This window comes from Adiantum capillus-veneris, chromosome 5 (genome assembly GCF_014529385.1).
Source record: "Adiantum capillus-veneris isolate H3 chromosome 5, ASM1452938v2, whole genome shotgun sequence".
Taxonomy (NCBI): Eukaryota; Viridiplantae; Streptophyta; class Polypodiopsida; order Polypodiales; family Pteridaceae; genus Adiantum; species Adiantum capillus-veneris.
The window spans coordinates 126,176,318-126,280,870 of NC_140935.1; the positions used below are offsets into that span (position 1 = coordinate 126,176,318).

At 41.5% G+C, this 104,553-nt stretch overlaps 3 pseudogenes; 1 reads left to right on the forward strand and 2 right to left on the reverse strand.

The window, feature by feature from the left end:
- The first annotated feature begins 46,943 nt into the window (after positions 1–46,943).
- Positions 46,944–47,442, forward strand: LOC147458072 (profilin pseudogene; annotated as a pseudogene).
- Positions 47,443–61,209: 13,767 nt separating this feature from the next.
- On the reverse strand, positions 61,210–90,902 carry LOC147458073 (uncharacterized; annotated as a pseudogene).
- Positions 90,903–90,986: 84 nt separating this feature from the next.
- LOC147458074 (uncharacterized) lies at positions 90,987–91,623 on the reverse strand (annotated as a pseudogene).
- Positions 91,624–104,553: the final 12,930 nt, after the last annotated feature.

Consider the following 104,553-nt stretch of genomic DNA (forward strand, 5'->3'; position numbering starts at 1 on the left):
AAAATTACTAGCAATTTCTACAGGTGAAGAGAAGTCCATAGGCACTTTATATGCTCAAACTAGAACAACAAGGAGTTTCCACACTCAGATTTATAGATTTAAGAGTCCAATAGACATGAATATTGCAAAACTAGTCAAAACTTGTGCAAAAGCCTTGAATTTTTGGACCATAAATTCCACCTAGCCATAAGGAACGAATTACCATAGGGAATAGAGAAAAAGCTTGGTCAGAGTTCAACTTATCATAGAATGTGCATTTTCAGTGCATTTTTCAAAAAAGGCAAAATGGATAGCCCATAGGACAAAGTTTACAACATAACCCTCCAAGAGATCATTAGTGATTAGAGGAAGCTACAGGGAAGGTTTGAACCCAGTTGCAAAATCATAATTAGGTCTTACTTAACAAATAGGACCTGCGATAAGAGGAAAAAATCAGTGGTGACCAAACCAATGATCCAAATTGACCATGCAAAATGGCTGTAGACTCTACACATCAAGGGGGATCAGATGGTACCTTTCTTGCCAAGAATGGATCGAATTGACTTATAACGCTGTTGTTGCCACTTGACCTAAAAATGGATTTTGAGCCAGGAAAAATGACAACTATAGCATGTTGCCATTCCAGAGAGCCCACTTGAAGAGTAGAACACAAAAATGGAGTCAAAAGACAGGACAAAAGTCAAAATTCCAACTTGGCTCCAGAATGACCAAGTCAAAAAGTATTTAGATACTTTTTGGGCCTAATTTAAGGATTTAGGTGTCCAAATTGATCATACATAGCATGAATGGGATCAGGAAGGGATGAATATACAAGATATGTGAAAAATTCTCAGATTTGGCACTGTGGACATCAACCGCGGTTGCCGCCATCTATCAGATTTTAGAGACTGTAGTAGACCATGATGAAGTCCATCTCAATGGATCCCAATGACACCTCATATGCCAACAGTGGACACCTTTAGCTCAAGATATTGACCAAACCTACTTTGAGGGAACTAATTGCACAAATTTCTAACATTTTTAGGTAATGACTATCCATCTAAAAATAGGATTTTTGTCATTTTATTGCCAGAAGGTCAGACACTCCAAGAAAAATGAGACAAGGGAGTATTTACAAGCTAGAAGAGAAGGAGAGTTTTCAAGTTGACATGGACAACATTACAGGTTCAAGAGCATGTTTTGTTGATGAGGCCATCCAAGTGCAACACAGTCTCACAGTCTTCAATTGTGTGTGGAAGGACGATCAAGATAAAAGATGGGAGGCACCGTAGATGCCAAAAGATTTCAACACCATTGTTTATACAGTGCAAAATGCCGACAGAGCCATCTCAAGATTAGGAGTCAAGGACTTCCTTTCAAAGTCCTTAGTTTGAGCCTATTACATACGTGTCATGAGATGATCACAACTCTCCAAAAGATAGACAAAGAAAAGATGACATCAACACTCACAAAAGCAGACGGGGAGAAGGTAACAATGGAAATCACTCCCAACACAATGGAGAAAATCATCAAGCTACCAAGAGGAGAGCCTGTAAATGGCCACCTAAAGCCCCTCAAGATTGGGATGGGTTCTCACCTCAAGTACAACCCTAGCATCTCAAGCATGACAAGCACCTCAAGAATCTCAATCATCAGGCATGTCAAGCACCTTAAGCTTGGATCGGGTTCCCACCTCAAGCACAACCCTAGCTTACCTAAGGTCATAGGACTTTTAACACTAACTATTGGAGGTCTTCAATGAATATAACCCTAAGGTATTTATGCTCCATTGGTTAGCCTTGCTCTTTGATAGACCATCTCTCATTTGGGCCCCATTACCATTGGCCATATGTTGAGATAATTCTATATGCACATGTCTATATCCTAACCCTTGTTCCTGTTTATTCTCCCACATTAAATGATCAGTTTAATATGAGAAATTCAATTGGGTTGGTTAGATATTAGATTTATGACATTACCTCTCTCTTGAAATCATAGTCATCCTCGACTATGAGGTAGAAGAGATAAAGACTTAGTCATTTGTCAATCTTACTTAGCGGGTAGATGATCCTTTTTTACCCTACGACATCTTTCCAAGATGGACGACCAATCCATTTGGTGCTTGGGAGACATAGCTGCTGCAAGCATGTCTGCTCTTTAGTTCATTTCATTCTCCCAAATAGAGTGACAAATTCTACTTGATGTTTGAGAGACGTCGTCATCACAAACATGATTCTAAGAATGCATACTGATTAAATTTGTGCAAAATTAAAAAGAGAACTAGTCTTATAAGACAAAAAAAATGGGTCATTAAAAGAAATTTGTACATTTGCTTACTCTAATGTAGCATTGTAAGCATTGACAAGGTTCATACTATCTTTAAGCTGTATTCCTTGAATCCATCTAGCATCTTCAAAAGGATAATTTTTGAACTTAATAAGATACCGTTGGATAATCTTACCATTCATAGTACTTGCCTTCATGCGGAAGAGTAGATTTGGGTTGTAGCACCTCTTCTTGGTTTTCAACTTTGAGAGGGTCTTCAATAATTGGTTCACTTGGTGCCTCTCCCTTATAGGGCTTGAGTAGGCTCACATGAAAAGCACTGTGTATGAACCAATGGTTGGGCAACTTGAGTTGGTAAGGCATCTCATTAATAGGTTTCAAGATTTGGAAAGGACCATAGTATCTTTTTGCTAGCTTAGCATAATACTTTTGATGGCGTGTAGGATTTTTGCATGTTGTTTGCCTCAATCAAGCCTTAGGAAAGCCTCCTTAATCTTTTGAAAAGATTCTTGTAGGTCACAGATATACTCATCGGTAGCGAAGATCTTCCCATGTACTTAGAGTAGCAAGGGACTTTTAGCTCTTCCCTCAATGATCTCGAAAGGTGTGTTTCATGTAGAAGTATGTACAGTATTATTGTAGGCATACTCTATAAGAGGTAAGTACTTTTTCAATTGTGAGCATTGATCTACTATTGTAACATAAGTCTTTAGTAGATCTAGTATCGTAAGATTGGCTATCTCACTTTGGACATCCATTTGTGGGTGATAGGCCGAAGACAAATTCAATCTCGTTCCTAGATTTTCAAAGAGACCTTTCCAAAAGTTACTGGTCATTCTAGGATCTCTATCTGACACGATAGATGTTGGCTAATCCATGGTGTTTGAAAATCTGAGATATGAAGAGAGTTTCCATTTGTTGTACCTTAATAGTGTTTTTGACAGGAATAAAGTGTGCTTGCTTGCTAAACCTGTCGACTATTGTCCATATTCCCGTATTCCCATGGATAGACTTGGGTAATCCAAAGATGAAATCCATGGATGCGCTTATCAAAAACATTTTTCTCCTTAGCAATCACCTCACCATCCCTTTGTCTACCAATTCCTGTACTTGCCTCATGATCTCCTCTTGTTGAGCTTGTGACACTCGATAAGGAGGCTTGTTAGGCAGTGAGCTTCCTGGAAGGAGCTCAATGCAATGGTCATCATCCTCTTGTTTTGGAGATAAGTCCATAGGGATATCATCGATGAGCACATTTTGGAATCCTTTTAGAAAATATAGACAAGTCTAACTCTTTTTTATTCCTACCATTTACATTTGATGAAACATTAAGATCTTTTAGAGACTCTTTCACAAAATCATGTACACAAAAACTGAGGTCTTCATTAATTTATCAAAATCAGGAGGATTTACAAGTGGAATAGTGCAACCACGCTCACTAGCATCTATATACATGTTCTTTCCCCTGTAGGTGAAGTAGATTCTCCTTTCAGGGAACTTCTTATTAGCAGCCATGCGATCAAACCATGGCACTCCTAGGATAACATCTTCATGTTGGAGAGGAGAGATGAAAAAGTCTTCTTTGTTGACATAGCTTTGGAAATGAAGCCTCGACTTCCCAACCAAGGGAGTAATGGAGGCTTGCTGTCCCTTGAAAGTTGTGTCAGCCGTTACAATATATCCCATCTCAAAAGCTTGAATGACCAACTCCATTGATATGAAGTTGTGAGTAGAGCCAGGGTCAAACAAGATGAAGGAATCATGCTCTCTTACCTTTCCCCAAGCATAGGAAAGTGATGATCCTTTGCAATGATCATCCTATTTTGGAGCTTCGATGGTGGAAGCCCTAGGAGTCTCATTGTGAGCATTCTTCTTGAGGCAAGAACGATAGCAATGTCCTGGCTCCCCACACTTGAAACACTTATGGTCCTTGCCAAAAGCTTCAAGCTCTTTAGGAGAGAGTTTGTTTTTGTCTTTGTAAACTCCCTTCTCCTTGGACCAATTGTTGTTGTTGGAAGTGCCTTGGGAAGAATTTTAAGCATTTCTTTTCCCCTTTGCATCATTTTTATCTTTGTTTTCCATGGGCTTGACATTCTGTCTAGCCCTTGTTGGAAATTGATACGTGAAGCAACCATGGTGTGATGGATTACTTTGGTGATAGAACCAGGCCGTTGAGAGTTGACATATTCGGCCATCTCTGCACGTAATCCCGCACAAAATTGTTGCTTTTTCTCGGCAAAGTCTATCTTTAGAAAGACAATAGCCTTGAGATGTAAATCCCAAAACTTGCCTACATACTTGTAGATAGACTCATGAGAGAGAAGCTTCAAGTTGCGCCATTCAGTAAGCACTTTGTCCTTTGCATTGCTTGCAACGAATTGCTTCATGATGGAAACTCGTAGAGTTTTCCATGTCTTTGGGACTTTGTCGTTTCCACAAAGGCTAGCCCACAATTGACAAGCTAATTTTTGGAAGTGCATAGCTACATGGTGTAGCTTGGAGGACTCCATGAAGCCCTCATCTCCAAAGGCCGCATCAAATTTGTGGATGAAGGCCAACACTTTGTCGGTAGCACCAAAGGTGCCATCATAGGTGAGAAAAGAGATACTCTTTTCTCCCTCTTTAAACTTCTTTAGCTTTTGTGACCTTCGCCATGCATGGTATGATTTGCAATGTCCTCCCCTCCTGTATTCTCTAGGAGAATAGCCATAGCTTTCATTGGAAGAGGAGGAAGGTGAAGAAGAAGGAGTAGAGGGTGACCACTTTCTTGCCCTTTTCTTCCTTTGTTTCCTCTCTTCCCTTTTGGAACAACGAGGAGAAGGACTGTGTGTTGATTTTTTCCTCTTAGGAGGAGTTGGTGATCGTCTAGACCGCCATTTTCGTGGAGCCACATCTTTATAGGAACTTAAAGTTTCATTGCTTTCTTGCTCTTTGGATTCATCCTCTTGTATGGGAGAGAGTCTTCTTTTGGGGGTCTCTTCAAGAGGCCTCCTAAGCTCTCTCTCCTCTTGGAGAGGAAGTGAAATTCCATAAGCATGAAGTTGTAGACTAACTTTGGCTTGCAAAGCAGGGTTGCCCATAGCTTGCTGCAACCTAGTAACGAGATAATTAACAAACATGGGGGCATCATCATTAGAACCTTCATGTGCAAAATCAAATTTATCAATGTTCATTCTACTCTCTTGGTTATTGTCAACCATGCTAACAAAATTTGTGTACGTACTTAGTGTATGCTTTGGCAATTCAAAACCTTAGTTGCCACTCCTCTTAGCCTTTGAAAATTGGCTCTTAAGTATCTACACCCACAGCTCAAAGTGGTTAATTATAGAGAGTAGTGGAATAGGTCTACAATAGCAGAGTTGTCGAGGGCTAGCTCCTTTCGTACTTCTTATGGCTCAATAATGGTAAAGCCGTAGGCAAGTCTAAAAAGATTACATTATTAAGTACAAAGATCCCAAGGTGTGCACCATATCCCACATAGTGGGGTCAACAAAACCGATAATAGATCCTAGTCCCACTTACCCTAATATAATTAACAAAATCCACCATTTATAGGCTACTTAAGGACCTCTCTTCTTAAGCAAGAAAATAGAAACCAAATGCTCTGATACCAATGTAATGGAATTGGCCTATTATTTTGAGAGTAGCAAAAATTCAAGAGAGTACTTTTGTGAAATTACTTTGTAAGCATAGCGGGTGAACATAATTGATGGAAGCAACATAAACATAGCATTTAGTTAACTTCGCATGAACAATACTTTTGCAAGAGAGATAATTTAGAGAACATGACAAAAGTTGAGGACCGGATTTATGTGGAGCCGGCCCCCCCTCCAATAGGCATTTGTATTATGATTTCTCCCATCGGGAGAGACTTGTTACAATACAATCTTTGTGTTCCTTGTGACCTAGATGATGCAATGAAGATGGAAAGCTTCATGCATCACAAGCATAACATAAACTTTGTGGAAAGCTTTAACTATCCCAAGACCTCAAACACCTTCGAAGGTGGAGAGAGCTAGCAGGGAATGAGGGTAGGGAAGAGGAAGAAGGGAATGAGGGTAGGGAAGAGGAAGAAGAAACATTTCATAGGAGAAAGAACTAGTTCCTCACTTATCATCACTCTTCTTGCTAGCATACATAATAGCATACTAATGAAGATTGAGAAGATGGCAAGCTTAAGCATTGAATCATGGCTCTTGGTTGGATTTGCATTCCATAGCCAAGAGTGTTGGTGTTGGCTCTCAACCTCTCTACTTGCTTGGAGAAGGAGAGGGAGTCCTTGCACTTTGCACTTCACACAATGATAAAGTGTGTGAGTGTGTTTGGGAGCGTATACCCCTAAGGAGTCCCCCTACTTGCTTGTGTCAAACCCCCCTTGTAGCTCATGCTTGAAGCTCATTGGACCCCTCCACGCCTAGCCAATCACAAGCAAGATTCATACCAAGCAACAAGGGTAGCCTTGGGACAAGTGTCCCCCTTTCCCCTTTGAGAGAGAGGGCTTGATAAATTCTAGAAAAACTAATCAAATCCACTAAATTATCATTGGACCCCTTGGAAGGCCAACCAATAGGCTTTAGGCACATCATGAGGGTAACCTAGCTAGGGGCTTGACATGTGTCCTACTTGCCCTTGGGCAAGGGGTTCCCTTTGGGAGAGAGAGAGTGGTCAAGCAACCACCCCCCCACCCCCACCCCCCCTTCTTGCATGTCTCTCTCCCTCCTTGTAGGGATTCATTTTTTACTTTTGTGCCACCTTAAGCCCCTCAACCTTGGGCCTAGTTCTCACCACAAGCTTGGCCCTTAAGCCCCTCAAGCTTGGGTTGGGTTCTCACCTCAAGTACAGCCCTAGCATCTCAAGCATGACAAGCACCTCAAGCATCTCAATCATCAAAACCTCAAGCATCTAAGTCATCATGCATGTCAAGCACCTTAAGCTTGGGCCGCGTTCCCACCTCAAGCACAGCCCTAGCTTACGTAAGGTCAGAGGACTTTTAACACTAACTATTGGAGGTCTTCAATGAATCTAACCCTAAGGTATTTATGATCCATTGGTTAGCCTTGCTCTTTGATATACCATCTCTCATTTGGGCCCCATTACCATTGGCCATGTGTTGAGATAGATCTATAATCATATGTCTATATCCTAACCCTTGTTCCCATTTATTCTCCCACATTAAATGATCAGTTTAATATGAGAAAATAATTTGGGTTGGTTAGATATGACATTAATCAAAGATTAGATGGGCCAAACGTCAAAGACACCAAAAAAACAAGGAGTAGAAGAGGAGTAGCCTAAACGGATGAGGGCTCAGGATTAGCCTGAAGAAAGTTCCTCCACCAGAGAATTAAGAACATGAAGAATATTGGATTGCCAAAAACCCACTACAACCACTACGGAAGAAGAAGACTTTGATAAAACACAAGAAGAAAATGTTATCAAAATGGTGGACCATATCTTTCAGCAAGAGGAGCAGGCAAGGCAAGGACAGCAATAAGAAACTCAACAACAAGAAGAACCCAAGATACCAAGCCATGTATGTGACTATCAATCTGATCCACATGGAGCCCCTCCCCATTGATATAATCCTTCATTCAAAGCAATCCACCCAAGTCCATACAAAAAATAGAAAGATAGAGGTCCCATACGGACCACTCACAGCTAAGGAGCAAGCAAAAAAGACACTCCAAGATTTGTTGGATGTAGGCTATAGTCTAAAAGAGGCCCAAGTTGTGGCAAACCTATCCATGTATTTCATAAAAGATCACAGCCCAGAGTCGAGGACACCTAAACAGGAAAAAGGAGAAGATGATCAATCAAAGAGCTTGCAAAAACCGCAATAAAAACCCATGATGACTAATCAAGAACAGGAAATAAAAAATGAACAATTACAAGAAGGAGTAAATCGGCACGGAGGCTTGTTAAAAATACAAGAAAACCTCGGGATGACTAGTTTACCTATTTTATTATAAGTTCAACATCACCAAATCATCCATGTAGTCATGAATATGCAGGACATGTGGAGAAAGCACCAGAGGGGAGGGCTGAAATCCTCGCCTAGACACTCTCTAACAGAAGCTCCACATGGACATACAATGGAGCACAGGATAGAGAGAACCACTCCACTAAAAATCACACTTATTAAGAAAGATGAGAGCAAGGAGTCCATCCCTAAGACCACCACAAAAACAACACAAACTGTTGCCCAAGGATCGATCATTCACAAACCAATGTCCACTATAGCCAAGTCAGCATTAATATCCAAGCTAGTTGAGGATTTAAACAAGGAAATCATGCAGATAACTCTCAAAGTATGAGAGAGAAGAAGAGAAAATTGCCGACCTCAACCTAGCAATGGTCATCATTCAGCAAGAGATGGAAAAAACAAGGAATAAAAACAAAGAGTTGGTCGAGGCCAACACACTTTTAGTAGAAGATCTTCAAAGAAGAGATGCACAATTACACTGTGTCAGTGGAGAGCTGGCAAAGTACAAAGAGCTGTATGAGAAGGAGATGATGGCTAGGCAAATACAGGAAGGTATAGCTCAGATCAATAAACTTTCCTTAAACCAGAAGGAAAAACAATACCAACAAGCCCATCAAAGTGCCAAAGAGTCAGCAACACTAGCTCAAAAGCAAAGGATATCAATAAATGTGCTTAAAGACCGGATAGTTGATCAAAACAGACAGCTAGAGGCATTTACAGAATATCCTTTGCTCCTCTCGACAGGTAGCTCTGAGCAGACTGACATCCATAAGAAGAAAATCACAGAATTGCAACAGGCACTAGAAATTTCTCAGACAACAAGAATTACATTGGAAGAAGCTCTACATAATAAGGGAAAGGCCATGACAGAAGAGGGAAAATCAAAAGATGAAAGCATTGAGATGCTCATAAAAGAAGTGGAGGATTTAGAAAAGCAACTATCAACGATAGAGTAGTTCTAGAACCTCCCTCCCAGAGAGAAAGGACCCTTGGAAATAGGGCCAGACTTTGAGAACATCAAGGAAGAGACAGAGCAAGAGGACAAGCAGTTTGAAGTCTTGGTAGATGTGGGTACTTCAACTGAACTCCACAATTTACCTCAAGAGTACTGACATCTATAGGAGGAACACTGGGATGTAACTAGGGAAGTTGTGGCCAAGAACCTCCACTACGAGCATCATTTATTGAAATTGGATTTAGTAGGATACATCACTCTAGAGCAGTTACAAGAGGAGGTTCTTGAGCCAAAAACTCCCTTTTACTACTCAAATGGCTGACAATTGAAAAAAAGAAAGAGTTGTTATTAGCACTTCTATCAATGGTAAGGGAAGTTACAAAGAGGCCAATCTTTCAGAATGGACCACGGAATAGATTAAGGAAGCCATACCGGAATGGAAAGTTAAATTCATGGGGGAGAACAAGCAGGAAATCATGGTAAACTCTTTTCCTCCAACCAACCTTCAAATTGACCCAACATCATGAGGAAGGTCATCAAGCAGATCATCAACCTATTTCAAGGAAAGCGAGACATAGCATGCAAGATGATGTTGAAGATTTGTTACATGCTCTCCACATGTATCAACACTTCCCAACATACAAAGGTCACTAAAGTAAAGTGGACTTCATTCTTGGAGGGCTACAAAGGACTTATCTTCAATTTGAATGATACCCCCAAGGTGAAGGTAATTTATGGCCTATTCTCTAGGATTATGTTCTTGCCTAGCCAATACATGCAGACCTTTGAGGAGGCCTTCTATACGGGCTACTTTGAGATGGATTCCACAATGTTCATGCCAATTTTCAAGTCCAAAAATGAGAAAACCCCTTAACAAGAATCTACAAGCAACTATAAGAAGATCAAGTACAGGAAATGATGCTGACATTCCAGCAATATGTTGACAACCAAAAGCAAAGAAAGCCCTTGCTCAAGGAATGATTTTTTGTCAGGGATGACGAGAATCCGGGAGTGTTGAAGCAAGGAACCGAATTACGCCAATTTGTACATGCTTGCAAAACCTTTTCCCCATAGTTATTTATTTTCCACCGAAGCCGACAATGTAAATCCTGAACCCAAAAGAGTCTCATTATTTTCAAACAATTGTGTACTTAATGAAGAGGCTAGATGACGTAGTCCATCCCATTTTTGAAGTAATTATCTCTTTCTAGCCAAATACCCAATTTTCTACCCTGTGTATATAAGCCAAAATTTGTAATTATTGAAGGATCTGTTTTAATTATCTCTTTCTAGCCAAATACCCAATTTTCTACCCTGTGTATATAAGCCAAAATTTGTAATTATTGAAGGATCTGTTTTTACTTTGGAGCTCACGTATTGAAGAGTATGCCTACACTTGCACGCTCACTACTCTTTGTACGGGTAAGAATTGCGACACAATGAGCAGTTTTAGTTCTAGGTCACCTAGTGTGTTTAATTGCTTGTTTTGAGTTTGTAATGGTGTTTTAAGTGAAAATAAGCATGAATAGAGAACGCCTTAGGAGGAGCCAAACGACCCGTCATTCATCATTTCTGGTGAAGGTGAGAGGTGGCAACACTTGCGGTTGCTCACCTACCCGTCGTCTATGACTTTTGTAGATTTTGATGTTGGGAACCTATTGCCTATAGCCTAGAGAACCCCAACCTCAATTTTCATGTCACTTGGAGTTCATTTGACGCCTCTACAACCATTTGAGTGTTAGTTAGATCGTATGGGAGACTTACGCATTTTCCACTTAGTTGCTTCCTTGCTTGAGAGTGACACCTCTCTCCTCAGTGCATTGTTGTTGGGGCATTGCATTTGACATTTGCATGCACTAGTCGGGCCGTTTACGTCCTCGAATTGACATATTTATGTTGATTTGAGTTCTCGCTAGGCTACATTATCCAATTGCGGTGATCCACCAACGATCTTCGGCACGATTCTACCCAAGTGTCAGAAATGGCTCTGAGTACATGAGGTTCGTGAGGATACTTTTCACATTCTCGATGGCAGGGTTGCATCTGATTTGCATCTCATTTGAATTACTCTAAAAAACACCAAAAAATTATCAAATCTATCTTTAGTACTCCTAAGTTAAAAAGGGACTTTTTTGGGTTGAACTTGGGAAATCAAACTTGCAAGGAATTAGACCAACTTTTTTTTTACCTTCCCTATTAATTTGGTGCATTTTGAACCATCGAAAAACTTAGTTGGGGTCAAACTTGGTAAAAACTACCATTTGTGAGAAATTGGGGAAAGTAAAGTCACTTTTTGGTCAAATAATGAAACCAGAGCGTAGGTAAGCTTTAAGCATTGGGGAAAATCAAACTATGAAATAAAATTTACAAAAACTTCAAATTTTGGAGAATTTTATATTTGGCGCTCCAAAGATAGATTTTCTACCAGAGAAGTGATTTTGGCAAAAAAAAATCATTGACATATTCTCATTTGAACATATAGAGCTCCTGAGCAAGTGTGAACAACTTTGAAGCTGTGCAAAGGCTAGAAACATCAAAACAGTTGGAAACCTTTAGAACTGGACAAGAAGGGGTGATAAAACACTTGCATACAGTCTAAACTTTGTGAAACTCGGTCGAGAGACGTGAAATTATATGTGCAAATCCAAGAAAAGTATATTGGAAAAAGTCTCTTAAAATAGTGGAGTTTTATCTTCTATTAGAAGCAAGCTAACCCATGTAACATGTTTTGGGAGCTTCATTGTAAAAACACTTTTTGATAAATTGGAAATATTATAACTCCTATTTGACGAGTGGATATTGTAATCTATGAGTCGAAGCTGTAAGCTTTCAAATTGTATCAGTTAATCCTTGGTTAGAGCTCCCAAATGATTAGTTTTTTACCTAAGAAACCTTGGCTAAGGTATAAAAGCCAACATTGTAAGGTTATTATTAAGTTTTTGGATAAGAAATACACAACGTGAGCTTACAACGCTCTCCTCTCTCCTTCTCCTGCTTCTATGTCCCTTGTTGGTTGTCACATTGCAGTGTCGTCTATTGCATTGCAACCACATGTAAGAACTCTACGCATTGACATAAGCATATCATGATAAATCATAGCTTTTGACGTCGCCGATCTGCAACCTAATCTCATCATAAGTACGAATTTAAGTTAAGAAATCACAAAGTAGGTATAGGCGGGGTATTGGAACATCATTGCTAAGCATTTAGATGCATTCGGGGTCAGAAATGACTAGGTCAAAATCTCATGTTGTTAATGATCGCATTTTTTGCCACTCATTGTAAGTGAGATTTGAGACCATAAGCATGTGTTCTTAGGTCTTATATACTTGTCCTAGAAGTTTTATAGCATTTGGATGTCGATTGATGTTGTAGCGATCATGGTTTACTTGCCGATTAGCGACTAGCTATTGATGCCTTACGTCATTTGAGTGTAGCTTGACTTAGATGTGAGTTGTCTATTGTTTTCTAAGGTATTAACACCCTCTTGTAGCCTCCATGCACTAGTTGAGTCAGCTTCCTCCCATGGATTGACAATTATGTTCGTGGTTCTCATTATGTCTGCAATAAGATAAGATTGAGGTTAGGAAGCCCACCCAGATTTGGCATCTTTACCGGGGAACGAATAGACCTAAACTAGGAAAAACAAGAGCGTTTAGTGTAGTGTTCTTTAACTTCCTCTAGGATCACCTAGAGTTAAACTTTCTCTTTAAATCGGCATAGCTTAAGAGTGTCGTCTTTTGCTGTGTAGAGGTATCTTGGGAGTAAATTGTACTTGCTAAGTAGCTTGTAGGATTGTAGGATTAGGTTGGGATTTTGAGAATGATTGATGGACAAGACAAGACTTAAGATCAATGCTCAGGAAACCATAAAAACAAAAAAACAAGTGTTTGTGGACACCTTCCACAACCCAACTGCATCAGAAAAGTAGAATCCAAGGTGGGATCTCAAATCATTGCTCACTCCAAAAGAATCATTTGTGAGTTGTTTATGTGAAGCTACAAAATTTCAGGCCTACGACTCGAAACAACATCAAAAGACTGTTCACCACTGAAACCGGCTGGAGATTATGCTCATAAAAGTTGTATGAACCAGTGGGTAAGCATAAGAATGCATTTGAGGTAAGTTTTCAAGAGTTGAAGACAACTCAAATTATTTATATTTTCTTTAGAATTAAGGCCAAATTAAGTTTTTACTTGACTAAGAGTCTTAAAACATGTCACAAAAAGACCGAGTATTGAAAAAATTACAAAAATTGTTCATTTTAGGCCAAAAGTAAATAATCGTGATTATTTACATTAGGCTCAAATTGATCAAGATTGATACCAAAGACTCTATGCATGATTACAAACATCTTTTGTGAAGGCTCACAGAGTTTGGATCACAAAACATACCAAAAACTTGGAAAAAAATGAAGTTTGTATTGTTTGTCGAGAAATTGTGTCTGACTTGGATAATTTGCTTCAATTTGTGTGAAACTTGACTCGGAGGCTTAGCTTAAAGTGTTTAACATGTGTGTATACTCAAATGATCAAAAGATGCTAAAATTTGACAATAGTAAATAATCGTGATTATTTACTTTTGTCCAATTTTCAACTATTTCTGGACAACCAAGCATACCACAGGTTTTATCATGTGGTATAGAACGCTCACATCAAATTTGGATCTTTAAAGTGAAAATTGTGACCATTTTTGTAAAGATAGTTTGCATACACAAATTTGTTGATAAATTGATAAATTGAGCAGAGTTGATCCAAACTTTGTGAAACTTTGCTAGTGAGCTTAAGTTGAGTTTCTTTACATGTTTGTATCATCATCTTGGCAAAAAAATGTTTAAAAGTCCTAGAAGTAATAAGTGTGATTATTAACATCTATCCCAGAATTGAGATTTTTTGCACAATTGAGTATACCACAGGGTTAAGCACATTAACCAGGACAATCATATCAAGTTTGGTGAAATTTGGATCACAAAGGTGAGACCTAAGTTAGATTCTTGAAAACTAAGTTTGTGAACACTAAACAATTGGTAACTTGGACAGATCTTGTTTAAACTCAATGAAACTTGTCTAGAGACTACAACAAAGGTGTCTATATGGCAAAACAAGTCTAAAAAGTCATTGGTCATGGTTTGGGTTCCATCTGATCAAAATTAATACATGATAGCTCAGTTTCCAAGTTGTAGATTAGTCCTTTAGCTCTTTGCAAGGGTAGAATTTAAAAATCTCATTTGTTGACTCACTTAGCTCAAATTGAAGTGATATACATAGACCAATCACAATAGTTAGAAAATTTCTTAAGAGAAAACAGCTAAGTTGAATTGGGACCAAGTTGAATTCAAGTCAAGTGGAAAAATGGATAATATTCCAATCCGTAGGTAAGTACTCTATCCAGGGCTTAACAAGTCTATATGAACCTTAGATCTAGTCGTACACTAGCAAATCATGGCATACTTGGAGAGACCGCTAGTAGGGTATCCACCGAAGAGAGTGTGAATCAAGGTGATCAATTGGGCATTATCTTTAAAGAAGTCCGAGACACTTATTTTGACTCAACACCTGTAATGTGTTCCTATTTGACTTAGTCAGGAATCGGAACAATAGTGCGATATAAGCACATACTCACCTTTTATAAGACTAACATCCATGGAGCTCACATTTACCTAGATGCAAATGAAGAGTATGTCATTCACGTTGATGACCATGACATAGAGTTTGAAGAGGAAATAAGGACAAACAAACAAGAAAAAATTATATATGGATAAAAATGGGACTCAATATGTAAAAGTTGAAAATCTTGATGTGATAGACAAATGGGGGTTGGAAGTGAATACAATAATTCCGGATATGGCAACAAAAGAAGGTCCACCAACTTTAGAATTTGAGGGATATGATCAAGTTGATCTGAAACCTTTGAAACGGCTTAGCACTGATAATCCTAGGATTGGAGTCTATTGTTGGGAGGATAGGAACTTCAGGGATCTTTTATGGACCTCTCATGCCAAGTCAGGGAAATTAACACCAATGAACATGACCTATATCTTCAAGGTCAAGGACAAGGATCCATCAGATCTATCATCTTACCTATTTAGGGATTGTTATAACAATAACTTTGTTATGATGAGTCTTGACGAGGCAGAACAGACTAGATACCAAGGATACTCTATAAGAGATTGGATATTGAAACAAGGACCTGATCCTACTCCAAGACAGGAACACCACGAGAAATCTTTTGGGAGCAATGTTAAAAAACCCGAACCTACCTCATCTCACGAAAAACCCGAGTGACATTAGAGCCAGTGCAGGGCTACATGAGTCAATATTTCCAACTGATTTGAAGGACTTGAGATAGGACCAACTACCAGAAGAGTTGAAGCTGAGCCAAATAGACGTGTCAAACCAGTTGATTTTCAAAAATGGGTCAAAAAATACAGGGGATCTAAGGATCCATATGACCACTTAGCTAGCTAAGAGAAAAACGCATATTTGATTTGCACACTCAATTTGAGGGGTTTGGAATGACTTTAGAAGAAAAAGATTTTCCACCAAGGGAAATCCTGGATTTAAATACATTAGCTCAGGGATTTGTAGCTGCATATTTTAAAACTGGGATCAAACATAACACGATGGCTCAAATCTATAGCTTCAAACAGAAATAAGGTGAGTCTGTTAGGGATTGTGCAACTAGGATGAAGCAATACATTACAAGATGCCCAGAATTGAAATACCATCAAAGGAAAGATTAGTGTCATTGTTTCTAAAAGGATTGCTCAATAAAGAACTTCATGCTATACTGTATAGCAAGAAGCATACAACCCTAGAAGAGTGTGTATCAGATGCTATTGACTTGGGAGACAATTGTAATATTTTCAATGAAGGAGATGTCCCTAAGGATACTCAAAGTGAGAGAAAATCATCCACAAAACCAACAAAAGTGGGAATAGTTGCTGCAGCACCACTTACAGCCATAGAAGACATGCTCAAAAGGATAATGAAATGATGAATAATATGCAAAAATCTCCTATGAGAGGACCTGGGCAAGGGATACCTCAACAGGGACAACCAATTAGGCCACAGAAATGGTGTGCTATTAAGGGTAAATGGACAAACCATGAGATCAATAAGTACTATTATCGACCAAAGTATGATGGAAATGTTCAATATGTGCCTATGAGACCACAAAGACAACCCATGTACAAATATCAACTTAATATGCATTAGGAGATTTCGGAGGTCTTTTGGAGGGCCTTTTAGAAAAGAGAGGAAAAAGCACTCCTCCAATGAAAGAAGAGCCTACGTTATGTAGAAAAATAGACTCATATTACGAAAAATATACAAAAGATGTCAGTGGTCTTTGGAAACAACCGGTCGCCTTTAATTCAATGCGAATGTCTTTTTCATGAGGTAGGCGACGCTCATTTAATATGGCTTTTGTCATCATTGAAATTTAAAAAAATCACAAAACTGTCAATTGGTGTTGGGATTTGAAGCTTTTGACACTGCCAATGCGTTCGAAATGTCTAAAAATCTAAAAAACGCCTATCTACTTGTCTCAATCTGACACACGAAGAGGGAGAAATTGCAAAAAACCCCCTAAAAAGGGGATTTTGGATCATGGCGCACGAGAGACCATTTGGAGATTCTAAATGACCCTCTGCCCGTCGTGATCCAACTTTTGTATTTTTTGCCTCACAACGCACAGAGGGCCATTTGGAATTTTCCAAATGCCACCCCGCACGCCGTGAGGTAAACTCTCCTTTTTAGGGGTATTTTGACAATTTCTCCCTCTCTGGATGTCAGATTGAGACAAGTAGATAGACGTTTTTTAAGTTTTTGTTTATTTTGGACGCATTGGTGGTGTCAAAAACTTTAAATTATAACACGAACTGATAATTTTGTGATTTTTTAAATTTCAATAATGACGAAAGCTATATTGAATGAGCGTCGTGTACTTCATGAAAAGGACACACCATTGAATGAAAAAGTGACCGTTTTCAAGGATTTTTGAAAAGCTAGGTTCACTTTTGAGAGTGTCTAGTTGTCCTTTTGGATGTACGCAACAAGTGCAAGTATATTTTAAGAACATTTTCTAGAGAGAGAGATAGAATTTCTTAGAAGGCCCTCCAAATGACTCCAAGTGAATCAAAAAAAGAATCTTTTAAAATATAAGGAATCTCATGGCGTGCTATATATCAGTAGATAGAGCTTGAAGAGGAAATTCTAACTGTCAAACCTCCGCCATGCACCCGTTTTGGTAGAGAGAGATAAAGTGAAACTACTTAAAGGGCCCCTGTGTGAATCCAAATTTCACTTGTTGATCCAAGATCTGAGCAAAACCATCTACTTTAATTGTGGACAACAGTTCATAAGCTCTTTGGAAATCTACCCCACATGACTCTTGGTTATAGAATTCCCAAAGTCCTAGTCTTCTGTTAGCTTCTTTAGTATCTGGCCTTGTAGCTACATCATAAGCCTCCTTGGGTAGCACTTGTAACTCCACCTAGTGTCCATCTTCACTCTTAAATCTTCCGGTGAAGATCGTAGTGTTGTTTTCTTCAAGCTGCTCTTTGGACAAGTAGGTTGCCTTTGCCGTCTTCACATAGTTGGGATCCAACTGGTATGGTGGCAATTCTTGCAGCTTATCTTTCTGAGACATCCTCTTCTTTGCCTTCTCAATCGCTTGCACTGCACTTATTAGAAGAATATAGTGTCAGAAAAATTCACGGATGTCACTCTCAGATGAGTGTGGATTGCTTGGCAAATGATGTCCATTTTGCTTCAAATCAATTTTGGAGCATGCACAGATGCATAAAAACATGTAGAGATCAAAATCATGCAATCCAGAAAAAATTTACAACAAAAGTAAATAATCGCAATTATTTACAATTGGAAAATTTTTCTAGCTTTTTGTAATTTTGACATCAAAGGCTTGCGACGTGTAGTATTTAGATACTTTGAGTGAAGTGTGCGCTCGTTTGAGTGCACTAGATGAAAATGGTGCCATATTTAGGCTTCAGACTCTGAAACAATAGATGTAAAGGGGATTTTGAGTTTTTGAGATTCAAATTTGATTAAACTTGATTAATGGGCTTGGAACATCATGTACGTTGGTCCCATAGGGTTAAAGTTGAAATTTGAACCCATTCTGGTAAAAAAGTAAATAATCGCGATAATTAACTTTTTCATCAACTTGTACATTTTTTGTTGCAAGTTGGTTCTAGACATGATATAGAGCCTCTGTGTGAGATATGGGGTGATTTGGATCAAAAAATGTGACAGTTAACTCAAAAATTGGATTCAAGATTCTTTAGTGCGTTTCTTAAATCAAAAATTTTCTTGATCTTTTTGGCTCATACTTGACATGAGGGATGGTAACGCCTAGTTCCTCTCCCTCATGTCAAGGTAGAGAGAGAGAGAGAGAGAGAGAGAGAGAGAGAGAGAGTAGTGAAGGATGAAATAGACAACAAAGAGTCTTTAAATGCCCCATCTAAATGAAACAAGCAACCATATATTAATGCAATGACAAAATCTGGGTATATCGTAACATCAAAACAAGTTTATGACAAAATAACTAGCAGAGCACCGGACCCTATGTAGGGATCGACGGGTCCACACATTCACTTCCGCTCTACTATGGACAGAGAGAATTTCACTTCATCGGGAGATAGCCAAAACACCTTCAACCTATCTGAGCCAGACATAGGCTGAGGCCGCTTTGCCTCCCTCCATGAACCCGAGATTTGAAAGGATCCCAAGTACCAGTAGGTTGTAGGGTATCAACACCAACCATACCAGTTTAGGCACCACCCCTCTTCGATGCCCAGCACCGGGCGTTTAGGCAAAGCCAAGACAAAATCCCCGACGCGTTAGCCGTGTAATTCATTCAACCCCCGATGCACTTGTAAAGTGTGAGCTTTGTCCTAAAGTGTGAGTCAAGGAGAGAAGAATGGAATTATCCCTCATGCTGTGGAGCAAGGTTGTAGAGCTACTTAAAACTCATTTCATGAATGAATAAACATAACTCTGTTTTGCACTACATGCTTGTATATGGTAAGCTTGTGCTAAGCTAAGTCAGTACTCAAGATTGTATTTATGAGTCTAAGCTAATTCTATCTTGGAACCTAATTCACTTGAGTGACAATTTTGCATACACACACACTCACACATTGACACTATGTTTCTCTTTCATCCACCCTACCTAGCACGATCCCATTCCTAACATTTGGTATCAGAGCCATGGTAGAACTCCCTCATTCTCTCCACAAGGGATCTCATACTGTTGCTTGCTGCATTTGCAATTTGTTTTTCTTCTATTTTGTTTTGAATATGGTGTGATGTACCCAACATTTTTTTTCAATAAAAGTATTTCATTTACTTTGTAAATATTAAAGGTTCATATTTTGTTAATTCTTGAAGCTTTCAAACGGAACGATCGGATCAAAAATCGGACTCTGGAACTATTACTTATGGTCTTTATTCACTTGAAGACTATAGATTGATGGGAAACTTAAGCCTCAAGATTGTATCTAAAAATAAGAGTGACTCTTTTGGAAAGAGAGAGTAATTTTAGGAAAGGGAGAGAAATTTTAGAAAAGCAGGAGTGATTTTAGAGGAGAAGGAGTAGGAGGAGTACTTTTAAGAAAGAAAGAGAGGAGAAGCTTAGTTTAGAGCTCTTGTCTTGGAAGCCAAGTTTCATCTAAGAGGCGTTCGAAATCGCGCATCAAAATCCGTGTCTGCCACAAAAATTAAAAAAATTAATAGCCGTGAATGTGTGCGAACTTATCTCTCCTTCCTCTCTCTATTCTTAGTTGGCCTTGAGAGCCTATATAAAGACCCCTCTCCCTTCACTTTGGGACACACACTCTCAGAAGCGGAAGCTCTCTTGCCTTTACGTCGAAGTTACCTTCTCTCGCTCAACCTCTCTCTCTCTCTCTCAAGGTCTTACCCTCAAGCCATCTCCATCTCCAACTTCTTTCTCTACCATCATCGTGTTGTCTCTCAAATTCTTGAGTTCTCTTTCTCACTTTCTCCTTTCTCTTTTGCGATACAATGGCCCCAAAGCGAGTGACTCAAAGCGAGAAGGACACTCATGTTGCTCCAACTCCAAGGAAGGTGCAGAGGAAGGCATCAACTACTCCAAATGTTGATCAAGCGAAGGTATTGGTTGCGGAAGAAGTTGAAGTCATCCAACCTCAAATACGGGAGGTAATCGAACATGTCGCTAATCCGGTAAGACAAATTTATAATTCTACATTGCTATTCATGTTGACTTGGGAAGCTAAGCATAGGGCTTCCCTTAAAGCGTCCAAGAAACGTGATTTATCACAAGAAACAAGCATATGTTTTCATAGATTAGTGAAAGAACTATTTGATAAATTGTCACTGTTTGTTGAATTGTTCTTGCTTAATAAATTATAATTGTTTGATAAGTTGATACTGGTTGATATAAAGAGTTGGTTGATCATGTTTGAAGATTCATTTAAAGAGAAGAATTGTTGAAAGAATATATTTTGTTATCGCGGTTAGCGAGATGATTCCACGGTTAGCAGAGATTAAGTTGAGGTTATCGGCTATCTTTTGTGCCTCGCGGTTGGCGGGATGCCTCACGGGTAGCGGGATGCCTGGCGGTTAGCCAGATGCCTCACGATTAGCGGGATACCTCGCGGTTAGCGAGATGGGAAGTTTGCGCAATTCGCGGTTAGCGAACAAATCCTTTGCAAAGGCTCTGTTGGTTAGATGGAGGAAGTCCACGGGTAGCGACAAACTCATGAGCAATTGGAAAAGTTGTTTTTGTTGAAATATAGGGTTGTCTTCATTAGAGCTTGTTTGAGTTGTTTTGGTTTTGAAGGGCTGTATAAAAGAACCTGTGTTTGAAAATAATTAAGGAACACTGTTTGTATATGTAAAATAGTGTGGTAGTAATTAGAAAACAAGCTAAAAAGTGTGAGTGCGGGGTGGAAAGTGGGGGCTGGCTCACGTTTTCAGTCAAGGATGGGTGGTCTCAATTAGTCAAGAAACTCTCCACTCCCTCTTATTAAGAGAAGTGAAATTAGAGACTCGTCGTGCCAAGAGTTGAGATATTTCAAATCTATGTGCCCACAAGATTATTAGTTAGTTTAGACTAAGTCTCATATCATATTTATGGTTTATGGATGGCGGATGTGCCTCTTAAACGTGGGGAAAAGATGTTGTTTATGGATTGTAAATATGTCAATGGGATTTCATCTTTATGTTAGGAAACAGCTTTCATTCAAATCTTAGATTTATCGACCTGACTTGTGGCATATGACCCTTATAGCCACGTAAATGATGGATAGAGGACTTCCTCTCTTCTGTTGCTCGTATCTCTACTTTGTGGAAATGGAGTAGGGTGTTGTCAACGGAAAAGGAGAATAAAAGAAGGCCATCTATCAAGTTGCCCCAATCTTCTCGGGGTTGGGGACCTCACAATATGGTGTGCGTTTAGAGAGAGGTGAGTAGAGAGTAGAGAGTGTGTTGTTTTGTGCGTGCTACTGTGATTTTTTGTAGTGTAAGAGAGAGAAAGAGAGAGAGAGAGAGGAGCAATGGCTATCGGCCAATCTTTCATCCACTAACTCTGCCCAAACCCACCTTGAACAGCGGCCTATAATGCAACGACCTTCAATCGGATCTACTTGCTTATGTGCCTGCCATTTGTCTTTAAGGTCCATCTACAAAAGAGCTTACCCAATCTCTAAAGGTAACCGCATCATCAAAGCGAACTAGAATTCAGTAAATTGGCCACCTAAGTGTCAATTTGCTTGCTCCACAACCAGGCAACCTGCAGATTCCTCTAATCATTTGCCTCTGTAAACTATGGGTGCCCAACAATAATTAGCCTACTGCTTTGCCATCATAGTCCCCAACTCCTTTGAGCACCCACCATAGCTTGCAACATTAACTTGTTGGCTGCACGTCCTTGCCATCAAACAGCGCTACCAACGTTATGCTTACTCAACGATGGTTGGAGCAATGAAGGTGTGGTAGCGTCTTTGTGATGTAGCCGAGAGGTGCAAGGGGAATGCTACAAGTTGTTGGCCGAGGTTCAAAGGTTCTGCTTTAACGTCTTACTCCTCACTATCTCAGACGATAACCCTTAGCCATAGCCTTTGAATATGCTAGTGGCCATTCACACTCTTGTTGGACGGACACTTCCCTGTCAGTCGTATGCACAAATTTATTTATTTTTTGTTTTGACAAGGTTGTATGTACATAAAATTTTTGTGGTGTTGACGGGGTCTAGACACTATCCAGAAAAGTTCTCTGTGATAAGACCGCCCATCACTATGAGCACACATACAGGAAAACAAAATGTAATATATGCATGATCTACCCCATTAGCTAAGAAGAAAGTAGCCTTGAAATTTTGAACCAATGAAGATAATAGAAAAGGAGATGACAACGATACAAAAAATGAAGATGATGATGTGGGGAATGTTTCCTCATCAAAGAAAAGATTTGTGAAGAATGACTTCATTTTAAAAATGAAGAGGTGCTTTGCAAATCAAGTGGCAAAGAAAGTCATAGCAAAGGACTATTTTTCATCAAAACCTTGCAACAAATGCGGTAGGAAGGGAAACCCTCCTTCTTGATGCTACTCAAATGGAGGCAGTAGTAGTGGAGAAAGCAGCAACAGTAATAACAGCACCAGAAGCCACGAAGGGAAGAGACCTAACAAAGGATCAGTTCACATGGAAAAACAAAGAAGATGAAGGCAAGAACAAGCTAGTCTTTTATGAAGACCCATTTTGAAGATGCAGCCTCTCTACTTGTAGGGGAGGGCTTTTTCTTGTGTGGATTCTATTAGCGTGTGTGGATATTACCATCCTATGTGGATACTAACTTATCATCTTGTGTGGATATTGCATCTTCAATACTTTGTCATAGTCCAAACCTCAAGGGGAGGATTGTAAAGTGTGAGCTTTGTCCTAAAGTGTGAGTCAAGGAGAGGAGAGTGGAGTTACCCCACATGCTATGGAGCAGGGCTGTAGAGCTACTTAAAACTCATTTCATGAATGAATAAACATAATTCTATTTTGCACTACATGCTTGTATATGGTGAGCTTGTGCAAAGCTAAGTCAGTACTCAAGATTGTGTTTATGAGTCCAAGCTAATTCTATCTTGGAACCTAATTCACTTGAGTGACAATCTTGCTTACACACACACACACATTGACACTATGTTTCTCTTTCATCCACCCTAGCGAGCACGATCCCAATCCTAACAACACTAACCGTATAGATGAGCTTAACAAAAAGAAGAAGACCTAGGAAACACCTTCAATCTAAACAAGCCCCAGGTAAATGACCCTTTTGTCTAAGGCTAAGCGATGTAGGTGATCCTAGTCTTGTAGTAGCGATGCTACCATGAGAAACACGACACATGAGTTCAATCACAATAGCACCTTACTTATGCACAAACAATCTTTTCCAAGCAGCTGGACTGTACAAGGTCTCTACCCATACACGTCTACCATACACTATCCAAACCACTTTATGATCTAATTCCAAAACCATAAACCATAATCCAATAACTTCACACGGGTGAGCACTCCACCCAACTCAGGTGAGGCCCAACCAATCCTGCATAACCACTTTAGAACATAACATGGCTGCAAAAATTTCGGCAACATAACCATATCCAAAAAAACCAGGAGCCACACCAGCTTCGACCACAAAACCACAACCATAATCCATGAGGGAATCTTAGGCCTTAACCACCAATTATATTTATATTGAATCAACTCCTACACTTGGAGTTTGACATGACCACTTTAGTCAATCAAAAGTCCACACACATAGCTCTTGAGACATGAACTTTTCATGCATAAAATATGTCCAACCAACCACTAAATATGATATAAAAATCCAATTTCGACAACATCCAACCATGCAAAGTCAATGCATCATATTTGCACTTCACTCCTCTAGCACATAGAGCTAGTTTTGACCCAGAAAAGTGGAAAGCACTCATAACCATGCACATGAGGCATCCACATCAAATCATAAGGTTCCATACATCATATGATAACATTCAATCACCATAAACATGATGCAAAACAACTCCAACCTTTAGATCAAACATAAACCATAACTTCACACATATGCAAAAAAACAACTTTTTGGCATTTTTGGGAGCATGCATAACATGCAAATGAAAGTATTTGACCTAAACCAATGCATCAAGCTCAGCTTCATAATATAGACTAGCACTCTATCACATCACTTTACCCATAAGAAAGCTACTTTAGTCATATTTGCATATGTGGTTCGGATTGACTAACCATATACCCTCACATAAGTTTATGGGCATCTAATGACTGAAATCAACTCACCAAAACAAACCACAAATCATACATAAGCGGCTCGCTTAAATCACGATGTCATATGGTACTCCCCCTTGCTAGGACCCCTACACGCGTGGGTAAAACTGGTTATGGAATGATCAATAACTCCAATCCCCAAGGTGATAACAGTGAGCTAAATACATTTATCATCAAGATTTTCAATTGATTAAGTGGGTTTTCCCATCCGGTGAATCTATATAGTGGTTTTTTCAGAGATACCCCCGGGGGGTCTATGCACCAGATATACAATTTACACCTTTGTACAATTTTCAATATACATCAGAGTTGCTGAAGCATTTGCATAGGGGAGGATCTCTCAGCACCCGGCCAAGCATGGAGTTTAGGCCATGATCCGGATTGCATCCAAAGGTACCTAGCGACTAGTGCTATCCCTAAATGGGTGTTATGAATGAGAGCGTACTCAAGAAAAATATAACATTGTGGAGGGTGAATATATGTGAACACCGCATTCGAGAAGAGAGAGAGAGAGAGAGAGAGAGAGAGAGAGAGAGAGAGAGTATAGTGGAGGATGAAATAGAGTGCACAAAGACGTGAGAGAATGACAATAGAAAATCTTTAAATGCCCTATCTAAATAAAACAAGCAACCATGTATTAATGCAATGACAAAAATCTGGGTATACCATAACATCGAAACAAGTTTATGACAAAATAACTAGCAGAGCATCAGACCCTGTGTAGGGATCGACCGGTCCACCCATCCACATCCGCTCTACTACGGTCATAGATAATTTCACTTGGTCGGGAACAAGTTAGAACACCTCCACCCTACATGAGCCAGACATAAGCTGAGGCCCCTTCGCCTCCCTCCATGAAGCCGAGCTTTGAAAGGATCCCAAGTACCAGTAGGTGGTAGGGTATCAACACCAACCATACTAGTTTAGGCGTCACACGTCTTTGATGCCTAGCACCGAGTGTTTAGGCAAAGCCAAGGTAAAATCCCCAATGCGTTAGCCATGTAGGTCATTCAACCCCCAACGCACTAACCGTGGTAGATGAGCCTAACATAAAGAAGAAGACTTAGGCAACACTCCCAATCCAGCAAAGCCCCAGTTCAATGAGCCTTTTTCCTAAGAAGTGTAAGTGATGTAGGTGATCCTAGTCTTGTAGCGACGCTGCCATGAGCAACATAATACATGATTCCAATCACAATAGCACTTTCCATATGCACAAACAATCTTTCCCAAGCAGTTAGACTATACAAAGTCTCTATCCTTACACGTCTACCATAAACCATCCAAACCACTTTATGATCTAATCCCAACACCATAAACCATAATCCGATCACTTCACATGGGTGGGCACTCCACCCAACTCGGGTGAGGTACAACCAATCCTTCATAACCACTTTAGAACATAACATGGCTACAAAAATTTTGGCAACATTTCGGCACCATAACCATATCCACACAAAAAAAAAAACCAAAAGCCACACCGGCTTCCACCATAAAATCACAACCATAATCCATGAGGGAATCTTAGCCCTTAGCCACAAATCATATTCACAATGAACCAACTCCCACACTTGGAGTTTGACATATCCCCTGTAGTCAATCGGAGTCCACACACATATGACTCTTAAGACATGAATTTTTCTTGCTAAAAATAAGTCCGACCAGCAACTAAACATGATATAAAAATCCAATTTTGACAACATCTAACCATGAAAAGTTTATGCATCATATATGCACTTCACCTCTCTAGCACACATGGCTAGTTTTGACCTAGAAAGGTGGAAAGCAATCATACTCATGCACATGAGGCATACACATCAACCCATGAGGATCCATATATCATATGATAATATTCCATCACCATAAAAATGATGCAAAACAGCTCCGACCTTTAGGTCAACCATAAACCATAACTTCACACCTATGCAAAAAACAACTTTTTGACATTTTCGAGAGCATGCATAACATGAAAATGAAAGTATTTGACCTCAAACTGATACATCAAGCTCATATCAATAATATAGACTAGTACTCTATCACATCACTTTCTCCTTATGATACTCACACAACCAACGGTAACCCAAAAAGAAAGCCACTTTAATCATATATATCTATGCAGTTTCGGTTGACTAACCATATACCCTCACATAAGTTTATGGGCATCTAATAGTTGAAATGAATTCACCAAAACAAACCATGAATCATACATAAGCGGCTCGGTTAACTCACGACGTCATATGATACTCCCCCTTGGTAGCACCCCTACACGCGTAGGTAAAACTGGTTATGGAATGATTAATAACTCGCATACCCCAGGTGATAAAAGAAACCTTAATACATTTATCATCAAGTTTCATAAAGATTTTCAATTGTTTGAGTGGGTTTGCCCATTCGGTGAATCTATATAGTTGTTCTCCAAGGAGCCTGGAGTCAAAAAAATTGGAAGTGCATTGGGCAACAAGCTGTTTTTTGACCATATCTCTTAGCTCCTGCGTGATTTTCACATGACACCAAAGAGAGAAAATGTTATAAATAATGTGTTCCATCTCTCGTATAAAGGGTTCAGGCTGATTTATAACGGTTTGTGGGTTATGAACAAAACATTGTTCCTACCTCTTTTATGACGTGAAACGAAAAGCGCTTTTTATGCATGCATGTGATCATAAACACCTCGTGTGCATAAATCAGCATGTTAAACATGATGAAATAATCATGGGGCAACTTCATACGTACTCGGTAAATCCATACATGCACTCATATACGAAAAAACAATCACCGAGAGGGTGACTATTTAGGAAAACAACATAGAGAGAGCTTCCGGAGAGCGCGTACACTGTGAAACGAGAGAGGATATTAAGCAAGTACAGAGAGAATATCCTTCTTCTTCCCGTATACGGCAGAGAAGAGCTTATGGAGATGGTGATGAAGAGCTTGCACCACTCCGTATAATAGATACGTATAGCCTTGTGGTAGTAGACACAACAGACGGCACTAAAAATTGAGCACTAGTTGTCAAGCACTGCAACAAGCCAAAGTGATGCCCAAGCCAGAAAACTAGTGCTAGATTTTGGGCTAGGAATAGCTGCAGCTTTTTGTGAACTTTGCTAAAAACATACCTTCACTTTTGGTGGTCAACTCTCCCACTTACCATCCAATTTTTATAGTAAAAATTGACCGATTGAACAGTATCCGGCCAACTAATGCAACCTTAGCTAGACTATGCCGCATTGTGATGTCCCGACATAATTATGACTTTCCTGTACAGCATCGGTGTATTTACGATACCGCTTTTTATAAAACTAATTCTCGTAAAAATCACGTTTGGTCACGTTTTTGCCCGGGGTGATCATTTTTTAATCCGACGGAGACTAAAATTAATATTTTGATGTTTAGGCCATCCTAAAAAACATATTACTTGTCAAAAATGTCGAAAAGCACGAAAAGCTAAAAATAGTGTTAAAAACAAAAAAAACAAAATTTTCTAAATTTGAACCACGGGTTCCCTTTGTCTACTGGACTAAGAAAGCGGATTCGCTTTTCACTAAAAAACACTAAATATCATGAAAAGCTAAAAATAGCGTAAAAAGCACTCGAAAAGCAGATTTTTACAAAATTGAACCATAGCTTTCCCGAAACACATAGATTAAGGATCCGACCTTGCTTTTTGCAAAAAAGCATCTAAAAGCATGAAAAATCTAAAAATAACGGATTTTTCCAAAACTGAACCAACGTCTGTCTAACCTACTTCAACATGGAAACAACCTTGTTTGTTACTTTAGAACCTTACAATACTATCAATCATGTACCTTAAATTAAAATTTGACAAAATATATATTAAAAGCTAATATTCTTATTATTAAAAGAGACCCAAAAATTGGGGATCTTACATTCTCCAAGAAGCTTGGGGTCCAAAATTTTGACGAAGTGCATGGCACCAAAGAGAGAAAATGTTCTAAATGATGTGTTTCATCTCCGATTTAAAGGGTTCGGGCTAATTCATAATAGTTTGTGATTTATGACCAAAACAGTGTTCCTATCGCTTCTATGACGTGAAACAGAAAGCGCTTTTTATGCACTCACGTAATCATAAACACATTGTGTGCATAAATCAATGTGTTAAAAATGATGAAATAATCATGGGGCAACTTCATACGTACTCGGTAAATCCATACATGCACTCGTATGTAAAAAACAATCACCGAGAGGGTGACTACTGATAAAAACGACATAGCGAGAGACATGATGATGGCTATGGAGTTTAGAGCTTCTCACCATGCTTTAGAATCGATTGGGGGCTTTCAAAAGGCTTCTTGCTTTGCCACAAGAGAGCGGTGATGAGAGCTACATAGAGGTTTACACCATGAGAACTTCCGGAGAGCGCGTACGCCGTGAAACGAGAGAGGAGATAGTAAGCAAGTAGAGAGAGAGTCTCCTTCTACTTCTTCTTTCCGTAAGCAAGAGAGGAGCTTATGGAGATGGAGATGAAGAGCTTGCACTACTCCGTATAATAGGTAAGTATTGCCTTGCGGTATTTTATAGGCACTATACAAGATCGGAGTGAGCCCCAAGGCAAAATCTAGCGCTAGTTTTTGGCCCAAGAATAGTTACACAGCTTTTGGAACTTTGCTAAAAACATGCCTTTGCTTTTGGTGGTCAACTCTCCCACTTACCATCCAATTTTTACAGTAAAATTGACCAATTGAACAGTACCCGGCCAACTAATGGAACCTTGGCTAGACTATGCCGCCCCATGATGTCCCGACATAATTATGACTTTTTTGTACTCCCCCAACGTATTTGCGGTACTTCTTTTATAAAAATAATTCCCGTAAAAATATCATTTGGTCTCGTTTTTGCTCCGGGTGGTCATTTTTAAATCAACGGAGACTAAAATTAATATTTTTATGTTTACATCCTAAAAAGCGCATTGCTTTTCAAAAACGCTGAAAAGCACGAAAAGCTAAAAATAGCGTAAAAAGCAAAAAACAAAAAATGAACCACGGGTTCACCTTATCCACTGGAATAAGAAAGCGGACTCGCTTTTCACTAAAAAAACATTAAAAATCATGAAAAGCTAAAAAGAGTGTGAAAAGCACTCGAAAAGCAGAATTTTACAATATTGAACCATAGCTTCTCTGGAATACGTAGATTAAGGATCTGATCCTGTTTTTTGCAAAAAAACACCTAAAAGTATAAAAACATAAAAAAAGCTAAAAATAGCAAATTTTTCCAAAATTGAATCAAACGTCAACGTGACCTACTGGAACATGGAAACGGTCTTGCTTTTTACTTTAGAACCTTACGATAGTGTCATTCAAGCATCTTAAATCCAAAATTTGACGAAATAGATATTGAAATCTATTTTCTTATTTTTAAAAGAGACCCAAAAATTGGGGATCTTACAAATTCCATCATTCCCTGTGTGTACCTTAGATTTTTGACAGATCTTTCATTTTTTCGTTTGGACTTTGTACGACCTAGATACGACAGGTTTATCTTCCGGGCCACTGTCGTATTTAGGCCAAAATTTGATGTCATCTGTTTGCTTTCAAACTTTTTCTATGAGTTCCTTCTATTATGGCATTTTGTCATTTGTCTTCAGATTCTCCATTTCTTTGTTAGATTTTTTATAAGATTTTAAGGAAGAAAATCTTGAAGATACTAAAAAACGAGAAAAATTCTCAAAATTGAGCTAAATTAAGCCAAAATCAATCCAAAAATTTACCCAAAATTAGGTAAATTATTCTTGGCTTAGAAAAATAAGAATTTTTCTATGTACAAAGTATTTTAAGCCATCTTGGTCTATTTTTGTGTTTTTTCTCAATTTTTTGACCAAGAGTGACCGCATTATTAGCTACAAGGCATGAAAAACTTTTTTTATGGAGTATATAAAGAGTATGGGGTTATTTTGGCCTTTTTCATGTTCCCCTTTACTTACTTTTAAGGCATTACTTAGCATTTTTCAAAAAAATCCAGCCGCAATAAAGCAAATAAGGTTTAAGCAGATTCTAAAACAATGCCTAATAATCTATATAAACTTTTTTGCCTAAGTTTTTTCATGTCTTTTGACATGTCTCCCCCCTCTTTTGTCTGAGTCCTCCTAGACGAGTTGAAAATCATGGGTTCTCTCCTTAGTGCATTGGTGTCGGGGCATTGCATTCAACCTTTCCACGCACTAGTCGGGTAGGCTACATCCTCAAATTGACACATTTATGTTAGTTTTAATTCTCGCTAGGATACATCATCTGATCGCGGCGATCCGCCAATGTTGGTGTCGTTGCCCAAGACGTAGGACTTACATTAGCAGAGGAAGTGGTGGTGGTGTTCTTCTTTACCCAGTGCCCAAGTGTTACAATTCATTACATTTATTTTTAGGTAGAAGATTAAGTGAGGCTTGCTGATTTCTCAAGTAGATGGAAAAGTCGTGTGTTCTCTTTTGATTGCATTATAGGGTAGGACAACCTTCATTGTTGGTTTTAGTGCATTGTGCATTGAGTCCACCGTTTGAATCTTATTGTAAATTGTGTTTGGTAGGCGCTTGTGATAAGTAGGGACCATATTCAAAAATTCCGCTATCATCTACCTCACTATCACTTCTTTTTACTTCATTCAATTTTATATTTTGTTATTTTTTATTTAGATTAGATGTAGGAGAAGTAGTTAGGGTAACATTACATTTTGGTGTTTCTTGGCCTAGCCAAAGTTGTTTTTGGATCCTATATTGTGGCTTTTGATGGTAAAGTGACTGGACTACTAGGCGGAAACTCCCTTCACGGCACTGGTGGCGACTCCCAGCCACTACTGCACACCTTATCAACCAAGCACTCCATGTACCTCCTCCGGGAAATCATAATTTGCTTCTCAAAACCAAAGCTATTGATAATGACAAAGCCTTCGTCAAGCAGCAAGGCCATAAATTCACTTATAAGGAATTGGTATATTTAGAGACAAAGTTGCCACTTTAGTTGATGTCTCAGTTTATCAAGGTGCAGAAGCCGCCAAGGTACACATAGCAAAATTTGCACATTGTGGTAGTCATGGCCATGGGGATTTCTGAGCAAAGGGTAGTGCGCTGCAACTTAGAAAATTACATCCTTGAAAATCTGGTCAAGGCCAACCTCAAGAGCAGCGAGAGGAACAAAACATGCATGAATGCATGGCCAATGCTTATCAAGATAGCATACGAACCCCTAGGAATGATCGATGAACTGTCATAGGTCGACTCACAAATTGACCTTTTGCACAAATCAAAGCATGCGGTCCAGATGGTAGAAACTCCTTCATTCGAACCTAGCACAAAGAAGACACGAGGAGAAAGATCTAGAAAGCAGGCATCAGACACTAAAAAGACAAAGATGGACATCAAGCTCAGTGGCGAAATGAAACCCAAGAACAGAGACACCCCGTCAAAATTCCAAACCACGGTGGCTGAAGAAGATGAGGATGAAGGGGATGATTTTACCATACCACTAATGCAGATCAAGCATAGATCAACTGAGGTGAAAGACCAAATTCTAATCTCCCAGACTCAAAGATCTATGGAACAAGCATAGAAAATGAGAGGAGAACAAAAGCAAAACTTGGCCGAAGAAAAGAGAAAGGTAGAGGCATCAAGTGAGGATGCGAATGACGAAATGAGGAAGATCATGACAAAACTCTAGAGAAAAGGAAATCTAAAAGACTAGAAAATATTAAGCAATACAAAATCAAGACAGATGCAGATAAGGTGGAACTTGCCAGCACCATGCAGCAACATATCCACAAGGTCCTAAAGTGCAAAGCGAAGTAAAGAGCTCAAGAGAAATTTAAAAAGAAAAAGACCGACGACCTCGAATCCTTGGATGACTCCTCAAGCAACAAGGACAAAGATGATGAAGAACTGCCAGGGGAGGAGATGGGTGTGGACCCTCTCAAAATCCACACAGAGATTGGGCCATTCCTCTCTCCCAAGGCCACCATCCCTCCTCTTGCTCAAGAGTCAACGGATGAAGCTGAAAAGAAAGACACAACTCAAGAGCAACAATCTCTAGAGTAGCAGGGTCTTGAAGAAAAAGAGAAGGAAAATTCTCAAGAAAAGAAAGACACTCAGCAACAGCAGATCCCTCCAAAACAACAAGAGTCTGAGCATCAACAGGAAGACCATAAAGACAAAGAGCTTGAAAGCACAGAGCAGTTTCCACCCAAGGAGCCAGAGCAAGAGAAGTGAGAGTAAGCATCCAAGGAGAAAGAGCGGGAGGTTGGCACCTCTCAGCAACGAAATACATCAAAAAGAGGGCTAGTATCTCCACGCTCAAGGGCTATCATTGAAGATGGAACTAGGCTTTTTCAGGATTTTGAGCACTTAGAGCACATCAAGCTATAGTTCAAGTGCCAAAGAGCTATCACAAGCATAAGGGAGCTAGATCTGAAGGATGCCAAAGCAGAATCACTAACATTGAAAGAAGAAATCTAAGGCTCCTGCAATAAGTGGAAGAGCTTGAAGACAGACAAATACAGCTTAAGGAAGAGCTGACAAAAGAAAAGCAAGACATCGCTTACTATTACAAAAAAGTTCAAGATTATACTGCAATGAACAGCTAGATGTAAGAAAAACAGTGGCGACTGGAAGAGAAGCTAGAAAAGGAGTAGTAGAAGAATGTGAAGCTCGGGGAATCTTATGGTGTAGTCAAAAATAAACTGACATAGCTCTTAGCAATGCAAGACACACCTACGCCATCTTCAACATCATCAGCTCCAATGGAAATTTTAGAAGAGTTGAAGGCTGCCAAAGAAGAACTCGCACAAGAGAAATACGACAGACAGATCCTAATTGCAAGACATAGGTCTATCCAGGTCCAAAAAGATGAATACATTACACATCTAAAGGAGCAATTGGCAAGGGCATAGGCCAAGTTAGCAGATTAAAAGGCTGAATATGCATTCCATCAAAGCCAAAGCAATTGTGACGGATCAACTACTACCAACAATTGAGATAGAGTTTACACGGGCAAACCTACCCCCAGTAGAGATGTCAAGCACATCTACTAAGGGAGGTTTCCAATACTTTGAAGCCGCTGAAGAAACACAAGATGCCAATGATGACATCAAAAGATGGATTTTAAAGGTGCAAGATCCCTCTCATCAAGAATTCATGCAATATGAACTCAAGGTACTAGAATCAACCACCCCTTAATGATCAAGCCAGATGAAGTGGTAAAGTATTTTGGCCATGACATGATTCCACTACCACTCATGAAGCAAGAGTCCATGATGTGGAAGAAGACGCTACTTTCCACTCTTGAGCCATACCAAAAGGGAGATTACAAAGACGTTCCGATGACATTAGATTAGGCACTTGCAATTCTAGAGAATCAACCCCTATGGCAAAAGAGATGGCTCAATAAGCGACCACAGGATGAGATCATATATAGGAATGCACTGCAACATCTCAGGATTGACCCAGTGTTGTGTCCTATCAATAGAAGGCGATCTTGGGACAACTACTATGCCTCGCAAAGAAAAAGGCCGTTGGTACTAAATTGCCCAGTCATATCAAAGTTGACCGAAAACTTTCCACCTTCAAAACACTATATGGTTCATACACTATGAGGGGTAATAACACAGATGCACAATGTCCCAGATATCACTCGTCAGATGTTGGTAAAAAATGCCAAAATGCTTATTACTTGCATCAATGCATTTAAGGACATCAAGGAAGCAGAACACCCATGGCAGGTGTTCTTGGAGGGCACAAGAGGTTTATGTTGGAATACGAAGACAGAAATTCTCAGCCGCAATGTGATCATGGGGGTGTATGCTCATGTCATGTTCCTGCCCTCACAGTACCTACATTCAAAGAGGCATTCATGACAGGGTTCTTTGAGATGGATCCTACCATCTTCAACCACGTGACAAAGGATCTTCTTGCCCATCACATCGCCTATCAAAGCGCCATAATGAACAACCCTTTCAAGGAGTTGGCAACCCAAATGAAGATAACGGCGCAAGCAGACAAATTCAATCTTCTCACAAAGATGCTGAAAAGAAGGACATTTGACTACTAAAGACTCCAGCAAATCAAAGTGAAGACCAATTTCTCAGAGCCAAAGACAAAGACCAAGACCAAGTTTGCACGAGGGCGTGCAAAGACTAGGAAGGAGGGAATGTTGACAGTTGGACCAGACGGGTGCCCTCCTAGTTGACCCCTTCTTCATGAGCCCTAAATTTTGATGTCCCATCAATATTTTTTCGAGAAATCTTTGTCATTAATTGAGAGTCTCTGATTGTAGTTAGACAATCTTTGAGTCAGTTTATGCCGAATCTAAGTTTCAAAGTATGTAAATGAGTCTAAGCCTTGTAAAGTCGGCCACTGGCCAAGAAAGCTTAGGTATAAAGCTCATTTTTTGTAAGTGGAAAAGGACACTTATTATTATCATAAGCTTTATGAGTTTTGGAGTGTACGACTGAGAATGGCTACTCTCACGTGCTTTGTAATTAATCTATCTTGAGCTCTGGTAATCTAATTTGGATTCCAAAACTTGCATTGTGTTCCTTGTCTACTGCTCTTTCATCTAAGTGTAATCATTGTCAATTCTAATGTGGTTAACGTTTGTGTGTTAGTTAGCAAGATAAATCGACTGTTTTGAGTGCATTAATGGTTATTTTTTTATGTTTCAAACGTAGGAGAGTGTTCCTAGACCAGAGGGCGATCTTCCTTGTATGTTCTGTTTCAATTTTCAGGACCTTGATCATGATGGATCGTGATTTTGGTACCTCATCGGATTGTGACCAAACTTGGTAGGATAGTGCCCCTAGGTTTCTTAGCCTCCTCATAAAGTTTCATAGCATTTGGACTTTGTTTGAGTGCTAAAGTGGTGTGATAATTGAGTGCAGTGACATAAGACATATACAATTTTTTAGGTTTAAGAGTGATAGATTTATTAGTGCGAGAGATGGCTTTGTTTTGTAGGTTCACTTCTTGAGGTTGACACGCTCAAGAGTCTCCGTGCCCCATCCGAGTTGCTTCCCTGAGTATTGACATTATGTAAGTGCCAGATAGCTATGCTAAAGACGCCATTATGACGATCCGCTAACACCCATTGATGGATCATAATCTATTTTTGAGCATCCCTCAATGTTCTAAGGAAGTTATAGCAAAATCTTGAGGCTTAAGACATGATTTTCTCTCTAAATGCTAAAGATAGAAAATACTTTCTTATGCCTAAAGTGGAGTTGCAAAGATAATGGGAATGGTCATGCCAGCTAGATAAGCAATATGTTTTTATGAAAGCCACTAAGGATGGATCTATGTGATTAAATTTTGTTTTAAATATGATTGAATTTAGGGTAGGGGACTTAGAAATGTTCACGAGAGATTTAGATACTTGAAGGAGATCAAAGGTCCTTTGCATAGTCAATAACAAATAAGATTTCAAGGGATAGGTAATGGCATCAATCATGCTTTTACAATTTTTCAATGCTTTTTGTGAGAATTGTGATTGGCATGTATTTTTCAACTCATATTCTTTGAGAAAATAGAAGTGCTTTCCAAAAAGCGGATTTTTTTTTCAAAAAATTACGTATGCTTTTTGATGTTTTCTTGAAGTGGACAATTCATAATCAAGAATCTATCCTCAAATGTGTAATTCGAATATATTAAATGCTTGTTTTTCAATGTCAACTAGTTTGCAAGCTAAGTATAGCATGCAACCTAAGTTTAGGATAAGAAGGTGAGAGGAGGCTATTGAAAGAAGCCAAAAAGCTCAAAAAAAACAAGAGAAAGGAGGGGTATTTTGCATGCAAGTTATTCCATGAAGTATGCAATCACACCTACAACAATACCACTTCACAAAAATATCCATAACCCACACAATGGTTGTTAGAATCTTGCAAACCGAGAATCAAATGAAAGCTCTCTTTGAGATCAATGTGATTACGCTATTATTTTAATTTTTGATAAGATCTTTTATTTTTATTAACAACATCTTTGTGCAAAAAATATTATCACAAGTCTTGGAGAAGATGATCAAGTTTACATGCAGGCCATGCATGAAAGGTTTGTAAGTATAGCTCTTGCCATAGAAAAAAGCAATAGTTTTCTATGTTTTTATGATGCTTCTATAGGGTGAAGAAGAGATTGTAAGGAAGAAAGAAAATGACACTTTTTTAATGTGATAACTCTTTGTGAGTCTACAATTTTGATCAAACAAGGCCAAACTATTGGCTTAATGAGAGAAAGCCAACTTGTTGGCACAATGACGTATGATAATCATGTCTAGATTTGCTGTAATCTTGAAGTAATACAAAACCCCTATGGAGGATAAAAGGCCAGGGTCCCTGGCCACGAGCTCTACCTCTAAGAGGGATAGAGAATGCACATCTATTGCTCCACCAAAACCACCCTTATAGAGCCAACCCTCACTACTACTATACATAGGAACCCTTTTGTTGTACTTCTAGTGTAATGGAAATGGCCTATGAACATTGAGAATAGCAGAATTAAGAGACTATAGTGAGCATTTTTAAAAAACTACTTTGAGAACATAGAGGGTGAACTTAGTTAGCTGTAGCAGCATAACCATTACACTTAATTAACTTGGCATGAACAATACCTTTGTAAGAGAGAATTAGAGAACCTGACAATACTTGAGGACCGGATTTATGTGGAGCCGGTCCCCCCTCCAAAAGGCTTTTGTATTATAGTTTCTCCCATAATGAGAGACTTGATACAATACAAGCTTTGTGTTCCTTAAAACCTTGATGGTGCAATGAAGATAGAGAGCTTCATGCACCACAATTATGCCTATAATTTAGCTAAATGAAAGCATTAACTTATCCCCAAACTCAGTCCCAAGACCCAAACACCTTCGAAGGTGGAGAGAGATAGCAGGGAATGAGGGTATGGAAGAGGAAGAAGAAACGTTCATATGAGAAAGAAATGGTTCCTCACTTATCATCACTCTTCTTGCTTAGCATAGCATAATAGCATAGTAATGAAGATGGAGAAGATGGCAAGATTAAGCATTGAAGCATGGCTCCTGGTTGGATTTGCATTCCATAGCCAAGAGTGTTGGTGTAGGCTCCCAACTTCTCAACAAGCTTGGAGAAGGAGATGGACTTCTTTCACTTTCACCAAGTGAGAATGAGCTTGTGAGTGTGTGTAAGAGAGAGTATACCCCCCAAGCACACCCCAAGCACACCCCAAGCTTGCTTTGGTTGACCCCTCCTTGTATTGTAGCTCATGCTTGCATTTGATTGGACCCCTACAAGCCTAGCCAATCACATGCATAGTGCATATCAAGCAGCCATGCTAGCATTAGGACAAGTGTCCTCCTTTCCCCTTTGAGAGAGATAACTTGATGTTACCATATACAAGTGTCCTCCTTTACCCTTTGAGAGAGATAACTTGATGTTACCATATACATGTGGTAGTAATGTGTGTGAACACACTAGGACCGCCGGGGCACTTTTTCCCTCTTTAGGAGGTATTTTCCCCCGTGCATTGTATATACGCCCATCACTAGGGCTATCTATCTTTCCATTGCACACTAAGAAACACACTCTCTATTGTGTGCCTTGAGCTTCCTTCGTCTTCTCCAAGCTGTCTGCGTTTCTTTGCAACCCTAATTCCAACAATTGGTATCAGAGCAGGTTGCATCCTCCCGGGCTTAGTCGCCACCTGCTCCAATACACACCTCCTCACTTTCTCCGATTTCAGTGAGCTTTGTTTGGTGAGCGTTTGCAGGCAGTACTGCACATGCTATTTCGTCATTTTGTGCAAAATTTCTGTCAGTGTCATTTTCTGCATAACAGGTGCCTTATAGTCTTCTACGGTTTGTGCTATATAGCACGTGTTGTTCCCGCTCCGTTTCTCCTATTTTCGGGCAGTTTTCACATCAGGTGCAGCATTTACCATGGCTACCAACAACAACACAGATGTGTTCAAAATGTTTGCTGCAGCTGAGGACGGGTTGGATGGGGACAATTACCCTATGTGGGCTTATATGATGCAACACGTTCTTGTGTCAAAGGGTGTCTGGAACATTGTGCAGGGCATTGATGTACGTCCTGGTTCTGAGGATGTAGGCAATGTTGAGGATGTTGCAGGTCTTGCTACAAGGATTGCTGTTGTTAGAGTTGTTTTGCCTACGACATAACAAGCTCATTGGGATGTTAAGGATGCGCAGGCTCATGCATTGATTGCGTTGTCTGTGAAGCGCACCATTGTTCCTCACATCCATTCAACAAAATTTGCAAAACAGGCTTGGGATATTTTGGTTGGTCTTTATGCAAGTCGCAATGAGGCTAAAATTGCTTTGCTGCGTAAAGAGCTGGAGTCGAAGATTGTGCATGAGGAAGATGATATGGACACTTTCCTTGCTAGTGTCAAGGATATCAATGAGCAACTCATTTCTGTAGGTGAAGTCATTTCAGACAGTTCCCTAGTGCAGACTGTTCTTGATGCCTTACCAAATTCTTACCAGACTTTTGCTAGTACTTGGAGACTTATGACCCAAGGAAATCCTGAAGTTGTCAAGTTTGATGCATTATGCACATTGCTGTTGCAAGAGTCACTTTCTAGAAAAAACAGGACTAGGCAGCGTGCAGTTGAACAGGCTTTTATTGCTTCTCAAAGAAAGGGTGGTAACAGCAATGCAGCCACTTCTTATGGTTCTGCTATGAGTGGCAAAAATTCTGTTCCTAATGCTTCTGCTGGCATCAATTCGTCTGGAAATTCTATTGATAAGGGCAAAAAGAAGATGCGTTGCCATTATTGTAAAGCTAATGATCACTTGATAAAGTCGTGTCCTAAGTTGAAGGCCAAAGAGGCTAAGAAGAAAGAGGGTGGTTCCACTGCAAATGCTGGTTCCACTACAAATGCAGCCATTGTTGAGTCTTCTGTGAAAGGAGATTGTAATGCTCATGTTGATGCAGAATGGGCTTTTAGCGCAGAGTGCACTTACAATCTTGTTGTCCATGATGCATGCTTGTCAGTTGTTGCTGCAGATTCACATGTGTGGTATTTCGACAGTGGTGCTACAAAGCACATTACCTCACATCGTGAATTGTTTACCTCTCTTGAGTATGTCCCTCATGGAAATTCAGTCACTTGTGCCAATAATGACTCTTATCCAGTTCAGGGAATTGGAAAGATTGTGCTTACTACTGCTAATGGCAATTCCTTCACACTTGTTGATGCACTTTATGTACCTGGGATCAAGAAGAATCTCTTGTCTGTATCCGCACTTGCTAGACTTGGACTTGTAGTCAAATTTGTGGATGACAGATGTACAGTTCATGATCTCAGTTTTGGTGATGAAATTGTTGCATCTGGCCTCTTGTGATGTGGGCTGTATAAGCTCACTTTGTATGACAAGTGCGGACAAAATTTTGTAAATGCTGCTACAGATTCAAAGGCTATTTTAGATGCAAAACTTTGGCATGCACGTTTTGGTCATCTGAATTTTGCCAGTTTGCTGCGTTTGCAGAAATCTGATATGGTTGCTTCTTTGCCGCCTTTTGAACAACCTGTCAAACATGTTTGTGAAGGTTGTATTTTGGGTAAGATGCAGCGTTCTAAGTTTCCAAAGGATGGTTCAGCTCGGGCCACATGCAGGTTGCAGCTTGTGCATAGTGATGTTTGTGGGCCCATGCCAACTCCGTCCTTGGGAAATTACCTGTACTTCATGAATTTCATTGATGATTACTCCAGGCATGCATGGGTATTTTTGCTTAAAGCGAAGTCCAAAGTTTTTATGTGCTTCAAACAGTTTCTGGCTATGTCTCAAAATGTACTATGGACACCCTCCATTCCGATCGAGGGGGGGAGTATATGTCTCATGAATTCAATGCATTTCTGGCTAGTCGTGGGATGAAACACCAATGTACAGTGCCTTATACACCTCAGCAAAATGGTGTTGCTGAGAGGAAAAACAGGTCACTAACGAAAATGGCACGATGTATGGTCAAAAGTCAAGCTTTGCCACATTATTTTTCGCTTGAGGCCATCATGTGTGCCACTTATGTACTTAACAGGTGTCCTATGAATGCTTTGCAGTCTATTACTCCATATGAATCATGGCATGATAGAAAGCCTTCTATTGAGCACATCTGTGTTTTTGGTTGTTTGGCATATGCTTTGGTGCCACAAGTGCAGCGCAGAAAATTGCATGATAAGGCTGTCAAATGTATTTTTGTTGGTTATAATGCTGAAAGCAAAGGTTACAGGTTGTATCATCCGCAAACAAAACGTATTCTGGTTTCTTGGGATGTAGTGTTTGTGGAAGAGTCTGTTCAACCCTTGTTGTCATGTACTAAAGACAGTAATGTAAGCTCAAAGGACATTCATGACACTTTCTTGCCTCTTTTCAGTGATGGAAATACGAATGTAATTTCCAATGAGGCAAATGTACAGCCTATGGGGGTTTCTGAAAATGTTACAGATCAGCCTATTACTCATGCAGATGTACATGATGTACTTGATGAGGAAAGGGCTGAAAATGAGCAGGCTAGAGGTATGCCAAAATGGCTGGTGCACACTTTGTGTGACAGTAAATTAGATGCACCTTTGTCTAGTCGTACTCGTTCAGGCTCTCGCCATGCATCTTATGCATCAGATTGTTATGCTTTGGCTGTGTCTAGCTTACATGATGTTGAAGAGCCTCTGTCTTTTGATGAAGTACAGAATTCAAAAAATTGGATGGCTGCCATGCAATCAGAATATGATGCACTTATAGAAAATGACACATGGACTTTATGTGATTTGCCTCCTGGTAAAAAGGCCATTGGTACGAAGTGGGTTTACAAGTTAAAATGCAAGCCGGATGGTGAGATCGATCGCTATCAGGCTCGACTTGCTGCAAAGGGTTATGCACAGCAAAAAGGCATTGATTATGAAGAGACTTTTGCTCCCACTTGTCGTATGACTATCGTGCGTTTTCTATGTTCATTGGCATCTCATTTTGGTTGGGATGTACATCAATCAGACATTGTTACTGCTTTCTTGAAAGGTGAAATATTTGAGGAAGTTTACGTAACGTAGCCTCGCGGTTTTGTCATAAAAGGACAAGAGGACAAAGTGTGCAGATATAAGAAGGCTTTGTATGGGTTGAAGCAATCTCCTCGTACTTGGTATGAGAAAGCTGACACTCATTTGGTCAAACTAGGTTTTTGTAACAGTCCAACAGAAAGCACATTGTATGTAAAGCGTGAGGGTGCTGTACTTCTCATTGTGGTTCTTTATGTTGATGATTTGCTGATCATTGGACCAAATGAGAGACATATTGCTGAATTTAAGGCTGATTTGAATGCTACTTTCAAAATGAAAGATTTGGGGTTGTTGCATCATTACTTGGGTATACAGTTTAAGCAGTGTGATGGTGGTATTGCCTTGTGTCAGAAAAGTTACATAGAGACATTGCTATGTAAGTTTGGACTTGAGGATTGCAAACCTATTGCCACTCCCATGGAAACAGGTTTGAATTTGAGTCTACATGATGCTGGCGATCCTGCTGATGTCACTCTTTATCAAAATGTTGTTGGCTGCCTCATTTATGTATGCAACACGAGGCCGGATATTCAGTTTGCAGTCTCACAGGTAAGCAAATTTATGCATAGCCCAGGGTCTAAGCATTGGCAGGCTGTCAAGAGGATTTTCCGCTACCTTAGTGGCACTTTACATCTTGGCTTGTTTTATCCCAAGAGGGGATCATTCCTACCAGACTTACATGCTTTTTCGAACTCAGATTGGGCTGGTTGTTTTGACACGCGAGTGTCCACAAGTGGTTTTTGTTTCATGCTTGGCAGTTCATGTATATCATGGTTGAGCAAGAAGCAACCTACTGTATCCGCACTTGCTAGACTTGGACTTGTAGTCAAATTTTTGATGATAGATGTACGATTCATGATCTCAGTTTTGGTGATGAAATTGTTGCATCTGACCTTTTGTGTTGTGGGCTGTATAGGCTCACTTTGTATGACAAGTGTGCACAAAATTTTGTGAATGCAGTTGCAGATTCAAGGGCTATTTCAGATGCAAAACTTTGGCATGCCTGTTTTGGTCATCAGTCTGCTGCGTTTGCAAAAATCTGATATGGTTGCTTCTTTGTTGCCTCTTGAAGCACCTGTCATGTTTATGAAGGCTGTATTTTGGGTAAAATGCAGCGTTCTAAGTTTCCAAAGGATGGTTCAGTTAGGGCCACATGTAGGTTGCAGCTTGTACATAGTAATGTTTGTGTGCCCATGCAAACTCTGTCATTGGGCAATTACCTGTACTTCATGACTTTCATTGATGATAACTCCAGGCATGCATGGATATTTCCGCTTAAAGCGAAGTCCAAAGTTTTTATGTGCTTCAAAAAATTTCTGGCTATGGCTGAAAATGTATCAAAATGTACTATGGGCACCCTCTGTTCCTATCGGGGGGGGAGTATATGTCTCATGAATTTAATGCATTTCTGGCCAGTCATGGGATAAAACACCAATGTACAGTGCCTTATACACCTCAGCAAAATGGTGTTGTTGAGAGGAAAAACAGGTCACTGACGGAAATGCCACGATGTATGGTCAAAAGTCAAGCTTTGCCACATTATTTTTCGCTTGAGGCCATCATGTGTGCCACTTATGTACTTAACAGGTGTCCTATGAATGCTTTGCAGTCTATTACTCCATATGAATCATGGCATGATAGAAAGCCTTCTATTGAGCACATCTGTGTTTTTGGTTGTTTGGCATATGCTTTGGTGCCACAAGTGCAGCGCAGAAAATTGCATGATAAGGCTGTCAAATGTATTTTTGTTGGTTATAATGCTGAAAGCAAAGGTTACAGGTTGTATCATCCGCAAACAAAACGTATTCTGGTTTCTTGGGATGTAGTGTTTGTGGAAGAGTCTGTTCAACCCTTGTTGTCATGTACTAAAGACAGTAATGTAAGCTCAAAGGACATTCATGACACTTTCTTGCCTCTTTTCAGTGATGGAAATACGAATGTAATTTCCAATGAGGCAAATGTACAGCCTATGGGGGTTTCTGAAAATGTTACAGATCAGCCTATTACTCATGCAGATGTACATGATGTACTTGATGAGGAAAGGGCTGAAAATGAGCAGGCTAGAGGTATGCCAAAATGGCTGGTGCACACTTTGTGTGTCAGTAAATTGGATGCACCTTTGTCTAGTCGTACTCATTCAGGCTCTCGCCATGCATCTTATGCATTAGATTGTTATGCTTTGGCTATGTCTAGCTTACATGATGTTGAGGAACCTCTCTCTTTTGATGAAGCACAAAATTTTAAAAATTGGATGGCTTCCATGCAATCAAAATATGATGCACTCATAGAAAATGACACATGGACTTTATGTCATTTTCCTCCTGGCAAAAAGACCATTGGTACAAAGTGGGTTTACAAGTTGAAATGCAAGCCGGATGGTGAGATCGATCACCATAAGGCTCGACTTGTTGCAAAGGGTTATGCACAGTCAAAAGGCATAGATTATGAAGAGACTTTTGCTCCCACTTGTCGTATGACTACTGTGCGTTTTCTGTGTGCATTGGTAGCTCATTTTGATTGGGATGTACATCAATCAAACATTGTTACTGCTTTCTTGAATGGTGACATATTTGAGGAAGTTTATGTAACGCAGCCTCGCGGTTTTTTTAAGAAAGGACAAGAGGATAAGGTGTGCAAATGTAACAAAGCTTTGAATGGGTTGAAGCAATCTCCTCGTGCTTGGTATGAGAAGGCTGACACTCATTTGGTCAAATGAGGCTTTTGTAACAGTCCAACAGAAATCACATTCTATGTAAAGCGTGAGGGTGATGTACTTCTCATTGTGGTTCTTTATGTAGATGGCTTGTTGATCACTAGACCAAATGAGAGACATGTTGCTGAATTTAAGGCTGATTTGAATGCTACTTTCAAGATGAAATATTTGTGGTTGTTGCATCATTACTTGGGTATACAGTTTAAGCAGTGTGATGGTGGTATTGCCTTGTGTTAGAAAAGTTACGTAGAGACATTGCTATGTAAGTTTGGACTTGAGGATTGCAAACCTATTGCCACTCCCATGGAAACATGTTTGAAATTGAGTCTACATGATGCTAGTGATTTTGTTGATTTCGCTCTTTACCAAACTGTTGTCGGTTGCCCCATTTATGTATGCAACACGAGGCCAGATATTCAATTTGCAGTCTCATAGGTCAGCAGATTTATGCATAGCCCAGGGTCTAAGCATTGGTAGGCTGTCAAGAGGATTTTCGGCTATCTTAGTGGCACTTTACATCTTGGCTTGTTTTATCCCAAGGGGGGATCATTGCCGCCAAACTTACATGCTTTTTCAGACTCAAATTGGGCTGGTTGTTTTGACACGCGAGTGTCCACAAGTGGTTTTTGTTTCATGCTTGGCAGTTCATGTATATCATGGTTGAGCAAGAAGCAACCTACTGTGGCCACTTCAAGTTTTCAGGTTGAGTACAAGGCAGTCTTCACAGCTATGGTTGAGTGTGTATGGCTCAGACGCCTTATGGATGATTTGGGTGTTGGACAGGACACTGCCAACACTATCTACATTGAAAATCAGAGCGCATTGGGAATTGCAAAGAACCCAGTTTTTCATGCTCGCACAAAGCACATTGAGGTGCATTACCACTATGTCGGGGAGAGGCTCTCAGCAGCAAGAGAGATCAGCTTGGCTTATGTGCCAACATAGGACAACCCTGCAGAACTTTTCATAAAGGCATTGTCTCATGAGAAGCTTGAAGCTTTTTGCAAAGCTTTGGGCTTACTCCCCTTTGTGGACTGATCATGTCCTTAGGGCATGGCACTTCCCTTTACTCATGTGCCAGCTCTCGTTCACCACATCACTCCAGGGGGGATTTGTTACCATATACATGTGGTAGTGATGTGTGTGAACACACTAGGACCACTGGGGCATTTTTTCCCTCTTTAGGAGGTTTTTTCCCTCGTGCATTGTATATACACCCATCACTCTAGGGCTCTCTATCTTTCCATTGCACACTAAGTAACACACTCGCAGTTGTGTGCCTTGAGCTTCCTTCGTCTTCTCCAAGCTGTGTGTGTTTCTCTGCAACCCTAATTCCAACAAGCTCTAGGAGTTTCATTGCAGGCATTTCTTTTGGGGCAAGAACGATAGCCATGTCCTTGCTCCCCACACTTAAAGCATTTGTGGTCCTTACAAAAATCTTCTAGCTCTTCAATAGAGATTTTATTTTTATCTTTTAAACTCCCTTCTCCTTGGACCGATTGTTGTTTTTGTTGTTGTGGGAATTGCCTTGGGAAGAGTTTTGGGCATTGTTCTTCCCCTTTGATTCATTTCAATCTTTGTTTTCCATGGGCTTGGCATTCCTTATAGCCCCTTGTAGGAAATTGATGTGCAAACCAACCATAGTGTGGTAGATTTCTTCGGTGATTGAACCAGACCGTTGGGAGTTGACATACTCGGCCGTTTCTTCAGGTAATCCAGCACAAAATTGTTGCTTTTTCTTGGTGAAGTCTATCTTTTGAAAGACATCTGCCTTCATATGTAAATCCCAAAACTTGTCCAAATATTTGTGAATAGACTCATTGCAGAGCAGCTTCAAACTCTGCCATTCGGTAAGTACTTTGTCCTTTGCATCGCTTGCAAGGAATTGCTTCATGATGAGGACTCGTACAATTTTCCATGTCTTTGGGGTTTCGCCATTGCCACGAAGGCTAGCCCACCATTGAGGAGTAGATTTCTAGAAGTGCATAGCTACATGACATAGCTTGAAGGACTTTGTGAATCCCTTGTCTCCAAAGGCCGTGTTGAATTGTTGGATGAAGGCCAATACTTTGTCAGTAGCACCAAAGGTGCCATCATAGGTGAGAAAAGAGATACTCTTTCCTCCCTCTTTGAACTTCTTAAGCTTTTGGGATGTTCTCCAAGCAGGGTAGGATTTGCGATGTCCTCTCCTCTTGTATTCTCTAGGAGAATAGTTGTTGCTTTCATTGGAAGAGGAGGAAGGTGAAGAAGAAGGAGAAGAGGGTGACCTCTTTCTTGCCTTTTTCTTCTTTTGTTTCCTCTCTTCTGTTTTGGAGTGACGATATCGTGCAGCTATGTTTCCATGAAAGGAAAGTGAGTAGAAGGAGGCGAAATAAGCTTCTTTGAAAGCTATGTATTTAGTGATCAGTTGTCAAGGCTTGATAATAAGCCAACTTTAAGCTAAAAGAATGCTAAATGCAAATAAAAAGGGCCAAAAGCTATCTTGTTAATGCTAAAAGAGAGTATTCTTGAAATGGTCATAGCTGGGATTTTATTCATTAGAATTGGAGTACTTGAAGTGCTCTACAGGCTTGATCTCCACTCAGCTTTGGGGAGGAGATTGATCTTCTGCGTTTCTTCTCAGGCTCATCTCTTCTTTGGGTTCTTTAACTTCGCCAGTCAGCAGCTATGTCTTGGGATGCTTATGTCGACGACCATCTCATGTGCGCCTTTCCCATGGGCAATACCATCACTTCTGCGGCTATCATCGGCTAGATGGCTCTGTATGGATGGCTCTGTATGGGCTGCCAGCAACAATTTTCATGAGATCAAGACTGACGAAGTGAATGCTATAGTGAATGCTTTCAATAGTGACGGGGGTGAACTTGCTCAGTGAGGTTTATTCATTGGTGGCGCAAAGTATCTTGTTGTTCAGGGTGACCAGGGCATGGTGATCCGTGGAAAGAAGGGTGTTGGCAGAGTGACTATAAAGAAGACAAATTTGTGCATGGTGTTTGGCATCTATGATGAGCCTGTGATGACAGGGGGTGACTGCAACATTGTTGTGGAGAATCTTGGAGACTATCTTGTTGATCAAGGTTATTAGAACTTTGTATTGTGCAGCATGAGAACATTTTTTGGTGTGGGCAAATAATATAGGATTGGAGAGGTGAGCTTCTGAAAGTTTTTGCTGCTCTTTCCCTCCCCCCAAAAGTGGCATTATGACACGCGGGGGAGATTTAGCGAAAGAAAGAATTATATCGGCATGCCATTGAGCACACCTTGCATACCCATGGGGCACCCATTAGGTGCTCTCCTCTTATTTGAGTGCTTGGCGGGAAATTGACGCCTTTTGATGGGGCTCTAGCAGCACATCAGTCAGTTGGTGGTCAGTGTTTGTAAGGTCTCTGACCCCGACCAAAAAGACCATTGTGTACCATGTAATGATCATAATAGAAAAAGTTACTATTTTTAGCAGTTTTTTGAATTCTGTCAGTGCCATGATGTTTAGAATGTTTTAAAGCTCCCAAATGTGAATTAAAATAAATTTTTCAAATAAATTCCAAAAACAGTAAGTTTTTGGTCACCCGACCCGTCTAGTTTTGATCGTCTCGAAAAACTGCACCCGTACCCCGAATTTGAAAAAATTGCATTTTCGGATCCCGGGGGCTGCTAAATATGGCAGGTACTCGGGCCAGTACATCTTAGTTAGAGCACCGTATAGCAATTTACGGCATCAAAATCCGACTCGTATGACCCATTTTAGCCTAAAATCAATTTTTCCAAAAATTGAGCGGGGAGGTACCGGAGCTCGGGACTGTGTGGGAATAGGTCCCAGGCCACTCTAGATCAGCTTTAGCAGCTAGGGGGTGCCTTCTCTCTTTGTGGGAGTCCTGGGAGATTTTCCAAGCCAGTAACTAAGTGTCAGAGCCAGTTAACCAAGCCAACTCACTTGGTGGGTAGGGGAACTGGACTTGCCAATGCAGAGACTCAATGCTCCCCCAGATGCAAATAGCAAGGCTGGTCGATTTTCAGCCTGTAGGAGCCTATTTAAAGGCCAGTGCACACACACACACACACACACACACACACACACACACACACACACAAGCTCACACACACACACACACCTACACACACCTTGGGGAAGTGTTGTCGGTACACACATCCTTTGAAGGAGAAGCAACGAAGGAGGTGCTGTCGAATTCTCGCCTCAAGAAGCTCGATTAAATCAGAGAATTGAGAGGATTATCAGCCCTTAATCACGGTAACCACGGTTTAATTAATGCTTTCTGCAAATCCTTTTCATTACCATCTAAATTCCTCGTCTATTATGCTTATTCCTAGTCGTAATTCTCTATAATTACTCTCTAATTTCTCTTTAACCATATTCTATTATATAATCATCATCCCATAGCTGAATTATCAGCCCTTCATCACTCTTAATTAATGATTAATGCATGATTAATAGAATTTTCTCTCTCTAGGTAGCATAGTAATTAATCGGTAAGCCGGTAATTGTGTACATTGATGAGAATCACTCTTTCTATCACTCATTAATATTGTAGCTAAATTAAATTTATTTCTCTTATGCATTAAGATGTAATTAAGGAAAAATTAATCCGTCCTTAAGTCTCTAAGAGTTTATTTTTCTCACACCTATGCATAAGGTGAATCTGCACCATCTAATTGCTAGGAAAGAGATTAATCATGATCTCTCTGGTAATTCCATTAGTGAAATCCTATTATTCTTAATCATCTAAGCCGAGTAATTATCTTTAGAGCCGGTTCCCATAGGATTATGTGTCATCCATAATGATTGCTATATGGAAAAATCTAGACCTCTCATATAGGAGGGATTATTTAATGTTGCTAATCTATCAATTGGTTTGTTATGACGCTTGCGGACTTAGCTCTTTTCTCCAAGCTAATTATTTAAAGTAGTGAGTAAAATGGCCCCGGTTAAGAGAACTCGCTTCGGTGGTGCCCACGACCGCGAGGCGGGAACAAGCAATGTCAATGGAAAGGGAAAAGCTCCCATGGACGAACAAATACCGGCCATCTCACGGGCCATTGACGAAGAAATAGAAGAGGTAGGTCATAATTTTATTCAAGTCGTTTGAATTAACATTGCACACGTTTAGTTAGGAATGAACATATCCCCAAAACATGTTGGAGAAATCCGACGGAAACCTCGGCACTGAACTCATTTGTACATTAAATTCTAAAGTAGGAAAGAAATGATTGATGGGTATGTTGTTTGCAATAGGAAAGACTGTCTGCTAGGGAAAATTTAGCTCTGACATGTTCATTTTATTTCCAATGTTGAATCAGTCTTGACCCCCCTACTGATCACAAGGGACAGAGTTCCTCATTAAAGGGCTCTTGAATCCACGACTTGCTTTCTATGCGGTGGATACCCACGACTTGCTTTCTATGCGGTGGGAACCCACGTCTTCCTTACTATGCGGTGGGAGTGTCCATGTCGTGCTTTTTATGCGGTGGACAAACCTAGTTGTATGGGCAGCTAGGCGACAATGGGAGGAGTAAACTCTCGCTGGAGGAGGGATGTTGTACCTCCAGCACATTGGAATTTTCATGAATAAGTTGGAGTAGAATTTTTACTAGAATATTGTCTTGGTGTTGTTTTCAAATACTGGTTGAAGGGCTGTCTTAACGAACATTGTGATTTGGAATCTAATCAAGGAATGTTTATGTTGAACAATCATTGTGGTAGTAATTAGGACACACAAGGAAGTGTGAGTGTGGGGGTGGAAAGTAGGGGCTTGGCTCACATTGCCAAGGCCTATGAGATGGGTGGTCCCGATTGGTCGGGAAATCTCTGTCCCCATAGTGCTTACTTTGATATTACTAATACTCATTGCCCCTAGAGTGGTGAAATCTCGAGAGTACGTGCCTCTGAAACATGGAAAAAAAGGCACTCGGGGTTTCTCTCCTCTTGGAAGGTGGGTCTTAGGATCGCTAGATGGTTTAAGTACGCTTCCCCTGCGAGGTGGAGCTAGATCTCATTGCTAGTAGGCTCGAGCTCGACTTACTTTGTGATGAGAGATCATCCGCTAGCTGAACCCTAAACCACTTTGTTTGATTCCGCTATAGATCTAGTGGCCACTAGGTTCACCATCAGATCCGTTGTTTGATATGGCGGGGTGGGGACCTCACACCTGGTATCAGAGCTAGGCCTAGGTTAGGCTGGGAAATAAAGTCGTACTGTTTGAATATTTAAAAAGGAATTGAAAGTATATAGGTAGCTGATCCGAATTCCTTGCATTGGTGTTGCAGGTAGACCCCGTGCTAGAATATCGAAAGATCCACGTGTTTGAGCTTATTTATGAGCAAGCTCGAAGATCCCCAGTTTACCAGTTCAGGCGAGATGTCATGGAGATACTGATGAAGGCTCATACGCCACACTCCACTTGCATTGATAGAGGATGGAAACTTGATTGGACATTTCCAAGAGAGGTTTACTACATCAACGCTCGGAAGCTAGGATGCCTGGCTACCGATTTGAAGAAGATACGTTGGGGAGAAGAGTTGAGGGTAGTGGAGTTATTCTACTTCCTGCCTACCCGATTAGACCTGACTGTTTCTGGCGACTCTAATCAAACCATCAACAAGTGGCTCTTGGAAAAGGTCACTGAGGTGATCCCAACAAACAGAGTCAAAACTTTTGGATTACCAAAAGAGGAATTCCGGCTTGATATCTTAGTTTATTATCCACTCAAGGATGAGTACAGGAAATATTTCACGAACGAAGTAGTGCATCATGTGAACACCATCTCCTAGGTGTATCTTATACGCAATCCAAAAAGCCATGTAATAAGTTGATCATCAATTATCCTAAACCTTAAGGGTTTTCAATTGTAATAAATTTTCATCAATAAAGTGCTTTTTGTCTCTGAATCTCTGTCTCTTGATAAAGTGGTATCTTGAATTTTATTTAAAGTCTCGTGTCTATTTTGAAATCCAAGTAATGGTATCAAGAATCTCATATAACCCATGTAGGCACCGCCTGTTGCTCTATACTCGGCAGCGCAAGAGAAGAAGCTCCTCCTTAAGGAAGCCCAACCTCCGATCTTTAAGGGCGAGGGGGCAAATGTGGAGAGAGATGCGGAAGTGTGGATGGAAGCCATGGACGATTACTTTGAAGTTGCGGGAACCCAACCCGTAAACCAGACCATGCTTGCGATGTTCCGCTTGACTGGCGATGGTAAGATATGGTGGAAGCAACATTGCAGGGACCTGGATATTAAGGGATCTTCCCAATCCTGGGAAGACATCAAGGCTGCAATAATGGAACATTATTTACCACCTGCCTACAAAACCCTGAAGATGAATGAGTTCTTTTCACTTTGGCAACTGACTTCATCTGTCGAAGAATATTATGCAAATTTTGTCACTCTTCGTAGATATGCTCCTAAGATGACCTTGGAACAATAGGTAGCGAGGTTTTGCCAAGGGCTAATCGACCCTTTGAATTCTCGGTTGGAAGCTCTCAGGCCAACGACATTACAGGATGCCTTGTTGAGGGCCAAACCTCTAGCTCTTGAAGTACAAAAGGTTAATCAGAACAAGAGGAATCATTGAGCAAAGAGGGCAAGGACAACTGCTTGGAATAACCGACCAGCAAACCAAGCATATGACCAGCGCCCTATTGTGGCTACCACCACAACCATGGAGTTTCCAGATGTTCGATGCTATGGTTGCGGCGAGTATGGACATTACAGATCCAAGTGCCCCAAGAACATTCAGGCAACCAACGCCAATGCCATACCCTTGAATACCCATGGGCGTGGCCAAGCTAACGGAAGAGGAGGACGAGGAAGGATGAACAGAGGGCGAGGGCGTGGAGCTACCGCCAGAGTGAATGCCGCAGTGGTACAACCAACTGTGGGTGACGAAGCAGTGGAGAGAGCAACCCTGCATGCTGCAATTGACAACCCCAATGGTTGCGAGCAATACGCAGTCATTCATACGTCAAGATCTCTCATAGGTGAACAAGTTAACTTCCTTATAGATTGTGGTAGTACTCTTTCATTTCTTTCACCCAGATGCATGAGGAAGTTAAGGCTAGATAAGTATCCAACAAGCAAGCTAGTTGTAGAGTTAGCAAATGGCAAGGAAGTAGTATCTCAACATTCTGCAGGAAAAATTGACTTTGATTTAGGGGGACACCCAACTTCTGCCCAATTTTGAACCCTACCCTTAGGATTCTTTGATGGGATACTAGGGATGGACTGGCTAAAGCAAAATAGGGCCCACATACATTGCGCACAAGGAAAATTTACCTTTACAGATAACTTGGGTAATGAAGCCTTAATCCAGGGGGGAAATGGGAGACCTAGGGCTACTCTAGTTAAGGCCAACAGACTTTTGAAGGGATTAAGAAAGGGACAGCAAATTTATGCGGTAAAGCTCAACAAAGTAGACCAAGTAGATACCTCACTTCGACCAAACTGGTTGAGAGAGTATGATGATGTATTCCCAGAAGACCTTACGAATCTTCCGCCACACAGAGAGGTAGATCATGAGATTGAAACTATCCCTGGATGTGAACCTATCTCAAAAAGACCTTATAAAATGTCACTTCCAGATTCCAAGGATTGACGAACTCTTAGACAGGCTCCACGATGCCAAAATGTTTACAAAGATTGATCTAAGGTCAGGATATTACCAAATCAGGATCAAGGAATCAGATATTCCAAAGACAGCTTTCAATACTAGGTATGGACACTACGAATTCATAGTAATGTCTTTTGGTCTAACAAATGCTCCTGCAAGCTTCAATCAACTTATGGATGATTTTCAGACCTTATCTGGATGATTTTGTCTTGGTTTTCTTTGATGATATTCTGATCTATTCTAAGAACAAGGCAGACCACGAAGAACATGTTCGCAAAGTACTTGATCTTCTTCGGGAACACCAACTTTACGCTAAAGAAAGCAAGTGCACCTTTTGCTCACCAAAGGTCAATTATCTTGGATTTGTCATATCGGCTGAAGGGATTTCAGTAGACCCAGACAAAGCCAAGGATATTGTTGATTGGCCTCAACCATCCACCGTCAGCAAAGTAAGAGGATTTCTTGGAATAACGGGTTGGTACAGGATTTTTGTCAAGGACTATGCACGTATTGCTGCACCTTTGACGGAACTCCTGAAGAAAGGAATGAGGATCGAATGGAAGACCGAGCACGAGTCTAGCTTTGCTAAGCTAAAAGAATTCCTGGTCTCAGCTCTTATTCTAAAGCTTCCAGACTTCAGTAAGGAATTTGAAGTAGCGACCAATGCTAGCAAATTTTCTCTAGGCGGAGTTCTTACTCAAGAGGGAAGACCAGTGGCGTATACTTCGCGAAAGCTGAGAGATCACGAGAAGAATTATCCTACTCATGATTTGGAACTTTTAGCGGTTATACATGCACTGAAGTTATGGAGACATTATCTTCTTAGGCGTAAGTTTCAGCTGGTTACAGACCACAAGAGCTTAAAATGAATTTTTACTCAACCAATTCTCAATATGCGACAACAGCGATGGATAGAGCTATTACAGGAATATGACCTTGACATAAAGTATAGACCAGGGAAGGAAAATGCAGTTGCAGATGGTCTTAGCCGAAAATCCTTTCTCGGAGCTATCTCTATTCCAAATAACCCTATCTGGGATAGAATCAAAGAAGCATCTTTGGTAGATCCAGAATACCAACGTATAGTAGCATCAGTCCAGCAAAATAAGATGCCTGAAGCTAAAGATTACTCTCTTATGGGAGGATGTCTTTACTACAGACATAGACTATGTGTACCCAGAGATCCAGCTTTAAAGAAGGCTATTATGTATGAAGCACACGATAGCCCTACATCCAGACATCCAAGCTATGCTAAAACTCTTCATGCTGTCAGGAGGAGTTATTTTTGGTCTGGAATGAAAGGAGACATACTTCGCTATGTGAGGCAATGTCTTTCTTGTCAGAGGATAAAGGCCGAAAGAATCAAGTTATCAGGGCAACTTCAACCTCTTGACATACCCCAGATGAAATGGGAATGCATCAGTATGGATTTTGTTACAGGATTACCTTCTACAGGAGGTTATGATTCTGTTTTCGTGGTTGTTGATATGCTCACAAAAGTGGCTCATCTAATACCCGTAAAGATAACCTTTACTGCTTCAGATATTAGCTGGGTATTCATCAAGGAGATTTTTAGGCTACATGGTCTACCCACGCGTATCGTCAGTGATAGAGATGCCAAGTTTACATCAAAATTTTGGACTTCTCTTTTCCAATCTATTGGGTCACAATTAGCTTTCAGTATAGCGTATCATCCACAGACAGATGGGCAAACTGAAAGAGTTAATCAAGTCATCGAGGACATTCTCAGAGCCTATTGTTCCCAAGAACCAAAGAAGTGGTTACAATATCTACCTTTGGTGAAGTATGCTTACAACTCTTCCGAACACAGAAGCATTGGAATGTCACCTTTCAAAGCTCTTTATGGACAGGACTGTTTAGCACCATTGAACTTCTCAGATCCAACCATCAGGGTAGAAGCATCTAGGAAGATGTTAGAAGATATGGAAGCTTAGACTAGAGCTATTCGCCAAGACATTCATGCCGCTCAGGATAGGCAAAAGCACTATGCATATAAGAACCGTTTAGAGAGAACTTTCAAAGAAGGGGATAAGGTTTTTCTGCGAGTCCGACCAAAGAAAAGCAACTTATCTCTAGGCAGATATAAGAAGCTAAGCCCAAGGTATTGTGGACCATTCGAGATCATTAAGGTTGTGAGTGACCAAGCCTACAAGCTAAAGTTACTTGCAAACTTGAAGGTTCATGATGTGTTCCACGTCAGCTTACTCAAACCCTATATTCCTAACCCTGATCAATTATTGGACTCAGATCAGATAGTCATGCCAGCACACGGAGTTCTCGAGCTCCAACCTGACTATGTACTTGAAACAAGGGAAAGGAAGTTACGCAACAGAACTATCACGGAGCATCTAGTAAAGTGGAAGGATTACCCTGAAGAAGATGCGACTTGGGAGGACGAACCAACGCTCTTAAAAGATTACCCAAACAAATTCTTGAGATGAGGACATCTCAAATTTTTCACATTGGGGAGGTTGTAAGGTCTCTGACCCCGACTAAAAAGAGCACCGTGTACCATGTAATGATCATAATAGAAAAAGTTACTATTTTTAGCAATTTTCTGAATTCTGTTAGTGCCATGATGTTTAGAATGTTTTAAAGCTCCCAAATGTGAATTAAAATAATTTTTGCAAACAAATTCCAAAAATAGTAAGTTTTTGGTCACCCGACCCGTTTAGTTTTGATCGTCTCGAAAAACTGCACCCGTACTCCGAGTTTGAAAAAATTGCATTTTCGGACCCCGACGGCTGCTAAATATGGCAGGTACTCGGGCCACTACGTCTTAGTTAGAGCACCGTATAGCAATTTACGGCATCAAAATCCGACTCGTATGACCCGTTTTAGCCTAAAATCAATTTTTCCAAAAATTGAGCGGGGAGGCACCGGAGCCCGGGACTCTGTGGGAACAGGTCTCAGGCCACTCTAGATCAGCTTTAGCAGCTAGGGGGCGCCTTCTCTCTTTGTGGGAGTCCTGGGAGAGTTTCCAAGCCAGTAACTAAGTGTCAGAGCCAGTTAACCAAGCCAACTGGACAATTAGTGGGTATGGGAACTGGACTTGCCAATGCAGAGACTCAGTGCTCCCCCAGATGCAAATAGCAAGGCTGGTCGATTTTCAGTCTGTAGGAGCCTATTTAAAGGCCACTGCACACACACACACACACACACACACACACACACACACACACACACACACACACACACACAGGCTCACACACACACCCAGTGCACACACACATACACACACACCTACACACACCTTGGGGAAGTGCTATCGGTACACACATCCTTTGAAGAAGAAGCAAGGAGGGAGGTGCTGTCGAATTCTCGCCTCAAGAAGCTCGATTAAATCAGAGAATCAAGAGGATTATCAGCCCTTAATCACGGTAACCACGGTTTAATTAATGCTTTCTGCAAATCAATTTCATTACCATCTAAATTCCTCGTCTATTATGCTTATTCCTAGTCGTAATTCTCTATAATTACTCTCTAATTTCTCTTTAACCATATTCTATTATATTCATCATTATCCCATAGCTGAATTATCAGCCCTTCATCACTCTTAATTAATGATTAATGCATGATTAATAGAATTTTCTCTCTCTAGGTAGCATAGTAATTAATCGGTAAGCCGGTAATTGTGTACATTGATGAGAATCACTCTTTCTATCACTCATTAATATTGTAGCTAAATTAAATTTATTTCTCTTATGCATTAAGATGTAATTAAGGAAAAATTAATCCGTCGTTAAGTCTCTAAGAGTTTATTTTTCTCACACCTATGCATAAGGTGAATCTGCACCATCTAATTGCTAGGAAAGAGATTAATCATGATCTCTCTGGTAATTCCATTAGTGAAATCCTATTATTCTTAATCATCTAAGCCGAGTAATTATCTTTAGAGCCGGTTCCCATAGGATTATGTGTCATCCATAATGATTGCTATATGGAAAAATCTAGACCTCTCATATAGGAGGGATTATTTAATGTTGCTAATCTATCAATTGGTTTGTTATGACGCTTGCGGACTTAGCTCTTTTCTCCAAGCTAATTATTTAAAGTAGTGAGTAAAATGGCCCCGGTTAAGAGAACTCGCTTCGGTGGTGCCCACGACCGCGAGGCGGGAACAAGCAATGTCAATGGAAAGGGAAAAGCTCCCATGGACGAACAAATACCGGCCATCTCACGGGCCATTGACGAAGAAATAGAAGAGGTAGGTCATAATTTTATTCAAGTCGTTTGAATTAACATTGCACACGTTTAGTTAGGAATGAACATATCCCCAAAACATGTTGGAGAAATCCGACGGAAACCTCGGCACTGAACTCATTTGTACATTAAATTCTAAAGTAGGAAAGAAATGATTGATGGGTATGCTGTTTGCAATAGGAAAGAATGTCTGCTAGGGAAAATTTAGCTCTGACATGTTCTGATCACAGGGGGCAGAGTTCCTCGTTAAAAGGCTCTTGAATCCAAGACTTGCTTTCTATGCGGTGGATACGCACGAATTTCTTTCTATGCGGTGGGAACCCACGTCTTCCTTACTATGCGGTGGGAGTGTCCATGTCGTGCTTTTTATGCGGTGGACAAACCTAGTTGTATGGGCAGCTAGGCGACAACGGGAGGACTAAACTCTCGCTGGAGGAGGGATGTTGTACCTCCAGAACATTGGAATTTTAATGAATAAGTTGGAGTATAATTTTTACTAGAATACTGTCTTGGTGTTGTTTTCAAATACTGGTTGAAGGGCTGTCTTAACGAACATTGTGATTTGGAATCTAATCAAGGAATGTTTATGTTAAACAATCATTGTGGTAGTAATTAGGACACACAAGGAAGTGTGAGTGTGGGGGTGGAAAGTGGGGGCTTGGCTCACGTTGCCAAGGCCTATGAGATGGGTGGTCCTGATTGGTTGGGAACTCTCTGTCCCCATAGTGCTTACTTCGATATTACTAATACTCATTGCCCCTAGAGCGGTGAAATCTCGAGAGTACGTGCCTCTGAAACATGGGGAAAAAGACACTCGGGGTTTCTCTCCTCTTGGAAGGTGGGTCTTAGGATCGCTAGATGGTTTAAGTACGCTTCCCCTGCGAGGTGGAGCTAGATCTCATTGCTAGTAGGCTCGAGCTCGACTTACTTGTGATGAGAGAGCGTCCGCTAGCTGAACCCTAAACCACTTTGTTTGATTCCGCTATAGATCTAGTGGCCACCAGGTTCACCATCAGATCCGCTGTTTGATATGGTGGGGTGGGGACATCACAGTGTTGCCTCGTGGGCGACGGGGCATAGCCGCTGATGATGTGATAGTCTAAGGAGATTCGGTCTCGCGTCCTAAGGTCCCAAATGTTGTTTGAAGGGAAGGGGGAGCCCCACTAGTGATATCGCTAGTGCAAGGGGCCCTCCCCACTGTGTATAAAGCACACAGACACAGACATACACACACACACACACACACACACAGGTCACCCCCCCTAAGGGGCACATGCAATGCAAGGACAAGTGTCCGAAGCTCTACAAAAGGAGTAGTTCAACATGCAATAAGGGTACTTACCAAAAAACAAACAAAGGAGAATATAACCAGAAAAAAAAAGGCATTTTGGTTGTTGTTGAGAGATTATTGAGGGGAGAGAGCACGATTAGGGAGAGAGCTTACACTTCCTCTACGTATCTCCCTTGGCTAATTTCTCTATTTACCTGTAATCAGCCAGGTTAACCCGTTGTAAGTGAGTTTAAACTCCATATTCTACAGCTTATTTACATTATGGTGCTGATAACGGTGCCGCTTGGTCATTGTGCGTCTTTTCTTGTTCATGTTAGCATATCCTTCTGTTTTCATAAATAATCTTATTTCAAGGGAACTATTGGTCTACTGTAGAGTGTGGTGCTTGTTCCTCTCCTCATGTTTCTCACAGTTAGCAGCCCGATGCTGTCGTGGATCATCTTTAAACCCTTAAACCGCCGACATCTTTGGTGAACCCGATGTGAAACGAACCGGGGTGGGGGTGAAGATAGAGATGCTAGAACAATTGATGCACTTTATTGAGGATTTCAAATGAATTTGATGGGAATCGAGCAGTTTGAGATGTGCCCAAAATGTTGCAATTGGTTCAAGGATGTTTGCAAGAAGTGAAAGCCATGAAGATAAAAAGCAGATTGATGATGTAGTGGAGATGGCACTTGATGTCGTACATGACCAGTGTGGTATTTTTCTCAAGGACATGATCCAGATGGACTCCTTGCATGCTATAAAGCGGAGATGAAGAGCCGAGGAATTCTAGAAGATCGGATGATTTTGACTTTTGAAGAAGTTGTAACCTACGAATTTAAAGATAAGGTTTGAGAACTAGCAGAAACATATCCCACACAATGGGATTATTTTGCAGATGGGTTGTTCTCCTTGTAGGGATTTGGTTTGACTTTTATGACACCTCAAGCCCCTCAACCTTGGGCCAAGTTCTCACCACAAGCTTAACCATTAAGCCCATCAACCTTGGGCTGGGTTCCCACCTCAAGTATAGCCCTAGCATCTCAAGCATGACAAGCACCTCAAGCATCTCAATCATCAAGCACTTCAAGCATCTCAAGCATCTCAGCCATCGGGCATGACAGGCACCTCAAGCACATCCCTAGCTTACCTATGAAAGCTCAAGGATTATTGAATTGGCAATGAAGGAGATTACCGAACGAAGCCAGATTGTTTTATGTAAAGGAGAAGGGGATCAGATGTAGTTCCTTAACTATGATGAATTTTGGGAACATATTTCTACAAGGAGTAAAGCCAAGGCAAGTACGGCTTTGAAAGTAGCAGATTCAGTTTCAGAGGACCATATTTTGAGTAAACAATGAATTTAATGTTGAAACAAAAATATATGAATTTTTTTCAAAGATTGCTAACATGGAAGTTACCTCCGATAATGGTTCTAGTGAAGAGCTAGATTGCACAACAAATGTTTTTCAAGCTATTGAACTTGGCATGGGATGTTCTCAAAAATCCTATCAAGAAGATGAGCCACTACAGGCTACCAATGGATCTATCAGCACTATAGCTGAGCAGAACGGCAGGTTTACTGTTGCAGATGATTGCATCAATAAAAATATTATATATACAATACCTACAAAAGTACAAGAGGTTGATGAGCCGACATAGGATATGTCTGAGGGTATCCCTTCAGAAGCGGTGCCAAATGAACCTTTGCAGCGTTATGATGGGTTGTTAAGTAGCATGGATGCATATGAGGAAGCAGAGGACGGCATTGATGAGTTTGAAGATTGTCTAGATCATATTGTTTGTGAGCGGGTTATCCATGGAGATTCTACTTATATGCTTATATAGGGGCTGCAAGAGGAGGCTAAAGCTATTTTACATGATCAAGCTCAAAACCCAAGTAAAGATACCTCTGATGATACAGGTTTAGATTGTTTCAAGGTTCTTCATGATGGCAATGAAGCTAGAGGGGGTGATGATACTAAATCACCATGGGTATTGAAAAAGGTGTACAGGTTTCTTCATTTTCTTGGATATTATGCCAATTATGGTAGGATTTGGATGTTATTTTTCCTAATGATGTTTATGACAGTGATGGTTTGGCTGCTTGTAAAAGAGAATCAATGCTCTTTAGGGCTTGCTGGTAACGAGCTTAAGTTGCCAACAGTTTATGGGATGTGGGTGCTACATCGTACTTCAGGCGATGCTCTAGTATATTGTGGAGCCCATCAATGCTATGTGATCTTGAGGGTATTTGATCCAAGAAACTCTAAGGATCTTCAAAAGCAAGTTCAATATGGATGGTTACTTTTGGGTACGCATTGTGATTGCTTTCTGATGGATCCAGGAATAGCATGTTTGTAACAAAAATGCTTGAAGTTGAATGATACAAGAAGTGTATGCTCGTGTGGATATTATGATGCTCCACTATTGGGGCAATTTCTTATTATCCCATTTGATCCTGGGGGCTATTGACGTGCAACTTGAAAATTCAAGGATATCATTTATTTTCTTGTAGCAGGTTATTTGGCACTAGGTTTTGTTTTTGGATTTATGTTATAAAGGAGTAAATTTGGGTATTGTGGTTAGTTAGCTTACATGGCTAGCTTTCAATTGACTTCTTTGGACAATTGATGAAGTATCTTTACATCTTTTGAGTTGGTTCTATTGCCAGAACTTGAGAAGAAGTACTTGATGCCATTCCATGTGCAGACAGACTAAGGCATACTTGAGCTTGACAGAGTTCCCTGAATTGAGCTTGACGGTCAAGCTGTGTGCATAATTAACTGGAGCACTTGAGTCTAGCGAGGTTGACTAAACAGGCTTTTCATAATTGAGTGCTTTGGAGATATGATAAATACGGTTCAAAGATTTGCAAGGGACAGCTACCTAATGATTAAGCCAGACCATTGGTGATAGGGATTAAGCCTTATTTTGTTTTACATGTACTTACCAGCTATCTGAGCTGGATGGCAAGCAGTTTGAGTGCTTATAGCAGATGCAAGATTGAAGACCTGCTGGCACAGACCAGAGGCTGTGCAGGTTCAGAGGGGGTGGATGTCGTGCAGCTCCGTTTTCATGAAGGGAAAGTGAGTAGAAGGAGGCAAAATAAGCTTCTTTGAAATCTATGTATGTAGTGTCAGTGGCCAGGGCTTGATAACAAGCCAACTTTAAGCTAAAAAAATGTTAAATGCGACTAAAAAGGGTCAAAAATATACCTTGTTAATGCTAAAAGAGAGTATTCTTGAAATGGTCATAGCTGGGATTTTGTTGATTAGAATTGCAGTACTTGAAGTGATCTACAGGCTTGATCCCCACTCGGGTTTGGGGAGGAGATCGATCTTTTGCATTTCTTCTCAGGCTCCTCTCTTCTTTGGGTTCTCTACCTTCGCAGTCAGCAGCTTTGTCTTGGGATGCTTATGTCGACGACCATCTCATGTGCGCCTTTCCCACAGGCAATACCCTCGCTTCTGTAGCTATCATCGGCCTAGATGGCTCTGTATGGGCTGCCATCAGCAAGTTCCCTGAGATCAAGACTGTGGCGAAGTGAATGCTTTCAATAGTGACGGGGGTGAACTTGCTCAGTGAGGTTTATTCATTGGTGGCGCAAAGTATCTTGTTGTTCAGGGTGAGCAGGGCATGGTGATTCGTGGAAAGAAGGGTGTTGGCAGCGTGACTATAAAGAAGACAAAATTTGTGCATGGTGTTTGAAGTGGCATTACGACACGCAGGGACGATTTAGTGAAAGAAAGAATTATACCCGCGCGCCATTGAGCACACCCTACATACCCATTAGGTGCTCTCCTCTTATTTGAGTGCTTGGTGGGAAATTAACGCCTTTTGGTGGGGCTCTTGCACGGTGCGGCAGTCAACTGGTGGCGCCTGGTGGGTAGTGGGGCGTAGTCGCTGATGACATGGCAGTCTAAGGAGATTCGGTCCCGCGCCCTAAGGGCCCAAACATTTTTTGAAGGAAAGGGGGAGCCCCACAAGCGATATCGCTAGTGCAAGGGGCCCTCCCCGTTGTGTATAAAGTGCACGCGCACACACACACACACACACACACACACACACACAGGTCACCCCCCCTAAGGGGAAGTTCCACATGCAATGCAAGGACAAGTGTCCGGAGCTCTACAAAAGGAGCAGTTCAACACGCAATAAGGATACTTACCAAAAAACAAGCAGAGGGGAATATAGCCAAAAAAAAAATTAGCCATTTTGGTTGTTGTTGAGAGATATTGATGAGCGGAGAGAGCAAGATCAAGGAGAAAGCTTACACTTCCTCTACGTATCTCCCTTGGCTAATTTCTCTATTTATCTATAATCATCTGGGTTAACCCGTTGTAAGGGAGTTTAAACTTCATATTCTACAACTTAATTACATTGTGGTGCCGATAACGGTGCCGCTTGGTCATTGTGTATCTTTTCTTGTTCATGTTAGCATATCCTTATGTTTTCATAAATAATATTATTTCAAGGCAACTAATGGTCTATTGTACGGTATGGTGCTTCTTCCTCTCCTCACTTTTCTCACAGCTAGGAGCCCGCTGTCTCAGCTCATCTTTGAACACTTAAACCCCCGACAACGAGGATAAGGACTATGGCTTGACTGTTTCCTCTTGGGAGGAGTTGGTGATTGTCTAGACCACCGTCTTTGTGGAGCCACGTCTTTAGAGGAACTTAGTGATTCACTTTTTTCTCGTTCTTTGGATTCCTCCTCTCGTATGGGAGAGAGTCTTCTTCTAGGAGTCTCATCAAGAGGCCTCCTCAGCTCTCTCTTCTCTTGGAGAGGAAGGAAAATCCCATAAGCACAAAGTTATTGAGTAACTTCAGCTTGCAAAGGAGGGTTTCCCATAGCTTGTTACAACCTAGTAACACGTTAATTAACAAACATGGGGGAATCATCATTAGCACCTTCATGTGCAAAATCAAAGTTGTCAATATTCATTCTACTCTCTTGGTTATTGTTAGCCATGCTAATTAAACTTATGTATAAATTACTTTGTGCTTTGGTACCCTCAAAAACCTTAGTCTCTATTCTTCTTTACCTTTGAAAATTAGTTCTCAAGCAACCACACCCGTGGTTTAGAGACTGTTGATTGCAAAGACTAGTGGAGAGGGTCTAACATTGCTCGGTTGATTGTGATTTTTATTGAGCTTGCTAGTAGCTCAATAATGGTTAAGCCAAAGGCAAGCACCGAGAGACTCCATATTAAGATTATAGTTCCCGACGGTGTACCTCGAACTAAGTCCTTTTCAACCAAGATAATAGATCCCTATCCCACTTACCCTATTGCAATGAACAGGTCCAACCTTTCATGGACAACTTAAGGACCTCTCTTCTTAAGCAAGAAAAGAGAAACCAATAGCTCTCATACCAATGTAATGGAAATGGCCTATGAACATTGAGAATAGTGGAATTAAGAGACTATAGTTAGCATTTTTAAGAGACTAATTTGAGAACATAGATGGTGAACTTAGTTAGATGTAGCAACATAACCATTATACTTAATTAACTTGGCATGAACAATACTTTTGCAAGAGAGAGAATTAGAGAACTTGACAATAGTTGAGGACCGGATTTATGTGGAGCCAGTCCCAAAAGGCTTTTGTATTATAATTTCTCCCATAATGAGAGACTTGATACAATACAAGCTTTGTGTTCCTTAAGACCTTGATGGTGCAATGAAGATAGAGAGCTTCATGCACCACAATTATGCCTGTAACTTAGCTAAATGAAAGCATTAACTTATCCCCGACTTCAGTCCCAAGACCTCAAACACCTTAAAAGGTGGAGAGAGCTAGTAGGGAATGAGGGTAGGGAAGAGGAAGAAGAAACGTTCATATGAGAAAGAAATAGTTCCTCACTTACCATCACTCTTCTTGCTTAGCATAGCATAATAACATAGTAATGAAGATGGAGAAGATGGCAAGATTAAGCATTGAAGCATGGCTCTTGGTTGGATTTGCATTCCATAGCCAAGAGTGTTGGTGTAGGCTCTTAACTTCTCAACAAGCTTGGAGTTCTCGCACTTTCACCAAGTGAGAATGAGCTTGAGTGTGTGTGTGAGAGAGTATACCCCCCAAGCACACCCCCATCTTGCTTTGGTCGACCCCTCCTTGTAGCTCATGCTTGCATTTGATTGTCCCCTACAAGCCTAACCAATCACATGCATAGTGCATATCAAGCAACCATGCTAGCATAAAGACAAGTATCCTCCTTCCCCCTTTGAGAGAAATAACTTGATAAATGCATAAATAATTAATTTAATTGGCTAAAACCTTATTGTACCCCTTTAAGGGTCAACCAATAGGCTTTAGGCACACCATGAGGGCAACCTAGCTGGGGGCTTGACATGTGTCCCTTTTGCCTCTTTGATCAAGGGGTGCCCTTTGGATGAGGGAGTGGACACTCAAGCCCATCCCCTACTCTCATGGCTTGCCCCCTCCTTTGTAGGCCTTGCTTTGACTTTTTAGAACACCTTAATCCCCTCTAGCACCTTAGTCATGAAGCTCCTTAGTCATTAAGCACCTCAAGCACCTTAGTCAGCAAGCACGACAAGCACTTCAAGCTTGGGCCGGGTTCCCACCTCAAGCACAACCCTAGCTTGCCTAAGGTCCTAGGTCTAAGTACTTTTAACACTAACCTTTGGAGGTCTTTAATAAAGCTAACCATAAGGTCTTTCAAGCTCTATTAGCTAGGATTACTTTTGACATACCATCTCTCATTTGGACCCATTGACTTTGGCCCCGTGTTGAGATAGGTCCATAGGCACATGTCTATATTCTAACTCTAGGTCTTTCAAGCTCTATTAGCTAGCATTACTCTTTGACACACCATCTCTCATTTGGACCCATTGACTTTGGCCCCGTGTCGAGATAGGAACATAAGCACATGTCTATATTCTAGCTCTTGTTCCCGTTTATTCTTCCACATTAAATGATAAGTTTAATATGAGAAAATCATTTGGGTTAGTTAGATATTAGATTTTATGACACCTAGAATAGAAACCCCCATAGGTATTATTCACATAGGCTCTTAGCACATAGCCAACCACCCTTATATAGACAACCCTCACTGTTATACGTATGAACCCTTTATTGCACTCCTAGAATAGAAACCCCCATAGGTCCTATTCACATAGGATATTAGCACATGAGGATTTTTTTTTTTGTTATGGTTAAATGTGATGAAGGTCTCTGGTTTTTTTTTTTTTTTTGGTTACGCAAGTCACGCTATAGTGTGTGTGTGTGTGTGTGTGCGCGCGTGCACGCCAAGGTGGTGAGAGGGGAAAAATAACGCAGATGCCACGCTGCAGGGTGTGTGTGTGTGTGTGTGTGTGTGTGCACGCCAAGGTGGCGAGAGGGCAAAAATGGCGCAGGTGCCGCGCTGCAAGGTGTCTATGTGTGTGTGTTTGTGTGTGTGTGTGGGGGGGGGGGGGGGGGAGGGGGGTTTCAAGGTGGCAAGAGTGGGGTGCTATGGTAGGCAAGGACAGGAAGGAACCACCTGTAAAGAGGGAGAGAGACTCAACGTGCATGGCAGCAGAAGAGAGAGAGAGAGAGAGAGAGAGAGAGAGAGAGAGAGAGAGAGAGAGAGTCTGAGTGTAGTGGTAGTTGTTGGTGGCTTGAGGCGGCTAGACAGAGAAGTACCGCAGTGTGTTGTAGTGAAGGAGAGGTGCATGAGAAAGTGAAGGGCAAAAGTGGTTGAGAAAAGGAGGACGGGAGTGCTTCAAGTAGCACATGCAACAAACGAAAGGTGGGAAATGATAGGGTGGCGATTAACTGAAAGAAGAGAGGGAGAGGGAATGCCAAAAAGAGAGACAAGGACTCATGTACTGGGTGCTGCCATGCAAAAGGGAGTTAGAGAGAGTGGGAGGAGCAGTGAATGGCTCTCATTTAGAGAGAGTAGTCTAGAGAAGAGTGGGGGACGTAGCATGACGGGGGTGAGAGCAAACAGGGTTGGTGCTGCGACGAGACGCGTGCTTGCTGGGAGTCTGAGTAGTGCACAATGAAATTGTGCGTGACAAAGGTGGGAGAGAGAGACCCCTCTCGCTTCTTGAAATGGGACTCTGAACATGAAGCAGCTGGCTCTATGGTACACACCAATGGCACATGGATCCCTCTAGCGCCATTGCTGATTTCTCGAGTTTAAACTATCCGTGGGTCTTGCCGTCTCTATGGGCTTCAAGCTCAATTTATACATATTGAAATAAATAAGATTTGGGTGCAATGTATGTATTGAAATAGATAAACTTGGATTACAAGGGTCGTTTAAAGGACCCTATTCCATAACATCTCATCGAGGTTAACAAATCCCATAAACTTGCTATGTAATTAAACTTCAAAGCTTTACTTAGCTTCACATGTGTAATATCTTGTCTACTCGTCATGTCGCATGTCTCCTTGTTGCCATGCCCAATAAGGCTTCTCGTCTTCATGCTAGTCACGAGATTCATGATTACCGTTGTCATAATCATAATTGAGAGTCTTTTAAAATAATCTCTTGCAAATTAATCACAATCAGTCAAGCTAATTGTAAATGATAATGATGCATATAATACACTTATCTTTGCATATGTAGACCTCTCTGTGTGAGGTTGATCAAAGCGTAGCTAGGGCTTTGATACCACTTTTGTGTGCGGGACCATCATAATGACAACAACACACCTATTACCTATGTACACGCTCCTCTAGACCGAGGATATCATGACAGAGAGAGAGAGAGATATATATATATATATATATATATATATATATATATATATATATATATATATATAGAGAGAGAGAGAGAGAGAGAGAGAGAGAGCATTGGGTACAATCATCCCCCCCATAGAGTGAGCTGGCTTCCTCTAGGCATGTATTTATATTAATTCCAAAAAGTGACAACTCATAAATGAGGCTATTTACATTCCACTTTGGGGATAAAGACTTTATTGACATAACTAAAAACCCTAATTCTTATTGGCTTATTCCATGTCCTGCTATCTGCTTTCAGCCACCTGCCCATGACTCAGCTACCTTGACCTGCTACATCACGCACACATGACCATAAGTGTTAGTGTCCAACTTCTCAGAATCCATTCCATAACAGTTTAAACTTTGGTATGAGCATAAGATTTGGATTTAGCCTCATGGAAAAATAGACCCAATACAGGTTTATGTTTAGACAACATTGGTGTTCTTAGGAAGGGATTTTTTCATTGATGTTTTTTTGGGACAAAAACTATTTTCTAAGGGGGGAGTAATGCCAGGACAAAGGTTGGTCTAGGGGACTATGACTAAGAGCATGGGTCCCTCAAGATAGAGGGCAGGGATAAGGCCATGGATCCCTAGCTACAACCTGCCTTTGAGAAGTAAATTGAGAACGCACATTTTGGTCTTTTCACAGTGAATCAATTTTGATGTGTCTGCTTATTTTGTATGCCGTGGGTTTTTTGCTTTTCAAGGAAAAGCGCCCACAGTGGGAACCTCTAGGGCTCTAGTACCATAGGCAATACATGTGAGTGAAGTACCAAATCAAGCTGAGATTTCTCTTCCAGCTTAAGATTTTACATTGTGGCACTTTGATTTTTTGTTTGTTCATTTTCAGCATTTTAATTTTGTAACTTTGGGGGGTCATATAACACTGATACACCTCCCCAGGCTCATCACACTAGTAAACTCCCTTTATAATACTTACGCTAAAGGTCAATAGGGTCAAGCCCACTAGAAAGCCCTAGTACATTTCGCACAATGCTTCCTAAATCGGATTAAGAACCTAAGTAACCATTGATTATTAGGAAAGCATTCCCCATGGTATTAAGAGAAGATCTCTAACACCTAACTTGGTCAAACTAGCTTAGTCAGACTGCTTGATTTTTAAACCTAGACAAGTGATTATGACAAAAAATTACATTGAATTAAATGTTTGATACTAAGCAAATGCGGTGAATATTAGGCTACCAATCACAATTAAAGCAGACAATCATAGAGGCAAAAAAGATAAGGGGCAATGCTAATGGACAAGAAACACCTGTTTGTGTCGATGGTCGCGCTTGAGTTGAAGAGTGAGTTGAGATAAAGATTCCATGAAGGTCCAAATCCTATCAATAGCAACACGCTCCTGTACACACTAGGAAACAAAAGGAATACCTCCAGGAGGCACATTAGTGGGAAAAGGTACCAACACTTATTGAACACAACAAAAAACATAAGGAACACTAACCTAATTATTTGCACTCCCCTTAGAGAGTCAAGGGAATAGGATATTGTAGAGGTTGGGGGGAAACCCTAAGGCTAAACCCCTATCCTCATCGTCGAGATAAACAAAGTCATCATCCATGAGACCATATGTGCCATACGTGTAGTCCTGTAAATTTTCTTCTTCATCATAGGTGCCCATGTTTACTAAGAAGGTCACTAAACACCTATAGTCATCTTGGTCAAAAGGGTAGGCTTGTGCAATGGGAGAAACGCTCTCTACTAAATATGGATCAGACGTGGTCAAGATACGTATCAGCCATTCTAACTCCTCAAAATTCCTCTCACATGCTAGCGTACCTATCAAATCCCATTCACATGCAAGCACTGGAAAGACCATGTGAAATATTTGTGAAAAGTAACGAGGGTACCTCTCACCCAAGGCAGGAGTGGATGACTCTAGAGTACTAGCCATATCTATACACGCAAATAGATGATGGTTAGAGTGCAAATATTACAAGGGTCGTGTTCTTGTGCATAATTTGTTTTTATGATTTTGTGTTATGGCTCTTGCTCTTTTACTTTTTTATCTTGTTTTTGTGAGTATAAGGCTTTATGTATACATTCCCTAAGATTGGAGATTAAGAGGTCAGGGAGAAAGGTTGAGAGGGAAGCAAGTGAATAATGGATGTCCACAAACACTCCCCCCTTCCTTGGATAGATCATACCGTTTGAAATGATGTCGTCACCCTTTGAAACCGGTTGTTCCAAGTTGTTATAGGTGAAGATTTTTGCCAGTAGTATTCTATTACCTTAGGTGCCTTGTCGAGTTGCAAGGGTGGTAAGGTACTCTCCCAGGATCGAACTTGAAGTGGTTCATCAGGTGATTCTTGAACATTGGAAGGTGTGGATTCCTTTGTAGCTTCATGGAGGTCCACTATTGTAGGTGGAGGTTGTGTAGAAGCTTTTACCTCTATGGATGTATTACATGAGGAGCTAGAAGCTTCATGGAACTCCCCCCTTCTTGAGCTAGGTGGAATAAATTGGTTTTGCCTTGGAGCCCAAACTAGCTATGGACTAGGTGTGTAGCATTCTGTGATCTTTCCCTTCCCACGGTCTGCCATTGGCTTTAGCGTTACACAGTTTGACTCATATGGGTTTGTTGTCGATAGGGAAGGACACATTTTACGTTTAGGTACCCAAATTTGCTCATTTCTATCATAGTAGCCTTGGGCTTCTAATAGTCGTTTTGGAATCCATCGTGATTTGGTCTTGACTCTCCTAGAGCGCGCTCTTCGTTTTCCAGGGAAATTTTTTCTTGAAATGGATGGGAGGGTTGAGGTAGTTGGAAGTAAGGTCTTGGGGACCCATTGATATGCACTCTTAGGTCGTGCAGGTTGAGTACTTGCAATATTATTGCTTGCTGCAACTACAAGTGTTGAAGTGCTAGGTTCATGGGTAGCCGGCAAAGACGAGTTAACCACCTTGGCTTGTGAATGTTGGCTATCCTTCAACTTTGCTAGAGTTTGCAGCGTAGGTGACTTCGCTTGAATGATAGGGGTAAGAGTCGGTGGTCGCGTCGTGACACTACCATTATCCCAATCAATAGTGCATTTGGTTGCCATCCATGTGCGTCCCAGGTTTACGTTGCCTTCCATAGGTCCCGCGGGCATGACTAGAAACCTCTGTACTATGCTTCCATTGTCATAGACAACAGGGGTCTGAAGGACTCGAAGAATAGCAGTTTTCTTTTTATTAATGCCCTTGACTTGCATCGTACTCGGGGATAGGGTCGGTTTCCCTAATTGACACCAAACTTCATAGGATAACAAATTGTGTTTAGCTCCTGTATCTAATAAGGCATTGTATAGTACTTTCCCATAGGGGCTATTTAGCTCAATTGGGTATCGTAGGGGTGGCTCAAATTCTAATGAGTCGTCATCTGTGTCCTCAAAAAATGCTTGCGTGATTCCCAGATTAGCCTCCCGTTGGCGTCTAAGACGTTGTTGTCGTTCTCGAGCCTCAACTCTTGCTTGGATTTTTCTAAGCTCTGCTTGTTCCTTGGCAGCCTTCTTTTGATGGATGGCTTGCAACTCTTCCTGGCTTAGAGGATCATAATATCTTTTGAATTTACTCCCATTAAGGAATCCAATGGTTTCAACTCCATCTAGAGTCTCCACACGAATGGTACCTTGCGGGGTAATTTCACACAGTCGATATGGTCCCTTACCAGCGTATTTCAATTTCTTCTTTTCATTACGTACCCCGTACATAAGAACTTTATCACCAACCTTGATGTCTTTATCCTTTAAATGGCTATCAAACCACTTCTTTCTCCTATCCTTCTCCACTAGAGCATTTCGCACAGCTAATTGCCTCTCTTCATCTAGCCTTTCCAGGATATATAATCGCTCCACTAAGGGGTTACCATCCCAACCTTCTTGCTTCTTGAGAAGCTACTCGAAGACTAGGAATGACAAAATCCCATGGCATTACTGCTTCTTGGCCATACACCATCTTAAACGGTGTGCAATCAATAGCAACTTTATACGCAGTACGATAAGCCCATAAAGCTTATGTAAGCTTTAGGTCCTAATCAGTGCGATGAGCCTCAACTGTCTTTGTCAAAATGGAGATGAGAGTTTTGTTGGTACTCTCAGCTTGTACTCTCAGCTTGACCATTTGCTTGGGGATAATCGGGTGTCGACTTGTGGTGAGATATCATGAAGTTTGATGTGAGTTCTTTTATTACTTCATTTATAAAATGAGTTCCATTGTCACTCACAAGTTCAAAGGCGCATCCAAAACGTGTGATAATGTTCTCAAAGAGGAACTTAGCTGTTGTTTTTGCATCCGCCTTTCGTGTTGCTTTTGCTTCAGCCCATTTGGTTACATAATCGGTAGCCACAATGATATATCGTGATTGCGTGTTACGTGCAGCCGGACTAATCGGTCCTACAAAGTCTAAGCCCCACTTTTCAAATGGTTGGGTTACCTTGATGGGATGTAGAGGCATCCTATCCCTTCTTTGTGGCTTCTTGAAGCGTTGGCATTCATCACATCCCTTTGCAAAAAGTGATGCATCCTTAAACAGAGTGGGCCACCAATTGCCTGACTGTAAGATCTTTCGGGCAGTCAACTTTCCTGAAAAGTGACCACCAGCTACGCCCATGTGTGCCTCTTGTAGAATATATAAATACTCATCCTCGCGGGCACAGCGTCTAAGAACATCATCTTTTCCTAGTTCCAGCCAGTAAGCAATAGGGTTCGCATTCCTTGATTAATTTTCGAGCTATATCTTTTCGCAGCTCTTTGGGTGGAAAACCATTAACTAAGAAGTTAACAATCTTTTCACTCCATTCAGGCATTGTCTCAACAATGAACAAAGGAGTATCAGGCAATTCATCATCAACCCCCGTAGGAGCTTCGCCATTAGGGATACGAGATAAATGATCCGCCATGACATGTTTCCTCCCAGGCCTCACAACAACGGTGAAGTCAAACTCAAGAAGAATTAACAACCATCGTGTAATTCGACCTGTGGAACACGGCTTGTTTACCAAATATAGCAATGCTTGATGATCAACATAAAACACAAACTTGGTAGCAAGAAGGTAATAGCGAAATTTCTTTACTGCGTAAATCATAGCTAGACCTTCGCGCTCTGTAGTAGTGTAGTTCATCTCGGCATCATTTAATTGGCGACTTGCAAAGCTAATAGGGTAGTCCAATTTATGTTCTCCTGGTTGAGTTAGAACACACCCAATAGCAAAGTTTGATGCATCAATATGCACATGAAAAGGTACATTCCAATCAAGTGTTCGCAGGATTGGAGCACTTGTTAGGGCCTTCTTTAATAACTCATAAGATTGATGACATTCTTCCGTCCAGTGAAACTCGATAAGAAGCTTGTACAATGGACGCGCTATCTCGGAAAAGTTTAAAATAAACCTTCGATAATAACCAACATGGCCCATAAATCTTTGAACTCCTTTATAGTTCGTAGGTGGTGGCAAATCGGCAATGGCTTTAATCTTACTCTCATCTGTGGATATCCCGTTCTTGGACACTATATGCCCTAGAATGGCTCCATGCTTAACCCAAAATTGGCATTTGAAAGGGTTCAATGAGATGCGATAAAATCTGCACCTTTCAAATATTTTTCGTAGATATAACAAATGCTTCTCCCAAGAAGAATAAACACAAAGGTCGTCTAGGAAAGCTTCACAAAACTCCCTTAGAAATTCTTTAAACGCAGTGTTTATTAATCGTTGGAATGTAGCACGGGCATTTGTTAAGCCAAAAGCCATAACATGAAATGCAAACACTCCAAACTCTGTGATAAAATCAGTTTTAGCTTGGTCCTCTAATGCAATTGTGATTTGATTGTAACCAGAGTACCCATCTAAAAAGCTATAAGCTTCCTTGCCCGCAACTCTTTCAAGCACATGTTCTGAATATGGCAAGGGATAATGATCTCTCCTAGTGGCTGCATTAACTTTCTTGAGATCCACGCACACTCTTAGTTTCCCATTCTTTTTTGGCACAATGACTATTGGAGAAACCCATTCTGAGTGCTCAATAGGGTATATGAATCCACATTGGATAAGTTTTTCAATCTCCTCTTGTACAATTTTGGCATACTTAGGATTCATTGGATAGGGTCATTGCTGGACGGGTTTAGCAATGTTGATCATGGGAATTGTATGTTGCACCACAGAAGGTGGAACGCCCTTCATGTCATGATATGTCCAAGCAAAGATATCCTTGTATTCCTTGAGGAGCTCCTTAAGTACAGCCTCTTCAGTTTCGGTAAGGTCTTGAGCAATAAAGACTGGTTTAGACTCCTCACCTGGTTCTGCTAATTCTATCTCTTTAACTACCGTTGGACCATCATAGACTCCACTGCTTCCATTGGTAGATATTCGTTGGGCTTTGGCATACACAACCTTTCGCTCCCCCGTGGTATAAGATTTAAAATGTTCAGGAGTCGTATGTAAGTCAGCAGGCTCTTGTCCTGACAGAGACCTTTCTTTTAGTTCTGCTTCCTTTTTTTGTTGTGCTAACTCTCGGTTTTGACGTCTTCCTATAGTTCGACTCAATTTCGGCTCTGTAACCTCCAATTGAGCGAGGTCAATGGGTCGCGGGCTGCACCACATGACACCATGGAGATGTTCACCCCAATTGTCTACTAGCTTTCGATGAGCATCACATGCCCCTAGATAGCTAAGCCATTCTGCAATAGATCTTTCCTTGTTTATCCTAGCTCTCACATTTGCTCGATATCGTCGTCTCTTATATGACCTTTGTTTCTTGTTAAGGTTTTGATTTTGGTAAATGTTTGAACTCGACTCGCCTGATAGATCTTCGCTTGTATCTTCTTCACTCTCATATAAATTACCATAGACGGTCGTACTAGGCCTTGAGTGTTTAGTTTCTATACTTGGTTCACTCGATGTTTCCTCAGGTTCTGAATCCATTTCCCCCTGAGATTCCGTTTCTGATGTGTATTGGCCTGAAGCCTTTGAGGAATCATCAGTTTCACTCTCAGGTAGGTGTGCCTCTTTCTTATCATCGGATGTTACATGCGCTACACCTAACATGTTTACTGGTGCAATGTGTGGTATCTCTTCCCCATCTGGTGTTACCCAGGTTGTTCCTCTAGCTCCCCATGTATCTATAGTTGCCGCTAGGTGTACCCAATCGACATTGTCTGACTCAGCCATTCCGGGTAGGATATCCATATAAGGAGAGTTCTCCCCAATATCCGTGTCTTCGTTACACGTGTAACAATATTGTAATGGAGCTGAGTGAATTGTTGTGTCTGATCGATTATCAATGATGAATTTATTTCCTAGAGGATGCGTTCGACCACTTAAAAGATCAACTCGAATGACAGAGTCTTGGAACTGTAAGTAGACGTGGTTTTTGGACCAGCCATGCACCATTTTTGCTTCCCTCATGAATGGACGCCCTAAGATCATCTCAAATGACATAGGATGCTTGGAAAAATCCATAACAATGAAAGTCTGCCTTACCTTATGTCCCAAGACCTTGATCCTGAGATCCTTTAGCATTCCAATAGGCGTAACAATAGATCCATTAGCCATTTTTACCACTACGCTTGTGGCTTCAAGGTGAAGTCTCCCCATAGACTCCCAACAACTCTTTGTCACCATGCTGACTCCCGCACCACCGTCAAGGACCCCCTTTACAGTTAATCCTTTAGTAGTGATTGGTAGAGTAGCATTAGATTCATCACCTTCAAAGTATTGCCCCAACTTGTTAACGGGTATTTCAATTACAGATTCATGTCCCGCTAAGTCAGATGGTGGTGCTAAATGTTCCTCATCATTCATTACCAAGTCAGGTTTGTTCATATGTGCAAACTGTGGTAATCCGGCCTGTAATTCTCCATTGAGAAGCGCTCGCAGTGCTAGGAATAATTCTGGATCTCCGTATAACTTAGATATGATAGTCGTACGTGTTTCTGAGGACATGAAATCCATCATCTTGGCAACATTTAATGGCATCTTGTGGGACGTAGGACCATGACAAGAGAATGGTGAAGATGGAATCTCCACTTCCTCAAGGGGGTTGGGCATTCCCTCACCAAACATTCTCTCTAGTAGGAAAGGTGTGTGTCCACTTTCAGATGTCCTACCCTCACTCTCTTCCCGAATGATACTGGGTATAGCTAACGGCCTATAGTTCTTGTGAGGTTGAACTTGTGTGGGAAACACTGTGTCCGACATCTGGATATGTTTGGGTTTAGGTTCTAATTTTCGTTGAGTTTCTTCCACCAAACCCCTCAGTTGTTGGACTCGTTCAATTTCCACTGTTGGGTTTGGATAGGTTCCAATCTTTCTCTTGCAATCCTCATTTTTTGTCTCTCGTGGCTTATCTTGGGGGTTCGCAACTGGGTGGTTTAACTTTGAATACTCTTTTGGTGTTCGTCGTAATTCCCTCTCATGATCCTCCTCACTGGCTTTTTCCTTTGTAGTAACTGTTTTGGTCTCCGTGGTCTCTATCGAATCTGAGTCATCCTCAGGGTCATTTATATACACGGGATCCTCTCATGTCCCTATGTTAGTCTTTGAACTAGGTTTTGAGCTAGAAGCATTAAGGGATTTCTTTCTTCGTGTTTTCTTCTTTCTCGCTCGGCCAATGGATGCAGCATCTCTCTCTTCGAGGATGTAATTTTGCTTTTGGAGCATCGACCGTGTGAGTGCATTCACTGGTACTATGTTTATAGTTGGTGGTGTCCCATCAACAATCTCTATTAAGTTCAATGGTGTGATTTTCGGTGCGTTTGGATTGTTAGGACACTGTGCGATCAAATGATCTATGCCACAACGATTACAAGTGAGTATTGGCATTGCCAATGCACTCCCTTGACTTGTTTGCATTAGTGCAGCATTCTTTTGCACTCTAATGGGGCACTCAGCTACTCGATGTGGTCCACCACATTCGTAGCACTGAAGAGGTGGTCTCCTGGCAAAACTATTAATGTTTTGGCCTCTTGCTGCTAGCGCAGTAGCTTGATATACCGGTTTGATTTGTCCCCAATGGTCTTCCATATAGTACATGGGACACTCCTCAAGCATGTCGACTCCATAGGTGATACTAGAGTCTATGTCCTCTTCGCAATCTACATAAGTACTAGATGACTCGCAACCTATTTGGTTCATAGGTGTAACTCTTGGATGAGGGGGTTGCGGTCCTAGCACTGGAGGTGGCAACGGTGTGGTTTGGACCACATTTTGGGTTCTAGGGACCATGTGTTGTAATGGCAACTGTTGCTCCATGGGTGGGGTAGGCATCAATGTAGGAACTCGAGGTGAGTCTGCCCAAGCTATAGGCGGTCTATTTTCCATGATGCGTTTAAGCATTAGGCAATCTTTCGCTTGATGGCCATACCTACCACACGCGTTACAAGTCCCGTTAAAATTTACTCTGAAAGTAGGGCATTCACTCGTAGTATGTGATCCCAAGCAAATTGAGCACCATTGTTGCTCCCTTCTTGGACACATATGAGTGTTTTGTGGAGCACGATTACCCCTAAGGCTTTCTTGGATGGCCTTGGTGAGATCTGCCAAAGTCATCTCAGATATCGTTTGCTCTTTCACGATTGGCTTTATCTTCATTGGCTCATGCCCTGACGCTTGCGAGCTACTAGACTTCGGCTCGGCAGACACTCTTTCTCCTGCAATCATTAAATTATCCTCCAATTGGATTGCATTCATGGTGACTGCTTCCCAAGTAGTGATACCTCTAATGACTAGGCCATTATAGATACTTTCATGTCGTAGTCCCCTAATGAATCTATCGAGAAATTGGTTGTTGATGAATCGCTCGTTGGGATTGCATCGAGAACTCAAATTCTTTAGGCGACTAATGAAGTCTCTCACGGATTCACCGTCTTCTCATTGGGCTTTCTAGAGCTGAGAGGCTACACCCCAAAGTACTCCCTCTCGTATGTGCTCTTTCAAGAACAATCTCATAAGAGTAGAGTAGATCGTTTTCTCTTCTACTCTTAAGGTTCTATACCAATCTCCAGCCTTTCCACTTAGGGTCAAACTCAAAGCCTTACACTTATGTAGCTCATTGTGCTCTTCCAAGGAATTGCACACATGTTCAAAGACTTCCATATTCTTTCTAGCATCTCCGTCTCCACTGAATTTCTATGTGAGCTTAGCTACTTGAACTGCCTTACTCCTAGGCTCTCTATTAGGTGCACTGCGCATGTTTTCCGCAATAGAGCGACCAATAGTTTGAGCAAATGCTGCCAAATCTCCTATTTGAGCAGGTATAATGGGTGTTTGTGCTCTTGGAACCACATGTGATATGGGAGTTGGCCTTGGCCTTGGCATACGTGTGGCTCTTGGGTCCCATATTTCGTATGGTGGTGTACCAGACGGTGGTCCAAAGTTTACAGGCATGGCCCTAGGCATAGGGGGTGCCTGATATGGCATGTTATTATTAAATGGCATGAATCCACTTGTATAAGAGATTGGATAATGCCATTGTGGATTGTAAGCTCTTGGAATAATCGGAGGTGTAGGAGCTACATGAGGCTGAGGTACGACAGGTGCACATGATTGATACATACATGTAGGTATAGTTGGGGGCACTGTGCTACTAGGCATCGGTGCAGTATTAACAAATGAACTCCATGGTGTACTTCTTGTCATGCTCACCACTGGGATATGCATGGTAGCCGTAGTGTCATTAAGAGAAAGATGAGCTAGATCTGGGAAGGTAAAGCTGCCACTTGTGGGCTCAGATTGTACTGAGGCTCCTGGCGAAACAACATATGGAGGATCAATGGGGCTCACTGAGGGAGTCTCCATTTGTGATAGGGTTGGTTGGTTGGCCTTTCCTGTATCCAAGAATCTCATTAGGCCTGTTGAAGGCATGTTGATCCCTGTGTTCTGTCTTTCTAACTCGACAATCCTATGGAGGACATCACAGACTTTCTGTTGTTGCTCATCTATGCTAGTAGCACCCGATGTGGATTGTAGAACATCTAACCAACCCACATGATAGGTGTGTCCTGTGTACTGATCAGTTAAAGCTTCTGCTTGTAGGTCATACTCCCAATTTTTGTTTAGGAATATCCCATCTAGGCCTGGCGTGCTGGAGGTTTCCCTCGAAGTGGGAGCATTATTGCTCCTCATCGCTTGCCCCTCCGTGACTGCTACCTTGGGAGCACTCGGTTGCTCGGCTTGCATGATTGTTGTCATAGGAGCCTTTGCTTTCAGGGCTCGACTTTGTTCTAGCCTTCGTAGGTTCTCAATTTCCCTCTCCCTTGTTGCTTGCATATAGCGTTCGATCTCTTGTACTTCGGCAAGACTCCTACCATCGGGTAGTAGAACCTCAGAGGGAGATAGTCCTAAAGGATAAGGAGGTGCAGTGGATGGAACATTCACATGCACACTCTCAAGAAGCATAGGGTCTATTTTAGGCATGAATGACGAATTTACTTCCCCACTCCCTTCATTTATTTCATTAACCGCATGTTCGGAGCGAGTAGCTCTACTAAGGGTCTCTTTTAAGCGACTAAACACGCTCGACCCGGGCCGTGGGCCCATGGCATGCATGTTTTGACTTGAACTATCAGGGTTTGGTGTAGGATACCCCTCCATGACTTCGTAGTCAGAGGAAGAATCACTAAACGCAATATGAGGATCTTGGGTCGCGCTACCTTGAGTCCCGGCCGAAGGTCCAGAACCTAGGGTGGAGGAATAATGGGTGCCCTCGTAAATGGAGGCACTACCAATATGCTCGTGCTCTAACACTCGTCCAGAGCGTAGGTTCATATGACTTGGATCCCCTAGAAGTGTCAGTGAGTGCCCGTGAAGGCTGCTCACCTAGTATTTTTGGGTGTTTTGCAACCCAAGTCTTTTCTTATTTATTTTTTTTTAAATTTTTTGGTCCTTTTTTTCTGACCCAGCTATAGAATAGAACGTATGATAGCTCAAAACGAGCGTCTCGATCAGAGGGACGTGCCGTGCTATACAGCCCTCCGTTTGGTCACTTTATGCCCTCGGAATCCCTAAAACCGTCAATTTCTAGTAGGGAACTAGGCCCAAATTAGAAAGTCTAAGGGTGCAAGTGGGAAGAGAAGGGAGGAGAGTGGAGGACTTGCCCCACATGCTCTCATTCCCTCTTGAGGGGGTAGGGTATATATATAAGAGTGAGTCTAGTATATATCAGAAGACTGAGGACTAAGGCCTTGGCTTGGGCTTGGGCTTCCCGATCTCGATCAAAATTTTAGTGTAGCCCCCCAGTCACTCACGCTTAAATAACGATTATTTTAATTATTTTAATTTATTATTTTTTAATTTTTTTTGGTGACGTCCGCGCGCGGTTTAGGTGCCCCTTTCTTGGCCACACACACTGTCAACACCTACCTAACCTCTCTGTCCACAGCTCACAGCTCACTACCTTATCTACTTACTAACAGTGCTGCTAACCACTAACTAATCTACTAACTAATCTGTTAACCACTCTGCTAACTGCTTACTGACAGTGAGCTAACTGTCCACCTACTTCCTCTCTCACTCACTACCTTACTGTGCAAAGACTCTGTGCAGGCAAACCTTGACAGAAAACTATGTACAGACTGTGTGCAAACAGAAATTGCTAATTGTCTACCTACTTATTCATTCACTGCGAACAAGTTAACGACTACTAATTGTGCAAAGACTGTGTGCAAACAAAAAACACAACATTATGCAGAAATCACAGAACTTGCAGACAATACAGAAATTAACAATTTGCAGAAAAATAACTCATTCCTCTTCCTCTTCCTCTTCCTCTTCTTTCCTACTACAAACAACTCATAGGAGAAGCACAAAGTGCCTCTTGGGCTTAGTGCAGGGCTATTCCCCGGCAGCGGCGCCAAAAATGTGCGCTCCTTGCCGCACTGTCGAAGCAAGGGAATTGCCTAACACTGTGTGAGAGCCACAGACGGCTCCAAGCACACAACTAGCTTAACTAGTAAGCTCAAAAGAGGGCAATGGTGTGTCACTCACCGCTCTATGCTCCTGCCGTGGAGGATTCCTCACCGCGAAGAAGAAGGAGACGCCGCTATGCCATGCTCAACCGCCTCACCGCCGCCGTGCCGCCGCAATGCTCTCTCTCTCTCTCTCTCTCTCTCTCTCTCTCTCTCTCTCTCTCTCTCTCTCACACACACACACACACACACACACACACACACACATACACACACACACACACAAGGAGGTGAAGAAGAAGAAGATGGAGATGGAGATGGAGCAAGAGCACTCTTCTATTGCACAAATAAGAGAATGAGTGAATTTTAGGTTTAGTTGACTTTTATATGAGCTCACCCCATTCACACTTGGGCGCCCATGCTTAGCCAACTAATCCCTTGAATGTTCCAGTTAGAGTGCGCCTCTCATCGGCGATCACTCTTACCCTTTTCCTATTGGACCGACAAGCCCGGTACCTGACTCTACAAGTAAATAATACAACGTACGCCGTAGGTTACAACGTCCGTCGTAGGTGATAGGGTGTCCGTGAGCCACGAGGGTTAACACAAGACCTCACACACCTTCGAAGATGGTGAGAGCTAGCGGGGTATGAGAGTAGATTGAGATGAAGAACGAGTAGTCTTACAAGAAAGATGTACGTCTCCTCACATAATCACTCATATTAGCATAGCTTGGCTTAGTAATTAGCATGATAGAGGAGATGAGCATGCATTGAAGCTTGGCTCTTGGTTGGATTTGCATCGCAAAGCCAAGAGTTGTTGGTGTAGGTCTCACTTCTCACAAGCTTGGAGTAGGTGATAAGCTTTCCATTAAAGCTTGAAAAGAGAGAGAGAGAGAGAGAGAGTCTTCTTACTCTACACATGAGCTCCCTCTCTCTCTTGGTCCAATGAGGTGCTAGTAAGAGCAATTAGCAAGAGGGGTCGACCAAGAGAGAGAGGGGTCGACCAAGAGAGAGAGGGGGTCGACCACTCTCTCTTGGTCGACCCCTCTTGCTAATTGCTCTTACTAGCACCTCATTGGACCTCCCCAGGCTTAGCCAATAGGATTTCAGGAGCATAAGTGATAGCCTACTGACATGTGTCCCCCTTTCCCCTTTTGTGAGAGCTTTAGATAATTAATAAATGCAATTAAGATCTCATTGGACCCCTTTGCCTCCTGGCCAATGGGAATCAGGCAAGCCATTGTGCTGTTGAATGCTCATTGGACCCCTTGGGAGACTCTCCAATAGTCTTCTAGAGAGCTTAATTCCTATTGGTTCTTTTATTAAGTGTTTTTAATTTAATTAAACTAGATTTACTCTAGCCTAATTCTCATTGGTCCACCTCCAAGGCCATCCAATAGGATTTGAGTACATCTTGTGGGCATGTGGCCTAGGGAGCTGACATGTGTCCCTCTTTCCCCTTGTGTACAAAGGAAGCTTGTGAGAGTGTGTGTTTCTCTCTCATCCCCTACTTCATGGTCTTGCCCCCTCCTATGTAGGAGTTTGTGAAGACTATTTGGGACACACACAAAGCATCCAATTTCCTAAGCCTTTGACTATTGGACACAACCTTTGAATTTTGGAACCTTAGCATTTTGGAAGTCTTAATGGGCTGAACTCTAAGGTCTTTGGAGCCCATTGTTGCACATAGCTCTTTCGCAGATGCCCCCCCCTTTGGATCACTATTTTCCCTCCTTTGGATCCCTAGTGTGGCCGGTCTGCCAGCTTAACCAATATTCTAGCTTTTTCTCCCCTGGCACTTCCCCATATTAAATGATCAGTTTAACATGAGAAAATCATTTAAGAGAATTAGATAGTTATTATGACATTACCTCTCTCTTGAAATCATAGTCGTCCTCGACTATTGGGTAGAGAAGATAAAGCATATTCATTAGTCCTTTTTCTAGCGGGTAGAGGATCCCTATGTTACCCTACGACATTGTTCCAGAATGGATGACTAGCCCATTTGGCGCTTGAGAGCCTAAGCTGCCGCCGCAAGCATGTCTGCACATTAGTCGTATCAATCTTCCATAGTAAAGTGACAAGCTCTACTTGGTGTTTGGGAGACGTCATCTCCGCAAACTTGATCTAAGCATTCATACTACTTCACATTTGTGCACAATAAAGAAAAAGAGAGTCTTATAAGACAAAAACTTTGTTCATTTTTAACATTTGTACATTTGCTTATTCTTGGGAATCATTGTTAGCATTGACAAGGTTTAGGTTATCCTTTCATTGTATGCCTTGCATCCATCTAGCATCTTCAAAAGGATAATTCTTAAACTTAATAAGGTATCATCGAATAGTCTTATCGTCTCTTAGGACCTTGTCTTCATGCCGAAGGATGGACTCGGGCTGCATCACCTCTTCTTGGTCCTTGATCTTCGGTAGGTCTTCAATAGCAGGTTCTTGAGGTGGCTCTCCTTTGTAAGGCTTTAATAGGCTCACATGACAAGCATTGTGTATGAGCCAATGGCTGGGCAACTTGAGTTGATAGGCCATCTCATTGATTGGCCTAAGAATCTGGAAGGGACCATCGTACCTTTTTGCTAACTTAGCATAGTACTTTTGGTGTGCCGTAGGATTCTTGCCTGTCGTGTGCCTTAATCGAGGCTTGGAAAATTTGAGTAAGACCCAATCATTTTCTTTAAAGGCTTGGTCTCTTATGTGCTTGTCAGCAGCCTTTTGCCTTTGCTGAGATAGAGATAGCATCCTTAATCTTTTGGAAAGATTCTTGTAGGTCTCGGCTATACTCATCTGCAGCGAAGATCTTCCCATGTACCTCAAGTAGCAGGGGACTTTTTTATCTTCCCTCGATTACCTCAAAAGGCGCTTTTCCCGTGGAAGTATGTACAGTGTTATTGTAGGCTTACTCCACTAAGGGTAAGTACTTCTCCCATTGGGATCTTTGATCTACTTCCATTACATAGGCTTTTAGTAGATCGAGAATTGCTAGGTTAGCTATTTCACTTTGGCCATCCGTTTGCGGGTGATAGGCCGAAGAGAAATTTAGCCTTGTTCCTAAATTCTCAAAGAGACCCTTCCAGAAATTACTGGTCATTCTAGGATCTCTATTCGACACTATAGACATTGGCAACCATGGTACTTGAAGATTTGTGAAATGAAGAGGGTTGCCATTTGTTGGGCTTTGATAGTCTTTTTGACAGGTATAAAATGAGCTTGTTTACTAAACGTGTCCACTATCGTCCATATTCCCGTATTCCCATGGATAGACTTAGGCAATCCAAAGATGAAATCCATGGATATGCTCTCCCATGGTGAATTAGGGATTGGCAAAGGTTGAAGCAATCCCGGTTGCTTCCCTCTATCAAACTTGGTCTTTTGGCATACCACACATTTAGAAACATACTCTTGTATGTTTGCTTTCATGGTAGGTCAATAAAAATATGTTTCAATCCCTTTTAGGGTAGACTGAATCCCTCTATGCCCTGCATAAGGAAGAGCATGAGATTCATACATTACTTTCTCACGTAGTGAGCTAGTAATGCATAGTCTATTGCCATAGAGAAGATAACCATCTTGTAAAGTAAATGGTTCCTCTTTCTTCCCTAGTGCAAGGGCTAAAATCACATCTCTAAAATCGGGATCAATAGCATACTCATTTATCATAGAAGATAGATCATTGTGAGTTGCTATGGAAACCGCATTCACTCTCTACAGTCTTGAGAGTGCATCGGCTAGTTGATTATGTTTGCCAGTAACGTGAGCAATATGAAAATGAAATTGCAAAAGAAAGTTTGCCCACCTCATTTGTTTGTCGGAGAGCTTAGTCTATGTCATGAAGTACTTAAGACTTTGGTGATCCGTTCACAGAATGAAAGGAGTCCCCAATAAATAGTGCTTCCATGAGTCTAAGACATGTAGAACTGTGAGGGATTCCTTTTTATATATGCCTAGAGCTTGCTCCACAGGGTTGAGCCTTCGACTTTCATAGCCTATGGCATGCCCTTCTTGGACCAAAACAGCTCCAAGGCAATCACCACAAGCATCACATTGGACCTCAAATGGCTTTGAGAGATCCGGTGGTGTAAGCACAGGTTGAGAGATAAGCTTTTCGAAAGCATTGTCCTCCTTGGAAGACCATGTGTACCTAACGTTTTTTTTTGTTAGGTCATGTAATGGTCGTGCTATTAGTGAGAACTTTTCTATGAAGTGTCTATAGTATGCACACATACCTATAAAGCTTCTTAGTTCATGAAGATTCCTTGGTTTAGGCCATCCTTTTATTACCTCTAACTTTGATGGATCCATTTGGATGCCATCTTGAGAGATAATGTGACCTAAATACTGAATCTCTTGTAAGAAAGATTCACTTTTCTTTTGATTAACATAAAGTTTATTCTCTCTTAAAACTTGAAATATTACCTGGAGGTGTTGCTTGTGTTCGTCTAATGAATTAGAGTAGATGATAATATCATCAAAGAACACTCCAGTAAAGGTTCGTTGAGGCCTGAATAGCTTCTCCATCAAGCGGTTGAATGTGGTTGGTGCATTGGTCAAGCCAAAAGGCATGACAATGTATTCGTAAAGACCAAACGTAGTGCGAAATGTGGTTTTTACAATGTCTTGATCAACTATCTTTATTTGATGATAGCCACTTTTTAGGTCAATCCTACTGAAGTAGGTGGACCCTTGTAGCTTATCAAATAGGTCTTCTACCCGTGGAACGAGAAACCTATTCTTGATAGTGATCCTATTTAGTTCTCTATAGTTGACACACATACGATATGTGCCGTCTTTCTTTTGCACTAGTAGCACAAGAGAACAAAATGGAGATGAGCTAGGCCTAACCATGCCCTCTCGACTAACTCATGCACTTGCCGCATAATCTTCTCTTATTGAGCTTGAGAAACTCTATACAGAGGTTTGTTAGGCGGTGAACTTCCTGGAAGAAGTCCAATTGCATGGTCATCATTGCCTCGTTTAGGAGGTAGCTCACAAGGACGTCGTCAAAAAAGACATCTTGAAACCCCTTGAGAAAATTGGATAACTCTAATTCCTTTTGATTGTGTATATTTTCTTTTGCTAAAACATTAGGTTCATTTTGAGAGTCTTTAACAAAAATCATGTACACGGAAATAGAGCTCTTTATTGACTTATTGAAAGCTTGCATATGTAAAATGGGTATGGTGTTACCCATTTCCTTAGCATCTATGTACATATCTTTTTCCCTGAACCTAAAGGAGATTCTCCTTTCAGGGAATTTAACATTGGCAGACATGCGATCAAACCATGGTGCCCCTAGGATTACATCCTCATGCTTGAGAGGAGAGATAAAGAAGTCCTCTTTGTCCACATAGCTTTGGACATGGAGCCTCAATTTCTCGATTAAGGGAGTGACTAAAGCTTCTTGCCCCTTGAAAGCACCATCTGCGGGTAGGACATCTCCCATCTCGTAACCTTGTATGCCTAGCTTGGTGGCCAACTATGTGGATATGAAATTGTGAGTAGAACCAGGGTCAAAGAGAATAAAAGCATCATGTTCTCTTACCTTTCCCCAAGCATGGCATAGAGGAGATCCTTTGTGGTGAGTTTCCTCCTCTTGGATTTCAACCAAGGTAGCTCTAGGAGGCTCATGGCGGGTGTTCTTTTGGGGACAAGCGTGGTACGCATGCCCTTGCTCGCCGCACTTGAAACAGCGGTTATCCTTACGAGGATAACACTCAAGCTCTTCAGAAGAGAGTTTGTTTTTACCTTTGTAAACTCCCTTCTCCTTAGCTTTGTTGGAGTTGCCCTTAGGAGACTTTTGGACATTGTCCTTCCCCTTGGGCTCATTGGAACCCTTGTTTTCTGTGGGCTTAAAATTTCTTTTAGCCCCCGTTTGGAAATTGATTCGAGAAGCCACCATAGTATGGTGTATAACCGTCGATATGGTGTGTGGCCTTTGGGAGTTGACATACTCCGCCATTTCTTCAGTTAAGCCCGCACAAAATTGTTGCTTTTGCTCTCCAGAATCCAACTTCTTGAAGACAGTGGCTTTGAGTTGTAAGTCCCAAAACTTGTCTACATATTTGTGAATGGATTCGTAGGGAGAGAGCTTCAAGCTTCGCCATTCGGTCAGTACTTTGTCTTTGGCATCGGTGGCCAAAAACTGCTTCATAATGGAAGCTCTTAAAGTTTTCCATGTTCGTGGAGCTTCATGGTTGGCCCGTAGGCTAGACCACCATTGTCTGACGGACTTTTGAAAGTGCATAGCTACATGGCATAGCTTAGAGGACTCCGTGAAGCCCTCATCTCCAAACGCCGCATCGAACTGTTGGATAAAGGCCAAGACTTTGTTCGTAGCACCAAAGGTGACATCATAGGTAAGGAAAGAGATGCTCTTCCCTCCCTCTTTGAACTTCTTGAGCTTGGACGACCTCTTCCATGCGGCATAGGATTTCCTATGGCCTCTTCTTTTTGATGGTTCAAAGGTTGCACCATCACTTTCTTCAGAAGGTGAAGAATTTGAGAAAGATGGAGAAGAGGGTGACCTCTTTCTCGCCTTTTTCTTGCCTTGATCTTCTTTGTCTTCACCATCACTTTCATAAGAGGAAGCAGATGAAGAAGATGGAGAAGAGGGTGTCCTCTTTCTCGCCTTTTTCTTCTCTTGCTTTTTTTCATCCCTCTTTGAAGTAGGGTGTGGAGAAGTGTGCGATGGTCTTCTCCGTTTTGGAGGTGATGGAAAGCGTTTAGCCCGCCGTCTTTGTGGAGCCATCTCCATCGAGGTGGCAGGAGACTCACTTCTTTCTCGTTCCTTCGGTGGGGGCTCTTGAATTCTCCTTTGAGAAGGAGATGCATCATCAAGGAGAAAATTTTTGAGCCCTTCATATGGATCCTCTTCTTCTTCCCGAATCGGAGAGAGACCTCTTTTGGAAGTCTTGCAAGGAGGCTTCCTAGGTGCTCTCTCTTCATGGTGGGGAGCTTGGAGAATCCCATGAGCACGAAGCTGCCGTTGCACTTCACTTTGGAGGGATGGATTGCCCATGGCTTGTTGAAGCCTAGAAACAAGATAGTTAACAAGCATAGGGGCATCATTAGTAGCTGCACATTAGCAAAATCAAAGTTATCAACATTAATTTCACTCTCTTTACTATTGTCAGTCATTCTAACAACTTTTAGGTGTAAACTTTTTAGGTGTACTTTGGCACTTCAAGACCTAGTTGCTACTCCTCTTTACCCCTTTAGAAAAAGCACTCAAGCTATTGTACCCGTGGCTCAAATACCATTAATTGCAAGGAATAGAAGAGAAGGTCGTTCAACACCAAAACAGCACAGGCCCGTAGGACTCCACTATTAAGACCATAGCTCTTGACAGTGATGTCCCGTTAACTGCACAAAGGCAGGCGCACTGCAAGGCTGAAAAATCCCTATTCTACTTACTCACATGCAATTAATAATACCAACCATTTATAGCTAGCTTGAGGACCTCCCTTCTTGAGCAAGAAAAGAGAAACCTTGTGCTTTGATACCAATGTAACATTTAATGGCCTAGTAACTTGTGTGCAACGGAAAATAGCATGAACATAGTGAGCATTTCATTAGAATAGATTCCTAATGAGAATAGCAAGAGAGCTTGGGTGGAGAGAGCAACAAAAAGCATAACACCTAGTTAGATAGCATGAACAATACTTCAGAAGAGAGAGAAATTAAGCAATTGACAACAGTTGAGGACCGGATTTTCTTGGAGCCGGTCCCCCCTCCAAAAGGCTTTGTATTATGGTTTCTCCTATCAAGAGAGACATTTTACAATACAATTCTTTGTGTTCCTTCAATACTAGCTAGTGCAATGAAGATGGAAACTTCAAGCACTAAGCAAAACACTTATCAAACACAACATCAATTTCCTCACGGTCTCATACCCAAGACCTCACACACCTTCGAAGATGGTGAGAGCTAGGTAGGGTATGAGAGTAGATTGAGATGAAGAAGGAATAGTCTTACGAGAAAGATGTACATCTCCTCACATAATCACTCATATTAGCATAGCTTAGCTTAGTAATTAGCATGGTAGAGGAGATGAGAATGCATTGAAGCTTGGCTCTTGGTTGGATTTGCATCACAAAGCCAAGAGTTGTTGGTGTAGGCCTCCCTTCTCACAAGCTTGGAGTAGGTGATAAGCTTTCCATTAAAGCTTGAAAAGAGAGAGAGAGAGAGAGAGAGAGAGAGAGAGAGAGAGAGAGTCTTCTACTCTACACATGAGCTTATGTGAGTGTGTGTGGATAATTTTCTATAAAAAATCATCCCTCTCTCTCTCTCTCTTGGTCGACCCCTCTTGCTAATTGCTCTTGCTAGCACCTCATTGGACCTATGGACCTCCCCAGGCTTAGCCAATAGGATTTCAAGAGCATAAGTGATAGCCTTCTCACATGTGTCCCCCTTTCCCCTTTTGTGAGAGCTTTAGGTAATTAATAAATGCAATTAACCTCTCATTGGACCCCTTTACCTCCTGGCCAATGGGAATCAGGCAAGCCATTGCGCTGCTGAATGCTCATTGGACCCCTTGGGAGACTCTCCAATAGTCTTCTAGAGAGCTTAATTCCTATTGGTTCTTTTATTAAGTGTTTTTACATTAATTAAACTAGATTTACTCTAGCCTAATTCTCATTGGTCCACCTCCAAGGCCATCCACTAGGATTTGAGTACATCTTGTGGGCATCTGGCCTCGGGAGGTGACATGTGTCTCTCTTTCCCCTTGTGTACAAAGGAAGCTTGTGAGTGTGTGTGTGTGTGTGTTTTTCTCTCTCATCTCCTACTTCTTGGGCTTGCCCCCTCCTATGTAGGAGTTTGTGAAGACTTTTTGGGACACACACAAAGCATCCAATTTTCTAAGCCTTTGACTATTGGACATAACCTTTGAATTTTGGAACCTTAGCATTTTGGAAGTCTTAATGGGCTGAACCCTAAGGTCTTTGGAGCCCATTGTTGCACATAGCTCTTTTGCAGATGGCCCCCCCTTTGGATCCCTATTTTCCCTCCTTTGGATCCCTACTATGGCCGGTCTGCCAGCTTAACCAATATTCTAGCTTTTTCTCCCCTGGCACTTCTCCATATTAAATGATCAGTTTAACATGAGAAAATCATTTAGGAGAATTAGATATTAGTTATTATGACACAGCTAGTATTATTAATGATAGAGATTGAGAGTTCGATAATCACTTCTAGAGAGCTGTGTTCCAAAAGTTGGAAACTAAACTTAATCTAAGTACGACTGATCATCCAGAAATGGACGGTCAAACCGAAAGAGTTAATCAAGTGCTAGAGGATATGCTACGAGCGTACGTTAGCAAGAAGCAAACCAATTGGGAAGACTACTTACCTATATTGGAATTTGCTTATAATAGTTCAAAGCATGTGACTACATGGTTTAGTCTATTTATGCTTTTGTATGGATTTCAACCTAGATCACTCATTACAGTGGGGTTGGCTAAGGAGAAGATACAACAAGCGAAGGATTTTCTTCAAGACCATTTTGACATGCTTCGAGTTGCTTGACAGAATGTTAAGCAAGCTCAGGATCGATATAAGAAGTACGCAGATGAGCATCGTCGTCTTGCTACTTTCGAAGAAGGAGACAAGGTTTTCCTCAAAGTTCCGAAGCATTCAGAGAGTTTGAAGACGGGAAAAGTTGCTAAACTTTCACCACGCTATTGTGGAGCATTTACCATTCTCAAACGTATAGGTCAAGTGGCTTATAAGTTAGCTCTTCCAGAGCACTCACGAGTTCATCCTATTTTTCATGTTAGCTGTTTACGAAAATAGCTAGGACAGAATGATAATGTCATTGACACAGGTGTGTTAGTTGACCTTATCGAACCGCCAAGCATTCCTCATTAGCCCGAAAAGATTTTGAATTCTCATGAGCTTCACACCAGACATCATGTCAGACGACAGGTGTTGGTAAAATGGCTAGATAGACCTGAAGAAGGTTCTACATGGGAGAATGTCTCCGCACTTAAGAAACGTTTTCCTACATTCGTTTTCGAGGACGAAAATGATTCTCCAAGGGGGGGTAATGTAAGGACATGGGTCCTATGGGCAAGGCCATCGGCACGGCCAGAGAGTGTGTACGCTAGGGGGAGGCTATAAGATAGCACGGTTGGGTGGAGACTAGCACACGCATTACCACCGCCCTTTCAAATAAACTTGTGATTGTTGCACTTGTTGAGATTATAATCAAAATGTCAAAAAATTTACATTGCCACCACATCTAAAACGTGCCAAAATTCTAACTTAAACTCTTGGATCATATCTATTCAACTCTGTATGACAGAGATATGCAAAAAATTGTGTTTCAAAGCCCAAAAATGGCAAAATCGAGCTGCAAAAAGTCTTGTTTCTGCTTTGCTTTGCTCTCTGTGACACAATGTCAAGGTTTCTTGCTAGCTCGCCTTAGTTGCTCCCACTCAATATGGAATGGCAAAGGAAAAATTTACATTGCCACCGCATCTAAAACGTGCCAAAATCCCAACTTAAACTTTTGGATCATATCTATTCGACTTTGTATGACACAGATATGCAAAAGTTGTGTTTCGAAGCCCAAAAATGGCAAAATCGAGCTGCAAAAAGTCTTGTTTCTGCTTTTGCTCTGCTCTTCGTGACACAATGTCAAGGTTTCCATTGCCATTCCATATTGAATGGGAGCAACTAAGGCGAGCTAGCAGGAAACCAAAGCAGGGAAAAACACACACACACACACACACACACACACACACACACAGTGCCGCCACTCCTCTCTCGAGACCTCGTGTGGGCTACCACCCTATTGCAAGGGTAAAATCCCTTTTTTAAAAAAACACCTGGACTCCTTAACCTTTATCCATGCCTTTAAAGGTAGTTCTCATGGTCTCAACCCCTAGCCGAGTACGGTGTGTGTACCCTAGCTATAGGATCACATTCCTTCCCCCCTAAGAAGAATTTTTGTCCTGGAAAATTTGATTGAAAGGAATAATCCTAGAGCTAGGAAACCTTTTTTGGAGAGTGCTTACTCGCTGCCATGTTGAACTCTCTTCAATACAATCTTTCCACTTAATTGAACACTCTTTATAGATTGTATTTCTAGCTCTTTTTTCTCTAGTATCTAGTATTTTCTCTGGTTCATGTGGAAGAGATTGAGTATCGATGAGTTCCACTATCTGATCATCTTGAATAAGGTTATTAGATTGACCTAACATCTTTTTGAATCTGCTAACTTGAATACTAGATGTATGCCACTTGTCTCTGGTAAGTGGAGTTTGTAAGCCATATCTCTAATTTTCTTTAGTATTGTGAAAGGTCCACGATACCTTGGTGATAATTTTGGACAAGGTCCCGTCTTCATGGCTTCAAACTTTTCAAGCACTTCAAATAAACTTACTCCCCTTCCTCAAAGGTAAGAGGCCTTCTAGTATATGTCTTAGCTCTATCTTGAGTCCTTTTAATACTATCTTTAACAAGTTTAAGCATTCCATTCATATCTTCTAGAAAATCTTTAGTTACCTGAACTTTCTCCTTTTGCAGTCCTATTGCATAAGGAGCTCTAGGCTGAAACCCATACATTAACATAAATGGACTATATCCAGTGGAAGAGTGCTTGGCACTATTATATGCAAGCTCTACTATAGGTAAGTACTCATCCCAATTAGTTTGTTGTTTACGAACATGTGCTTGTATCATATCTTTTAGGATTTGATTAAGCCATTGGAGGATGCTCAATTGTGCTCATGCTTAGTTTAGTTTCCAACGTCTTAAAGAGAGCCCTCCAAAAATGGCTATTAAACTTCATGTCCATATCATACACAATATCTGCTGGTAATCCATATAATCAACAAAGATTTTCTACAAATAATCTAGCCAAATCAAGAATTTTAACATCAAATTTAGTTGGAATAAACCTAGCCATTTTGGTTAATCTATCCACTATCACCCAGACATAGTCGTACCCCCTCTGTGTTTTAGGTAAACCAATTATAAAATCCATGGATACATTCTCCCATTTCCTCGAAGGAATGTCTAATGGATGGAGTACTCCTCCCATCTTTAGCCTTTCAACTTTATTGATATGGCATTTATTGCATTTAACCACATATTCTAGGACGTCCTTATACATTCTAGACCAATAAAATTGCCCCTTAACAAGACTACAAGTCTTGTTTACACGTGGGTGTTTTGTAGTTGGTCTATCATGACATTCATAGAGTATTTGGCACCTAATATGTTCATCTTTTGGGATACATACTCTACCTTTCTAGAGTAAATAGCCATCATTTATGGAAATTTTTTTCCACTTGAATCGTTTTAAAGCACCCGTTAATGTTTCATTCTCATTGGAAACCTCTTGTTTTGGATCCCCTTTCTGAATGGCTTCCCATATCTTGGAATATGCATGCATTTCCCTCTTAATGATTCAAGTAGATCATTATTGAATCGAGTAAAACTCAATTCATTTATTATAGGCATCTTGCTAAGGGAATCTGCTACCACATTATATTTCCCTTTGCGATACCTAAGCTCAATATTGAACTCTTGTAAGAGTTCAGCCCATTTGGCCTTACAACCCTTCAATTCTATTTGATTGGAAAGCCACTTAATGCTTTCCTTATCAAACACTATCATAACTTTAGCACCATATAAATACTACTTCCATTTATTCAATGCATGTACAATAGCGTACAACTCGTCTTAGATACTGAGTAATTCTATTGTGCATGGTCTAAATTTCTACTTTCAAATGCTCTGGGTTGACCCTCTTGAGTTAGAAATGCACCTATAGCCAAATTACTAGCATCTGTCTCAACCATAACGCTTTATTGGGGTCCACTATATATAAATTGGACTTGTAGCTATTGCTACCTTTAATTTTTGCATACTTTTCTTTTGATTTTCCCCCCACTCAAAGGTTTTTCGCTTTCCTTTGAGTTGGTCACTCATGGGACTCCTATCTTGGCATAACCCTTAATGAATCTTGTTGGGATCGGAGAGCACACACACAGAGAGCCAGCACGAAGAAGGAGATAGACGCAATGTGTGGCGGGGCGGTACTCACACTACAATGTGTAGTTGTGAGTATAGTTATTATGAATGAGTTAATGAATGGCTGTACATGGGCGGCTGAACAACGGGCAGCCGGGCACACGGGCCTTTAACCCAACAATCTCTCACTTAAAGGCAGTGTGCCTTTAAAGTGGCCAAAGTACAGCAAAAGAAGTCAAGCCATACCCATCAGCGATCTGCAGTGTGCAAACCGCTGTGAGGCTAACGACTTCGTGAGTAGATCAACCGGGTTATCGTCAGTGTGTACCTTGACAAGCTCTATGCGCTTGTCCTCTAGCACCTCTCGTATGAAGTGATACCTCACCTCAATGTGCTTTGTCTTTGCATGGAAGACAGGATTCCGTGCCAACGCTATGGCACTCTGGCTATCACAATGTAGAATCGGAGCATCACCAGCCATACCAAGATCTCCCACTAGTCATGAGAGCCATACGGCCTCCTTGGCAGCCTCAATGGCAGCCATATATTCAGCCTCTGTAGTGCTCAAAGCAACGCATGGCTGTAAACGTGATGCCCACGAAACCGGTCCACCTGCAACTGTGAACACATAGCCGCTAGTAGACTTCCTCGAGTCCACTGACCCTGCATAGTTTGAATCTGTATATCCGCAAACAGACATATCCTTCTCACCATAACATAGGGACAACTCTGAAGTCCCTCTCAAGTATCTGAGAATACCTCTCACTGCATCCCAATGATGCTTGCCCGGGTTAGACATGTACCTGCTAACCACACCAACTGCATGAGCAAGATCTGGACGCGTAGCCACCATGGCATACATCAAGGAACCAACAGCTGACGCATAGGGAATCTGAGACATCTCTGTAGTCTCCAAATCTGTCTGAGGGCAGTCATCATGGCTGAGTTTTACATATGGAGGCAACGGGGTACTAATGGCCTTCCCCCCTTCCATATGAAAACGCTCAAGCACCCTGTCAATGTACTCTTTCTGACTAAGAAAGAGCATCTTGCGAGAACGATCACGAGTGATCCGCATACCCAAAATATGACTGGCATCCCCAAGATCCTTCATGGAAAAGGTCTCATGTAGCCTATGTTTCAAGGCATCCACATCAGAAATACACTTCCCTACGATCAACATGTCATCCACATACAAAACCAAAACAATAAGACTACCATCTGCAGCCTTGCGAGTATAGAGGCATGGGTCCTCATAACTGCGTACATAGCCCAATGAACTCATGAATGCATCAAACTTACGATACCATTCACGAGATGATTGCTTCAGCCCATACAAGGTCTTAAGAAGCCGGCATACCATCTTCTTTGAACCATGAATAACAAACCCACTTGGTTGCTCCATGTACAAATCCTCGTGCAAGTCCGGATGTAAGAAAGCTGTCTTTACATCCATTTGCTTCAATTCCATGTCTTCTGTAGCTACCAAAGCAAACAACATACGCAAAGTAGACATCTTCACCACTGGGGAGAAGATCTCGTCAAAATCAATGCCCTTCTGTTGCTTGAATCCTTTAGCCACAAGCCTTGCTTTGTACCTAGGCTTTGCATCCATTGAACACAATTTTATCTTGTAAACCCACTTGCATGGTAGTGCCTTCTTACCCTTTGGCAAAGGAGTAAGCTCCCACGTTTCATTTTGGATCAACGAATCCATCTATGACTGCATAGCCTGCTCTCACTTGAGCTTGTCAACACTAGACATGGCCTCATCATAACATGATGGCTCCCCGCAATCAGTCAACAATACATAATCCATAGAAGGCACAAAACACTGAGGCTGTCTTGCACGCCGCTCTGAACGCCTCAAAGACTGTGCAGGAGGTGCATCTGGCTGTCCCACATCTACATGATCTCCCAACAAGGGCTGATCTGGCTGTCCCACATCTACATGATCTCCCAACAAGGGCTGATCTGCCACTTGAGGGTCAATGGGCTGCCCACGAGCAGCCATGGGACCATCATACCGATGACCATCCTCCTCAAATATCACACGCCGAACCTCAACCGTTCGCGGTGATGCTCTATACATAGAGTCCTCATGAAAAACAACATCATGACTGCGCACAATCTTCCTGTCAATATGATCCCACAATCGATAACCCATCTCACCAGAGCTACCATAACCCAAGAAGATACATCTCTTGCTCTTTGGATCCAATTTGCTGCGTTTTGCCTTAGGTACATGTACATAAGCTTCACAGCCAAAAACACGAAGGTGACCATACGAAGGTGTCAAACCTGTCCATACCTCTTCAGGCACTTTGAAGCCCAAAGGAACACTAGGTGAACGATTTATCAAATGCACAGAAGTGGCAACAGCTTCAGCCCAAAATCCATTTGACAAATCAGCCATAGAAAGCATACTACGGACTTTTTCCTGTATAGTCCTATTCATGCGCTCTGCCACACCATTTTGAGGAGGTGTATAGGGAGCACTAAGCTCGCGCCGTATACCCTTCTCAACACATAATGTTGTGAAAGCATGAGACATAAATTCACCCCCATTGTCCGTACGTAAGCACTTCAACTTACAACCTGATTGGTTCTCAACAAGAGCCAACCATTGCTTAAATATATCAAACACCATATCCTTCTTACGAATGGGGTATGCCCATACCTTCCTACTAGCATCATCAATGAACGTAACAAAGTACATAGCACCTCCAAGAGAAGCATTGGGCATCGGCCCACATACATCACTATGCACCAAAGCTAGCTTTTCCAAAGATTTGTGTGGAACACTCTTCTTATGAGAAGACCGAGCATGTTGACCATAAAGGCAATGCTCACAAAACTCAAAACCACCAAAATCTGAAACGGGAATGTAATCCGCACGTGCCAACAACTTCAAACCTTTCAGTGACATATGCCCCAAACGCTGATGCCATAAAGAAGCAGGAGGTTGCTCAGTGATCCCCACAATGTGATCAGCCACACTAGCTACACAAAGGGAATACAACGTATTCCTCTTAGCACCTTTAACCAAAACAAGGCTGCCCTTAGTGATCTTCCAACCTCCATCACCAAAAGATACATTGAAACCAAGTGAATCCAACTGACCCACACTAATCAAGCTTTTTGCAAGAGCCGGCACATGACGCACACGCTGCAAGACAAACGTAGTAGAGTTTGGCATAGCCAAATGAATATCCCCAATTCCATGAATCTGCATAGAACGCCCATCGGCAATCTTGACAGTACCTGTGCTCGAAGCATCATAGTCATGAAACCACGACCTATGAGGCGTAACGTGAAAAGAAGAAACCACTGTCAATGACCCAATCCATAGGCATACTATGCTCATGAGTGAGAAGAAAAGCGTCATCAAAATAGGATGCAAGCAACACATCACCAAGCTCTTCACTAGTAGCACTAGTCGGAGCACATACATGGTCATCTTGAGAGCTACACTCTCCCTGTGTTGCATTTAACTCCTCAATCTTGACATTGGACTTAGGCTTGTCCTTAGCATCATGGTCTTTCTTCTTACCATCTCCATTTTCCCTTTTCCACTTGTAGCAATCCTTTTTGAAATGGCCTTTTCTACCACAATGGAAACATTCCACATCCTTTTTACTTGTGCCTGCACGGGACCTGCTTCTAGATTTACCCCTGTTGGACTTATACTTGTCCATAGTCCTGCCTCTGACAACCATTGCACTAGAAGACTTACTACCTGCATTATTCTTTCGATTAATCTCTTCCGTGAGAAGACTAGACTCCACATTAGTACTTGTCAACTCATCCGCAGGAACCGAGTTACTTATGGCTGTCCTAAATGTGTCCCATGACTTAGGCAATGTGACAAGTAAAAACATAGCTTTTACATTGTCCTCAAACGTAATTTCCTGCGTAGCAAGTTGGCTGAAAATTGTATTGAACTCATTCAAATGCGCATTCATGGAAGCACCTTCCTCCATTCGCAAATCAATAAGCTTTTTAATCCAATACACCGTAGAAGCAGCCGAATGCTTATCATACATATCGCAAATCCGCTGCCATAGCTCATAAGCTCCACCCTGTGCATCTTTCACATTGTAATAAACAGACTTTGAAAGGGAAAGCCTAATGGTAGACCTGCACATCTCATCCAACTCCTCCCAATCATTCCTCTCCATGTTCTCTGGCTTAACTCCATGCAACTTTAGAGGTCGAATCTGTTTCTTCTGCACCAAGACATCCCAAATCTGATCTTTCCAATATGAGAAGTTAGCACCATCCAACTTCTCAATATTGAAAACTGTGTCCTCTTTAGTGCCCATTACAACAAGAATGCAACAATGAGAAACCTGTAACCAACCAACAAACTGCCACAACAAAGTAGTGTTGCAAATCTGACAACACCTGCTGCTCAATCAAAAAGCAAACGCATAGAGTATAAATCAGCCCATAATATGGTCAAAAAACGTACGTAGAAATCCACAAACAAATGCATAAACCCGTGACACCTGTAACTCAACCGGCCTAGGCAAACTGTGCCACAAAATGCATCAACAATGAGCTGTCATAGAGGCATAAACATACTCCATGTTTGAATAACCACAATAGAGACATAAGCTGACCAAGCTTACACAAATCCGTGAGCATAAATGGATCCAAGTGAGCATATAACCAATGCACAAGCTCAACGAAGTCCAATCTCTACTGTCAACCAAGTACCTATCCGTACTCAAACCGCAACACTGCAAGCAAGAGCAAACCCGCTCTATGTATAAGTGAACCAAATCTCCACAATATCATGCATAAAGAGTGTCTGTCAAACTGCCATATCCACATCCATCAACATACATAGATGATGTAAACCTGTAGCTCAAGAACACGCATAAACAGACTGCCGAGAAGAGTAGAAGCTCCCACTCAAACCACAACCATATACATGGCTGTCCCACAGTCAAAATACATGTTTTGTAACCACAGAAGAGACCTGTATCCAAAGCTCCCTGTAACCTGTAACCTGTACCCGTACCTGTACCTGTACCTGCACCTGTACCTGTACCTGTAGTCGAAGAAGACAATGTCGCCAAAACTCCCACTCTTTCTGTGTGTATGAGGCCACTCCAAGAAGAGGCTACACACTCTCAAATGAGCTGTGGGCTCACGTAAGTGGAAGACACTACACCAATGGCACCTGTAATGGCTATGGAAGCTCTGGCAGCAGAAAACTACCAAAGAGAGCTGAAAAACGCAGCTCCTAGTCTGTAGCTGGGATGGGATTTCTGATGGCACGAATGGCTCCGAAAGGGGGGTTAAACTCCAGGACGCCTGCTGAAAATACTCGCAGAGTGTTGAACCTTCCAATGCCAAGCTCAGAAAAACCTTCTGCTCTTTGGAAATGCGCGCGTGCGCGAAATCGAAAAAACGGCAATGAAACAGCAGCAAGTTTCAACACACTCAACAATGATGATGAAGCTCTCAATGCTCTCACTACCAAGCTCTGATACCACTTGTTGGGATCGGAGAGCACACACACAGAGAGCCAGCACGAAGAAGGAGATAGACGCAGTGTGTGGCGGGGCGGTACTCACACTACAATGTGTAGTTGTGAGTATAGTTATTATGAATGAGTAAATGAATGGCTGTACATGGGCGGCTGAACAAAGGGCAGCCGGGCACACGGGCCTTTAACCCAACAAATCTATGATAAAATCTAGACATTCCTAAGAAGATCTGCAACTCTTCCAAGTTTGTAGGTTCATGTCATTGCAAAATAGCTTGAACTTTCTCTGGATCCATCCTGATTCCATCTTTAGAGATGACATGACCGAGATATTTCACTTCTTCGGCAGAGAATTCACATTTGTGTTCCTTTGCATAAAGGGAATTTTCTTTGAGCAATTGGAACACTTTTCTAAGGTGTTCTCGAGTACAACTATAGATGAGGATACTGTAAATTTTCCTAGATAAGGCCGTAAAACATTATTCATTAGTTTCATAAAAGTAGATGGTGCATTGGTGAGCCCAAAAGGCATTACCAAGAACTCGTAATCCCCATATCTAGTCCTAAAGGCTGTTTTTGCAACATCTTCAGCCCTTATTGTCATAATAATCAATATCTAATTCTCCTAAATGATTTTCTCATATTAAACTGATCATTTAATGTGGGGAAGTGCCAAGGGAGAAAAAGCTAGAATATTGGTTAAGCTAGCAGACCGGCCACAGTAGGGATCCAAAGGAGGGAAAATAGGGATCCAAAGGGGGGGCCATCTGCAAAAGAGCCATGTGAAACAATGGGCCAAAAAGACCCTAAGGTTCAGCCCATTAAGACTTCCAAAATGCTAAGGTTCCAAAATGCTAAGGTTCCAAAATTCAAAGGTTGTGTCCAAAGGTCAACCCTAGGGAAAATTGGATGCTTAGTGTGTGCCCTAAAAAGTCTTTGCACATCCCTACATGGGAGGGGGCGAGCCCCAAAGCTAGGGGATGAGAGAGAAAACCACACACACACACACACAGGCTCCCTTTACACAAAGGGAATGAGGGACACATGTCAGCTCCCTAGGCCAGATGCCCACAAGGTGTGCCCAGTTCCTATTGGAAGACCCTTGAAGTGGACCAATGAGAATTAAGCTAGAGTAAATCTAGTTTAATTAATTTAAAAACATTTAATAAAAGAAACCAATGAGAATTAAGTCTCCTAGAAGACTATTGGGCAGTCTCCCAAGGGGTCCAATGAGCATTCAGGAGCCCCATGGCTTGCCTGATTCCTATTGGCCAGGAGGCAAAGGGGTCCAATGAGAGTTTAGTTTAATTATTTAATTACCTAAAGCTCTCACAAAAGGGGAAAGGGGGACACATGTCAAAAGGCTATCACTTATGCTGCTTAATTCCTATTGGCTTGACCTGGGGAGGTCCAATGAGGGAAAAGCCAGACTTAATTAGCAGCTAGGGCTCGCCCAAGAGAGAGAGGGGGCTGATTTTTGCTTGGCATTGACACACACACTCTCACACTTGACCATGTGTGAAGGGAAAATACTCTATCTCCTCCCAAGCTTTAATGGAGAGCTCATCACCTACTCCAAGCTTGTGAGATAGAAGCCTACATCAACACTCTCTTGGCATGTGGATGCAAATCCAACCAAGAGCCAAGCTTCAATGCATGCTCATCTTCTCTACCAAGCTAATTACTAAGCTAAGCTATGCTAATATGAGTGATTATGTGAGGAGATGTACATCTTTCTCGTAAGATACTTCTTTTTCTTCTCAATCTACTCTCATACCCTGCTAGCTCTCACCATCTTCGAAGGTGTGTGAGGTCTTGGGTCTGAGAACGGGGATAATTCAAGTTGTGTTTGATTAAGTGTTTTGCTTGGTGTATGAAGCTTCCATCTTCATTGCACTAGCTAGTCTTGAAGGAACACAAAGAATTGTATTGTACAATGTCTCTCTTGATGGGAGAAACCATAATACAAAGCCTTTTGGAGGGGGGACCGGCTCCATGCAAATCCGGTCCTCAATTGTTGTCAATAGCTTAATTGCTCTCTCTTTTGAAAGTATTGTCGATGCTATCTAACTAGGTGTTATGCTTTTTGTTGCTCTCTCTCCACCCAAGCACTCTTGTAATTCTCATTAGGAATCTATTCTAATGAAATGCCCACTATATTCATGCTAATTTCCGCTACACATAAGATTTTAGGCCATTAAATGTTACATTGGTATCAGAGCTCAAGGTTTCTCTTTTCTTGCTCAAGAAGGGAGGTCCTCAAGCTAGCTACAAATGGTTGGTATTATTAATTGCCTGTGAATAAGTAGAATAGGGATTTTTCAGCCTTGCAGTGCGCCTGCCTTTGTGCAGTTAACGGGGCATCACCGTCGAGAGCTATGGTCTTAATAGTGGAGTCCTACGGGGCTTGCCTACGGCTTAACCACTATTGAGCTATTAGAAGCTTGACAGGAGCCGGTGCTGTTTTGGTGTCGAAAGACCCTCTCTTCTATTCCTTGCAATTAATGGTATTCGAGCCGCGGGTACAGTAGCTTGAGTGCTTTTTCTAAAGGGGTAAAGAGGAGTAGCAACTAGGGCTTGAAGTGCCAAAGTACACCTAAAAAGTTTACACCTAAAAGTTGTTAGAATGGCTGACAATAGTAAAGAGAGTGAAATTAATGTTGATAACTTTGATTTTGCTCATGAGCAAGCTACTAATGATGCTTCAATGCTTGTTAACTATCTTGTTTCTAGGCTTCAACAAGCCATGGGCAATCCATCTCTCCAAAGTGAAGTGCAACGGCAGCTTCGTGCTCACGGGATTCTCCAAGCTCATCACCATGACGAGAGAACACCTAGGAAGCCTCCTTGTGAGACTACCAAAAGAGGTCTCTCTCCGATTCGGGAAGAAGAAGAGAATCCATATGAAGGGCTCAAGAACTTACTTCTTGATGATGCATCTCCTTCCCAAAGGAGAACTCAAGAGCCTCCACCGAAGGAACGAGAAAGAAGCGAGTCTCCCGCCACCTCGGTGGAGATGGCTCCACGAAGACGGCGGGCTAAACGCTCTCCATCACCACCAAAGCGGAGAAGACCATCACACTCTTCTCCACGCCATAATTCAAAGAGGGATGATAAAAAGCAAGAGAAGAAAAAGGCGAGAAAGAGGACACCCTCTTCTCCATCTTCTTCATCCTCTTCCTCTTATGAAAGCTATGGTGAAGACGACAAAGATCAAGACAAGAAAAAGGCGAGAAAGAGGTCACCCTCTTCTCCACCTTCTTCAAATTCTTCATCTTCTGAAGAAAGTGATGGTGCAACTTTTGAACCATCAAAAAGAAGAGGCCATAGGAAATCCTATGCCGCATGGAAGAGGTCGTCCAAGCTGAAGAAATTCAAAGAGGGAGGGAAGAGCATTTCTTTCCTTACCTATGATGGCACCTTCGGTGCTACAGACAAAGTTTTGGCCTTTATCCAGCAATTCGATGCGGCGTTTGGAGATGAGGGCTTCACGGAGTCCTCTAAGCTACGCCATGTAGCTATGCACTTTCAAAAGTCCGCCAGACAATGGTGGTCTAGCCTACGAGCCAACGGTGAAGCTCCACGAACATGGAAGGCTTTAAGAGCTTCCATTATGAAGCAGTTTTTGGCCACCGATGCCAAAGATAAAGTACTCACCGAATGGCGAAGCTTAAAGCTCTCTCCCAATGAATCCATCCACAAATATGTAGACAAGTTTTGGGACCTACAACTCAAAGCCACTGTCTTCAAAAAGTTGGATTTTGGAGAGCAAAAGCAACAATTTTGTGCGGGCTTAACTGAAGAAATGGCGGAGTATGTCAACTCCCAAAGGCCACGTACCATATCGGCGGTAATACACCATACTATGGTGGCCTCGCGAATCAATTTCCAAACGGGGGGTAAAAGAAATAATAAGCCCCCGGAAAACAAGGGTTCCAATGAGCCTAAGGGGAAGGACAATGTCCAAAAGTCTCCTAAGGGCACTTCCAACAAAGCTAAAGAGAAGGGAGTTTACAAAGGAAAGAATAAACTCTCTCCTGAAGAGCTTGAGCGTTATCGTAAAGATAACCGGTGTTTCAAGTGCGGCGAACAAGGGCATGCGTACCGCGCTTGTCCCCAAAAGAACAACCGCCAAGATCCTCCTAGAGCTTCTTTGGTTGAAATCCAAGAGGAGGAGATTCATCAAACTCACCACAAAGGATCTCCTCTATGCCATGCTTGGGGAAAGGTAAGAGAACATGATGCTTTTATTCTCTTTGACCCTGGTTCTACTCACAATTTCATATCTATGGAGTTAGCCACCAAGCTAGGCATACAATCCTACGAGATGGGAGATATCCTATCCGCAGACAGTGCCTTCAAGGGGCAAGAAGCTTCAGTCACTCCCTTAATCGGGAAATTGAGGCTTCATGTCCAAGGCTATGTGGACAAAGAGGACTTCTTTATCTCTCCTCTCAAGCATGAGGATGTAATCCTAGGGGCACCATGGTTTGACCGCCTGGCTGCCCATGTTAAATTTTCTGAAAGGAGAATCTCCTTTAAGTTCAGGGAAAAGGACATGTATATAGATGCTAAGGAGATGGGTAACACCATCCCCATTGTACATACACCAGCTTTCAACAAGTCAATAAAGAGCTCTATTTCCGTGTACATGATTTTTGTTAAAGATTCTCAAAATGAACCTAATGCTTTAGCAAAAGAAAATAAAAGCAACCAAAAGGAATTAGAGTTATCCAATTTTCTCAAGGGGTTTCAAGATGTCTTTATTGACGACATCCCTTGTGAGCTACCTCCTAAACGAAGTAATGACGACCATGCAATTGAACTTCTTCCAGGAAGTTCACCGCCTAACAAACCTCCTTATAGAGTTTCTCAAGCTCAACAAGAGGAGATTATGCGGCAAGTGCATGAGTTAGTTGAGAAGGGCATGGTTAGGCCTAGCTCATCTCCATTTTGCTCACCTGTGCTATTAGTGCAAAAGAAAGACGGCACATATCGTATGTGTGTCGACTATAGAGCACTAAATAGGATCACTATCAAGAATAGGTTTCCCGTTCCACGGGTAGAAGACCTATTTGATAAGCTACAAGGATCGACCTACTTCAGTAGGATTGACCTAAAAAGTGGCTATCATCAAATAAGGATAGTTGATCAAGACATTGTAAAGACCGCATTTCGTACTACATTTGGTCTTTACGAATACATTGTCATGCCTTTTGGCTTGACTAATGCACCAGCCACATTTAACCGCTTGATGGAGAAGCTGTTCAGGCCTCATCGAACCTTCATGAACTAAGAAGCTTTATAGGTATGTGTGCATACTATAGACGCTTCATAGAAAAGTTCTCACAAATTGCGGGACCATTACATGACCTAACAAAGAAAAATGTTAGGTATACGTGGTCTGCTAAGGAGAACAATGCTTTCGAAAAGCTTAAAGAAAAGCTTATCTCTCAACCTGTGCTTACACTACCGGATCTCTCAAAACCATTTGAGGTCCAATGTGATGCTTGTGGTGATTGCCTTGGGGCTGTTCTACTCCAAGAAGGGCACGCCATAGGCTATGAGAGTCGAAGGCTCGATCCTGTTGAGCAAACTCTAGGCATATACGAAAAAGAACTCCTTGCAGTTCTACATGCCTTAGACTCATGGAAGCACTATTTATTGGGGACTCCTTTCATTCTGCGAACGGATCACCAAAGTCTTAAGTACTTCATGACGCAGACCAAGCTTTCCGACAAACAAATGAGGTGGGCAAATTTCCTTTCGCAATTTCATTTTCATATTGCTCACATTGCTGGCAAGCATAATCAAGTAGCCGATGCACTCTCAAGACGACCGAGAGTGAATGCGGTTTCCATAGCAACTCACAATGATCTATCTTCAATGATAGATGAGTATGCTATTGATCCCGATTTTAGAGATGTGATTTCAGCCCTTGCATTAGGGAAGAAAGAAGAACCATTTACTTTACAAGATGGTTATCTTCTCTATGGCAATAGACTATGCGTTACTAACTCACT